This window comes from Oncorhynchus nerka, linkage group LG4 (genome assembly GCF_034236695.1).
Source record: "Oncorhynchus nerka isolate Pitt River linkage group LG4, Oner_Uvic_2.0, whole genome shotgun sequence".
Taxonomy (NCBI): Eukaryota; Metazoa; Chordata; class Actinopteri; order Salmoniformes; family Salmonidae; genus Oncorhynchus; species Oncorhynchus nerka.
Window position 1 is genome coordinate 43,981,958 of NC_088399.1, and position 134,610 is coordinate 44,116,567.

At 42.8% G+C, this 134,610-nt stretch overlaps 5 protein-coding genes and 1 pseudogene across 7 annotated transcripts; 4 read left to right on the top strand and 2 right to left on the bottom strand.

The window, feature by feature from the left end:
- Positions 1-224: 224 nt before the first annotated feature.
- On the bottom strand, positions 225-63,812 carry nnt (nicotinamide nucleotide transhydrogenase). The gene is given in 26 exon segments (XM_065018111.1): positions 225-977; positions 1,232-1,637; positions 1,763-2,238; positions 23,937-24,134; positions 30,121-30,302; positions 30,305-30,317; positions 32,969-33,015; positions 35,251-35,286; positions 38,257-38,310; positions 38,313-38,357; positions 38,360-38,381; positions 38,946-39,080; positions 40,203-40,317; positions 42,635-42,842; positions 42,845-42,868; positions 43,799-43,994; positions 44,262-44,485; positions 45,938-45,976; positions 56,216-56,291; positions 56,293-56,366; positions 57,879-58,032; positions 58,473-58,664; positions 58,885-58,912; positions 58,914-58,986; positions 63,600-63,690; positions 63,693-63,812. Coding segments are annotated over 26 exon segments (3,981 nt in total).
- A 131-nt stretch (positions 63,813-63,943) lies between these two features.
- ccdc80l2 (coiled-coil domain containing 80 like 2) lies at positions 63,944-73,208 on the top strand. The gene is given in 13 exon segments (XM_065018112.1): positions 63,944-63,955; positions 68,380-68,467; positions 70,359-70,538; positions 71,078-71,121; positions 71,124-71,243; positions 71,328-71,450; positions 71,452-71,485; positions 71,648-71,781; positions 71,913-71,995; positions 71,997-72,053; positions 72,173-72,277; positions 72,424-72,507; positions 72,783-73,208. Coding segments are annotated over 13 exon segments (1,341 nt in total). The 3' UTR covers positions 73,060-73,208.
- Positions 73,209-76,514: 3,306 nt separating this feature from the next.
- fyb1b (FYN binding protein 1 b) lies at positions 76,515-86,279 on the top strand. Of its 3 annotated transcripts, none has more exons than XM_029655484.2 (18): positions 76,515-76,676; positions 79,236-80,226; positions 81,112-81,238; positions 81,475-81,547; positions 81,667-81,710; positions 82,350-82,467; positions 82,627-82,786; positions 82,934-83,066; positions 83,229-83,248; positions 83,365-83,437; positions 83,577-83,672; positions 84,486-84,526; positions 84,644-84,725; positions 84,850-84,949; positions 85,035-85,197; positions 85,293-85,326; positions 85,479-85,510; positions 85,673-86,279. In XM_029655484.2, the coding sequence occupies exons 1-18, from the start codon at positions 76,674-76,676 to the stop codon at positions 85,693-85,695; spliced, it is 2,313 nt and encodes a 770-aa protein (XP_029511344.1). In that variant the 5' UTR covers positions 76,515-76,673; the 3' UTR covers positions 85,696-86,279. The 3 variants fall into 3 exon arrangements, with proteins under 3 accessions (XP_029511344.1, XP_029511350.1, XP_029511360.1); XM_029655490.2 differs by having other exon boundaries at positions 79,239-80,226; XM_029655500.2 differs by lacking the exon at positions 83,577-83,672 and having other exon boundaries at positions 76,516-76,676.
- A 3,371-nt stretch (positions 86,280-89,650) lies between these two features.
- On the top strand, positions 89,651-90,755 carry LOC115128941 (ATP synthase subunit e, mitochondrial). The gene is made up of 4 exons (XM_029659078.2): positions 89,651-89,756; positions 90,324-90,378; positions 90,480-90,578; positions 90,675-90,755. The coding sequence occupies exons 1-4, from the start codon at positions 89,721-89,723 to the stop codon at positions 90,698-90,700; spliced, it is 216 nt and encodes a 71-aa protein (XP_029514938.1). The 5' UTR covers positions 89,651-89,720; the 3' UTR covers positions 90,701-90,755.
- Positions 90,756-97,167: 6,412 nt separating this feature from the next.
- Positions 97,168-112,739, bottom strand: LOC115125918 (rod cGMP-specific 3',5'-cyclic phosphodiesterase subunit beta-like). Its single transcript, XM_029655511.2, has 22 exons — positions 111,790-112,739; positions 110,896-111,048; positions 110,426-110,515; positions 110,109-110,249; positions 105,711-105,785; positions 105,522-105,586; positions 104,937-105,003; positions 104,749-104,796; positions 104,487-104,636; positions 103,788-103,931; positions 103,625-103,690; positions 103,084-103,230; positions 102,823-102,930; positions 102,585-102,694; positions 102,008-102,095; positions 101,771-101,871; positions 101,183-101,290; positions 100,993-101,056; positions 100,802-100,876; positions 100,597-100,680; positions 100,227-100,350; positions 97,168-100,107 (listed from the first exon to the last, which is right to left on the bottom strand). Exons 1-22 carry the CDS (start codon positions 112,258-112,260, stop codon positions 100,082-100,084), a joined length of 2,505 nt encoding a protein of 834 aa, XP_029511371.1. The 5' UTR covers positions 112,261-112,739; the 3' UTR covers positions 97,168-100,081.
- Positions 112,740-114,431: 1,692 nt separating this feature from the next.
- LOC115117636 (purpurin-like) lies at positions 114,432-122,883 on the top strand (annotated as a pseudogene).
- Positions 122,884-134,610: the final 11,727 nt, after the last annotated feature.

Genomic DNA, 134,610 nt, shown 5'->3' on the forward strand with positions numbered 1-134,610 from the left:
ATAATGGAATTAAGAAATATATAAATATTAGGATGAGCAATGTTGGAGTGGCATTGACTAAAATACAGTGGAATAGAATACAGCATATACATATGAAATGAGTAAAGCAGTATGTACATTATTAAACATTATTAAAGTGACTAGCGATTCCATATCTATTCATATAGAGCAGCATCCTTTAAGGTGCAGGATTGAGTAACTGAGTGGTAGCCGGCTAGTGATGTCTATTTAACAGTCTGATAGCATTGAGAAGCTGTTTTCAGTCTCTTGGACCCAGCTTTGAGGTTGGAGGAGACCAGCCGGAGCTTGCCGAGGAGTTTTGTTCTTTGCACAGACCGTGCAAGCGGCAACGAATGCAGAGATGTCAGGAACCATGTAGGGCCACCAAAAGCGGTGTCGCACAATAGCCAGGGCCCAACGGGAGCCCGGCTGGCAGGCAAGCCTGGAGGAGTGAGCCCACTCCAGGATTGAGGAGCGGACTTCGTCAGGAATGAACATCCAGTTTTCTGCCCCCCCACCTCAAGAACCGGCTTCCCGATTCCCCAGCTGAGTGCCGTCGCCAGGCATGAGGTGGGAAGGATGGTCACAGGTTCCGGGGTAGTAGCCGTGGGGCTATAGCGGCGTGACAGCGCATCTGGCTTGACATTCATGGATCCCAGCCAGTAAGAGTGGGAAAAGTTGAACCGGATTAACAGAAGGGCCCATCTAGTTTGCCTGGAATTGAGACACTTGGCGGTGCGGAGGTATTCCAGGTTCTTGTGGACGGTCCACACAATGAACGGATGTTCCACCCCCTTCAGCCAGTGCCTCCACTCCTCCAACACCATCTTCACAGTGAGAAGCTCACGATTCCCCACATCATAGTTCCTCTCCGTGGCATTGACGCGGTGGGAGAAGAAGGCGCAGGGATGTATCTTGAGGTCCAGGGCAGACCACTGGGACAGGACAGCCCCCACTCCGACATCCGAAGCATCGGCCTCCACCACAAAATATCAGGATGTGTCAGGATGAACCAATAGTGGAGCCATGGTGAAACGGTGTTTGAGATCCCGAAACGCCCGGTCCGCAGCTGGGGACCACGTGAACGGAACCTTGGGAGAGGTGAGTGTAGACGGAGAGAAGCCAGGGTGCTGTAGCCCCGGATGAAGCGGAAATAGAAGTTGGTAAAACCCAGGAAACGTTGCAGCTGTACACTGGACGTAGGCTGGTGCCAATCCACCACCGCTCACACCTTCCCGGGATCCACATGTACACTCCCTGCAGCGATGATATAACCCAGAAAGGGGATGCTGGAGTGATGGAATTCGCACTTCTCTGCTTTTACAAAAAGCTGGTTCTCCAGGAGGCGTTGGAGAACCTGTCGGACATGGAGCATATGTTCTTGGGTGGAGCAGGAGAAGACCAGGATGTCTTCAAGGTAGACGAAGACGAACCGGTTCAACATATTGCGGAGAAGGTCATTAACCAGAGCCTTGAAAGCAGCAGGGGCATTGGTAAGGCCAAAGGGCATATCCAGATACTCGTAGTGACCGCTGGCCGTGTTGAAGGCAGTCTTACACTTGTCCCCTTCCCGTATCCGCACCAGGTGAGGCGTTCCGTAGGTCCAGCTTGGAGACCACAGTGGCCCCCTGGAGTGGCTTGAAGGCCAAGGAGATGAGAGGTATAGGGTAGGGGTTCTTCACCGTGATGTCGTTGAGACCCCGGTTGTCGGTGCCTGGGCGCAGGGTTTTGTCCTTCTTCGCCACAAAGAAGAACCCTGCACCGGCGGGGGAGGCAGAAGGACGGAGTCCTAAGGGAGTCTTGACGTAGCAGGAGCAGCTTACAAGCAGCCTCTCTTCCGGACAACCGAGAATCAAACACCTTTTGAACTTCCTCCATGAACTCCTCCAGACTGAGGTAGACGGTGGATTGTTGGTCCCACACCGCCATGGCCCAGGCGAGTGCCCTCATGGACGCTATCCTTGACGCTATCCTTGAGAAGTCCGAGTGGAACGAAAAACGAAGAACTCGGAGCTCGAAAATGAGGGAGCACTGGGAGAGAAAACCTCGGCAGGTTCCAGAATCTCCAGCGTAGCTCTCCGGAGGAGGTAAGCGGTGTTCTCGGGACACTGGGGTAGGCTGGGCAATTACGGGTGTGACCTGTTGCCCAGTGGGGAATCTGCGGAAGACCTTGAAGTAACTTGTGTCTTCCAATGGTGGCTCCTTGCAGGGAGGCAGCATTGTGGAGCTGGTCTGAGTCTGCTGGGTCAGTCATGGCCAGTTCATACTATCAGGTTTCAGGTATGACTCAGATGCAGACAGTGTCGATGTAACAAAAGTTTATTTCTAGTACAGGGGCAGCCTAACGACAGGTCAAGGGCAGGCAGAGGTCAGTAATCAAGACAGGCTGCAACAGGTCCAGAATGCCAGGCAGTCTCAGGGTCAGGGCAGGCAGGGGTCAATAATCTAGAGAGATGTGGCAAGGTAGAGAACGGCAGGCAGGCTCAGGGTCAGGACAGGCAGAAAGGTCAAAGCCGGGAAAGACGAAAACAGAAACAAGAACAGACAGGAGCAAGGGGACAAATGCAGGTAGGCTTCACAAAACAAAACGAACTGGCAACAGACAAACAGAGAACACAGGTATAAATACCCTGGGGATAATAGGGAAGATGGGAAACAACTGAGTGGGGTGGAGACAAGCACGAAGACAGATGAAACAGATCAGGGTGTGACATTCATATTCATAAGAGGACACAAATGACATTTAGCTACAATTGATAAAATGCTGATTAGTTACATTTCATATGTAAGTATCATTTACATAACATTTTTTAAGTAAAACGTATTCAGTACTCTTTCATATCACTCCTCATCCTCAGCGATGCTGTTCACAGCCAAGGCATTCCAGAATTGCCTTCGATTTCCAAGCATCAAATGACACACCTTGGCATCAAATGACACAGCTGACTGTCAGCTGGCTAGAGATCGTGTTGGTGGTGTAACGTTAGGGATTCAAATAATAAGGTGAATGCACCAATTTGTAAGTCGCTCTGGATAAGAGCGTCTGCTAAATGACTTAAATGTAATGTAAATGTAACTCATGGAATGTCTGAATAAAATGATAGGGATTATATTAATTATAAGAATAATAGATTGAAGCTAGTATAAATTGCTGATCGCCTCTAATCCTCTTAAGGGAGCAGGTAGCACAAATCTATTGCATCATAATAATGCTAGCTAGGTAGGTTTTTACATTTTGGTAGAGCTAGGTGGCTGTCGTTGCCTAGAAATTGTGTGTTTGGCACACTGATTATAAGAAACCATCAGATTAAATTTCAGAATATAATTAATTATAGTGCTAATAGATTGAAGTCAGTATCAATTAGCAAGTAGCAGATCTCCTCTTATGGGAGCCGGTAGCATTGTTAGTTTATGCTTGCTAGCTAGTTAGCTTGCTAGCTAGCTAATTAATGATGTTCTTAGATCTACTTGGCTAGTTCTTACCAGTGTCTGGTGTCAGTGTTTCAGAGCAAGTTCAACCATCATGCTGTGCCATACAGGTCCGATTGTACCACTATCAGAATAAAACAATATGATACCAAGGTAAAATGCAATAAGTTCAGTTACTGACATTTACCTTGATTTCACAGTAACTTTTTCTCCAAAACACAATACAATTGAGGCAGGATACTTTTCCACATGATTAAGCATGTATTTGTATGGACAGGCGCTTGGAGACAAGAAGCAAGTACAGGGAGTGAACATTTAATTAATAAACAGACATGAAACAATACAGGACAGCGTCTGGACAGGAAAAACATAACGATATTAATGCACACATGGGGATCAAACTGAAGAACAGACAGATATAGTAATGAAGTCCAAGTGAGTCCAAAGAAGCGCAGGTGCGCATAACGATGGTGACAGGTGTGCGTAATGACGGGCAGCCTGGCACCCTCGAGTAAGTATTCAATCCCAAGCATTTTATCACATTTAGTTATGACTTCCTACTGTCTTGCCATAGCATAATATTAAGCAGGGAAAATACTTTATAAAGTATGTTTGGCTTAGACCAGGGGTGTAAGCCCACAGGGCCATATGCTATAGGGAGAGATCTCAATTAACATTGAAATGACTAAAACCAACTGTGGAGAAATGATAATGGACCTACATTTAGCAGTCCCTCTACGATCGCAATTTTTTTAAATTAACAATTCCCTGCATATTATGCAGGTGTTGCGAATTTGAACAATTACTGCACTATTTGCTCATTAAACAGTCAAATCGTAGCAATATTATTGCATAAAACTGAACCATAACTGCAGTACAAAAAGAGGGCTCGCAATTTCAACCAATCACCGCACATTTACTGCATAATATGGTTCAATCAAGCCACACATCGAGCAAAAATTTTTCCTCGTCAGGACAATTTTTCGACAAATCGGGCAAAATCACTGCATATTGCCATGCAAAATGTTAGATTTACAGCTGCAAGATCAAGCATTTTTGCCCACAAATTTAAAAAAAATCCTAGCGAAATCCTGGATAAAATCATTCATAGTCTCTTCACTCTGTCCAACTTGCTAAGTGATCAAAAACAAATGCGGTGCAAAATTAGTTTGACACTCCTGGCTTACTGTGGGTGTTTCTCAAAATACTTAATACAGGGCTCCGAGCATGCAAATTGGAGCACGGGAGGGTCGGAGTATGAGTTCAAATCAAAGTATGCGAATCGGAGAACGGAGGGCACTTCTTGAATGCGTATTCCGTTTATACATATTTTGAAGCATGCATCGATGCAAGCTTCAACGGAAAGTAAGGAAAGAAATATGTTGTAACCACGTAAAAGATTATGTTTTGAGCTGAAGCGAGATTAAATACTAATGCTGCCTGTTAACATGTAATATGTTGCCCGAGTACAATATTTTATCTTGATACGTTAATAAATACACGCTGTGTTAATTTTGGAATGTTTACATGCCGAAGTACCGTAGATCGCAAGCCCATGATAAGTCAAGGCGGTGGTCCGTTCCTGTAGGTTCATGCTCTACAACATCCGCAGAGTACGACCCTGCCTCACACAGGAAGCGGCGCAGGTCCTAATCCAGGCACTTGTCATCTCCCGTCTGGATTACTGCAACTCGCTGTTGGCTGGGCTCCCTGCCTGTGCCATTAAACCCCTACAACTCATCCTGAATGCCGCAGCCCGTCTGGTGTTCAACCTTCCCAAGTTCTCTCACGTCACCCCGCTCCTCCGCTCTCTCCACTGGCTTCCAGTTGAAGCTCGCATCCGCTACAAGACCATGGTGCTTGCCTACGGAGCTGTGAGGGGAACGGCACCTCAGTACCTCCAGGCTCTGATCAGGCCCTACACCCAAACAAGGGCACTGTGTTCATCCACCTCTGGCCTGCTCGCCTCCCTACCACTGAGGAAGTACAGTTCCCGCTCAGCCCAGTCAAAACTGTTCGCTGCTCTGGCCCCCCAATGGTGGAACAAACTCCCTCACGACGCCAGGACAGCGGAGTCAATCACCACCTTCCGGAGACACCTGAAACCCCACCTCTTTAAGGAATACCTAGGATAGGATAAAGTAATCCTTCTCACCCCCCTTAAAAGATTTAGATGCACTATTGTAAAGTGGCTGCTCCACTGGATGTCATAAGGTGAATGCACCAATTTGTAAGTCGCTCTGGATAAGAGCGTCTGCTAAATGACTTAAATGAGTGCCAGGGACGGGGAGCGGGAGCTTACCTCCTTCGGATAGCTACGCTGGAGATTCTGGAACCTGCCGAGGTTTTCTCTCCCAGTGCTCCCTCATTTTTGAGCTGCGAGCTGCGTGAAAATCTGACAATCCTGATGTTGCGTGGGAGCCTGACGATCTGGCTGAGGAGTGGGAGCCTGATGAGCCAACCGAGGCAAGAAAACCTCTCGAACCAGCTAAGGCCTGGAAACCTGACGAGCCAGCTGAGGCATCCCCGGTTCCGTCGACAGCGGCACCTGGACCCGACGTCAACAATCAAAACAAAAAAACGAAAAGAAACTCCCCGATGCTTCCAATGTTGGTGTCAGCATTCTGTAAGGAGACGAGGGAGACGAGAAGCAAGTACAGGGAGTGAACACTTAATACATAACTGAAATTAAACAAACAAGAAACAAACAAGGACAGTGTCTAAACTACAACAATGCAGATCAAACCGCGAAACAGACAGATATAGGAGGGGCAATCAACAAAGTAATGGAGTCCAGGAGAGTCCAAAGAAGCGCAGGTGTGCGTAACGATGGTGACAAGTGTGCGTAATGATGGGCAGCTTGGTGCCCTCGAGCGCCAGGGAGGGAGAGCAGGAGCAGGCATAACAGTATTTAATGTAACTGCCTTTCTTTAAGTTTCTGTCTTTCTGCTTGGTAGGCAGTATTGATAGATGGGTAAAAAAAACTCTGAGTGAAAAGAAGGAAGCCTGTACAGAATACAAATATTCCAAAACATGCATTCTGTTGCAACAAGGCACTACAGTAATACTGCAAGAAATTTGGCAAAGTAATTCACTTTTGGTCCTGAATACAAAGTGTTATGTTTGGTGCAAATCCAATAAAACACATCACTGCATATCATTCACCACATTTTCAAGTATAGTGGTGGCTGCATTATGTTATGGGTATGCTTGTAATCTGGGGAGATTTTCTGGATAAAAAAAATGTATGGAATGGAGCTAAACACAGGCAAAATCCTGGAGGAGAAGCTGATGATCAGTCTGCTTTCCATCAGACACTGTGAGATGAGTTCACCTTCAGGCAAGACAATAACCTAAAATGCAAGGCCAAATCTACACTGGAGTTGCTTACCAAGAAGACAGTGAATGTTCCTTAGTGGCCGAGTTATAGTTTTGACTTAAATCTGCTTGAAAATCTGCTTGAAAATCTATGGCAAGACCTGAAAATGGCTGTCTAGCAATGATCAGAAGAATTTTGAAAAGAATAATGGGCAAATGTTGTACAGCACAGGTATGATAAGCTCTTAGAGACTTACCCAGAAAGACTGACAGCTGAAATTGCTGCCAAAGGTTATTCTAACATGTATTGACTTTGGGGGTTGAATACTTACAGTTGAAGTCGGAAGTTTACATACACCTTAGCCAAATATATTTAAACTCAGTTTTTCACAATTCCTGACATTTAATACTAGTAAAAATTCCCTGTCTTTGGTCAGTTAGGATCACCACTTTATTTTAAGAATGTGAAATGTCAGAATGACAGTAGAGAGAATGATTTATTTCAGCTATTATTTCTTTCATCACATTCCCAGTTGGTCAGAAGTTTACATACACTCAATTAGTATTTGGTAGCATTGCCTTTAAATTGTTTAACTTGGGTCAAACTTTTCGGGTAGCCTTCCACAAGCTTCCCACAATAAGTTGGGTGAATTGTGGCCCATTCCTCCTGACAGAGCTGGTGTAACAGAGTCAGGATTGTGTAGGCCTCCTTGCTTGCACACACTTTTTCACTTCTGCCCACAAATGTTCTATAGGATTGAGGTCAGGGCTTTGTGATGGCCACTCCAATACCTTGACTTTGTTGTCCTTAAGCCATTTTGCCACAACTTTGGAAGTGTGCTTGGGGTCATTGTCCATTTGGAAGATCCATTTGCGACCAAGCTTAAACTTCCTGACTGATGTCTTGAGATGTTGCTTCAATATATCCACATAATTTTCCACCCTCATGATGCCATCTGTTTTGTGAAGTGCACCAGTCCCTCCTGCAGGATGCTGCCACCCCCATGCTTTACGGTTCGGATGGTGTTCTTCGGCTTGCAAGCCTCCCCCTTCTTCCTCCAAACATAACATTGGTCATTATGGCCAAACAGTTTTATTTTTGTTTCATCAGACAAGAGGACATTTCTCCAAAAATATGATCTTTGTCCCCACATGCAGTTGCAAACCATTGTCTGGCTTTTTTATGGCGGTTTTGGGGCAGTGGCTTCTTCCTTGCTGAGCGGCCTTTCAGGTTATGTCGATATAGGACTCGTTTTACTGTGGATATAGATACTTTTGTACCTATTTCCTCCAGCATCTTCACAAGGTCCTTTGCTGTTCTGCGATTGATTTGCACTTTTAGCACCAAAGTGCGTTCATCTCTAGGAGACAGAAAGCATCTCCTTCCTGAGCGGTATGACAGCTGCCTGGTCCCATGGTGTTTATACTTGCGTACTATTGTTTGTACAGATGAACGTGGTACCTTCAGGCGTTTGGAAATTGATCCCAAGGATGAACCAGATTTGTGGAGGTCTACAATTTTTTTTCTGAGGTCTTGGCTGATTTCTTTTGATTTTCCCATGATGTCAAGCAAAGAGGCACTGAGTTTGAAGGTAGGCCTTGAAATAAATCCACAGGTACACCTCCAATTGACTCAAACAATGTCAATTAGCTTATCAGATGCTTCTAAAGCATGACATCATTTTCTGGAATTTTCCAGGCTATTTAAAGGCACAGTCAATTTAATGTATGTAAACTTCTGACCCACTGGAATTGTGAGTGAATTATAAGCTAAATAATCTGTCTGTAAACATAGTAAACACAAAGTAGATGACCTAACCAACTTGCCAAAACTATAGTTTGTTAACAAGAAATGTGTGGAGTGGTTGAAAAACAAGTTTTAATGACTACAACCTAAGTGTATGTAAACTTTTGACCTCAACTGTATTTACTGAAGATATATTAATGTTTTATTTTTCATAATTTTGTTTTTACAAAATATTATACTTTTTTTGTATTTATTTTGTGTAGATCGTTGTCAAGAAATAACAATTAAATACATTTTAATCTTACCTAGTAACACAACAAAATGTGTAAAAGTCAAGGGGTGTGAATACTCTCTGAAGGCACAGTAGATATGTCCTAACGCATGGTTTTGTCTGCCTTTCCCCCCTGAGAGAGCTCTTTAAAGTATGGAGGAACAAACACGAGTGTTACCTATCGCATTCATGTGACAGCAGTTGGAACCACAACCACGGAGGCCTAGAAAGATGTAACAAAGTGGGATACTTTTAGCCCTGCAGCATAATTACGACCACCTCAAACAAGAGTTACTCTTAGATCAATGTACCTTTCATTGACTGCCCATGATCTGGTCACAGAGCTCTAGGATGGGTGTAAAGGGATTGCATTTCAAAACAGACAGAGTTGAGGTCAGAGTCAGGGGATACGGTATCCGTATATGGACAACACTCTACAAGCCAGTCACAGGAGGGTTACAAACAATCTGAATCAACGTGAGAGGAAAATGGTCATTTTGCATTATTAGAATGTAATAATCAGTCTTGTCCATAAAGGGGAGGGATCACATTCTCTTCTCAGATTGATGCAATATTGTGTAAATAAAAGTAGAAATAGAGGGAGAGTATGATTTCTAATGTATTATTTAAATGTACAGTTACATTACTCTTTTCATTTGCTAAAATAAGCATTTAATAATGAGATTCACTTCATCGGGTCCTCGTTACATTCTGGCTCAGTGATCTGTCCAATACCTCTAGATTAGACCTATCATAATCCTAGAGCTGGGGTCTAATTCAAAGTCATTGAATCATTTTACATCCATATTGCTAAAAGAGTCTGAGCAATACTTTATATCAAGGTAGGTATTTGAAGAATTTATAAAGGGATTAAAAGAAGCTAGTCAATTTTTGTTTGGTTCGTAATTACCTAAAAATGGCTACTACTCACTGGGCAAAAACAGGTTGAATCAACGTTGTTTCCATGTCATTTCAACACAAAAATTAAAAATCATAGTGGGAAACTGATTGGATTTGCAAGAAGTCATCAACGTAAGGGAATTTCGTATTTTTTTCACCCAACTTTTAACCTACATGCAATAACATGGTGACATTTGTTTGATTTTTCGTCGAATTCACCTTAGTTGACAACTCAACCAAAACTGACGCCATACCCACTGATGCCTGTGACCAGTGGGTACAGCCTCCTACAAATGCTTTGCATCATTCTCAAAAGAAATAAACAAATATTCCAATGATAATTGTACAGATGACAGATTGCTCTGCACTTCGATTTCTATGTCTGGACAGTTTTCATTCATAAAATATCCAGATATTATAAATATTGTGGTAATATTATGGTCATTGCGGTATGCTCTCTTTGTAACTTCTCAAGAGGGGTAATATAAACTGGCTGGTTAGAGCCCTGAATGCTGATTGGCTGACGGCCGTGGTATATCAGACCGTATACCACGAGTATGACAAAACATTTATTTTTACAGCTCTAATTACGTTGTTAGCCAGTTAATAATAGCAATAAAGCACTTTGGGGGTTTGTGGTATATGGCCAATATACCACAGGCTGTTCTTATCCACGACGCAATGCAGAGTGCCTGGATACCACACCTCCTCGTGCCTTATTGCTTAAACATACCACACTTAAACTGTTGATAACTAATATATTGTAAATCTTTCCGCATTACATTGGCTCCAGAGTTGGTTTGTTTTTGAAGATTGCGGTGTTGATCCAATTTTCTGTGACTGTTCCATCATATGACTGTTCCATCACAGCTAGTTTCTAAGCGAGCCGGCTCTTTTGCTCTTGTTTCTTGTTGGTGTTATGGCTAACTTTGTGAGTCTGTGTGCCATTTTTATAATAGAATATACTAGCATATTCATACTTGAATATATCTACCATTTAGTCTTTCACATCAAAATCATAATACGCCATGACATTTTCTCCCCCACATAGTGAATTATGAATTGGTTGATTGACTGTGCCGATTTAAGGATGATTGGTATTCTTGGTTTTCATCCTCCTACTCAACTATATTTTGGAAATTGTGACCTCTACAACAACAACCAAGACAAAACATTGCTCTGTCTGAAATCCCCTGTAAAGCTCTCCATTGCAAATAAACACATTTCCCATACTCCAGTAACTCCACCTCAAAAAAAAGCATCTAGGCCTGGCTGGGATTTGACAGGAACAGGACCGACTCAGGTCGTGACCTGTAATTGGGCTCTTGGCATTGCCTGCTCTGGTGTGTGGGCTGAGCATATACTACGTTTTCTCAAACCACTAAATTAAGTTTGCACTGCAGTTCCAGCAGAGGGTGAGTCATTGGACAATCACACTAATGAGAATTTCCTTTTCTCTGTGCTGTCTTCCCCCCCGCCCCCCCTGCTCTCTCGTTCTCCCGCTCGCTCTCTTCCTAGAGAGGTATACATCACTGGACGGACCAGCCTTTTAGACTATCTTCCATGTGGATAATCAGATAAGTAGGTACATAGTTCAACATTACGCCAAAGGTTAAATCAAATTAGTCAAAGAACGTTTCAACAGCGATGGGCTTGTTTGTCCATAAGCATGAAGATAGGACAGCGACCATTTCTATGTAATTGCATTTTGCTGTCATTGCAGCGTACATGGATACAAATGCAGAGCCATGTACCGTACGTACTTGAAAGAAGACCTTTCTCAAACTTGTTATGACTTAATAGCCTGTGATGCTATGAAATATTTGATAGGATGTCTATACACTCCCCTTCTGTGATGAAGGGTATACAAGTCAAGTATGAGTTCAGATTTTAGAATCCTTCTGCATATGTCCAGTTATATAATCAAGAATAATTGCCCCATTCAAGTCAATGTTTACAGTTGAAATGTATTTTTTATTTTATTTGAGGGCTATGCCTATCCTAAGGCCCGGAAATGAAAAAGCCTTTTGAATCCAGTGCAAGGAGGAGAATAACTGCCTTATAGTGTTAAATTTGATCCATACTGAATTTAACACTATGGGACAGTAGGCCAACAGAAAATAACATCCATCCTTAAAATTTCAGAGATGAACCCAATGCTCAAATCCCTTCTCTTTAACCATGAAAGTGGGGAAGGTCAATAATGATGACATCTCAAGTGGGAAATGAGATTAGATTGGGCTGTATCATTGGCCTCCATCGCATCGGTTACATCAGACTATTGTCCCTTTTCCTGTTACCTCAATAGTCAGATGCTGTATTCAACAAAACCTTGTTAAGATACTCAGATAAAGGTTATGTTTGACTTTTATTTATGAGAGATGCAGGCGATAAGGCAGCTATGGTTTGTCAAACGCAACAGATTGTGCTGTTCTGCAGTGTAAAAAGTTGATTGGTATTGGTGTTTTGTTTGTGGTCCGTGGCCGGGATTTTTTTTCCCCTGGTACCAGGGAAACTCACATAATATACAAACAGTCTGTATGTCTCGGTCTGACTGGGAGTCTTAATCCTGTTTGCAGGTGTAGAATCTGTCTCTTTGTCCCATGTTCCTGACCCAATCGTCGCACGCTCAGGGATGACTGTAGAACCCTACACCCTCTCCCCGTGGCACGGAAAGGTATTGTCTGTCCCCCACCTTTGAAACGCCCCGCCAGATAACCTCATCGTGCACAAAGACGTGTGGGATGAGGGCAACACAAGACCGGCGTGATTCCAAGCCTGCCTTGAGGCTTCCTCCGCCGCCCACAAAAACAACAAAGGGAACCCCACCACGATAAGAGCAGGACAGGTGTTGTTTTTAAATCATTTTAGCTAATCTCCCGCGTGCTTCATCAAAACTCCACTTCTATGATCAGAAGCTGCTTCGCAAGACCATCTAATCACTGAGGGAGCCATTCTAGCAGGGGGAAAAAGTGTTCAAAGAAAGTTCAAGCAAAAGTATGCTGCTCCTGTGACTCTTCAGAAGTTGAAATACCTTCAGCGGTGACACATTGTTGCCCACATGAGGGGCTGATTTGTTTTTTTTTGTAGCTTTCAAACACAAAAGAAAAAGAAAGTGAGTGAGAGATAGAGAGAGAGGGAGAGAATGTTTTCCTTTTTATGCCCAGGCTCTGAAACTCCATCCCTCTTTCATGGTGTCAGTCATTCTTTTGTGTATGGCAGTGGCGGGCCCCTTTGACACTGCGGTGGTTATCCTCTTGATACCCGACTCCCATTGAAGCTATGCTCTCTCACTCCTTTGTTCGCTCGTCACTTCTGTGCTACCTACCCAGTCGGAGACAGAGAGAACACACTGGTAACACCATGCCAAGGTCCAGGCCCCCTCCACAGCTAAACAGGCTCTCAGGTAGAGCTTTCTAAAAGGCCTTACGGCATTCTGGACAGGTACGGCTGTAGAGTCTGATCAGAGTGTGTGTTCTTAACTCTCACCCTCAGAATTCTGAATGAATAGTCTCTATCTGTGTCACTCTCTTTTTCTCAAACACACATGCACGGACGCACGCACGCACGCCCACACACACACACACACACACACACACACACACACACACACACACACACACACACACACACACACACACACACACACACACACACACACACACACACACACACACACACACACACACACACACACACACACACACCTGAGTAGCCAGCAAAAAAGGACTCTCCAGGGCCAGGCCTCCCTAGCTACAGGATACCACTGTCAGATCATTCCTATAGGATTTCAACTCCATTCCAAAGGTTCCTTTAAGGCATTTCTTAGGATATTCTCACGGAACTCTTCAGAACTCCCCAGATAAGAGGCACCTCTTGTGACAACCCAAAGTGGCTGCAATGTGATGGGGAAGATAAGGGCTGGGGGAGGGGCACTGAGTAAAGCAACATTCTGGTAAGACTGAAACAGCTCACAGCTGTTTCATACCAACACAACTCCTCACTGTTTAATGGAGTCTAATAAATGTCACTAAAATGGAATTTGCAGTGTTATGTATTGACCTAGAGAAACATTCTCTTATTCAAAAGGTCAAAGAATCAAAGTAGTGGATGACTTAATAATATTATTTCAGAATTTACGGTAATGGTTGAGGGTATTTTCCATCATTATTTTATGACAGTCTCATCAGAGATTAGACTAGTAATAAAGTTGGTATTCAAAAACTCTTAATATAAACATTGATGTTTAAAAAAATACGGAGCAATAAATGTTTCACAAATTATCCCAGCATTATTTGATAAAAATTGGCAATGTCAGTAGATTATCTTAACTGCAATGTAAATAGTTGTGAAGACATAGAGCAAGGGTACAAATTCTTGTCATGGTTTCCATATTTCCCATTAAAAAAACTGAAATATCACATTTACATACGTATTCAGACCCTTTACTCTGAATGTTGTTGAAGCACCGTTGGCAGCGATTACAGCCTCGAGTGTTCTTGGGTATCACACTACAAGCTTGGCGCACCTTTATTTGGTGAGTTTCTCCCATTCTTCTCTGCAGCTCCTCTGTCAATTTGGATGGGGAGCGTTGCTGCACAGCTATTTTCAGGTCTCTCCAGAGATGTTCGATTGGGTTAAAGTCCGGGTTCTGGCTGGGCCATTCAAGAATATTCAGAGACTTGTCCCGAAGCCACTCCCGCATTGTCTTGGTTGTGTGCTTACGGTTATTGTCCTGTTGGAAGGTCAACATTCGCCTCAGTCTGAGGTCCTGAGTGCTCTGGAGGATCTCCCTCTATTTTACTCCGTTTATCTTTCTCTCAATCCTGACTAGTCTTCCAGTCCCTGCCGCTGAAAAGAATCCCTACCGCATGATGCTGCCACCACCATGCTTCACTGTAGGGATGGTGCCAGGTTTCCTCCAGACGCTTGGTATTCAGGCCAAAGAGTTCAATCTTGGTTTCAGAAAATCTTGTTACTCATCTCATGGTGAGTCCTTTAGGTGCCTTTTGGCAAACTCTAAGTGGACTGTCATGTACCTTTTACTGGGGAGTGGCTTCCGCCTGGCCACTCTACCATAAAGGCCTGATTGGTGAAGTGCTGCATAGATGGTTGTACTTCTGGAAGGTTCTCCTATCTCCACAGAGGACCTCTGGAGCTCTGTCAGAGTTACCATCAGGTTATTGGTCCCCTCGCTGACCAAGACCCTTCTTCCCCAATTGCTCAGTTTGGCCGTGAGACCAGCTCTATGAAGAGTCTTGGTGGTTCAAAACTTTTTCCATTTAAGAATGATGTAGGCCACTGTATTCTTAGGGACCTTCAATGCTGCAGACATTTTTTGGTACCCTTCCCCAGATCTGTGCCTCGACACAATCCTGTCTCGGAGCACTACGGACAATTCCTTTTACTTCATGGCTTGGTTTTTGCTCTGACATGCACTGTCAATTGTGGGACCTTATATAGACAGGTGTTTCCAAATCATGTCCAATAAACTGAATTTACCGCAGGTGGACTCCAATCAAGTTGTAGAGAAATCTCAAGGATGATCAATGGAAACAGGATGCACCTGAGCTCAATGTTGAGTCTCATAGAAAAGGGTCTGAATACTTATGTAAATGAGGTTTCTTTTTTTGCCAGAATGTGTAAAAACCTGTTTTCGCTTTGTCATTATGGGCTATTGTGTGTAGATTGATGAGGAAAAAACATTTTTGGAATAAGTCTAACATAACAAAATGTGGAAAAAGTTATTTAAAAAATGTTCAGCAGTGTGACTGTCTCTGTAGGCAATTCATCTGATTATACTGTAGTCTTATCTACCGAATAGATAACTAAGGATGACCCCAATACGGATAACAGTGTCTCTAAATAGAGTATGCAAAAAATAAATGCAAACGATGCAGATTCAGAACAACCAGCCTTCTTGCTATGGTCCAGCAATGCAATAATACCACAGGCAGCTAAGAATGTTATCGTTCCCATTGTGGAGGAGTAGAGCGACGTCAGACCATGCAGCATCATTAATTCTCCAAACATGTCTTGAGATGAGGCATTTTACTCGTCCTGGAACGCACTCAGACTGCTGGGGGCTTGGCACTGGGATCCATGCTAAACCCTTGACCTTGGTGCAGCAATGCTAGTCAACAAGTTAGGTCTGAGCCCTGACCACAAGGAATATGAAATGCAGGAAGGGTCGATGATGTCATATCTAATGCCACACTGAGAGCCAGATTTTAACCAGGATCTGCCGGGCTCACCACTAAACACGGGCAGCAGATAGCCTAGTGGTTAGAGCGTTGGGACAGTACCCAAAACGTTGCTGGATGGAATCCCCGAGCTGACAAGGTAAAAATCTATCACTCTGCACCAGTTCTTAACCCACTCTTCCCCGGGAGCCGAAGACGTGGATGTCAATTAAGTGAGCCCCATGCACCTCTCCGATTCAGAGGTGTTGGGTTAAATGCGGAAGGCATTCAGTTGTACAACTGACTAGGTATCCCCCTTTCCCTAAACCTTTGACCTCCGTGGCCGTGCAACGCCATGCTTGAACTCTGCTTTTACTGTCTAGTATAGGTCCCTGAGGTCTAGATCCCTATGTCTGAGGAGAAACATCATGTCATCAGTTCCACCACACCCAGCAGAGACACACACAGGCAGGCCAGACCAGAGGGGAAAGATCTGGACGGCACCCTAGCTACCCTGTTGTTAACATCTCATCATAAGTAACACTTCACAGAGAGCTGAGCGCTGTTGAACTTACAATTCATCAAGCCTGATGTTTCTCCACCAAAATGCAATCTTTTTTTGGGCTTTGAGTCAGCGTCATTATGCAGTGAGCAAGCAAGCTGTGTGTCCATAAATGACCTCTCTGGCTGTTCCCACTGAGACATGGAAGGGTTTATAATATTTGACATGTTGGTTAAATATGATGAGTTGATGGAAAAGCTCTGGGGCCTTGATGTAGGGAGACTGTCAGCACTATTGGTGGTCCACTTGGTTGAGGACATCAGCCTTTAGTTGAGGACACCTGCCCTTAGTTGAGGACACCAACCTTCTCACTTTCTAGAAAGCAAGTCCCCCATGTTCAGACTGTGAATCAGATTCGGATGGATATCTGATGCATGACCCATAAACATAATTCCACCATTGCGTAAAGTCCACAGTTGCTGAGACCCAATAGTCCAGCATCCAGCCCGACGGTGCACCATCCCAAAATCCCAACCAACACGTCCCAGTGTGAGAATTAGATGAGTATGAAAGCCAATGGTCCAATATGCTGTGTGCACGCATACACGTTTTAGACTCTGGTAAGCGCTTTAGGGTTACGCACCTGTGTGGCTGCCTGGGTTTAACCTCAAAGAATGCAATAGCCCAGAGTGGTTTTGAATGCTGAATAACATGAAAAGCCAGACCACCATTCATTGTATCAACCCCTTAATTAACCCTCAATTATAAATGACAATAGATGATCCAGCCCTGTTTTCTTAATTAGTTTAAATGTACTCGTAAAGCGCTGCCATTTGTTCTTCAGTATTAAATAAACTACTAAAGCTATACCACCTATACTGAGAACCTAGGGCATGGTAAGGACCTCCTCTGTGTGTGGTGTGTGTGTACACGAGGGCGCCCATGTGTGTGTGTGTGTGCGCCTACTCAACCTTTGTGTCCTGGAGGTTTTATTGAGGTTGTAATAGACTTCCTCCAGACCTAACAGCGCAGACCTTAGCCACATCACACATCACACCACCGTTTACCCATCTCTCTCAGTTGGAGACGACGTTCTGCCACATTCCTTTGATGCTCGTAAAAATGGAGCATCTTATCTCACAGGAAAAGTAGACAGGTCATTTATGGTGTGATCTATGTCTCGCGTTCCAAACTGAGGAGTTTGGTGATTTTGCTGGACACAGATCCTACACATAGTTTCTGGTCCAGAAGGAATGTGTCTGTTTAAATGTCTTCTTATACCCACGATACTGAGGTGAACAGTAGAAGAAAGTCAACTTACTCTTGAAGAAGACCCAGCAAACCGGGAACGTTCCCAGAACATAAGCTAAGGTTTGCATATAACATTAGGATGATAACATTCCAAAAACGTTCCAAAAATGTTTTAAAGATGCACTATGCAGAAATCACTCCACTATCTCCTGGTTGCAAAACATTTGAATAGTTAGCCTAATTTCAGTTTATGTGACAAAACAAGCAATTATAGGTTAGAGAATCACTGTACCATCTAAACTGTTGTGAAATATATTTTCCAAAAACATTGTATTTTCAGTTGTTTGAAACTGGTGTACAAAACTTATAAGCGGGATGCATAGAAATGGAGCACATAGAACCTATCTACCGCTTCTTAGAATTGCTTTCAATATAAAGTCGCCCAAAAAGTTACATATTGAAGCTTTAAATGAAATATCCTTGGAATGTTCTCCTTACATTAACTACAATGCATAACATCTGTAACAACCACCCCAGAACATTCCCCAAACATTCTCATTAGATTTCCAGGTAATGTAATAAGACAATGTGCCAGTAATGTTTTCAGAACACGCTGTCACAACAAAATGTGAGAGCAACATTCTGGGAATGTATGCAACATCAGACAAATGTTTTATTCAAACATTGTATAATCATCAGGACGACTGGACAGTTTTTGTGTTATGAGAACATTTGCCACAACCTAACAAATGTTCTGGGAACTTTCACATAACCAATTTTGGTTTGCTGGGGACATGCTTCAAACTCTTAAATTGCATTCTCACTTAGATCGGTGTTGCCTCTGCCATTGATTCTAACATGACTAAAGGCAGCCTCTTTCTTGAGGCATATACTTTATGCAGTCACTACAGCTCTTAAGACTCCTGCAATGCTTCAGAGACAAACCCCCTCGATCTCGCATATTAACCACCCCAAAATTCCCCCAGCCCAACATTTACATTCAGAGCAGCTGGTCAATAAAAGTATCTTAAAAAGGACACTCAAACATGTTTATGTTATTCAACTTCAAGCTTAAGGAAATTGAACAGTAAAAGCAGGGGTCTAGCGTGTCTTCGTTTATCTTCATCTTCACAGTGGAACAGTTTTGGCTAGGGCTTTTAAAGAGAATCCCCAATACATCAATTCTTTAAACAAGCTGTTTTCAGATGAGATACTGTCCAAGCACATTATGGATGGGCATTGAGTGGAGAAGTAAAATAAGAAAAATGATCAAAGGAATCCTTCTGGCAGTAGAGCTTTAAATGCTTACGTTGGCTCAGTAATGTCCCATTAAAAGTAGGTCCAGGACAGGAGGTATAGCGCGACAAATACACGGATGAAATACTGAAGTAAAACATGCTTTGGTAGAAAAAGTATTTGAGGCCAAATGTATACAAGTAGACCTATTTCATTTATCCTTTAGAATAAAGGGCTGATTTTATTATAGCAAATACTGAAGTAAAGCTTGATTTGAAGCAGTAGGGGACCAGATGTACACAAATACCTATTCCATGTATCCTTTGGACAAAAGGCAGCATGTATGATCATTTTATGACATGAAAAGAGCTGTTCTAAAGATGACGATACTCCCCAGTATGATGGTTGGTTGACGAACAAGGCCCAACAGAGAGAAGCCGCGTCCTCGGTGTCCACGGAGACAAACCACAGTGCAATCCAGTCACATTTGTGATGAAGGAACCATGTACTCCTTCGCTCCAATCACACATAGTTCCATCTGGTACTGTCCCATTCTCTTACAAGGTACTATACAAGGCTTGGGGACCGTTATCTTCCAGTGGAATCATACGCACATCAGAGAACTCATTTACGTAGACTGCTGGCCAGAGTCACTGCAGAAGGAACCAGTGAGCTACTTTTGCGGTGATGAAGGATTCCTTGGCTTTGGGGAGGAGAGAATTCATGCGATAGCTGGGGTAACTTTATATTGTGTGTGCGCATGTTGGCAAGAAAGGGGTATCATTGAACTGGACTTGAAATTGAAGGTCCCAAATAGCAATAGACGGATCCAGATGTTGCAGATTAAAAAAAAAAACATAATTTGCTTATCATACAGTGCAAACATACTGTAACGCAGCAATACCCTCTTGAGAAATCGCATGCTAGGCCAAGGAAAACAAATCAATTGGCTTTCAACAAGACAGAAATGAAAGGCAATCCCAAGTGGATGGTGAGGATAAGGGTGGATTGTCACCATAGAACATGTTGGCTATCCTCTTATCCTCAGGCCCTGGAAAAATGCTGCTGGCCAAACAAAATACAGACTTAAAGTAGAGGAGGTACAGTACGCCCGCCACATAACCCTTATTTCAGTAGCATCACTTCTCCCCAAACAAGAGGCGGTTTCCCCCTGAACGCCCTCACATGTCTGTCAGGAGGATCAGCAGAGATAGCAGGGTGTCTGAGTGCTACTTGTTATACATTGAAGTGACCCTCATAGCAAACACATGCAATCCTATTCATTTGAAATCGTCACTTCCATGCCAGCAACTCCACCCATGTATTTGTCTCACACATTACAACACACACACACACACACACACACACACACACACACACACACACACACACACACACACACACACACACACACACACACACACACACACACACACACACACACACACACACACACACACACACACACACAATTCCTCAGTGTCTATTACAGCTTTAAGAACTTCTAATTGCATATGTTTGAGACTAGCTATGAAATGGGTATATAAAGCTATAACAACTTCGTGAAAGTGCGGAGACTTGACATTCCAAGTTCCATGAATGTGCTCAGATGATGCAAGCCTCAAACTGTTGTAGTGTGTTTGAGAGAAGAACGAGCAAAAACATATTTTAAATCAAGGTTTATTGAGGGATGAGCTTCCATGATAAACCAGAGAGGAAAGCACTCACTGTATCTCCCAACCATGATATTATACATTTTCTGAAAGTTTTTTTGTGCAGCAAAGCCTGCTTAGCCTTAACAATTTACAAATGGGGTCTTGTCTAAATAAAAGACAGACTTAGACTTAAAGTAGAGTATATATATATATATATTGTTCTTTACTTTATGACTGAAAACTGGACAGAAATATGGCAAATGGCAATCTAACACCAACTATATGATTTGGCTGTCTATTGTGCCACCATGTGTAAGTGAATAACAGCCCTTCATATGCTAACCTTTCTAGTCAGCGCAAAGCAAAATATAACAAGATAAATACAAGTCTGGAAAGACAGAATACATGCGGTAAAGAGTTCAATGGAACGCAGACGGTAGGGGAAAGAACAAGTACGGCGTCACTGACGCACATTCCAAAAATATGATCTTACAAATCCGTTCAGATTTTGTGTTAAAAAAGTCCATATAAACTGGTAGCATAGCTAGCGTATAGAAATCAGTGATGGTACTTGAAGCTGTTTTCAGTGTAATGCAGTTGATTGGTGACGATGACATGAACATACTGTTTATTGTTACCCCAAAATAGCGTGCAATACACATATAAACAATAGCCTAAATGTATGCTAATTTTGATGGGGGGAGACGCGTGAGTGGCGTTGGAATTGTTTGGTCGAGTTCGATTGTTCTCTTTACTGCATCCATTGATGGAAGAAGAGAATGGTTTACAAAGAAGAGAATGGAATGCAAATGTTTTAATTTTTTTATTTTTTATTTCACCTTTATTTAACCAGGTAGGCTAGTTGAGAACAAGTTCTCATTTACAACTGCGACCTGGCCAAGATAAAGCATAGCAGTGTGAACAGACAACAACACAGAGTTACACATGGAGTAAACAATTAACAAGTCAATAACACAGTAGAAAATAAAGAGAGTCTATATACATTGTGTGCAAAAGGCATGAGGAGGTAGGCGAATAATTACAATTTTGCAGATTAACACTGGAGTGATAAATGATCAGATGGTCATGTACAGGTAGAGATACTGGTGTGCAAAAGAGCAGAAAAGTAAATAAATATAAACAGTATAGGGATGAGGTAGGTAAAATTGGGTGGGCTATTTACCGATAGACTATGTACAGCTGCAGCGATCGGTTAGCTGCTCAGATAGCAGATGTTTGAAGTTGGTGAGGGAGATAAAAGTCTCCAACTTCAGCGATTTTTGCGGCCAAATGAGGTGTTGGCTTTAGGGATGATCAGTGAGATACACCTGCTGGAGCGCATGCTACGGGTGGGTGTTGCCATCGTGACCAGTGAACTGAGATAAGGCGGAGCTTTACCTAGCATGGACTTGTAGATGACCTGGAGCCAGTGGGTCTGGCGACGAATAAGTAGCGAGGGCCAGCCGACTAGAGCATACAGGTCACAGTGGTGGGTGGTATAAGGTGTTTTAGTAACAAAACGGATGGCACTGTGATAAACTGCATCCAGTTTGCGGAGTAGAGTATTGGAAGCTATTTTGTAGATGACATTGCCGAAGTCGAGGATCGGTAGGATAGTCAGTTTTACTAGGGTAAGTTTGGCGGCTTGAGTGAAGGTGGCTTTGTTGCGGAATAGAAAGCCGACTCTAGATTTGATTTTAGATTGGAGATGTTTGATATGAGTCTGGAAGCAGAGTTTACAGCCTAGCCAGACACCTAGGTACTTATAGATGTCCACATATTCTAGGTCGGAATCATCCAGGGTGGTGATGCTAGTCGGGCGTGCGGGTGCAGGCAGCGAAAGGTTGAAAAGCATGCATCTGGTTTTACTAGCATTTAAGAGCAGTTGGAGGCCACAGAAGGAGTGTTGTATGGCATTGAAGCTCGTTTGGAGGTTAGATAGCTCAGTGTCCAAGGATGGGCCAGAAGTTTACAGAATGGTGTTGTCTGCGTAGAGGTGGATCAGGGAATCGCCCGCAGCAAGAGCAACATCATTGATATATACAGAGAAAAGAGTCAGCCCGAGAATTTAACCCTGTGGCACCCCCATAGAGACTGCCAGAGGACCGGACAACATGCCCTCCGATTTGACACACTGAACTCTGTCTGCAAAGTAGTTGGTGAACCAGGCAAGGCAGTCATTAGAAAAACCGAGGCTACTGAGTCTGCCGATAAGAATATGGTGATTGACAGAGTCGAAAGCCTTGGCCAGGTCGATGAAGACGGCTGCACAGTACTGTCTTTTATCGATGTCGGTTATGATATCGTTTAGTACCTTGAGCGTGGCAGAGGTGCACCCGTGACCGGCTCGGAAACCAGATTGCACAGCGGAGATGGTACGGTGGGATTCGAGATGGTCAGTGATCTGTTTGTTGACTTGGCTTTCGAAGACCTTAGATAGGCAGGGCAGGATGGATATAGGTCTGTAACAGTTTGGGTCCAGGGTGTCTCCCCCTTTGAAGAGGGGGATGACTGCGGCAGCTTTCCAATCCTTGGGGATCTCAGACGATATGAAAGAGAGGTTGAACAGGCTGGTAATAGGGGTTGCGACAATGGCGGCGGATAGTTTCAGAAATAGAGAGTCCAGATTGTCAAGCCCAGCTGATTTGTACGGGTCCAGGTTTTGCAGCTCTTTTAGAACATCTGCTATCTGGATTTGGGTAAAGGAGAAGCTGGGGAGGCTTGGGCGAGGAGCTGCGGGGGGGGGAGCTGTTGGCCGAGGTTGGAGTAGCCAGGAGGAAGGCATAGCCAGTCATTGAGAAATGCTTCTTTAAAGTTTTTGATAATCATGGATTTATCGGTGGTGACCGTGTTACCTAGCCTCAGTGCAGTGGGCGGCTGGGAGGAGGTGCTCTTGTTCTCCATGGACTTTACAGTGTCTTTACAGTGTGATTGGGTTAGGAAGCTATGAGGTAGGGATGTTGTCATAGTCAGTTTCTCTATAGAGTTGCATTGTACCTGGTCCCAGTAAGGAAGCATTAGACAGGGATTCCATCTGGATGAAGGCATAAGGAAAGAGCTTGGCACAGACATGGCAGGACTTGCACTCCAACCATTTGACAAAATCAGCAACTCATAAACGTATCAATGCTAAATCAAGCCCATCATCTCATAATTGATGATCAATTCTAACAGTTATATTATGGTGTCCATGTCTTATTAAACTCATTTAGCTTTACTTCATATCTGCTCTGTTCTTTCAACGTCCCTCTAGTGCTAAGAGGAAGAGCTTAGCTGTGTGGCAGAGGGCCAACTGGAGCCACATTCACTAAATCCTTCTTATGAAAGGTTATAATCACATGTAACATTAGTGCTACATCACAAAGCTAGTCATTTCACTGTAAGCACACATGTTGCACAAAAAAAGCATACAGTTAAGAGTTGCCATTACTGAATATGGCTTTACATTGTACTTAATCACGCAACAGTTGCTGCTAAGCCAGAAGGAGCTAAACGCAACATGGCTGTGTTGGGCTTGTAGAAGATGGGGTTGTCCAATGCAGCATAGCCCATCTCCAAGCAACATGGCTGTGTTGGGCTTGTAGAAGATGGGGTTGTCCAATGCAGCATAGCCCACTCCCAGAGAACGCTTCATTACAACCACCTAAAAAGACATGGACACGGGGGCTCAGCATAGACTGCAGCCGTTTACACAACCGAGAAAGAACGCCTGATACATTGTTCTATCCTACAGTGCTTTCAGAAAATATTCATACACCTTGACTTATTCCACATTTTGTTGTGTTACAGCCTGAATTCAAAATGTATTAAATATATATTTTTCTCACCCATCTACGCACAATACCCCATAATGACAAAGTGAAAGCATGTTTTAGAAATTGTTGCAAAATGCATTGATTAAATACCTAATTTACTTAAGTATTCACACCCCAAATCAAATCAAATCAAATGTTATTTGTCACATACACATGGTTAGCAGATGTTAATGCGAGTGTAGCGAAATGCTTGTGCTTCTAGTTCCGACAATGCCGTAATAACCAACAAGTAATTCCAAAACTACTACCTTATAGACACAAGTGTAAGGGGATAAAGAATATGTACATAAAGATATATGAATGAGTGATGGTACAGAGTGGCATAGGCAAGATACAGTAGATGGCATTGAGTGCAGTATATACATATGAGATGAGTATGTAAACAAAGTGGCATAGTTAAAGTGGCTAGTGATACATGTATTACATAAGGATGCAGTAGATTATATAGAGTACAGTATATACGTATACATATGAGATGAATAACGTAGGGTATGTAAACATTATATTAGGTAGCATTGTTTAAAGTGGCTAGTGATATATTTTACATCAATTCCCATCAATTCCCATTATTAAAGTGGCGGGAGTTGAGTCAGTGTGTTGGCAGCAGCCACTCAATGTTAGTGGTGGCTGTTTAACAGTCTGATGGCCTTCAGATAGAAGCTGTTTTTCAGTCTCTCGGTCCCAGCTTTGATGCACCTGTACTGACCTCGCCTTCTGGATGATAGCGGGGTGAACAGGCAGTGGCTCGGGTGGTTGTTGTCCTTGATGATCTTTATGGCCTTCCTGTGACATCGGGTGGTGTAGGTGTCCTGGAGGGCAGATAGTTTGCCCCCGGTGATGCGTTGTGCAGACCTCACTACCCTCTGGAGAGCCTTATGGTTGTGGGCGGAGCAGTTGCCGTACCAGGCGGTGATACAGCCCGACAGGATGCTCTCGATTGTGCATCTGTAGAAGTTTGTGAGTGCTTTTGGTGACAAGCCGAATTTCTTCAGCCTCCTGAGGTTGAAGAGGCGCTGCTGCGCCTTCTTCACGATGCTGTCTGTGTGGGTGGACCAATTCAGTTTGTCTGTGATGTGTACGCCGAGGAACTTAAAACTTACTACCCTCTCCACTACTGTTCCATCGATGTGGATAGGGGGGTGTTCCCTCTGCTGTTTCCTGAAGTCCACAATCATCTCCTTAGTTTTGTTGGCGTTGAGTGTGAGGTTATTTTCCTGACACCACACTCCGAGGGCCCTCACCTCCTCCTTGTAGGCCGTCTCGTCGTTGTTGGTAATCAAGCCTACCACTGTTGTGTCGTCCGCAAACTTGATGATTGAGTTGGAGGCGTGCATGGCCACGCAGTCGTGGGTGAACAGGGAGTACAGGAGAGGGCACAGAACGCACCCTTGTGGGGCCCCAGTGTTGAGGATCAGCGGGGTGGAGATGTTGTTGCCTACCCTCACCACCTGGGGGCGGCCCGTCAGGAAGTCCAGTACCCAGTTGCACAGGGCGGGGTCAAGACCCAGGGTCTCGAGCTTGATGACGAGCTTGGAGGGCACTATGGTGTTAAATGCCGAGCTGTAGTCGATGAACAGCATTCTCACATAGGTATTCCTCTTGTCCAGATGGGTTAGGGCATTGTGCAGTGTGGTTGAGATTGCATCGTCTGTGGACCTATTTGGGCGGTAAGCAAATTGGAGTGGGTCTAGGGTGTCAGGTAGGGTGGAGGTGATATGGTCCTTGACTAGTCTCTCAAAGCACTTCATGATGACGGAAGTGAGTGCTACGGGGCGGTCGTCGTTTAGCTCAGTTACCTTAGCTTTCTTGGGAACAAGAACAATGGTGGACCTCTTGAAGCATGTGGGAACAACAGACTGGGATAGGGATTGATTGAATATGTCCGTAAACACACCAGCCAGCTGGTCTGCGCATGCTCTGATGGCGCGGCTGGAGATGCCGTCTGGGCCTGCAGCCTTGCGAGGTTTGACACATTTAAATGTTTTCCTCACGTCGGCTGCAGTGAAGGAGAGTCCGCACGTTTTAGTTGCGGGCCGTGTCAGTGGCACTGTATTGTCCTCAAAGCGGGCAAAAAAGTTATTTAGTCTGCCTGAGAGCAAGACATCCTGGTCCGTGACGGGGCTGGTTTTCTTTTTGTAATCCGTGATTGACTGTAGACCCTGCCACATACCTCTTGTGTCTGAGCCGTTGAATTGAGATTCTACTTTGTCTCTATACTGACGCTTAGCTTGTTTGATTGCCTTGCGGAGGGAATAGTTACACTGTTTATATTCGGTCATGTTTCCAGTCACCTTGCCCTGATTAAAAGCAGTGGTTCGCGCTTTCAGTTTCACGCGAATGCTGCCATCAATCCACGGTTTCTGGTTTGGGAATGTTTTAATCGTTGCTATGGGAACGACATCTTCAACGCACGTTCTAATGAACTCGCTCACCGAATCAGCGTATTCGTCAATGTTGTTGTCTGACGCAATACGGAACATCTCCCAGTCCACGTGATGGAAGCAGTCTTGGAGTGTGGAATCAGATTGGTCGGACCAGCGTTGAACAGACCTCAGCGCGGGAGCTTCTTGTTTTAGTTTCTGTCTGTAGGCAGGGATCAACAAAATGGAGTCGTGGTCAGCTTTTCCGAAAGGAGAGCGGGGCAGGGCCTTATATGCATCGCGGAAGTTGGAATAGCAATGATCCAAGGTTTTTCCAGCCCTGGTTGCGCAATCGATATGCTGATAAAATTTAGGGAGTCTTGTTTTCAGATTAGCCTTGTTAAAATCCCCAGCTACAATGAATGCAGCCTCCGGATATATGGATTCCAGTTTGCAAAGAGTCAAATAAAGTTTGTTCAGAGCCATCGATGTGTCTGCTTGGGGGGAAATATATACGGCTGTGATTATAATCGAAGAGAATTCCCTTGGTAGATAATGCGGTCGACATTTGATTGTGAGGAATTCTAAATCAGGTGAACAGAAGGACTTGAGTTCCTGTATGTTGTTGTGGCAACACCACGTCACGTTAACCCCTGAGACAATACTTTGTAGAAGCACATTTGGCAGCGATTACAGCTGTGAGTCTGTCTGGGTAAGTCTCTATGAGCTTTCCACACCTGGATTGTGCAACATTTGCCATTATTATTTTCAAAATTCGTCATGCTCTGTCAAACTGGTTGTTGGTCCTTGCTACACAACCATTTTCAGGTCTTGCTATAGATTTTCAAGCAGACTTAAGTCAAAACTGTAACTCGGCCACTCAGGAACAAGCATTGTCTTGTTGGATGGAACTAGGGTCTGTAGTGACGCCTCTAGCACTGAGATGCAGCGCCTTAGACCGCTGCGCCACTAGGGTGCCCAGTGTAGATCCGTCCTTGTGTTTTAGGTTATTGTCCTGCTGAAAGGTGAATTCATCTCCCAGTGTCTGGTGGAAAGTAGACAACCAGGTTTTCCTCTAGGATGTTGCCTGTGCTTAGCTCCATTCCGTTTCTTTTTTTTCCAATTACAAGCATACCCATAATATGATGCAGCCACCACTATGCTTGAAATTATGGAACGTGGTACTCAGTAATGTGTTGTATTGGATTTGTCCTAAACAGAACACTTTGTATTCAGGACAAACATTTAATTGCTTTAGTACCTTGTTGCAAACAAGAGGCATGTTTTTGAATATTTGTATTCTGTCCAGGCTTTCTTCTTTTTACTCTGTCAATTAGGTTAGTATTGTGGAGTAACTACAATGTTGTTGATCCATCCTCAGAATTCTCCTACTGTATCACAGCCATTAAACTCTAACTGTTTTAAAGTCACCATTGGCCTCATGGTGAAATCCCTGAGCGATTTCCTTCCTCTCCGGCAACGTAGTTAGGAAGGACCACTGTATCTTTGTAGTAATTAAAACCATTTAAAAAAACATAAGTCCACTTTGACATTATGGGGTATTGTGTGTAGGACAATGACAAAAGAATCTCAATTTTAAATTCAGGCTGTAACACAACAAAATGTGGAAAAAGTCAAGGGGTGTGAATACTTTCTGAATCAAATAATCAAAAGCAATCAGTGTTTTTTTCTGAAACTTCTGAAACTAAACATGCTATAGTAAATAAGACAACCCCAACTGCACCTCTTTTTGTCTAATTTGTTAAACATTTAACACGGATCCATGAACACACCTCAACAGGGGTTTAAATGTTGCATGCACCTGCATGTAAGTGGAAGATGTAGGGGGAAGGGCTCCATTTGGAGGAGAAGAGTAAGTTTGTCCCACAACTAATGGGCATTTAAGTGTTGGCCATTTACAAAATTAAGCATCATTAGTGTCTGTAGAGAAAGAGAGAGAGAGAGAGGCAGAGAGAGGCAGAGAGAGTTAGAGAGAGAGAGAGACCTGGGAAATGGATTGGAGCATCCCGTGATTGTGAGCATGTGTTTTTGGAGGCACAGAACGCAGCACAATAATTTAATAAGTAAAACCAGAGCGGTGCTCTCACCACTAGACTTTTATTCCCTGCTATCTGACACGCTGAAAGATACTTGGAAGAGAACCTCTGTCATACTGAGACCCAAAAATCAACAGGAGGACCGTCCGAATCTACTCAGAGAGGCAGGAAAGGGTCAGTAGTGGCTAGTGTTCCCATGGTGCGGCCCCACCCACAAACACTACTCTTAACACAAAACACACACATACAAGCATACACTGACTCAAACACCCTCCTGTGATAGAAGAGTGTAAATCACTCCCACTATGGTTGTGCTTCAGGCCGGGGTTAGAGTAAGGGTCTGGGACACCCAGGCCTACCCTAGCCAGCCTCTCTAGGCAGGGCATCCCAGTCCAGACTCCCCAACCTCCTCATCCATAATAAATGGGACAGATGGTTTTATTTGGGACAGGGGTAGGGTGCAAACAGAGGTAATCTTAGTCTGGCAATCAGCACCAGAGGATGTGGCTATGGCACGGTCGTGCTAGGCCTGGACCATTGAATCACCAGCCACCTAACTGTCCACCAGGCGAGGCAAGGGTACTGTACCAGAGGAATGCCCTCTGTATGCTCTGACAAGCTTGGCTACGGTGGCACTGAGGAGCCCCTCCTGGTTTGTTTATATCTACAGTTAGACTACACACACAGCCCGGCCCAGCACACCCATCCGCACCACAGCCTGACCGGCCCCACACAGCGTCATATAAACATGAGCCACAAGTGGAAGGTTATTAATTCAAGTGTCTGAGTCACTTTAAGAACAATGAAAATAACATTTTCAACAGTCCAGCAGGTCCGAGGGATATAAACACACACGTCATGTTAATACAGCCCAGTATAGTAGAGGGCTGGGGTGCTGGTAGTATTAAAGCTCACAAACTCTGATTTCCCAAGGGAACCTGTAGAAATGAAGGCGTTTTAAAGTGGGGTGGTGAGCAATATGAATCCCACATTTAGGAAAAGTTCCACTCGGATGCTCCAAAATGTCATCATTCCAGAGGGAGCGAGTCACCGCTAATGGAAGCCGTGTGAGATCTGTGCCTGCTGGAGCTAGTACACCTGGGTAAGGGCTTTGTTGCCTCAGTAACAAAGAGTACAGGGTGCATGCGTGTGTTCAAACGCAAGTGTTTGTACGTAGAAAGAGGCCCTTGAATCTGGAAGTCTAGGACTTGAACAGAACTAAAGATGAATAGCTTCCTTCTGAGCCCATGTTAGATACCCGCTCCAGTATTACACTTCACCATTTGGAGAGCCGGAGTAAATCAACTCAACTTCCAACAAGCCCTTCTGTGACATTCAACATTTGACAGGGGCTGCAGTCCCATTCCCTACCTTTTCTTTCCCCTTGAAGTGTATACTCGTTCACTCTTCATGGATTCGATGATGGAGTTGGGGTCCTCCTGGGCTGCAGAGTTCACTGTGTCGTTTGCACCAATCACCAGAACCAGGTCCGTTTTCCGTTTTCTGAGACATAGAAAAAGCACGATGTCATAGGGAATGCCCGCCTCGGCCAATAGCACGTTGAGCTGCCAAGGCATTCTGGGTGGATACCAAACTGGTAAGAGAGAAGGATTAACATCTTATTCACCTCCATCTATATGGCATATCACAAGGATGAGAAGGGTGATAAAACCCTTGTGGTTTAAAAGTATCATAATATTTTGGATGTTGACAAAAGTTGAGTCAGAAGTACAAGATGGAGGGGCCATGATGTTAGTGCCGGGGGCGGATTAGGTTAATGTCAGAGGTCATAAAGGGCCTGAGAAGCAGGGGAAATGGGTTAAGGATGGAGGACGAGAGGGCCCTACGGATACACACTGGAGCAGCAGGTTTATGACCAGAGAGTAAAAGCAGAGATCAGAGCAGCTGCACTCTACTCATACTGCCTGAGGTGTCTCGTTCCCCCTCTCCTGCTCTACCCAGACCCTCTGTGATCTCCTGCCATTATGAATCAGTCCCCAATTTACACACACGGCTGTTACCCACAGTAGCCTTAGGAACTTTGAATACCCTCGTGTGTAGCAGTGTGTGGAGTTAACCCGTTAGGTACCTCATGTAATGCAATGCAGTGTACATGTTGCAGTGTTGAAATGTGGTGGTGGTGGGGGGCATGGCCTTTACAAGAGAGGCTAACCAGAGCAACACCACACTGTGTGAATTACATTACATTACAAATACATTAGGAACAATATCCACCTCTGAGGCTCCAAACAGTGGCAGCCCCATGCCCCGCCCTCATAGCAGCCTAACACCCCCACCCAATTATCCAGCCGAGAGGGAAGGGGAGGGGGGACAGGACTACCAAATCTGGCCACTCTCTGGCCACCCACTTCCCCCTCTAATCAACTGCAAATCCTCTAAGTAGCAGCAGCTGCTGGAACCCCAGATCAAAGGAATGAAGGAAAATTACACAAGCTTCCGGTGTGCCTTTTCCCTTCCCTCCTCTTTCCTCTCTCCGGTGTGCCTTTTCCCTTCCCTCCTCTTTCCTCTCTCCGGTGTGCCTATTCCTACTTTTGCGCTGCTCTCATTCACTCTCCTCCCTTTCACCTTCCTCTGTTCACTCCACAGTTAGCCTCAACCCTGTCCTTTCCCCTCCTGGCATTTTTTACCCCAGTGGTGCCTTGGCAAGGCAGGGGTAATGAAGGGGTTATGGCAGGGGTGGGCAATCATTTTGGCTCGAGGGCCACATCGCGATTTCAAAATAGCACAGATTTGTTCGTCCAAATCAATTTGCAGGCCAGAAAAACATACTGTATACAGTAGGTCCATTCCCAGCTAGCACATAACGTTCTGAGAACCATAGGTTTCTTAGGTGGGAATTTCAGTACTTCAGCATAACGTTTCCTACAGGTTTCCTCATGGATCTATTTAAAGTAATGTTCTTAAATTGTTCCGAGAACATTAAGAAACAACGTTATTTTGGGGGAATTTCAGTACTTCAGCATAACGTTTTCTACATGTTTCCTCATGGTTTTAAGTTAATTTCTCTGAACATTAGGAAAACTTTCCATGAAACATTAGTAATGTTCAAAAAACGTTCTGAGAATTATTTAAAGAGCCACTGAACATGCTAATTGGCACGTGTCTTTTCTGTTGCGCATTAGAAAAATAGGATTTTTTGGAGGTGTGTTTCCTGGACGATTTTGCATTTGGTTAATGATGTTTGTCCCCAACGAGACACTGTAGATGCGGAAGCTTCACTTCATTTCCTAAAAATCATTAGAATGAATCTAAGCTAAATCTGAAATCTGTAATTATTTTTGATGTTTTTGCAGAGGATGCTTTAGTTGTGCAATTTTAAATCTAACAAAGGTGTTTGGTGCAGTATTTCTCAAGTTTAAAAAAAAGCGCAACGTATTGTCTTATGTAAACAAAGCCGGGTGGCTGGGCAGGTCTATTTCACGGCCTATGCTATTGGATAGAGAGCCATCACTAAAGCTGTTCACCCCATGTTAGTGGGCAAATGTACATCGTCAAATCAAAACCCAAACTCAATGTACCCATTGTGACGCACGTATGTTCCTTGCTCAGTTTTAGACGAGACTGACTTTATTAGGAAAATGATCCTATTTACACTTTGTAGCCAATTTGGACACTAGAATAACTGGTACTAACTCATATCGATGCCACATAGTTTTCAAAGGGATTAATTTAAAGACGGTCACTTTTTAAAAACATTTACATTCCGTTCTCAGCGTCAACAAAACTCTCGATCCTTCATCTTGCTAAGTGTGTTCAGGTGGGTTGGGTGCCCACTAATAGGCCACACCTGATCTTTAATGAGTGCTTGTTTCTTTTGAAATGGGGTTTGAGGTATGAGTAAAAAGTAAAACATGGCAAGCTAGCTCCATCCTGGTGGTGCAGTGGACTAATTCCATGGATAGGGAACAGAAGAGCATAGGTTTCAATCTTACAGACGCTGTGCCACAATAAATAAATGTGTTTGCATGATTAATGCCTAAGAAAATTCCTTTCCATGTGTACTAACTGTACTTGGAGTTGAACCTGTCTCCTCCCCTTCACTGATTGAAGTTGATTTAACAAGTGACATCAATAAGGGTCATTGCTTTCACCTGGATTCACCTGGTCAGTGTTTGTCGTGGAAAGATGAGGTGTTCCTAATGTTTTGTACACTCAGTGTATATTGACTCAGGGGGTTGAATACTTATCTAGTCAAGATAGTGTTTTAATAAAAATAACATTTACACGTACATTTTTTCCTGTAAATCGTACAATGAAATAAATTAATCTCACTTTATAATACAACAAAATATGGAAAAAGTCAAGGGGTGTGAATACTTTCTGAAGGTCCTGTATAAAGTGGGTAAGACAGTATGTAAAACAGTATTGCACCTGTACTGTCTCCACCTTCTAGATGGTAATGGGGTGAACAGGCCGTGGCTTGGGTGGCTGAGGTCCTTGACGATATTCTTGGCCTTCCTGTGATTCCGAGTGCTGTAGATGTGCTGGTGTGCAGGCAGTGTGGCCCAGATGATGCGTTGGGCTGACCGCACAACCCTCTGGAGAGCCATGCGTTTGTGGTTTGTGCAGTTGCCGTACCAGGCGATGATACAGCCTGATAAAATTCTCTCGATGGGGCCTCTGTAGACGTGCGTAAGGGTCTTAGGGGCCAAGACCATTTTTTTCAGCCTCTCTCTGCTGTTTCCTGTAGTCCAAGATCAGTTACTTCATTTAATTGACATTGAGGTTATTTTCCTGGCACCACTCCCTGATGGTAATCAGGCCTACCACTGTTATGTTGTCAGCAAACTTGATGACTGAGTTGGAGACGTGTGTAGCATGAGTGAACAGGGAGTACAGAAGGGGGTTGAGCATGTACCCTTGAGGAGCCTCCGTGTTGAGGATTAGCGTTGCGCAGATGTTGTTGACTGTTTTCACCACCTGGGGTTGGCCCGTCAGGAAGTCAGACCCAGGGCACTGAGCTTAGTGACTAGCTTGGAGGGCAGTATAGTGTTAAAGGCTGAGCTGTAGTCAATTAGCAGCATTCTTACACAGGTATTCCTCTTGTCCAGGTGGGATAGGGCAGTGTGCAGTGCAATGGCGATTGCGTCCTCTGCGGATTTGTTGGGGTGCTATGCAAATTGTAGTCGGTCTAGGGTGTCGGCTAAGGTGGAGGTGACATGATTCTTAAACTAGCCTCTCAAAGCACTCCATGATGGAAGGAGTGCCACATTTTACATAAAATTTTAGTAATTTAGCAGACTCTCTTATCCAGAGCGACTTACAGGAGCAATTAGGGGGGTAAGTGCCTTGCTCCAGAACACTGACAGATTTTCGAATCCCCGAGTAGGTGAAAAATCTGTCAGTGCTCTGGAGCAAGGCACTTACCCCCTAATTGCTCCTGTAAGTCGCTCTGGATAAGAGAGTCTGCTAAATTACTAAAATTTTATGTAAAATGTGGCACTCCTTTCTCGGGGATTCGAACCATTAACCTAGCTAGCTAACATTAGCTGGCTCGCTAGCTAACGTTACGTGTATGATCTGTGTAGTAATATTATTCGTATCTCAGAGCCATTTGCTTTGCAAGTTAAAGCCTAATGTTAGCTAGCTAACATTGAACCTGGTAGGTTAGCTACATGCCGATTCATTCAGGGTAGTAACGTCACGAGTTGGGATTATGGTTCATTTTTTAGCTAGCTAGCTACATGTCTTAACAAAATACTATTCTATGCAAGTATCCATTTCAATAGAATGTTCATGATGTCACTGTGACAGCTGTTGATAGACGTAGCTGGTAAATTCGCTCTGGCTATCTACTCCGATTTCAGATCACTCCCGTCTGAGTGTGCCAGAGCTCAGAATAACTGAGAAATGTATGAACGCTCAACAAAAAAAAGTGTAATTAAATTGTTGCCATCAGTACAGTTGCAGTCACCAATGCTCTGGATAACATAAAATATCCTAACCAGCTCTGCTAGGGTGAGTAAAATGGTCAAAGTGAGCTGTTCTCTCATTTGTGTCTGGAAGTAGCTAGCAAGCTAGCCAACGTTAGCCAGTTAGCTTGGGTGCTTGAATGTTGTTAGGACAGAACACTCAGATGAACCCTTAAAGAGATGGGTGAGGCTAAAGCTTAAGAGGGAGTGAATGATGCTGAATGGATGTAGACAAAGAAGAGCTCTCGAGTAGGTGTACCAAAACATTCAAAGGCCATTTTTTCAAAAGTGAGGTCACAAGTTCATCAACTTTCAAAGCAGAATGACTTTCACATTCTTCCTCAATTGTGGTGTATGATATACCATTTTCTAGCCCTGAGTCTCTACTTTTACTTGCTATGAAAACCTGTCAACTGCTGTCTGTATAATATGTCTGAAAAAAGGAAGGAACACAATAAAACTTCAAACACAGTCTGCCTGGACTTTGACTGGCACATCTTGATAGAAGTCCAAAACTGACTACCACCTGTGAACAGTGATCAAAAATGCTTGTATAAATAGCAAAAACAATCTGACAATCCCAGAGATTCTTACCTGGATATTGATATTCTGATGCTAAAAACACAAACACTTACATAAAGCCCTATGAAACGTGCTTCAAAAAATAAAATAATCCTTATAAAAACACATTTAACATTTAGGAAATAACCAATAACCAAAAATATTTGCTTAAATGTTATTTCTCCGCTTTTAGTTTTGACACAGCAGGTATTTAAAATCTAACAAGAAAAATATTCAAACCAACGTATCCCAGCAATAGGGAAGTCCAGAGTTTTTCTGTAGAGTATCATTTTAAAGGACCAGTGAATTCCCATAGGAACAGAGGATGTCTGAGGGCTCAGGAGTAAACAAGTGTACTAACCTAGTTTATCTGCATGTATTGTCTCAAATAGCAGAATATGCTTTTGATAATAATCCTAAATACAAGTGGGAGCTCTTTCCTCTCATTTCAACAAGACCCGGAGGTGAAATAATTGAGCCTGTTATTTTAAAACACAATAAACAAACACCGTAAAATAAATAAAGGACATCAAGGCTGAAAAAAAAGAATCAGTCGTGAAATGATTTCAATCCTTTTATCTGAAGCAGTAAAGTGGGAGCATGTGCAGGATTCTGGAGCAATCAATCAATTATGTTACTCTTAAAGCAAGAATCCTTAGTTGCTACATCCATTTTTAGATGTATAAATAAATTATATATTGAGTCTTGAAGAATATAACTTATAAATAATTCTGATCTCATGATGGTCAGTCCTTGCATCCATAGCGCTGCCTATACATTTGAGAGTGGTTCCATTTCTCCAGCTCCATCCCTCAGCCATTTACCAAAAACAACTGGCATGGTGTTGATTTTGTTCTTTTTCCAACTGCAGATTTCCCCTTTAAGGATGATCGTACTTACAATTAATGTCCAAGTGCACATTAATTGCTCCAGTACATGTGGTAGACAGGACATTTCTAACTCAAAAGACCAAGTAAGCATTTATTCACTGCTCTTCACCATTCCAAAGCCAATCTAGGCCAGTCAAATACAACAAGGACCATCAACACTTATCTTTCATCTGCCCCGTGCAGAGTTGAGAAGCCTCTTCCTGAAATGACCACCATCCAAGAAAGAGAAACAATAATTCACAGCAAATGGATCATCTAAAGCCTCAATTGCTGTTTACAGCGTTTGATAGGCCTGTCACAACAGCCGTCAAATACTCTGCTTTCAACACACCATGTTGCACTGAGCATAACTACGGTCCACACTAGCTCCTTAACGATTTTCAACTTTTTCATGCAGACTCTCAAACACAAGCTTTTCTCCTAACGAAAACAACCCCATCCAGACAAGGCCAGTGTATATCAAAAAAAAAGTCTTAAATGTTTCCACTGATGTCAATCAAGCAAAGTGACTGTGACTGGTCCAATTATAGGAAACGTGAAAAGGAAAACAAGACAGCTCCGGTTCCAGCTTGGGCCTGGTGTAGTGTAGTGCACTGCAGTCAGCAGGAGAATCTGGGACCCACTGACAACACAGAGAGCAACTGTGGAACAGTGCACCATAATACCAGGCCTTGGAAGCTGAGGATCACCTTTCAGTCTGGCAGGACTACCTGGCACACAAACACCGGCTAATTTGGTTACATTTGGAGAAGATGCTTGAAAATGTTTGGATACAAAAACAAGTCTGGGTTTGCAGTAGTCAGTTAGACAACTGTGTACTTTAGAAGTTCAGAACATCTTCCACAATAGATATAGTAACATCTCCCCCACTGTCTACATGGGCCCAATGGTGTACATCCATGTTAGATAGGGTCTAACCGTCTACTGTCTAGGTCCATGGCTAGGTCAGGACACCGTAGGGTTGAGCCCTGCTGGATGGCTGGAGGCTGGACTGCCTGCGGCGGTGTGTTTTAAATGAAGGAGCCATCTCTGTTGTGCTTGCCCCCCACGCCTGTTTACTCTAGAGTGCCACGTTCATCATCCTTTCTCCCCTTCTCTTTATTCATCCTCCCACATCTCATCACCCCTCCATCTGTTCGTCCTGTCTGCCCATAATGGTCCAGTTCTCTGTTGTAGAGAACAAAGTGGATGCCGAAGCAGACAGAGGACAGACAGAGCCATAAGCTTTGCTGGAGGCGATTACACTTACTGGCCCAGGAGGTCAAGCCGAGCCACAGACAACCAGGCAGTTTAGAAGAGCAGAGCAGAGCCAGCCACTAGGTTGGGGTTGTGTCCCAAATGGCACCCTATTCCCTTTACAGTGCACTACTTTTGACCAGGGTCCCCATTTCCATTTATAGTGCACTACTTTTGACCAGAGCCCCATGGGTACCGCATATTAAAGACCATAAAAAAAGAGCCTTCTTTTCTACTCCTTTATTTTCTCTGGGAGCAGCATACTGTATGGACCAGCACAGGTTGAGGCTGCACTGCCAGGCAGGAGAGATAAAGCTGACTTCTCACTCAACAGTTCACTTCGCCACTAGGTTGGAGAAGCCATGTGCAGAGAGCTGTCGTCAGGGGACAGGTTTTCAGACAGGGTGGGAGAGCAGAAAGACAGAGAGTGAGATTATACAGAGGTCTGTCAAAGTTTCAATAAACCCTACTCCAAAACACGACCCAGGCTCTTGGACCACCTCGGGATAGAGTGGGCCTGCATGCCTGATGGGCCCTACTTGAAAGGTGCCCCAATGAAGTTGAGCAAATTAACTGGTGATGTAACAAGGTCAATAGAGGTTAGCTAAACATAGAAAAAAAGTTTGGGAATTTCTGAAAAATGTGGATCGCAAAGGACCATGTTTTCTACTTTCTGCACAAGACCTTTGGCCACAACGCACTTACTCTCTAGGTCTTAAAAACATTTGTCAGTTGAACCCTGTGTACGTGGGTGGTTTACATGAACCTACCCTGTCAGTGCTCCGGTGTGTGTAAGTATCACTGTGTTAATGCTGTGTGTGTGTGTGTGTGTGTGTGTGTGTGTGTGTGTGTGTGTGTGTGTGTGTGTGTGTGTGTGTGTGTGTGTGTGTGTGTCGTTGGGTTTTTACTTTACCTGGAGTGATGATGATGTTGTGGGCGTCTTCGATCATTTTGACAGTCTGGTCCACGTTCCTATGATCTCCATGGGCTTGCCTGACCCAGTGGATGATGTACGTTGGCAAGGGAACGGTTCATGGCCTAGCCCCTAGCCAGGGGGAGAGGAGAGAGAGGAGGGGGAGTACAGAGATGGATAGGATTAAAAGCTGCTCAGCCTTTTTGAGTCAACTGCATTTTTCAGTGAACCCAGTTTCTTTCAGGCAGTCAATGCCGCCAAGAAGGCATTTAAGTACAGTTAGAGTTCCTCCTAGTGGAGAACGTTGGAAGCACAGAAACTGCCTCTTGCACATTTTAGCATCTTCAAGGTTTATATGTAGGTTATGAGCTGATGCGGCCTATTTATCCCATACTGTCTGATGTATGACACTTCCTAAATACAGCCAGATGGAAGAACTATAGGCTCCATACTTGAATCATTCTATAGCCCTCAAACTCAACTCTGGACCTCGACGCCAGTTCCACTGCGTTTTTTCATTGTTCCCCTCTACATCAAGGACCTGGGACACCAGGTATGTGCAATTAATTATCAGGTAGAACAGAAAACCAGCAGGCTACAGACATTGTAGGGTATGAGTTGAATACCCCTGTTCTATGGGATGTGTGACACTTCGAAAATACAGACCAACGGACTTCCTTACCACACACGACGCAGGAGAGAATGGCCCTTGAGGAGCCGATGAGGGCCCCTACGATGTTGAGCAGGTTGTTGCTGAGCAGGAAACCCTCAGCACACAGGGCCCAGCCGGAGTAGCTGCTGAGCACCATGATGATCACCCATGGCTGTTGTCAGCGTCAGGCCCTAGAAGAGAAAGACTACCTTTAGACTGAAGGTTGATATGGCAGTGGGCATAATAAAACAAGACAATTCATTAATGTGTTGCTAAATTCAATACATTGTCCATACAAAAGAAGCTATACATAGAGCATGTGTCATATGTGTAGTAGGCCTGGCCTATATAAACTCACACGTCTGCACTGTCCTGAAACACGTGGGCATAAGCAGTCAACCTGTATTATTGAATGGTAAATAGAGAAATCTGATCAGGCAGTAGAAATGCAGTGTATTTAACCCCTATCAGGTCGTGGTGGGCCTCAGTCAGTGCATTAGGTGTTTGTTAAAACAAGGAGTATTCATTTCAAGTGCTCTCTATGATATCATCCTAGTGTTACTCTCCAAGATCCCTAACTCGGGGAAAGGCTCTAACCAGAGCCAGCTACCTCACATTATGCAACGATACACTGCATCAAACAAACAGTGAGGGCAGGACTTGAACAATATCAGATCTCCTTTTAAAGACATTCACGCTCAGGCACAGGTGATTGTTTAGCTACACCTTATCAGTCAGAGTGGTGTGATATTATATACGTAAAAAATGAATGTCCGTTGATTTATCCAACGTCAAAAACCACACGGAGGCCTGAGCAGCCAACATTCACAACAGTTTTAACCAGAACCACCTTCTCTCAGCGCTGCTTCAAAACCTCATCATCTTAGTTTACCTTCCATCTATCATCATATTATGGATTGATCCTATGGTTAATGCTTCCAATGAAAACTCTCCTTAAGGGCCAACAGTGGAGCAGGATTGTGAGCAGAGTGCTTTTTATTGAAGGATAGCTGAACTTACCTAAAATGGGCCAGAGCACAGGATTTCAAAAGGAGATACGACTTCCATCGTATTTCTAAGAATCAGTTCAACGATTACAGGTCAGTCCAGGTTGGTGGATATTAGGGCCATAGATATAGAATTATTAGAACAGGAAAAGACACAAATGTCACTTCACCATCTTAACTTAAAACATTGATTTGAATGGGGATGTCCGTCCCAGTAAATCTATTTATTTGATTAGGGTAGAGGCGGCATGTAGGTCGTACCATGACGGCCGAGAGAGAGAGGACACAGAGGCCATTGTGTAGCTGGGGTCCAGCATGTAGGGGATCATCAGGCCCACACTGGAGACCATCAGCCCAGCGTTCATAGCATCAGCACACCTGGAGAGAGGAGGAGAAGAAAGACTGTAGGCATGGACATATAGAGCTAAATGCATATCAGGACATTACTATGCGGTGCCCATCTAATTTATTATGGCCTTCAGTTACAAGTATTCAGTCCTCATCCACTTTTGAAGAACAATCTGAAAGTGAGCATTTGAATTATTATCCAAGGATGTTACTATCACACACATTGTAAGGATTAAAAAGGGAGTTTATCCTTGAACTAATTCAATCCTTGGCAGGCAGGTAGAAAGATAACAGAGAATTGATTTTCATTTCAGAGACTGAAATGTGTTCATGAGGCTGTTTCATGCTAAATTGAAACTGAATACACGTTGATAATCAAATGAACAGACCCAGCATCTGGATTCCACCGCCTGTGACATGGGACGCATTGTGATGTTTCATTCACTATTTTCCTCATTTGAAAGCCTTCCAAAAACAAACCCATGACTGAAAAACAAAATGCAAAAGAAAATAACAAGAAAAACGTATCTAGCGTGAAATGTGCATTTTGCGGAAAATGGACGTTTTAATCTTTTATCTGAGCAGGTTTTCCAGGTTCCAGTGGGACTGTGGAGTGGGAACGCTCCCTGGGATAATACGTTCCAGCTTTCGGGAACAAGTGGAAAATGACTGGGGGCGGAGGGGCTAATTAGTGCCAAACTGGGAAAGGTTCCGCCTGGCCTAGCTTGGAGCAGGGGGGCCTGGGTGGCACGGCTGGGACAGGGGACTGAGAGGAGGGGTGCAGACTCGGGTACAGACGCTCAGGCATCAACCTGAAGGACCCAGACCACTACTGGTCTACTGGTCTACTACTGACCAGAGGGTTATTGGATCAAACCCAAGCTGCTTAAATTGAGATGTGGTGCCCATGATCAGAACATTCCTGAAAACGCCGTAAAATGTATGCATGTAATATATATATACACTACGTGACCAAAGGTATGTAGACACCTGCTCATTGAACATCTCATTCCAAAATTATGGCCATTAATATGGAGTTGGTCCCTGCTTTGCTGCTATCGAAGCCTCCACTTTTCTGGGAAGGCTTTCCACTAGATGTTGGAACATTGCTGCGGGGACTTGCTTCCATTCAGCCACAAGAGCATTAGTGAGGTTGGGAACTGATGTTGGGCGATTAGGTCTGGCTTGCAGTCAGCATTCCAATTCATCCCAAAGGTGTTCAATGGGGTTGTGGGCAGGGCTCTGTGCAGGCCACAAACCATTTCTGTATAGACCTCACTTTGAGCACTAGGGCTTTCTCATGCTGAAACAGTAAAGGGCCTTCCCCAAACTGTTGCCACAAAGTTGGAAGTACAGCCTAGACAGAACCATGATAAACAGCCCCAGACCATTATTACTCCTCCACCAAACTTTACAGTTGGCACTATCTATTCAGGCAGGTAGCATTCTCTTGGCATCCGCCAAACCCAGATTCATCCATTGGACTGCAAGATAGTTAAGCGTGATTCATCACTCCAGAGAATGCATTTCCACTGCTCCAGAGTCCAATGGCGGCGAGCTTTACAGCACTCCAGCTGACACTTGGCATTATGCATGGTGATCTTAGGCTTTTGTGCGGCTGCTCAGCCATGGAAACGCATTTCATGAAGCACCCGACGAACAGTTGTTGTGCTGACGTTGCTTCCCGAGGAAGTTTGGAACTCGGTAGTGAGTGTTGCAACCGAGGACAGACGATCTTTATGCGCAACACACTTCAGCACTCAGCGGCCCCGTTCTGTGAGTTTGTGTGGCCTACCATTTTGTGGCAGAGCAGTTGTTGCTCCTTGACATTTCCACTTCACAATAACAGCACTTAACAGCACAGTTGACCGGGGCAGCTCTGGCGGGGCAGAAATTTGACGAACTGACTTGTTGGAAAGGTGGCATCCTATGACAGTGCCACGTTGAAAGTCACTGAGCTCTTCAATCTACTGCCAATGTTTGTCTGTTGCAATTGCATGGCTGTGTGCTCTATTTTATACACCTGTCAGCAACAGGCATGGTTTAAATAGCCGAATCCACTCATTTGAAGGGGTGTCCACATACGTTTGTATATAGTGTATGAATAATAACATCTATGGACAAATTGATCAAGTCAATGGGCCGTGATGATGAATATGTATAAGGAATATACGTATTGCTTTAACTGCCTCATTTGCTGACAGGAAATGTAGGTCAAAGTGGAACCGTAAAAACTCATGGCGTGCTTGGCCTAGGATTTCCTATCCCTTTTCACTTGCAGCTCCCAACAAAAACAACATCCCATGTCCACCTCCCCACTCCCATAGAATTACATAGGACTCAAATACAATGCATCACTATTCCCAATCACAATCGTCCGTCCTCACCTTGTGGTTTCCCATAAGCCACCAGGGATCCGCTGAAGGTGACCCCGCTGAAGGTGACCCCTCCGATGAAGGTGTCCAGGTAGGCGATGATCTTGGTGAGGTTGGCAGCCGGGTCGGTAGCAAAGTGAGGGTACTCGATCATGTACTCTGCCACGTAGGTCAGCACTGTAGCCAGACCCACCAGGCTGTGATCTGGATCTTCCTAGCGATACCCAACTCTGGGGGGCAGAGGGGATGAGGACCGGTCAACACACACAGAGACGTGCGCAAAGACGCACACCCTAAGAATTGCTGGGGTACGGGTAGTCCTGAGGCACAGGTATGGCTGATGTTTGGGGGAAATTCCTTGTTTGTGAGTGCACCTCCGTGTGTGTGTGTTCTGGTGTGTGTGTTCTTCTTAAAGCCCCGCAGACATGGGTGGGGTTAATAGGAGCATTTGGAAAAGCAAACAGGCTAAGGTCTGAACGGATGGCTTAGTCTAGGTTCCAACTTGATTCCAGGAAGAATTACCATGTGGATTGACTTGACTGGAACATGCTTAAGACATGATGGTGACCATTACCTCAGCACAGCTGCAGTATGAGCAGTAAGCAGTTACTCATATGATTGAAGGAGACAACACATGTAGACTACAGTAAATAACATATGTTGTTCAGCTCATTCAGGCATGCAAATCCAACACACACACGCACACACACAGAGTACAAAACATTAGGAACACCTTCCTAATATTGATTTGGCACCCCTTTTCGCCTTCAGATCAGCCTCAATTCGTTGGACTCTACAAGGTGTCGAAAGCATTCCACAGGGATGCTGGCCCATGTTGTTTCTAATGCTTTCCACACCTATGTCAAGTTGAACGTCCTTTGGGTGGTGGTCAGTCTATGTCATGCTCAGTCTATGTCCTGGTCAGTCTATGTCATGGTCAGTCTATGTCATGGTCAGTCTATGTCCTGGTCAGTCTATGTCATGGTCAGTCTATGTCATGGTCAGTCTATGTCCTGGTCAGTCTATGTCCTGGTCAGTCTATGTCATGGTCAGTCTATGTCCTGGTCAGTCTATGTCATGGTCAGTCTATGTCATGGTCAGTCTATGTCATGGTCAGTCTATGCCTAATGTTTTGTACACTCAAGCATGCACACACTTACCAGCGATGCCACCCACAGCCATGGCGGCACTCATCTGTGCCAGGAGCTCAGGGGTGGGCTTCAGAAAGCCCAGGGTGACAGCGATGCCCCCTGCCACACCAATCATGCCCAGGGCATTACCCAGGCATGCAGTGGACTGGTTGGACAGACCAGCCAGGATTCCCACACAGCACATACCAGAGTCCATGTACATCATCTAGAGAGAGAGAGAGAGAGAGAGAGAGAGAGAGAGAGAGAGAGAGAGAGAGAGACTGTAGTGCCTTAGACCTGGGCCATGTTCAGTAGGGCACAGCGTAGCAAAAAGTCGTGGCAAAAATGTAAACCTGTTCTAAATTAAAAAGTTCAGGTAATACATGCCCATTTCAGTCACGTTTTCTGCCTACTTAACACAACCGAATGAACACAACGCCTGAGCCCACCTGATACATAGTGGTACATAGTGTAAGGGTTAGGTGATGCTCACCTGTTCAATTTTGTAGCCAGCCTGCATGGCGACTCCATAGCCCCCCACAAACAACCCGGTGGGCAGTAGGTACAGGTAGTTGTATTCTGGAGGGTCAGTGGGATGCTTGAACATGTCCAGCATCTTCTTGGTGACCAGGAAACCACCTGAGAGAGAAAGAGAACAAAACCAGTCAAACTCAACCTGGTAGACAACGGTCTGCATATACACTCTGTTTGGGAACGCTTCAGGCATAACAGGGTGAAGACGGTTATTTCATATTTCAAATATTTATAGCACCTTTATTTGATATTTGAGTAACCCATTAAAAGTGTGCGCACAAAAGGTTCCTAAAAGCCAACTTAGTGAATGTAGTAGCTGGGGTTTTTCTTGGTGGAGTCGCTCCCCTGATATAACGACCAGACGGAACACTTCATTCTGCTGGGGCGGATCACATTACATTCCAAAAGCAACCTCTGGGTTCTCTACATCGCCACTACACCCCCACACTCAGACAGGTTATCCAGTGGCTAACATCTGTCACTTCAGCTGTACGTGCTAATTTTAGCCCAGCCCAGACCTCAATCACTTAAACACACCAATATATATTTATTTTTTTTTAATATTTCAGACTTGAGGCTCAGAGTCAATACATTCAGATTCAAGAATGCAAAGGGCAGGTATTGAAGAAAAGCATGCACAGGATTTTAAAAACACATGGCAATACAAAAGGCAAGAGCCAGAGGAAGAAAAAACTATTCCTCAACCCGTTGTATGAGGAGCAGGTACTCTATAAATTTCAGGGTTAGTTTATTGAAACTAAATCGGAGGGCAATTTTTTGGTGTATTCACTTCACAATATAAAAATTGTAGCAGAAGGGCTAGGAAACAAATGGTGGAATGTCCGTTTTTATGTTACTGAAGGTTTATGGATGGTGCGGTAGACCACTAAGAAATGTTGCATGTGGAAAGGAAACCAATAGGGACTTTAAAACTAAATTAAACACCTGCTCTTTAAAGAAAATGAATATAGATATATATATATAAAGAGGTGCACTTTAAGCACACTGGAACATATGCACAAAGAGATCTGAGAGAGTCATAATAACTGGTTATTACAGCAAATGAATCCCTCTCATGATCTTTGACCCTGCTCAGTGTTCTGGCCTGTTGGAGTGCCCTCGCACAGACTGGGACCTCTGGACCGCTGCAGCGGGTTGCCTTTGAATGAATGACTCAGCGGCTGTCTAGAACGATGCACTAAAGACTTTCCCGACACTACCATTAACAACGTTCCCTCATTTCTTCTCAGCAGAGCTAGACTAAGCCTGGTTTATTGCATGGCCAAGGCCCTTTTGAAGACCACTCAGTCATTTCCAGTTCATGTGTGACGTTCCTTCTTTTCCACCTAAAGGGAGTTAGGGAAGGGCACGAACAGGGTCCATGGGCCAACTAACGGTCAAAGCTGAGGAAGAGGGCACAGTGGAGCAATAAGCAGTTTCTTAATAGATAGTCAAGTGAAATAAATGGCCCTAAAGGGGTCTGATATCCACGTATCTTACGTATTCTAAGATCTTATATAAGGTCTCCAAAAGGGGTACAATTTTGAGGTAAGGGGAGCTTGTCTGCTCCATTCACTATCTGTTTTCACAGTTACTGTCTGGTTTAGTCCAGAGTCACTCGCCAGCGATGTTGACCCCCCCTCATGAGAGACAGACCGCCCACAGCAGTCAGACCTGGAATAAACACACACACACACAGTAAGCACAGCTTAGATCACATTACAGACATGTTTTTCAATTAGTCCCACATGTGTTGAACTGATGTCAAATGTCAAATGATAATGACAAAACACTGAAACATTATTGCTTCTCTGCCCTGTCAGACAAACAAAGCTTTATAACATTTGATGTGCTGTACAGAGAGGCATGTTTCTTACACATTGCATTCGAGCGCAGCAGCACAGCTTAATGAGGAAAATGTCAGAGCGCAGAGGGAGACCTGATAGCCATCAGCCCTATAATGACTTACAAATGCAGCCTGCTGTACAGCAGTGAACAACACAACAACAGGCTGGTCAGACAGAGCCAACCTGCTCCCAGTCATGTGTTTATGTGTCTGACTGAATGAGTGAGCTTTTCCTGGCTGTCCCGTTCTGGAACTCCACAGTAACAATTAGTCACAGAGACAGGCCAAGGTTTGAATTAAAAGGTGACTGCACGCTACCTCAGTGTCACAGGAAATACATACAGCAGACAATTAGGTTAGAAACATCACCTCGCACACTCTGTCAAAAAGAGAGATATGGTGTCGTCGTCCCCCGAGTGGAGCAGTGGTCTACGGCACTGCATCGCACTGCTAGCTGTGCCACTAGAGATCCTGGTTCGAGTCCAGGCTCTGTCGCAACCGGGAGGCCCATGAGGCGCCGCACATTTGGCCCAGCGTCGTCCGGGTTAGGGGAGCGTTTGGCCGGCCGGGATGTCCTTGTCCCATCGGGCTCTAGCGACTCCTGTGGCGGGCCGGGCGCATGCACGCTGACATGGTTGCCAGGTGTACGTTGTTTTCTCCAACACATTGGTGTGGCTAGCTTCCGGGTTAAGCGGGCATCGTGTCAAAAAGCAGTGCGGCTTGGCTGGGTTGTGTTTTGGAGGATGCACGGCTCTCGACCTTCGCCTCTCCCGAGTCCGTACGGGAGTTGCAGCGATGGGACAAGACTTTGACTACCAATTGGATACCACGAAATTGCGGAAAAAAAGAAAGGAAAAAAAAGTACTTAAAAAAAAAAAAGTTCATAAAAAAGCGAGACATGCTGCTCACAATAATCTACCAGGTGAACTTTGAGCCCTTAATGCCATCAGATCCCCATCAGTTTCCCTCCCTTGAAAAGAGGGCGAGTTACTTTTGGAAAACAAAGGCGTCATACTCAGGCCATAAAGATCACAGACATGCCAAATAGACCAAGTAGACACCAATACCACCTACATAGCACTGACTTATCAAGACAGCTCTTAGATAGTCAGCCAGTCATGTCTATATTGATCACACACACACACAATAAAGGTGAAGTCCCATGGGATGACAGTTATCCCAGAAGTGTCTCTTCGTCACATCCCACGCAGGGCGGACTTCAGAAGGGAAAGACTTTAGCTAATTGTGACTCAACAGTTTCAGGTAGATTAAAGAGCTGTCATGAGGATGGTGCCAGCCATTGGGCAAAACCAAGGGCTCCTCATCAAAAGTAACCCAACGCTCCAGACAGAGATTGACAAAGACTTCTCTCTCTCTCTCCCTCTTAAGAATCTGAAATTCCAATATAGTTCACTAACGTCTTGGGCTCGAACAGCTCTTTCAGCTTTATTACATTTGGCACAGCAATAACCTTAACTCCAATGGCTTCAATGTTTCCACTTCTTTGCATGACCAAGATAAAAGGAATGGTTTAGGTAATGCCAAATATGTGGGGAACACACCTAAGAGACAATGTGTGAGCAGAGAGACTGAGAATGACTAGGGTGGTGCGGGTACCAGGGTACAGTGGCAAGAAAAAGTATGTGAACCCTTTGGAATTACCTGGATTTTGCATAAATTTGACATCAAATTTGATCTGATCTTCATCTAAGTCACATCAATAGACAACCACAGCGTGCTTAAACTAATAATACACAAGTTATTGTGTTTTTCTTGTCTATATTCAATACATCATTTCAACAGGTTGGGAAAAGTATGTGAACCCCTAGGCTAATGACTTCTCCAAAGGCTAATTGAAATCAGTAGTCAACTAACCTGGAGTCCAATCAATGAGACGAGATTGGAGATTTTGGTTAGAGCTGCCCTACTGCATAAAAAACATTCACAAAATTTGAGTTTGCTATTCACAAGAAGCATTGCCTGATGTGAACCATGCCTCGAACAAAAAAGATCTCAGAAGACCTAAGATTGAGAATTGTTCACTTGCATAAAGCTGGAAGGGGGTTACAAAAGTATCTCTAAACGCCTAGATGTTCATCAGTCCACGGTAAGACAAATTGCCTATAAATGGAGAAATTTCAGCACTGTTGCTACTCTTCCTTGGAGTGGCCGTCCTGCAAAGATGACTGCAAGAGCACAGCGCAGAATGCTCAATGAGGTTAAGAAGAATCCTAGAGTGTCAGCTAAAGACTTACAGACATCTCTGGAAGATGCTAACATCTATGTTGACGAGTCTACAATACATAAAACACGAAACAAGAATGGTGTTCATGGGAGGACACCATGGAAGAAGCCACTGCTGTCCCAAAAAAAAACATTGCTGCACATCTGAAGTTTGCAAAAGAGCACCTGGATGTTCTACAGAGCTACTGGCAAAATATTCTGTGGACAGATTAAACTAAAGTTGTGTGGTTTGGAAGGAACACACAACACTATGTGTGGAGAAAAAAATGCAAAGCACACCAACAACAAAACCTCATCTTAACTATACACTATGGTGGAGGGAGCATAATGGTTTGGGGCTGCCTCAGGGCCTCGGCAGCTTGCTATCATCGATGGAAAAATGAATTCCCAAGTATATCAAGACGTTTTTCAGGAGAATGTTAGGCTACCTGTCCGCCAATTGAAGCTCAACAGACGTTAGGTGATGCAAAAGGACAACAACCCAAAATACAGAAGTATATCCACAGCAGAATGGCTTCAACAGAAGAAAATAAGCCTTCTGGAGTGGCCCAGTCAGTCCTGACCTCAACCCAATTGAGATGCTGTGGCATGACCTCAAGAGAGTGGTTTACACCAGACATCCCAAGAATATTGTGGAACTGAAATAGTTTAGTAAAGAGGAATGGTCCAGAATTACTCCAGACCGTTGTGCAGGTGAGTAATTGTGTCAGACTACCCTAACTTTCGTCATTTCTGGTCACAACTTGCAGACTTGTTTACGTGCTGCTGTGCGTTTTGTTGCTAACCTTACTTTGCTACCTGACAACTTTACGATTTTTACTTTTTAATTACCGTTTATATTTTTTGTTTTTTTCATTCAACTTTTTCACTCCGGACGCTTTATCTGGACGTGGTTCGTCAGGACCTCCACCAGCCGAAGCTAAGTAGTAACATTAATAACATGATGCCTTCTAATTGCAGTCGCTGTACTGATAATATACAGGAGAATGATCACCTTACGGCCAGGATAGCTGTGCTGCAAACACAGCTTCAGACACAATCATTAGGCAAGGCCAATCAGGCCCAGAAACTAGAATATGCATATAATTGTCAGATTAGGATAGAAAACACTCTAAAGTTTCCAAAACTGTGAAAATATTGTCTGTGAGTATAACAGAACTGATATTGCAGGTGAAAACCTGAGGAAAATCAAACCAGGAAGTGCTATTTTTCCTGAAAGCTCTCTGTTCCATTGGATGCCTTGCCTCCATTTAAAGGGATATCAACCAGATTCATTTTCATATGGCTTCCTCAAGGTGTCAACAGTCTTTAGACACAGTTTCAGGCTTTTATTTTGAAAAATTAGCGAGAAAGATAACATCGCGTCAGTGGATAGCTGGGTGTTCGCAGAGTTTTGCTTGCGCAACAGAGTGGGGCAGCCACTGACTCTCCCTCTCCTATTGAAAAAGCGTCAGTCCCGGTTGATATATTATCGATTATATATTTAAAAAACAACCTGAGGATTGATTATAAAAAACGTTTGACATGTTTCTGTGGACATTACGGATACTATTTGGAATTTTCGTCTGCAATGTCGCGACCGCTCAAGCCTGTGGATTTCTGAACATAACGCGCTGAACAAATGGAGGTATTTTGGATATGAAATAATCTTTATGGAACAAAAGGAACATTTATTGTGTAACTGGGAGTCTCGTGAGTGCAAACATCTGAAGATCATCAAAGGTAAGCGATTTAATCTATTGCTTTTCTGACTTTCGTGACCAATCCCACGCTGAGGTCTGTCCAACGCTGGTCAGACCAAGCTGACTCCACACTCCAAGACTGCTTCCATCACGTGGACTGGGACATGTTTCGTATTGCGTCAGATGGAAATATTGACGAATACGCTGATTCGGTGTGCGAGTTCATTAGAACGTGCGTCGAAGATGTCGTTCCCATAGCAACGATAAAAACATTCCCAAACCAGAAACCGTGGATTGATGGCAGCATTCGCGTGAAACTGAAAGCGCGAACCACTGCTTTTAATCAGGGCAAGGTGTCTGGTAACATGTCCGAATATAAACAATGCAGCTATTCCCTCCGCAAGGCTATTAAACAAGCTAAGCGTCAGTACAGAGACAAAGTGGAATCTCAATTCAATGGCTCAGACACAAGAGGCATGTGGCAGGGTCTACAGTCAATCACGGACTACAAGAAGAAACCCAGCCCAGTCACAGACCAGGATGTCTTGCTCCCAGGCAGACTAAATAACTTTTTTGCCCGCTTTGAGGACAATACAGTGCCACTGACACGGCCTGCAACGAAAACATGCGGTCTCTCCTTCACTGCAGCTGAGGTGAGTAAGACATTTAAACGTGTTAACCCTCGCAAGGCTGCAGGCCCAGACGGCATCCCCAGCCGCGCCCTCAGAGCATGCGCAGACCAGCTGGCCGGTGTGTTTACGGACATATTCAATCAATCCCTATACCAGTCTGCTGTTCCCACATGCTTCAAGAGGGCCACCATTGTTCCTGTTCCCAAGAAAGCTAAGGTAACTGAGCTAAACGACTACCGCCCGTAGCACTCACTTCCGTCATCATGAAGTGCTTTGAGAGACTAGTCAAGGACCATATCACCTCCACCCTACCTGACACCCTAGACCCACTCCAATTTGCTTACCGCCCAAATAGGTCCACAGACGATGCAATCTCAACCACACTGCACACTGCCCTAACCCACCTGGACAAGAGGAATACCTATGTGAGAATGCTGTTCATCGACTACAGCTCGGCATTCAACACCATAGTACCCTCCAAGCTCGTCATCAAGCTCGAGACCCTGGGTCTCGACCCCGCCCCTGTGCAACTGGGTACTGGACTTCCTGACGGGCCGCCCCAGGTGGTGAGGGTAGGCAACAACATCTCCTCCCCGCTGATCCTCAACACGGGGCCCCACAAGGGTGCGTTCTGAGCCCTCTCCTGTACTCCCTGTTCACCCACGACTGCGTGGCCACGCACGCCTCCAACTCAATCATCAAGTTTGCGGACGACACAACAGTGGTAGGCTTGATTACCAACAACGACGAGACGGCCTACAGGGAGGAGGTGAGGGCCCTCGGAGTGTGGTGTCAGGAAAATAACCTCACACTCAACGTCAACAAAACTAAGGAGATGATTGTGGACTTCAGGAAACAGCAGAGGGAACACCCCCTATCCACATCGATGGAACAGTAGTGGAGAGGGTAGCAAGTTTTAAGTTCCTCGGCATACACATCACAGACAAACTGAATTGGTCCACTCACACTGACAGCGTCGTGAAGAAGGCGCAGCAGCGCCTCTTCAACCTCAGGAGGCTGAAGAAATTCGGCTTGTCACCAAAAGCACTCACAAACTTCTACAGATGCACAATCGAGAGCATCCTGGCGGGCTGTATCACCGCCTGGTACGGCAACTGCTCCGCCCTCAACCGTAAGGCTCTCCAGAGGGTAGTGAGGTCTGCACAACGCATCACCGGGGCAAACTACCTGCCCTCCAGGACACCTACACCACCCGATGTTACAGGAAGGCCATAAAGATCATCAAGGACATCAACCACCCGAACCACTGCCTGTTCACCCCGCTATCATTCAGAAGGCGAGGTCAGTACAGGTGCATCAAAGCTGGGACCGAGAGACTGAAAAACAGCTTCTATCTCAAGGCCATCAGACTGTTAAACAGCCACCACTAACATTGAGTGGCTGCTGCCAACACACTGTCATTGACACTGACCCAACTCCAGCCACTTTAATAATGGGAATTGATGGGAAATGATGTAAATATATCACTAGCCACTTTAAACAATGCTACCTTATATAATGTTACTTACCCTACATTATTCATTTCATATGCATACGTATATACTGTACTCTACATCATCGACTGCATCCTTATGTAATACATGTATCACTAGCCACTTTAACTATGCCACTTTGTTTACTTTGTCTACATACTCATCTCATATGTATATACTGTACTCGATACCATCTACTGTATGCTGCTCTGTACCATCACTCATTCATATATCCTTATGTACATATTCTTTATCCCCTTACACTGTGTATAAGACAGTAGTTTTGGAATTGTTAGTTAGATTACTTGTTGGTTATCACTGCATTGTCGGAACTAGAAGCACAAGCATTTCGCTACACTCGCATTAACATCTGCTAACCATGTGTATGTGACAAATAAAATTTGATTTGATTTGATTTGAATCTACTTGGCTGCTAGTGTTTGTAATATTTTGTCTACTGAGAGAGATGTTCTTACATAAACGCTTGTTATGCTTTCGCCGAAAAGCTGTATTGAAATCTGACACACCAGGTGGATTAACAACAAGCTAAGCTGTGTTTTGCTATATTGCACTTGTGATTTCATGAAAATGAAATATTTTTAGTAATTTGATTTGAATTTGTCGCACTGCAATTCAGCAGGTGTTGATGAAAATGAAACAGGATGGGTGCGTCAAGAAGTTTTAACTTTCACTGCTATGCGGATGACACACAGCTGTGCATTTCAATGAAGCATGGTGAAGCCCCAAAATTGCCCTCATTGAAAGCCTGTGTTTCTACTTTTAAACTCGCACAAACAGAGATGCTTGTTCTAGGTCCCAAGAAACAAAGAGATCTTTTATTAAATCTGACAATTAATCTTGATGGTTGTATAGTCGTCTCAAATAAAACCTTGAAGGACCTCGGCGTTACTCTGGACCCTGAGCTCTCTTTTGACGAACATATCAAGACTGTTTCAAGGACAGCTTTTTTCCATCTACGTAACATTGCAAAAATCAGAAACTTTCTGTCCAAAATGATGCAGAAAAATGTATCCATACTTTTGTTACTTCTAGGTTATACTACTGCAATGCTCTACTTTCCAGCTAACCGGAAAAAGCACTAAATAAACTTCAGTTAGTGCTAAACACGACTAAACACAAAAAAATCTGATCATATTACTCCAGTGCTAGCCTCTCTACACTGGCTTCCTGTTAAGGCAAGGGCTGATCTTACAAGGTTTTACCTGCTTAACCTACAAAGATTTACACGGACTTGCTCCTATCTATCTTTACGATTTGGTCCTGCCGTACATACCTACACGTACGCTACGGTCACGAGATGCAGGCCTCCTTATTGTCCCAAGAATTTCTAAGCAAACAGCTAGAGGCAGGGCTTTCCCCTATAGAGCTCCATTTTTATGGAATGGTCTGCCTACCCATGTGAGAGACGCAGACTCTTCAGTAGGTCCTATGATTGTGTGTAGTCTGGCCCAGGAGTGTGAAGGTGAATGGAAAGGCACTGGAGCAACGAACCACCCTTGCTGTCTCTGCCTGGCCGGTTCCCTTATCTCCACTGGGATTCTCTGCCTCTAACCCTATTACAGGGGCTGAGTCACTGGCTTACTGGTGCACTTCCATGCCATCCCTAAGAGGGGTGCGTCACTTGAGTGGGTTGAGTCACTGACGTGATCTTCCTGTCTGGGTTGGCGCCCCCCCTTGGGTTGTGCCGTGTCGGAGATCTTTGTGGGCTATACTCGGCCTTGTCTCAGGATTGTAAGTTGGTGGTTTAAGATATCCCTCTAGTGGTGTGGGAGCTGTGCTTTGGCAAAGTGGGCGGGGTTATATCCTGCCTGTTTGGCCCTGTCTGGGGGTATCGTCGGATGGGGCCACAGTCTCCCGACTACTCCTGTCTCAGCCTCCAGCATTTATGCTGCAGTAGTTTATGTGTCGGGCGGTTAGGGTCAGTCTGTTATATCTGGAGTATTTCTCCTGTCTTACCCGGTGTACTGTGTGAATTTAAGTATGTTCTCTCTAATTCTCTCTTTCTTTCTCTCCTCTCTCCTCTCTCTCTGAGGACCTGAGCCCTAGGACCATGCCTCAGGAATACCTGGCCTGATGACTCCTTGCTGTCCCCAGTCCACCTGGCCGTGCTGCTGCTCCAGTTTCAACTGTTCTGCCTGTGGCTATGACCATGACCTGTTCACCGGACGTGCTACCTGTCCCAGACCTGCTGTTTTCAACTCTCTAGAGACAGCAGGAGCGGTAGAGATTCTCTGAATGATCGGTTATGAAGAGCCAACTGACATTTACTCCTGAGGTGCTGACCTGTTGTACCCTCGACAACCACTGTAATTATTATTATTTGACCCTGCTGGTCATCTATGAACATTTTAACATCTTGGCCATGTTCTGTTATATTCTCCACCCGGCACAGCCACAAGAGGGACTGGCCACCCCTCATAGCCTGGTTCCTCTCTAGGTTTCTACCTAGGTTCTGGCCTTTCTAGGGAGTTTTTCCTAGCCACCGTGCTTCTACACCTGCATTGCTTGCTGTTTGGGGTTTTAGGCTGCGTTTCTGTACAGCACTTTGAGATATCAGCTGATGTAAGAAGGGCTATATAAATACATTTGATTTTATCCTCAACTATAGAAAACATTTTGTTGAGGTTATTGCTGCCAATGGAGGGTCAAGCAGTTATTAAATCCAAGGGTTCACATACTTTTCCCACCCTGCACTGGGAATGTTTACACGGTGTGTTCAAGAAAGATGTGAAAATGTATAATTGTTTGTGTGTTATAAGTTTAAGCAGACTATGTTTGCCTATTTTTGTGACCTAGATGAAGATCAGATCAAATTTTATGACCAATTTATGAAGAAATCCAGGTATTTCCAAAGGGTTCACATACTTTTTCTTGCCACAGTATGTATAGTGTGGACTAATAAAGTGGTTCACAGGAACTGTGCAGTAGGTCTAGGGAGATAATTGCTCCATTGGATGCCACCACCATGCCTCTTCTGAAGTTAGCGTCTGGGGCGACATGAAGGATATCATTTTGGACCACCATGGGCTCATTAAGACATTCAAACCTTTCCTGGTTCCTGGACCCAGACCCATGCCCTGACTGCAGTGCCCTACCGCCGCCCGGAGGAACAAGGAAAAGCTTAATGAGGCACATCGCCCTCGAAAGCAGTAGATATCACAGCCAGCGTGTCACTTCCGCCCGTGTCAAGAGTAATCAACATGCTGCGAACACACACACACACACACACACACACACACACACCCCGTCTGTAACACTTCCTGTTAATGAAGTAGATGTGGAAGGTGGGAAAGGGCAACAATGATCAGGAACTATTCATTTGCAATGGTGGCAAATTAATGTATTTTGCAACTAGGACTGAGTAATCATCAAATTTCCTCTCGCCACTATCCAAACATTGATTTACAATTGTATCAGCCTAATAATCAGTCTCTCTTTTATTTACAGAATAAATATTCAATTACAGATTCCTCTTCTATAATTCATTAGCCTATGTTCTTCTGCATACGCAGAGTGGAACCTGAGACCTATGCTTCCAGTTGCTTGAAGAGTAGTACTTTAAAACCACCCAGACTACAAGGAGCATGAATCATTTCCTGTTCCCTCTAGGTCCTACTCATCACTGAGAGGAGAGCACCTACAGGTGTGGAGGTGGAGGGAGAATCAGCCGCCAGTTCTGTGAAGGAATCTCCTCTGCACAGTTACAGCAATGCCTTTTAGAGATTAGTAAATCAAATGAGTAACATCTGGGTTTTAAAATGTGATAAATTCTCATTTGAAACCAAATCCTAAGTGATGCATCTTAGGCCTGGATGCATTTTCTTCAGTAGTTTTACCTCATATATATATATATATATATATATATATATATATATATATATATATATATATATATATAAATACATTCCTGAATATACTACTTTACAAAATAATGACGTGCCTCTGTTTAGTCTTCTGTATCCAGTTCATTAAGATTAGTCTTCATAAACACACACCAGAGAGGGCGTTGGTGACGGACATGAGTGGGGAGTGAACTGCTGGGCTCACCCACCACACCACAATGGTAGCCAGGGCCGAAGGTGGTCACCATCTGAGTGAAGGCTGCATTGGGGGAAGCCAGGCCCAGGCCTAAAAGGGTGCCAAGACCTGAGAGGGAGAAAGGAGGGAGAGAGTTAATAACTTAATAACACTACACCACACCGCATATCCAATGTCCATACTGAATAGCAGGTCTCTAAACCCCATGAGGTGTTGACATGAATTTAATGAGGCCTGTGAGGCAAACTAGACTCTTTCTATTGTCTGCTAATTTTCTTAAGTGAGGACAAGAGACAGATATGATGCCATTAGCATTTCAGCTAGGCAGCAATTGCAGCAACCAAACTGTAGTGGTGGCGACGCGCCGACCACAGCCAACCCAGAACGAGCTGCTCGGGGGAATGTGTGAACGGGGTTTACAGGCCTGCCATCTACAGTCTCCACTACCAGAGCAGGGGTCTGTGGGAAACAGCTACAGCACCACTTCAGACAGACACAGCAGGGGGAGGGAGGGCTCGTCATCTCACATTTTATTATACCTAGTTTCCTGGCACTAAGAGGCTGCTGGTGGTGGTTTATGGGATGGGGGGGGGGCAGGTTAGGGTGAGTTCTAATTAGGTGACCAATCCTCATTTCAAAGGAGCTCTCAGCCATTTTGCCTTTCTGGCCTTTCGCATGGTTGATCCGGTGGTCAGAAAATCAAGATGTTCCAGCAGCACCTTCCATCCTTGGCTTCATAGAGGAGAGACAGAGATACGGAGCGAACTAACTCATGAACGGACATAAAGATAAATGTGCCTGTTTGTTTATCTCAGGGTGTTTATTTACGTGTGAACCCAGTTTGTGGCTCATTTATCTGAATGTTGGGGAAGAAGGCTGTGTTCTCTGGGTCTCTTTGATCTGATTCCAGAACAGAACAGAGCAGAGAGTTACTGCCTGCCTGCCTGCCTTCTCTCTCTCTTTCTCTCTCTCTCTCTCTCTCTCTCTCTCTCTCTCTCTCACAGACTAACCTCTGAGCCGCCGCCTGTAACCAATAGAAATAATCTGCACAGATTTCAGTTCAGGGTAGCGTTTATGTCTAATCACGGCTGATGCTGCTCTCAGAACGGGGTTACAGCTCACCTTTCCCACATTAGTCAGCTATGCGGATGACTTGCTAGTGTTAGTAGAGAATAGAACAATGTAATGAATGTGAAAGGTAATAAAACACTAACAGGCTGCTTTAACCCCCCACGATAGTCCTGTTAACCCAGGTCAGGGTGAGCGAGAGAAAGAGAGAGAGGGAGACCACCATACAAGCTCACAGAGACTCATGACATGGCTCAGTTTAGGAGGCCGTTATTCTGACAGCCAGCAGTGTTGCTCTGGATCCTCTGCTTTCTGCTGTGTCAGCCATTTTATTCCCCTTAAGTTATAATTAAGTAAACAACTGACTTAGATCCGGGTGGTGTTCGTTAGGGCACACCGTAGTAAAAATTGTGGAACAGAACATGAAAATGAGCATTAAGTCCAGGTAACTTCAAATCATTTTACTACATTTTCCTCCATTTGTTACCTCCTGAACATGACCCTGGAAGGCAATGTAAGTATAAATGAATGAAGTGTCTAGGCAGTCCGTGCAGTCAGCGTACATGCCAGCGGTGGTCAGGGTGGCCTTGATGGGGGACATGGCAGCAGCCTTCTCCTTGGCCAGCTCCTGCATGCTCTTGGGTTTGGGAGTGGCTGCCACTGTGATATTATCGGGCAGAGGAGCTGGGAAGAGGTTGTTGCCATTCTACAGCAGATAGAGAGGACAACATTGTTAGAACTACCAACAATTCCCAAAAAACTAAAGGGAGCCTATGGGTTCAAAATTCACATTTTACCAATATCTTCCAAAACAATTTCCATAAGCAAACATTGAGACCCATTTCATTTGCCAACTGCAGAGGTAGAGCAAGTAAATGCATCATAGATTCCCTGATTAACCAGTCTTCCCTCCCTCCCTCCCTTGTTGTGCAAGTTTTATTTTACCTTTATTTAACTAGGAAATCAGTTAAGAACCAACTCTTATTTTCAATGACGGCCTAGGAACAGTGGGTTAACTGCCTTGTTCAGGAGCAGAATGACAGATTTATCCCTTGTCAGCTTGGGGATTCGAATTTAACCACTAGGCTACCCTGCCGCTCCTGCCGCTAATAACAGATGTAACCAAACCCAGCTGCTTCACATCACCTGCATGACAACGGATCCTCTGATGATGTGGTCCATAGTGCCATACTTAAACTGCTCCTTGACCTCATAGTGGATGTTCTCAGTGGAAGGGCTGATTGCACGGATGAGTCCGGTCAGGTTGTTGGAGTACAGGGTGCTGGACTGGGTAGGCAGGCGGCTGGGCAGGTCAGCAAAGCCTATGTGGGTCACACCCTAAAAATAACAGAAGCAGCTATTTTACTGAAAGACAAATTGTGGATTCTTCTCTCATCAACCTTTGAGAAAAGGATGTACACTATTTTAGTAGGTAGCCTTGCGGTACCAGGTCTAGGCAATCCAAATGATACGGACATAAGCAGGTTCACCACGGTGTCAAAAGAGAAACAAATGATGAAACTGAAGATGAGAATAATAATAGATTGTCTTGACTGACCTTGTGTACAGAGAGTTCTCCAGGCACGGTCCACCACCACAGAGCCATCCTTCATGCTCTCCACCATGTTCTTGGTGATCAGGATAGGAGCCTTGCGACCTGAGGACACAGCACCATGGTCAGAGAGGTCAACACCATGTTGAATAAGCTTCTTGTCTCCAGCAGCTCAATCAGCACAGCAGTTTGTCTACTTTTAGTCAGCAGTTTGTACAACAATGTCTTAAAGTCTAGATTTAAAGACAATTAATCAAACCCTGGCAAATAAACAAATTGCAATTTGTTGATCTCGGTTTATGCTAGGCAATGTTTTCGGGTTCTTTCTGAAGTTTAAACTAGCTTCAAAGTAAACGGATGTCATGAAGACACAGAGAAACTCTTCCAAGGTCAAGTTGAACTGGTCAGAATATGATACAGCAGTAACTGATCAGGCCAGGGTAGGCTTGTGTAGACCAGACCAAAGGAGTCAGCCACTCCACCTGTGTTGTGTTCGAGACCACCTAAAGTGAGACCGATTCAAGACCGGGAGGGAGACGAGGGGTCCGAGACAAGACCAAGACCAGAAAAATGAGAGTCCAATTCAAGACCATGACAAGACCATGAATGTAATTGTCAAATCACCACCATAATAATAAAAAAAAGTCCAGTATTTCTGTGTTCCTATTTCAGAACATATGGATTCTTTAGACATTCAGAATAGTAAATAATGGATGTTGAGGGAAAATAGAGACACTCTACAAATGATTACTAACCCAAACACAGTGGGGAACAATGTGGGCTTACTTTGCCTTCAGAGAAAGGCTAAGGATTTATAAAATAATAATATTATTATTTTCAACGATGTTCCGATTTTATCTCTTCAGTTGAAGAAAAAAAATATCCCAAAAATAACCAATCAGGATTTTTCTTTGGTGGACTCTGGGGAGATAAATCTAGCTAGCTAGCTAAGTCAGCCATTGGCTAGGCCATCAGACGCTTGATATAAAAGCATCTGCCAATCAATTGATTTAACTTGGAAGTTTTTTTGAGCAAAGCCTTTAGAAATGCTCATGCAAACACTACATTATGACTGAAATTACTGAAAAGCGCTTCGCAAATAAGACTACATACAAAACCTTTTCAATACCTGGTTTGCATACCCATTGTTGCCTCAGTTAGCATTTACTGGTAGATATACATTGAAACGTCTTTCCTATCCCTGCCATTCTTCTGTGAGCTGCTCCATGTGACAACCAGTTGAGAGTGCACTGGTATTACGGTTGCTGTCCTTTCAGCATCACGAGCCTGTCACACACAGAAGGCCCAATAGGCTCCGCACTGCACAAATCTGTCTATAATAGATATAAATACTGTTACAACCCCCCCCCCGTCTCTCCTTACTAATGGTGAACCTGCAACTTCCTCAACATTTCCCCCACTCTTCCCTACGAGCGGGTCAAGGAAATTCAGACAAAGTTTGAGGATATTTTTCAACGGAAGTAAATTAAAGTAAAGTTACGAGAAAAGTAGGATTCCCAGGTTTCAATAGGCCATAAGATGAATATTTCAAGAAAGGAGTGTATTTTTTTTTGTTGCACTGAATGAATAGAAACAGATAATTACGTGTTTTTTACTCCGCTGGTCTTGGCTGGTCTGGAGAAGAAATTACAAGTCCTCACTGTCCTCACTGTCCGAGACCGAGTCAAGAACGAGTAAAAATGTATCCGACACAGAGACACTCAATATGTGGTCTCGAGTACTGCATCACTGCTCTACAGGTTCTGTAGTGCTAGTTATCCTGTCCCCTATACATGTCCTAGACATGGGACCATTACACAACATCAATGACTTTGACACCACATGCCATGTCAGTGGAAAGGAAAATGTCATTCCCAACTTACAGCTGCATATCTTATCAAGGCCGTCTACCAATGTAAACAACGCATGACAAGAGAGAGTGCCTTCAGAAAGTATTCACACCACTTGACTTTTTCAACATTTTGTTATGTTACAAAGTGGGATTAAAAATGTCTTCTTTTTTTGTCAATGATCTACACACAAAGTTGTAATGGCTTGGCATTCTAAAATATGTGGCATAAGGCTTACTTTATTATTACATATTTTTTATTATTTTCACTGCATTAGCGATTGCGTACACAGATGTTTCGGCTTTACAGCCTTCCAGGTACAATTTTGTTTAATTCAAAACAGCACTTGTACAGAACAACTGATGAGCAGCAGGTGCTTCTAATCAGGTTTGCCACTCCTCTGCCAGTCAGGGATGTGGCTTTTCTGGTCTACCTGTACACAAATGAGTTACAAAGAAATACAGAAGTGTAGGGTATGGGAGCGGGCACGAAAGGCAACTCACAAATCAACTGCCTCAGGTGTCCTCTCACCTAAATACATGACATCGATTAATGAGATAGCCCACCACAAATCATTTTTGTTTGTCTGAATTTGTGGGTTTTACGCATCAGCAAGCTTCTGGGAGAGTACGGTGGTTCTCTTTTGATTAGTCAACAATCTAAACAAAATACTCTAATGTCAAAGCAGAATAGAAATTTAAAACATGTTAGATTCACCTTTGGCAGCGATTACGGCTATGAGTATTTCTGGGTAAGTCACTAAGAGCTTTCCACACCTGGATTGTGCAACATTTGTCCAGTATTCTTTTCAAAATTCTTCAAGCTCTGTCAAATTGGTTGTTGATAATTGCTAGACACTCATTTTCATGTTCTGCCATAGATTGTCAAACAGATTTAAGTCAAAACTAACTTAGGCCACTCAGGAACATTCACTGTTTTCTTGGTAAGCAACTCGGGTGTAGATTTAGCCTTGTGTTTTAGGTTATTGTCCTGCTGAAATGTGAATTAATCTCCCAGTGTCTGGTGGAAACCAGGTTTTTCTCTAGGATTTCCATTCCATTAGGTTTTTTTTATCCTGAAACTCCCAGGTCGATTTACAAGCACCCCCATAAAACTGAATTGATTTTAGAGGTCAAACCAGTTAATCGGAATGGCTGTTTAATTAGGGCCGATTTCAAGTTTTCATAACAATCGGAAATCTGTATTTTTGGGCGCCGATTTCCGATTATTTTTGTATTTAATTTATTTTTATTTTTATACCATTTATTTAACTAGGCAAGTCAGTTAAGAACATATTCTTATTGACTGCCTAGGAACTGTGAGTTAACTTCCTTGTTCAGGGACAGAACGACAGATTTTCACCTTGTCAGCTCAGGGTTCCAATCTTGCAACCACACAGTTAACTAGTCCAACGTTCTAACCACTCCACGAGTAGCCTGCCTGTTACGCAAATGTAGTAGAAGCCAAGGTAAATTGTTAGCTAGCATTAAACTTATCTTATAAAAAACAATCAATCATAATCACTAGTTATAACTACTGATACAGTTTAGCAGGCAATATTAACCAGGTGAAATTGTGTCATTTCTCTAGCGTTCATTGCACGCAGAGTCAGGGTATATGCAACAGTTTGGGCTGCCTGGCTCATTGCGAACTAATTTGCCAGAATTTTACGTAATTATGACATACATTGAAGGTTGTGCAATGTCACAAGAATATCCGTATTTCACTGAAATAATAAACGTTTGGTTTTCGAAATGATAGTTTCCGGATTCGATCATATTAATAACCAAAGGCTCGTATTTCTGTGTGTTATTATGTTATAATTAAGTCTGATTTGATAGAGCAGTCTGACTGAGCAGCAGCAGGCCCGTAATCATTCATTCAAACAGCACTTTTGTGCGTTTTGCCAGCAGCTCTTCCCAAGCACAGAGCTGTTTATGACTTCAAGCCTCTCAGCCTAATGGCTGGTGTAACCAATGTGAAATGGCGAGCTAGTTAGCTGGGTGTGCGCTAATACTGTTTCAAACGTCACTCGCTTTTAGATTTGTTGATCTATCCTTAGTTTTCTCCCATCACAGCCATTACACTCTAACTGTTTTAAAGTAACTATTGGTTCAAAGTGAAATCTGTGAACGGTTTCCTTCCTCTCCGGCAACTGAGTTAGGAAGGACGCCTGTATCTTTGTAGTAGCTGCTTGTATTGATACACCATCCAAATGTAATTAATAACTTCACCATGCTCAAATGGATGTCTGCTTTTTACATATTTGTACCCATCTACCAATAGCTGCTCTTCTTTGCAAGGCATTGAAAAACCTCCCTGGACTATGTGGTTGAATCCGTGTTTGATATTCACTGTTTGACTCAGGGACGTTACAATTATTTGTATTTGTGGGGTACAGAGATGAGGAAGTCATTCAAAAATCATGTTAAACACTAAGGAAGGGAATAATACCAACTCAGCCTTGAGGGGCAGAGTTAACCAGATGGATAGGGCCTAACCACTACCTTAACTACTACTAGGTAACTGAGCTGATGAAGCCTTAAAGCAGCTTAGAACCTGAGAGGATTGGACAGATAAAAGCTGATGATAGCAGTACATGCACTTCGTACGTGATTGAGGAAGAACAAAGAAGGGGTGAAATCGGGGATGACAACAAACTGGTTGCCAATCTTTCTGCTCTCTTGCCAACTCCTTATGGCTTGACGATGACAATGGAGTAGGCCAGAACACAAACAGATCAGACTAGGAGGACAGCAGTGCAGAGGAAGATGTAAAGCAGGTCGAAGAGGACAAAGAGATACAGATTTGTCTCTATGGGAGGGGATAGCGGTAGTGAGGTGTGTGCTTGGTGGTCACAATGCATATCAGGGATGAGTGCCGTGCTGAGGAGGATGTCTACTTCCAGACATTGCTTGGCAAACAGCTTCATTTCAGCCTCAATTAACTCCTTGGACATCTCCTCTTAGAGTATCCGCCTTAGCCGTCCCCGGCCTCCTTAATGTCCACCTCCAGAGTCTGAGCTCCCAGCGACTTGAACTGCTCTTTGGCTGCCGCTCTGGGAAGGGGCACAGGGGACGTCATGGGGGCACTGGCAGTAGGGTGTGAAGGCGCTTAATGAAAGCCCCTAATACATTCTACAGCATCACTGCAAGAGCTTAGGCTATATCGATGATTGTTTTAAGATATCCAGGTAGTAAACTATTTGTTACACAATGGTTGGGCTGGTGAGATTTAAATATTTGAATCTGGAGAGAAAAAAATGAAGAAACACAGTGCTTTGTCCTATTCTCCCACACTTTGAATTAAATGGAAGATATCTACAGTCCTCAAGAAAATCTGCTTCAAATTCTAAATGCAGCTGCTGCCACCATCTGGAGAATTAGCTACATCACACGTTCAAATCTCATTAAAGGATTGGTTCACTATTTTTTAACCAAATCTTTACTTTTGATGCAAATGGCATGTTATGGAAGGGATTTCACTTGGTTTTGAGACACTTAGACCACCTGCAATAGACTTCCTCATTGCTCGTTCTGCAGTATGGGAGCTATGGAAAACATTAACAAATATGTCATTTTTAGAAACAGCAAAGCTTTCAGTGTAGTGATGTTGGTCTTTAGATGTTGTGAAGATGAAATTGAGTAATTCCTAACTTTATCTGCAACGTTATATTCCACTTTGTGCAACTCGAATGGTTTCTCCAACCAGCTGTGCTGCACATTATACACACAAAAAAACAAGCACAGCTGGTAGGAGAAACTACCTTAGTTGATATTGACCCTTTTTGCCCAGAGTGACTAAGTTGCTCTGGATAAGAGCATCTGCTTAATTACCAAAATGTAAATGTGAAAACAAACACTTGCAAAGCATACTGGATATTATTATGCAACCTGTCAGGATGCTCTCGACGGTGCAGCTGTAAAACCTTTTGAGGGTCCGAGGACCCATGCCAAATCTGCCGAATACGTTTTGTCGTGCCCTCTTCACGACTGTCTTGGTGTGTTTGGACCATGCCCTGATTGACTGGTCACCACTGCTCATATGAAAACTGTGGATTGAAATGTGGTTTATGAGGCCCAAATATGGATGTCTGTGGTATTTGGTGTAAGATATTATATCTCCAGCAGGTGGTAGTGTCGGACAGTTTTACGTACTCGAAGGCCTTTAAACTGGGCCAGTCCAGTCATCTGCTGATGTGGAAGCTGCTGTTGCAAGATTTGAGATTTGACTGGGAAACATACAATGCAAATGTAGTGAATAAGCCAAATAGTAAAACCCTGCAGTTTCTCTCCATACACATTGTTTTCTTGTATTCATGCTAGTTGTAGGTCAGACATGGGTCTGGTGCCATTAGATCAAATTCCCCAACCAAACTTGGTAAGGTAATGACTGGAGAAATAGAAGTATGTGAATAGATAACAGCACATTACCTGGTGCTAATTGAGACCTTGAAGTTGAAATACTGTAGCTTACAGTCAAACTCAGCATGACAAAGCATGGAGATGATACAATTTCTTTATGTCTTCGGTTATATCTCTCCTTACATGTAGTGCAGAGTTGGTTCCTGTTTTTTCTTAACTGTCTCTATGTTAGGAATGTGTGGTTACCGCGGGTGTTAGATAGTTCAGCTTTAAAAGGATGTATAGCATTTTTTTTGTACTACTTTCATTTATCTGCTTGTTATGCCCTAATATTTATCCTCACATTGAAGTGTTTTACCATTTTCCTTTCATGACAACCAGGGTTACTAGTGCAACACAAAACAGTTTTACATAAACAGTTGCATTCATGAGTTTTATTGACAAATGTCAGTAAAAAAAAAATGTCAGCCAAGCAAAAAACCTGTTTAAAAATGGAATTTAACTATGGACTACTAACCCTAACCCTAACCCTAACCCTAACCCATCTGCCATTATTCTACATCCTGACCGGCAAGTTCACATTTGAATAATGATTTAGTCTAGTTATTGTTAACATTTTACATGAACAGTGGCCCATTTTAGTCAACTAAATGCCCTTTCATTTTAGTCTTATTTTAGTCACATCACATTTGTATTGCTTCATTAACCTTTAGTAAACATACATCACTGACTTCCAAACATACATAGCCTTGTCCTACCGCATGATTCTCTTCCCAACAGCCACATTGAGAGAAGAACACAATACTCTGCGGCAGACAGGGAATCCCAACCCTTGACTGTAGCTATATTGTAATCAAAGTTCTGTCATAAGTAGTGGTCTCATAGGTTGTAGCAAACTAACTAGCTATTATCAATCTGTTATTTCCTAAGCATAAGGACAGCAAGTGGCCTAGCATGAGGGCAGCAGATGGCGCTAGCAGATAGGTGTTAGGCCAGTAATCGAAAAGGTTGCCAGTTTGAATCCCTGAGCTGACAACATGAAAAATCCATCTTTCCGCGATTGAGAAAGGCAGTTAACCCCCCACAACAGCTCCCCGGACACCCAATGTGTGTTTGGGTTAAAAACTTCAGTCAAGTTTTGGTTGGTGGTGGTGTGCAATTGATGATAGAAATAAATGTAATCCTTTAATTTAATCATTTTAATATACACTGTACAAAACATTAAGGACACCTTCCTAATATTGAGTTGCCCTCCACACAGCCTCAATTCGTTGGGGCATGGGCTCTACAAGGTGTCGAAAGCATTCCACATGGATGCTGGCATATGTTGACTCCAATTCTTCCCACAGTTGTCAAGTTAGCTGGATGTCCTTTGGGTGGTGGACCATTCTTGATACACACATGAAACTGTTGAGCTGGGAAAATGTAGCAGTTCATGACACAAACAGGTGCGCCTGTTCAAAGGCACTTAAATATTTTCACCCTCCGAATGGCACACATACACAATCCATGTCTCAATTGCCTCGAGGCTTAAAATCCTTCTTAACCTGTCTCTTCCCGTTGATATACTCTGATTGAAGTGGATTTAACAAGTGACATCAGCAAGGGATCGTAGCTTTCCCCTGGATTCACCTGGTCAGTCTATGTCATGGAAAGAGCAGGTATCTTTAATGTTTTGTACACTCAGTGTGTATTGGGGATGATGCACTTTTAGATGTCTCTTGAGGTTGGTAGTAATTTTCCCCATGAACTTGTGTTCGGTCTGGTTTGTATCGATACAATAGGAAAAGTGGCTCCAAACATCATCCCTTTTTCTACCAGAAGCTTGTACAACCAGGAGAGTAGCCATGGCTGGTGCCTTATTTGCATCAATAATTTGTTGCCGCCAGATTGGAGAACGGTTTGCCGGGTGGAGAGGTGACTCGTGAATGACCTGGGCATGGTTAATTTATTTCCCACCAATAACACTATTGCAACATTGCAATGAGAAAGCCTTACAATTCTGCTAATGTTATGCATGCTTTTGATTGGACCAAATAAATAACATTGAAAGCTCTCGATCTCTCAAAAGAACTCTTGTTCAGTCCATTTACTAGTCGGACTTTAGTCACAGAGATCATTTTGTCTCGTCTTGTTTTCGTCAATCGAAATGAAAAATATATTTTCTTTAGTTGTAGTTTTTTCTTGGTCTGTTTAGTTAGTTATTGCCTTGCCACTGAAAAATATGTGTTTGACTAACATTTTTGTTGACGAAATTAACATTGAGCAAAAATACAACAAAGGGAAACTCGGTACAATGCTGCCAGAGGGAATTCTAGGACCACTGGCGAGCGAGAGTCATCTAACATGTGGGCGACTCGCTACAAGAGAAGATAACTGGCGCACATGAAGCCAACGTTTTCAACGGGATTCTAGCTTCATGCGAACTAGCATGCTAGAGCTGGAAATCTCCCATTTATTGAACAAGGTCGCAATAAGAGTAATACCAGTGGAAGATTCTACCCCTTCTACTTCGTGGTTCCCATGAAGGAGAGGGAGGTTGAAAGGGGGCGTGCGCCCCATTCTGGACCTATGGGTCCTCAACAGCCATGTGAGGAAGATTAAGTTCCATATGCTTACGCTCAACGTGATCTCTCTATTCCTCGAGGTGACTGGTTCTCTTCAGTTGACCTACAGGATGCTTATTTTCAATATAAGTATTCTGCAGCACACATGGTGGTTTCTCAGGTTTGCCTTTCAGGGCACAGTCTACAATTACCTCGCTGTCCCCTTCGGGCTAGCACTAGCTCCTCTGATGTTCTGAAACTATTTGGAGGTGGTTCTAGCATCCCTGTGGAGGCGGTTCTAGCATCCCTGAGAATCAGGGGACTGAGAGTCTCCGACCTAAATGGACTATTTCCTGCTTTGCTCCCCATCACAGGAGCAAGCAGTGTGAGACACGGCTTCCCTTGTAACCCACCTCACCGAGTTAGGGCTCAAGATCAACCAGATAACAAGCAGAGAATAGAAAACCTAGGCATCCGGCTGGATTCTCTCTCTTATCGGGCTACACAGACGGACTGCTACACGGACACCTGTTCCACAGGGAGAGGCACTGTGGTTCAGGCTCCGAACGTGTCTCCAAGTGTTGGGGTTGATGGCGTCCACCATTTCAGTTGTACCACTAGTTCTTCTGAGAACAAGAGACTTCCAGCATTGGTTATCAGCCCCATCGTCTGTGTACACGACGTCCCCTCACTCGAAAGATAACGGCAACCTCTGAATGTCTCTCGGGTCTTCGTCACTAGAAGAGCCCCTCAAACTTTGTTTCTGGCACTCTTCTTCTGGTTCGTGTCAAGAGACGCATCCCTCAAAGTGTGGGGCGCAGTCTACAAGGTAAGAGCAGGAAACGCAGTGTTCTCCCCACAACTCTGCCCCGCTCATATAAACTACTGTACCTCGAACTGCTGACAGTGTTCCTTTTACTAAGACGTTTTCTGCCCTTCCTCCGGAATGGTCACATCCCAGTCAGGACAGACAATACATCTGTTGTGGCATACATTAACCGCCAGGGTGGCACTCGCTAGATTATTAAACAGCAGTCTGTAGCTCAAACACACAATGTTTAAAAGGGTTAGGAAGCACTAAATCATGCCACCGTTACTGTAGGACTCATTGGCTTGGCTCTTATCATTGCTTCACATCAGAAGAAAACAATGTGAAACATCTTTTTCTTTTCTCAGTCAGTACCAGGAGCACAAATGTTTCCATGCAAACGTAGTGTTCTTGAACTCATCTTAATGTAGGTGAATGACATATCTGTCGCCTATATCCCTGCTATTGGCAGAGGATGCGTGCTTACACTCATTTCAAAAGTTCTGACCACTTCCTCTTTTTGGGTGATTTCTGTCCTCCATCTTATCGTGGAGTCTTCATTTGCATGGTGCAGTGTGCTGAGTAAGATATCTGCAAAGACAAACTGCAGACCTGTTCCCTTCTGCACCAAGAGTCCAGAAGGAGTATACAGACAGACCAACGCTGATATGACATACAGTTGGAGGCATGTTGACATTACTGTTGTGCTGTTCACCCTCATTTGAAGTGTAAGGTCATTACTTTCACTGAACAGTCTTACTATGTCTTTCTTCCTTTCAATTGAAAAAAAAATGGAACTTAAAAAAGACACTCGACATCTGAAAGACCCATCAATTTCACACCAGTCAAGTGAAAGAGATACTGTAGCACCCCTCGCAAGATTGAGCAAGAAATTATTTTTATCATAGTCTGGATAACACTTTCTTTGGTGTGTGGTGTGAGTGTCAACCTCTTCAACTCATGACTGAGATCGTGAATTAGTAAAAACAATGCATTAAAAAGAAAAACATGAATCAAGAAAGCTACTTGTTGCTATTTGTCATCTACAATAGAAAGTCAACGCTTGAATATCTGACAGAAGTCGGAATCAAAACTATAAAATGAAACTATTCTCTAAATCTTAGCAATAATTGTCTCCCGTCTGTGTCTATTTAAAGCCTTCTCTCCCCCCAGGCTAGGTCCTCTTATACACTCTTAGAAACAAAGGTGCTATCTAGAACCTGAAAGGGTTCTTTGGCTGTCCCCATAGGAGAACTCTTTGAAGGAACCTTTTTGGTTCCAGGTAGAACCCGTATGGGTTCCATGTAGAACCATTTCCACAGAGGGTTCTACATGGAACCCAAAAGGGTTATACCTGGAACCAAAAAGGGTTCTCCTATGGGGACTGCTGGTGAACCCTTTTGGAACCCTTTTTTTGTTTACGACTATTGAGGAAAATGTGTGTTCCTGTGCAGTGCATGATGTTTACATGCGTTCTAATTGTCAGGAAATATATCCTGTGTTTATTTCAGATGTACAATACAGATCGATGTTTGTTTTGTTCCTGCACTGTTTGATGTTAGAATCTGTAAAAGCTCAGGTTTCAGTACCCCTCCCGCTCGCTAAAACCTCTTCTCTCATCCTCTTCTTCTCTCCTCCTCTCTGTTATTCTATAGCTCAGCCTCTAACACAGGTAGTCTCAGTCTGAAGTGTAGATACCACCAAGCATGCTGCTTGAGTGTGAACGGCTTTGAAGTTGAAAGATCCCTGGAGATTCCTGTAACACGGTCGGAGAATAATGTGAACCGGGAGTACTCCTTATCCCCAGTCAACCCACTCTTCTGGTTGAGAGACATTATCCCCTACTTACCACCACCCCACTGAGGATGTCTAGACTGCTCTCTGTTCCGCTTGTCCTGGCTTCTCTGTGAAGTCACAGCCCAGGGGTGTCCGCCACACGGCCAGGGAAGGGCAGACATCAGACCAAACCCCAGAATGAAGCACCTGCTGGTGTCCTGGCTCCGGAGGAAGATCATGGGGGTGGCGGAGAGGGAAACACGGAAAGTCCTGCAGCAAGCCTCGAGCGAGAAATATTTTCTGGTTGATTTTGCAGGTAAGAAGCATTTGTGGGTGATCACAGCCCCGTCTCACAGCGACCACTAACTCCACGTGATGGAGAAACAGATCCATGACATGGAGCAGGAGAGGCTAAACTGCCGCCTGGCCGAGAGGGACACCGTCATCACCATCATCCAGAACGCAATGATGGAAAGCAGGAAAACTCACTAGGAAGAGCTCCCGTCTGAAATGTAAAATCATCAAGAAGAGGATGGATGAAGAAAAAGATTCCTGTGATTAAGAAGGTACCCAGTCCCGGTATGCAGGCAAACGTAAGGAAGCCCGTGGACAAGAAGGCTGCACTGAAGAGCAAAATTCAGGACATCCTCAGTGGTCGCTCCAGGTTCGTCATTCGAAAGACACCCCTTGATTCAATATTAATCACAGGGAAGGCAAACTCCAAAGCTGTGGGAGAGGACAACCCAAAAAATTATGGAAATGTTGCTACAGAAAGAAAAACATACCCCTCTACTGTGGAGGCAAGAGAGAGAAAAAAGACTATAAACAACTTTAGTGATAATAGGCCAAAATCAGAGAACGTTGGTGGGGGAGGAGAATCCTTGGAGAAAAAGGGAAGAATGATGGGCAGAAGAAGAACAGAAAAGGCAAAGGGAATAAATCCCACAGAGATGTGAATGAGAACAACCAGGAAGTACTGATGGCCTTTGTAGAGCAGTTGAAGGGGAACAGAAGACTTGTGGTAAAATGCTTTTATGGGTAACTTTGAAGTCTATCAATAAATCTGTTTGTTTGTGATAGATGTGCTCATTAATTTGTGATACAGGTGATAGCCACGCCCAGTGACAGTACACCTCAGTATGTCCAGCAGAGGGAGGAGAACGAGCTTAATTTCTGTGACCTCGCCCTCAGGAAAGTTACTATGGCAACCATCCTGAGCTCAGGGTCCCGATACCACCCTCACCCTGCACCACTACCAACTTGGCACTGCTATGTGTGTGTCTGTGTCTACAGAATCCATCTCTCTCAGATTGATCCTAAATAAATTTCTCTTCATGATTATAGTGTCGTTATAATAACTAAACATCTGGTTTTCCTCTTTGAGCTTCCCTGCCGTAAAACTCTGGATTTCTATATTTGTTCCAGATTCTGAGCCTCAATTCACCTCCCTACCAGAGAAGTTCACTGATCCAGATCTCATCTCTCAACTGATAATGGAGTAAGGGATGTCCTCCAAGGATTTCTCCATGACTGTGACTGACTACGACCCAAAGGGTCATGCAAGGGTCATCTCTCTCACCTTTGCGCTGAAACGAATCATTTGGTTACACACCAAGTTTAGTAGTTCAGTAGTGATCAATTGACACATTCATTAAGTGATATTTGTGTCCTGGTGGGTTATGTATTCTAGGAAGTATGTCATGTACCTCCACCCTCATCTGCGTTGATGGATTATGTTGACACCTTTCCATCATGACGGTCTGAAATGGAGAGGGAGGGAAACTCCTGTCGCCTGCTCCAAATCCCAACAACAGGGTGGGCCACTGCTGAGGTATGTGATTAAGTCAACATGGGAACCTTACATAATACCCCTATAAAGCATTATCATGTGACTTGTAATAGTTTTCAAAGCAGGGCACAGATAATAATAGAGCCATTTACCCCAACCAGGTTCATGTCTAAAAGGAGACTGCTGATCATCTCTACTTCATCTGAGGATGACTACTCCTTCCAACAGTAGCTCCAGGGGCTGAGAGGGAAAGCCTGTCCTATGGGTCAGGCTCCCTGTTAAACATCTCCAAACAGACCAGACCAGTCTAAGAATGATTGAGTGTTGTTAACCTCAGAAACATTATGCCATTATCACAATAGTCCTCACTCAGAAGTAATGGAAGGATGATGACTAAATACTTGATTTCCATTGTTGGTCTTTCGTCCGTCATTTTGCTGTTCGGAACAGGACCAACAGCCTCAGGCTCTGTGGAACTGTTTCCACTCAATGGTGAGTTTGTTTTTTATAAGATAATACTGTGTACTGACATGTCAACATGTCATGCATTGTATGTTTTTGGACAGGAAATAGAATCCAAATCCCTTTGAATGATCCAACCATTCCTGTACACAGACCTTACCCAAGAGATATGCCACAGAAAAACAATCTTTCTATTTCCTTCTGTCATTTCCCACACTGATTCGATCCCACTTATTAACAGTCAAATGTTGATGGAAATAATCGGGAAATGGCATGACAAACACCTTTCCTTTATTCTTCTCAGGGAAGAACCAAACTGAGAACGAGCGTTTTGTCATGGGATGTGGTCAACGGTCTCCGGGATCAGCTGAAGATCAACTGGGAGTACTTCAGTGGGGTGGGGAAGGACGGAGATATGAATGACTGGTTCACCTCGCCCATGTGGTCTCTGGCCAACATCTAGGACCTATTGGACTCCATGGAGCTGCGGCAGCAAGAGGAGAAGCTGCAGAGGACTTTGGGTATTCACTGTCCTGAGGTTACTGGCGATAGTTACCAAGGTCATGATGAGGAAGCAGACGAGTGATACTTTTACCACAGGTCAGAGGTCAGAGGAGTGAAAGAGAGAACAACCCAAAGACCTTAAACACCATGGCAGCAAGCTCAAAATAATGTTTAATGGTTGTGGGTAAAACACTTGACATAATAACAGATGGAATCATAACCATTAAAGGAATTTTATTAGAAATGTCTTTGCAAACTAAATCAATTTATCAGCATTTTGTACTTTGAAATGGCTAACATTACCCAAAAAATATCTACAAATACTTTCTTGAAATTAAGTTATTTTCTATAATTGTGAAGTTGACATCTGGTTTCTTTTAACTCTACAGACCTGGACAGCTGTAAAAAGAGAAAGTCATAAAAAAAACAATGCCTGAAGGTGTGTTTCGAAAGCTCCGCTTTTTGGCTACACCAATCACACAAGACCACATTGTTATGAAAAATAACTTGCACTCTTACAGTTAGACTTGTAGACTAACGTTAAAATCCAGGTATTAGAATAGGAATTTGTTTGACAAGAGAATGTAAGGTGATTAGCTGTAGGCTAATAGTTATCTGTGTTTCATGTTTTACGTCAAATAGAATAGGAATAAGATGGGTCTAATGAATGTGGTTGTGTTTGACCTGGATTTTTGTCTGTTGTCTTTGAGCTATGCTGGGTCTGGACCGGGATTAATGGGGAGAAAAAATATGTTCAGCAGCTTTGAACTGGACACAGATGACTAGGTGCAGGGCAATTCCACGGTAACAGAATAATGCTGAGTCTCTGACTTTTCACTTTAGAAGTATTCCAAACAAAAACCATAGATTTCAAAGTTAAACAACCATACAACTCTATGCACATGGACTACATTGAGCAAATTTCCACAGAAAATGTTACAAAACACATTTAATTGAAGAACAGTGCAGGTGTAAAGTTTGGTGACACAATGAAAGTAGAATCTCCCTCATTTTTTTTTAAGTGGCCACGTTTTCCAAAAGCTCTTAAATATTTACTCCAAATGACAATTTAAAGATTGTCTGCAGAATGAATGGGGCTGTAAGCAATGACATGACACCTTGAAACGACAGTAAGTGAAGTGGATTAACACCCGTTAACAGAATGATGGTAACAGAATGACATCATGGGTCTCTGATCTGTACTGGGTCCCTGATCTGTACTATACTGCGAATGCATAATTAGGAATGATATTGATTCAGACCCGACTAAATCTGTACCAATCATAGACATCTATGTTTCACAAGTTTGGACCTCACAGCACAATACAGTACAGTAGAGCACAGTAGAGTTTAGTCTGGCACAGTTCAATACAGTACAGTAAATTATACTGTACTCTACTCTAGTGTGCAATACCGTACTTTGCAAGACTGTACTGTACTTAACTCTGCTTTGCTGACTACTGTGCTGTCCAAACATGTGAAACTGACCAAATTGGACTGACCAAATTTCAACGACATTTTAACATCTATGGACCTCCGGTGTCTGTCGGTGCTCAGTGTATGAGAGGAAAGAGTTGCATGTAGCCAGCTGTGCACATTTGTTCATATTCTTTGCTAGTTAGAGAGTTATTAGCCCAGTTATAGCTCATTTCTAGTCAGCAATGGGGGAGTGGTTGCTTTCTACAAGAGCACAAAATGTGTATTTCTAGCCATCTTTGAAAAGAAAGACATCTTTTTTCTGTCTTAAAGGGGAAGTGTGGTATTTTGAGACAGGATTGAATAAACTAAGTGGCCAATAGGCACAGGGTAGCATCATTTGTTTGATTCTCTGTGATAATGATATGGGAATAATGATGCATTTTGTTTTGTAAAATGGATTCTTCCATCAAACAACACAACATTTTCAGTCACCTCCTTGTCTGAAGGATGATATATAACATAACATAAACATGTTATTGTCAATCCCCACATGGTATTTTCAAAAGTCTCATGGAATGTAGGCCTACATTGAACACCCCACATTGGCTGCTACTGTAGGCTAAATTATATAACAGCTATTTCCATGTTAACATGTTATGGGATGCATTTTCTCCATTTGTTTTTGATGGTAGGCCACTCTGGTAGGCCTACATTATGATCAAATAGCCACAGTAGCCTACTTGGCCACTGTTATAACTGTAACTTAAAGAGGGTACAGCCTCAGTGCCCATATTTAACGTCTGCCAGAAGTTGCACAGAATTTTCAGAATGTTTGCACTCAGCAGACCTGAAATTTGCTCCGTGCCAAAAGAAATTAGAGGGAACGTTGCTCATTTGTAGGTGTCAGGGAGAGCCGGGAGAGGGCACATGGGAGGGAGAGGGGGGTTGGACAAACTGTTTTCACACTCTTGCTTTGACCACCATGTGCCAGAAAGAAAACATGCCAGTGGAAGGGAGGAGAGCAGGTGACCCGACTGTGCTTTTGAACTTCTATGAACTCCAATTGTAACCAATTCGGTTGCAGTCCTTCTGTTACCGATTTTGGAGCAGAATTACACATTTTGCTCACTTAATAAATCACAAACCAAATTATCAGTAAAAACACTATAATTAATTGGTAGGTCTACCTTTACTTGTTACTTCTGCACATGTCCATTATCCTCCCTCCTCATGAAGGAGAGAAATGTGAAAATATTTTAAAGATGTGTGGGTTTTTGATAACTGAATGACAAGGCCAAATCATTTCAGCATTATGGTGGTTTGATACATTTCTAATGCCTTTTAAGACTTTTTCTGCTAGATGTTTTCTAAGACCTCTTTTCCATCTATTTGACCAGAAATCAAAGCCTATGCTTATTCCTATTTTATTACGTTGGAAATGGTAGAAAAATAATATATATGCCTTCGTTTCGCAATAATTTAGACTTAGCTTTCATTTGACACCAAATGTGATGTGCTTGAAAATGCCTTGCGGCGCATAGTAAACAACACAAAAGGTACAGACCTTCCTCCCTCCTGCCATTATTTTACTTTGGACGAGAAAGATGTAACTCTATTTTTGTTAATTTCAGGTCAATATTTTTCACAAACGATCTGAGACAGCTCATATCTAAAATATCAGACCGAATTCATCCAGAAACATTCCATTTTTATTCCCTCTCTACAATCAACAACAACATCAATCCCTCATTTACTTATTGGCTAACCCTCAGGTTTGACTACATTAGCCAGTAGACTTTGTGTCTCTGACCCCCCCACCCCCCCTTATGTAATTCAGTACATTTTATTACAGGGTTTTGTATACTAGTTAACTACGTATGTCCAGTGTGAGGAAAAAGGTTGTATTTCACGACAGTTCTGGGGAACTACTGTGGAATTGTGACGCTGGTGGTTCATTGGAGATGGAAAGAGCAATGTACCTGCTTGAAATATGCAAATACAGCAGATGGACAGAGAGAGATAAGACTGCCATGCTGATGACTACACAGGAGTCATTTAGCAGAGAGGGGAAGTAGCCAATAGCACACAGACACTGAGGTCACAAATGCTCAAACACACACACACACACACACACACACACACACACTCACTCTCTCTCTCTCTCATGCCATCACTCACAAAAAACATTCAGTACACACAGAGAAACTCTCTCCTACCTAAGGGCCGCCAGCCCACGTACAGACTGGGTAGATTCCCTGGGCGCTGACTGTTGCCACTATGGTGAGTACCTGCCTTACAATCATATCCTCATGAGCTGTGACCCTGAGAAGTTAATGGTGCTGTATCTTTATTGGCTGTATGGCTAACTTGGGAAAGTGTTTGTTTGAATTCTTTGTTGTACACCGTCGTGTAGTAGCAGGTGTTAGCCCATTTCGCTGTATATATATATTTTTTTATGTGCAAGATCCTATATTCATTGTCTTATTTGTTATACAGGGCCCTGTTTTCTTTGCACATTTTTCTTGGGAAGTTTAATGAAAGTGCGATGAGATGGGGATTCTGTACTTGATTACTATTAACCTATACTGTCTCTTTTACAAGGGTTTGTAAATGTAGTTTTGATTTGGATGATTAAAGTAGCGCTTAACCTCTGTATTCGAGAAGTACCGTTTTATAACGGGTTGGTGACAATCTAGATTGTGTAATACAGACTTTTTAACTTGTTTCACCACATTGAAAAAACCCGTGGTTCCTCTTTGCTTTTACTCAAGGCATTTTTTTTCGTCTCTCATTTCTCTCCAAGCTTAACATCTAAAGGACATTGACCGTAGTGTGTCAGGAGATTCGTTCTTTTGTTGGAGAAGTCATTAATTGATTAAAAAAAGAGTCAACGTGTTACCTTCGACCCTCGGTTGTTGGCTTGTCTTGCTAGACATGCAGCACATCTCTGGTGAAGTGACTAGAGACAGTAGGGCACTGAAAGTCTCTTTTTCAGTGTTTTGGTGACAGTCCACGTCACATACAGTAGCCATATAGACAAGTGAAATCCACTGTATCTGTGAAGTCGTAAACATGACATAGCATTGTCACGGTTCTCTGTGTCTGAGCGGCGGAGTCCCTGCTTTGAATATCGTTAAATGGGTTGTACGTCTCACAGCCTTCAACACATGAATGACAGGCAGACAGTGTCTTTATAACGCCGATGCATCATAATCATTAGCTCAGAAATATCTACATTTATTAGGGACATAAACTAGTTTAGTGGAATCCAGCTGAAGTTGTGGCCTGTGTGGTTTCTAAGGAGAAACGACAGTTCAGAAACAGCCACGAGAATCGGCTATACATTTACCCCTTAGTAATCTGGATGCTCACCAATGAGACTAATGATAAAACAAAGTCAAGTGACATTGACTGCCTTAAGCAGAACCAGTGTGAACTACTATAATCTCCCTACATTGCTCTTTATGTGACGCGACACACTTTATTAGGCTATATGTGTATTCATAGAGAGTGGCAAGTCCAATACACTGTGAAACAAGTATTAACAAGTATTATGTTTAATTCATTGATGAGTTAATGCCACTTTCAATGGACACCCCTGCCCCCTAGCTGTCTCCATTGTTTGTCCCCTGAAGTCCAACAACAGCACAGTTTGTTTCTCTCCAGTCTGGCGGCCATCAGCGTTGTGCAATCGGGAACGCCTGTCCTTTGCACTTCCTCATGATAGGACTGCTATGTCTCGATTTCGAACAACCCTCATTACAGTGAGGTGTGGTGCTTACAAGAGGAGAGCCATCCACCACATGTCCTCGATTATCAACAACAGGAGGCATAGATTTGTACTGCAACTATCACCAGTGTGGCTAATAACAGATACATACAGTATTCTAACCTTTCACCAGAGAGCAGAACCTGTGGTACCTGCTCACACAGTGCACAGATAAACAGCTTTTTTTTGTGCCCCAGAGGGTAATTTGCATCTTGGCTAAGGAAAGACAGAATGTCATAATACAGAACCCTTTCATCATAGAGGGGTAATCTGATTCATTAGGTCATATTAGGTCTTCATTATATTTACACGGCTCTTTTTACAGCCAGGCATTCAAGATACCTTTTTTCCCCCAACTAGTAGTAGCAGAACCATTATCGTTAGAATGACTATATTGTCTATGAAAAACAAAGAGTGTAGGTTAATCAAACAATGAGAGCACAGAACACCTATGTACCCACTTCCTGTTTAGCGTCATTACTTTGTTGCATTTCCTCTGTGATCTGTTACACATACTTGGACCCTGAGGAGCTTATTGCTCTCAGCACAGCAAGACACGGAGAGGTAGGTGAATCGTTGTTGGCTTGATTTGAGATTGAGGTGAGATTGAGGTGGTTTAATACCAACGTGGTGAAAACATCGTATAGTTTACTCAGGGTTAAGCATCCTTTTCAGAGGCCGTCCTTTGATGAAATGTCAATCTACGCTGTAAAATCATAGAACAACTTTTCTCTTCGATGACCCTGACCCAATAAGAAGGAGAAGTTGTACATGTGGAGGTTGGAGTCATTTCTACATGTCAGTTATAAAGCATCTGTTACAACCTGTTTTCTCCCTGTTTTCTCTTTTCTCCCTATATCTCTCTCTCTTTCTCCTTTCCCTAGTTCCCCAGTTAGATATGTCTGTGAGTTTGTATAATAGAGACATAACCAACAGTGTTTAATGAATGACTATTGATGTAATTTGCATTTATTTGTTTCGGTCTTCCCCAAATTAGTATTGATTAGGGGAAACTGTGTATCCATAAAGGACACTTCCTCCTCACTAGTCTTTTGTTTGTTTGCTGCCAGCAGAACAACAAGTCTGATGTGAAGGCCATCACGGCTCGCTTCAACACGGGGGGGAACTCCACAGAGGGCACCTCTACAGGACGTCCCAAAGCTGCAGTGCACCCCACCCTGTCTTCTGGACCCCCCATCCAGCCTAAGAAACCTGTTCTGGAGACCAGCCTATCAGGCAGTGCAGCATCCACCGTGCCCAAACCCAACTTCCTCAAGAACACTGTCTCCACCAAGAGTGCTCCAGAAGTTAGGGAGTTGCCCAAAACCAAAGCGATCGCTAGTATGTTTGAAAGTGCCCAAGAGGACAGCCAACCCTCTGCCAAACAGTACCCATTTAAACCCAAACCTCCTGGCCCAGAAGTATCCCATGACGCTGAGGTCAAAATTCCTCTGCCAAAACCCCCTCTCCAGAAGCCCTCTCTGAGCTCGACCCTGTCTGGCACCAAGCCTGCCTTCCCCAAACCACCCCTGTGTGTGGCCAAACCCACCTGGGGCAAAGACAGAAGCTCCAAACCTGACGACAGTGGGGGTACGCCGAACAAATTACCCCCTTCCATAAAACCCATCAGCTCCATTGCAAAGATGCGGCTTCAGACAGAGGATAGTGTGGCTGGCGCTGTGGATTCTACAATCAAACCGCTCACACCAAGCACTACCCTCAAGCCCACAAACATCAGGACTGCTCAGAATGCATTCAATCGAGGAGAGACACTATCTGAGGAAGGAGTAAAAGAAATAACCAAACTCCCCCTCACCTCCAGTGACTCTTGTCCCCCCAAACCTATAGCCAGTAAGAAACCCAGCTTCACTAAGAAGCCACTGGGCCACACCATTCCAGTCGTGGGGTTGAACCCTTCTGCGCTTACCAGTAGCTCTTCTTTCCCCAAAAGGAACCCACTGCCTAATATCCTGGCACTGGGGACTGCCCCAGCCAAACCCAACCGGCCTCCTAGGGTCAACTTGGAAAAGTTCAAGAAGGGCACAGAGGCTAGTACCGATGGTAAGTGTTTTGTCTTTCACTTACCACTAATAAGCCACATCTTGATAAGTCTATCAGCTGCTAAGATGCACCTGCTGTGGTTTTCTAAGAGTGCTCCAGTTCTGCAGATTGACGGGCCTTTCACCCAGTCTAGTGGTTTCTGTGGTTTTTTATGCTCCACTGATCGGAGACAGGTGGTAGAACACACACATCAGCCGTGTCACAGGTTGTCATCACAACAGACAGACCGATTAGAGGGGATGCTTTATAAGCTTTATAAAAGTCGTTACACACAGAAGTACAATTCCACGTTGAAATGTGAAACCAAAGACGCGAACATTGGCTTCCTCTATTCAAGTTCCCGCTCTAGTTTCTGTTTTACCTTCCTCCTTTTTACAGCTGATGTTTGCTCCCTAATTGCGGAGTTCCTCTTACAACAGGGACACATTCAAGTGAAAGGTTTCCTTTTTTTGGATCCACATGTGAACATGGTTTTGACTAAAGATAGACTTCACCACGGTTTGCATTACTGTAAGTCCGCAGACAGAAGAGAGTCCCATGTGAATTCCACACTCCCTCTGGGGACAGTGTCGTTTTGAGTTACAGGCACTATTCGTGTATTTTTTGTAAGGATTGTTGTCTACATTCAGGATGAAATTCAACATATTCAGTAACCAGATATTTTCTGCTGGACACGTTGTAGGGACAAGGATTATTATTATTTTTTATCTCAAACTCCGCTACTGTGCATTCCCTTTCAACTACAGAATATCGTCCATAGAACACGGAGGACTGAGGTCTTATTCAATTGCTATATTAAGAATCTGCAATTGATTTCAAAAGGAAATGTTTTTCTTCACTAATGTCTGAAAGGACCATCTAAAGGTTTGTGATTTTACCCTGAAGGTCCTGCTGGGTTTAGAAAGGGAAGTGTTCCCCCACCTCCTGCCTCTCACCCCAGTAACCATGTGGCCCCACCCCTGCCCTCTAACCCCATGGCCCCTAGCCTGCCACCGCGACCACCAGGAGCCATGTGAGTATCAGACTCTGATAATCAGGGGAATGTCGTGTGAAAGCCGAACAATATTAGACTAGGGTGATTGGCACTGAGGTACATACACAAGTAAAATACACATTGGCCTGTAGAGGCACAATGCACTTTCTTCACAGCATAGAAACATCAAATTGAATACTTGTGTACTGACTTTATTTTCATGGATGTGGTGGGTCATTTTGGCCAGTTGACTGACTGACTGTCTCTGCCTCCAGAATCCAACCTGACCCAGATGAGAACTATGATGATGTGGGGTTAATGAACAATCCTCCCAGTCAAGGGAATGAGGTGACTTTAAATATTTGTCACTTTGTCAACATTTCTGATTTTTTTATTTTATTTTATTTTTTACAAACTATTGCCATGTATTCGTACAGTATTCTAACTAAATATTTTTCCTCCAATAGGACAGTGAAAGTGATGAAATGTATGAAGATCTTGATGAAAGATGGTGAGAAATATTCCCTCATAGAGATGTTAAAAGGTCTCATCTTTGTATCTGTGCCATTACGGCACCTGTGACAGCTTGGGCAGCGCAATTGAGGCTATCTCCATTTTAAAGTAGTAAAAAAATTAAAATTTAAATAGTGTAACGCTAATATTGGTGGTTTTACCACCCCCTGCAGGGCTGGAGTCCTAAGCCAAATATTGTGTGTCATTTATTTTGGCCATTAGATAGATGGTGGTGAATATTTAAAAATGTACATTTTAGCAATTTCAGATGCTCTTATCCAAAGCGACTAATAATACAGTAGTGAGTGCATATGGCGTTCATACATTGTCTACAATGACAATGTCCAGGGGTTACATGGATATAAAATGGGTTATATAGCAAATTCAGAAGCTCTTATCCAGAGTGACTAACAATACAGTAGTGAGTGCATACATTGCCCTCAGTGGCGTACATACATTGGTCTTCAATGTCCATGGGGTATATGGATATAAAATGGGTTATATCCAAGTTGAGTCCTCTATCCACAGTATCTCTATGGATTCCCTTCAGTTTCTATTCAACTGTTATTCTACCAGGTTTTAAATGATCACTGCCCTCTAGCGAGCATTAACACCACTGACACTTATTGTTTACCAGGGAATCGTCAAAGGAACAAGAGAAAAAGCGAGAGAGGGAGGAGAAAAAACGACAGGTGGAGAAGAAAGAACAGAAAGAACGCGAGAGGAAAGAACAGGAGACCAGAAAGAAATTCAAAGTGAGTGTTTGCACTGCAGAAGCCCGTTGTTCAGTGGTTCCCCTAAGTCTTGCTATATTGTAGTTATCATGGAGTCCATCCTGTAGAATATTTGGGAATGTGTTAATGTGTATTACGTTGCATCCTCTATCATGTTTTTATTTCTCCTTAATGTGGCAGCTGACTGGTCCACTGGAGGTCATCCACAGGGCCAAGGCCAGGGTGGACAGTAAAGGGAGCAAGATGGACCTGGTGCTGAAGCAGGGAGAGTCTATTGACATCATGCGTGTTTTGGACAACCCAGAGGGCCGCTGGCTGGGAAGGTCACAGGATGGCTCCTGTAAGTGACAGCTGTCTCCTCCTCCTCCTCCTGTCTGCTCTTCCTCCTCTACTCCATCTCCTTTCTATGTGTCTTACTTTTCTCCCTCACATCCATTTAAATGTTCCCCATGTGTGAGACTTAGACATGTGCTTTGTATATTTTCAGATGGCTATGTGAAGACGGAGTCCGTTGCGATTGACTTTGACACTCTGAAGCGTCAGGGTGGGTCTACACCCAGTCAGATGGAACACGAACCGGAGGTATATGATGACGTGGACTTTCATAATAACCTCAGCAGGTAAAATGGCCACTGACACTATCAAAACCTTTGAGACAGATAACCATTGGAAAGATATGAATACCTTATTATGAAAAATGCACTGCATCAATCCCTTTCACTGTCTTTAGTTTGGACTGTGTGATTATGTGCTCCATTGAAATCATGTTCTCCTCATTCCAGTGGGATCAAGGGGCCAGGAAGTAAGTTTCAAATGACCACAACTTAATATTGAAAGTGAATAACACAATATGGCAATGTGGTCACATGACCTGAGTTACATCGACAGTAGCTTCAATCTTCCTTTTGCCATTCCTAGTGGTTCTTCCTCCACCACCTGAGGAGGATGGGGACGTATATGATGATCTGGACGAGTCAAGCTTCAACGTCAGGTGAGAATACCGTTTCCTGCTGCACTCTGATGATGTAGATTCATTGGCGTGCTTTCATCTGTGAGTGTATACTTTCTATGCATGTGTCTGTGTGTGTGTATGTAAATAAGTGTGTGTGTGTGTGTATGTGCAACCCTAGCCTCTCGGACACCAGATTGCCTCCTAAACCTCGCGGCCTCTCTTGGGTGTTAAAGGGCTTCGAGGAGTGGAGAAAAGGCCCAGGCAGCAAAATTGAGTAATTCTCTCATTTAGTAAGATGGATCAGGAAAATTCACTGTCATTAACTCCTAACCCTATAACCCAAAATCTCAACGAACTAAACAGGAGGGACAGAAGGGATTCATTAACTCATTACTGAATAATTGAATCAGTCTGAAATCATTCTTAAAACATCAATAAAAATACTGTTTTTGTATGTCCTTCAGTTAATTAAAGGTCCAATGCAGCCGTTTTGATCTCAGTATCATATCATTTCTGGGTAACAACTGTGATCGTGTTCAATTAAAATTGTTTTTTTTTAAAGAAACAAACATTGCTCTTTTCTAAGCAATCTCTCAAGCAAGAATTTTGCTAGAACTGTCAGGAAGTGGTCAGAGTAGGGAGGGGAAAACTGAAAACTAGCTGTTATTGGTAGAGAGGTTTGGAACTTTTTCTTATTGGTCTATTAACTAGACCAAACTCCATCCCATCAAACAGCTAAAGTGGCGTTATCATAATTTTCACAATTTCGCAGTATTATTCCAACCTCGTGGTGTGGAAATATATATAAAACACAGTATTCACAGTTTCGACTGCACTTGGCCTTTAACAACCGTTTCATTCTGTCTATAAACGTATATGTACCCACAATGATATATGTACAGGTGTGAGTTAAATAATTGTAATTGTTGGCATTTGTTGACCTTCTGTGTGGTTGTTCAATTATCTGTGTTGATTCATGTCCATTTGATCAAAATTGACCTACAGCACAAGCAATCCAATCAAATTACACCAGAGACAAGGCATAACATAGACTAAGATTTGAATTATTTTTTTTTGTCATTTTCAGAGTACCTCCACCTTCCCAGTTTGATCAGGAAGGAAATACTGGTAAAGTATTATGTTTAATATCTTGGGTGACTGTGTGCTCTGTGTCAGTGGCATTACAAAAACGTACATTTTCAATGTGTTTTTACTATTCTTTCTTTGTATCTCTTGCTGTTATAGAACAATTAGCTGAGGTCATTGACGAGGAAATCTATGATGATGTGGATGTCACTAAGTTCCCTCCGACTCCATCTATCAGCAGGTAATGAGAGAGAGAGAAAAATGGACCCATGGTTAAACAAAGTTGCTGTAATGACATAAGAATGTCCTAATCCCCCACTGGGAAAAAACGTTGATAATGTCACGTTCCATCTCTCTCTTTTCAGTCTCCCACAAAGTAAAACCAAGGATAAGGCTGAGGACAAAGATCCTAAAAAGCTAAAGAAATTTGAGAAGGAAGAGAAGGATTTCAGAAAGAAGTTCAAGGTAAGTAGTATGCTATTACCATTGACATAGATTTGACATTTTATGTGTTTGTTTGACCCACAATCCTGTTCTCTCCCACCAATAGCATGATCGGGAGATCCAGGTCTTGTATCAGGTGACCATCGTTTCCACCTTGGCCAATAAGAAGTGGAGCAGTAAAGATCTACCGTTGAGACCTGGGGAGACTGTGGATGTCATCGTTGAGCCTGTAGACAACAAGCTCATCTGCAGGAACGAGGAGGGCAAGTGTGAGTAACAATGAATCCACACATAGGCATTCTGTAATAAAACCACTTTTGCAAGGGGGGCTAACTTTAATGATGGTCATCTCTCTCTCCTTTAGTTGGCTACGTCTTGACTAGCCATATTGCAGTAGAGTAAGTACAACACAAAAACAGATCATACAAGAACATCCAGAAATACACACCATCTAAAGTATGTTATTGACCAGTTCACCAAAACTGCAGAGAAAATGCTTAGATATAAAATGCCCTGAATTTGATATAAATGATCTGTTTTGCTTTTACAGAGATTCTGATATCTATGATGACATTGGTGATGGTACGTTTCAGACTTTTGACATGACACAATGGCATTTATACAAAGATCAAGTGATCAACTAGATCAATTTTATTCTTGCAATATGGTGCTGGTATGTTTTTTTTTTTACGTCAGAGGATTTTTATTTATGTATCATTTCTAATAATTCACATTTCTTTGCAGATTGCATCTACGACAACGACTGAACACTGTGTGCCAATATCTTGTTTTTTGGTTTGTTTCTTGTTTCACATCAATAATCTTTATCTTATTTATTGTGGTTATTTTGGGGGTGATATGACATTTTCATTCAAGAACAATTACCATCCTTTCTCTATGTTTTCCCTTTATGAATAACTGTGACTGCAATGTATAGGCCTAAATGACATACAATGTTGCATTTTTATATTGAACCTATGGGTTACATAGCATGGCTTAGTCACATTGAATACTTGTATTCGATATTCAACAAGACACATTACACACTGATTGACAACAAAGGTGTGACGATGATGAGGATGATAAACGTAAACTTAAATACTCATCGTAAATTAATTTCAGATCAGCATTTCAGATCAGTTGTCATAGTTGGCTGGTTATCACCTGACAGGTGTGTTACCTATGTCATATTGTACTGAAAGTCCATGACAACCTTAGGTTTTATGCGATAGCTCTGACCTTTCTGACTGAGAGTGTGAGGGAATAAAGGCCTTTGTTTCTTAAAAATCCCATGTCATAGAAATGCATTTGATTCACATAATAACAAATACAATAAAATAAATGATTTGCCCTTCGTTGTTTCATTTTTCTGCATGAGAGCAGTTCTCTCTCTGTGGGTCTAACCCCAAGAAGACCTGGAAAACAGTTAAAGACCTGGAGAATAAACCCTCCTCATAGCTGCCCATGTTCCTTAATGTTGATGATGTGGTTGTTACTGACCAGATGCACATGGCTGAGCTCTTTAATCACCACTTCATTAAGTCAGGATTCCTATTTGACTCAGCCATGCCTCCTTGCCCGTCCAACATTTCCTCATCTCCCACCCCTTCTAATGCGACTATCCCCTATGCTTCTTCCTCTTTTTCCCCTGCCCTGCTACAAAGTTTCTCCCTGCAGGCAGTCACTGAGTCCGAGGTGCTAAAGCAGCTCCTTAAACTTGACCCCCCCAAAAAATCTGGGTCAGATGGTTTAGACCCTTTCTTCTTTAAGGTTGCTGCCCCTATCATCGCAAAACCTCCAACCTTTTTAACCATTCTCTCCTTTCTGGGGAGGTTCCCATTGCTTGGAAGGCAGCCACAGCTCATCCTTTATTTAAAGGGGGAGTTCAAGCTGATCCTAACTGTTATAGGACTATTTCTATTTTGAACCTGTTTATCAAAAGTTTTGGAAGAACTTGGCAATAATCAACTGACTGTCTTTCTTGATGTCTATAGTATTCTCTCTGGTATGCAATCTGGTTTCCGCTCACGTTATGGATGTGTCACTGCAACCTTAAAGGTCCTCAATGATGTCACCATTGCCCTTGATTCTAAGCAATATTGTGTTGCTATTTTTATTGACTTGGCAAAAGCTTTTGATACGGTAGACCATTCCATTCTTGTGGGCCGGCTAAGGAGTATTGGTGTCCCTGAGGGGTCTTTGGCCTGGTTTGCTAACTACCTCTACCAAAGAGTGCAGTGTATAAAGTCAGAACAGCTGCTGTCTCAGCCACTGCCAGGGAGTAGCCCATGGCTCAATCTTAGGCCCCACAATCTTCTCAATTTACATCAACAACATAGCTCAGGCAGTAGGAAGCTCTCTAATCCATTTATATGCAGATGATACAGTCTTATACTCAGCTGGCCCCTCCCTGTTATTTTGTGTTAAACAAAACTTTCTCTACCCTTAACCTTGTTCTGAACACCTCCAAAACAAAAGTCTGGTAAGAAGAATGCCCCTCTTTCCACAGGTGTTATTACTACCTCTGAGGGTTTAGAGCTTAGGGTAGTCACCTCGTACAAGTAGTTGGGAGTATGGTTAGACGGTGCACTGTCCTTCTCTCAGCACATTTCAAAGCTGCAGGCTAAAGTTAAATCTTGACTAGGTTTCCTCTATCGTAATCGCTCCTCTTTCACCCCAACTGCCAAACTAACCCTGATTTTAGATGACCATCCTACCCATGCTAGATTACGGAGACATTCATTGATCGGCAGGTAAGGTTGTTCTCGAGCGGCTAGATGTTCTTTACCATTCAGCCATCAATTGGCCACCAATCCTCCTTATAGGACACATCACTGAACTCTATACTCCTCTGTAAACTGGCCATCTCTGTATACCCGTCGCAAGACCCACTGGTTGATTCTTATTTATAAAATCGTCTTAGGCCTTACTCCCCCCCTATCTGTGATATCTACTGCAGCCCTCATCCTCCACATACAACACCTGTTCTGCCAGTCACATTCTTTTAAAGGTTCCCAAAGCATACACATCCCTGGGTCGCTCCTCTTTTCAGTTCACTACAGCTGCAACAAACACTCAAACTGGACAGTTTTATCTCAATCTCTTCATTAAAAGACTCAATCATGGACACTCTTACTGACAGTTGTGGCTACTTTGCGTGATGTATTGCTGTCTCTACCTTCTTGACCTTTGTGCTGTTGACAATAATGTTTGTACCATGTTTTTGTGCTGCTACCATGTTGTCATGTTGTGTTGCTACCATTGCTGTGTTGTCATGTTTTGCTGCCTTGTTATGTTGTCTTAGGTCTCTCTTTCTGTAGTGTTGTCTCTCTTGTTGTGATGTGTGTTTTGTCCTATATTTATATTGTATATTTTTATTTTTTTAATCCCAGGCCCCCGTCCCCGCAGGAGGCCTTTTGCCATTTGGTAGGCCGTCATTGTAAATAAGAATTCGTTCTTAACTGACTTGCCTAGTTAAATAAAAGAAATGCATTTCGGCCCACTTTGAAAGAAAACAACTTTATATCCGAGTTGTGCCTATTGTTTACGGGTATCTACCCTCTCATTGGCTAGAATTCCCCCACCTGATCTCGCCTCCTCCCGCCTGCCTTCCTTCTTTGAGGACATATATTTCCATTGTAGAGTGGTCACTAGACTATCTTGTCATTATAATAGATTGTCTTTCTTTGACATCCTCAAACACAGATAGGGGTCTTACTGGAGAGGAGCAGGCGTGTACATTCCTGAACTTGACGTGAAGATATGTCAGATGAACTGTCAGTAAACTCAGTTGAACTGTTGGCGATAGTAGCTGCCCTCAACCTGTCAGAATTATATTATGATCAGTTTCCCTGTCTGTGTTGAATAGCTTATCTGGCAAATCGAAAAGGATTTGGGTCCCTGGGTCCCAGCTCACTTGAGAGTGGGTGGGAGTGAAATAGTAGACCAGGTAGAAAAAAAATGCTTTAAAACAAGATATAATTGGGTAGAGAGCCATTATGATAGATGTGTGGCAGAAGAGGTGGGACAGCGAGCCCAAAGGCCGGCATTTATTTTCCCTACAAAGAAAGGTTGGTGGACCAAGATTCAATGGTCAGATTAGGAAGGAAGAGATGGTGCTGTTTGCTCAGTTGCGTCTAGGGCATTGTACATTGAACTCGTCATTAGATCTGTTTGGCAAGCATGGGAATTTCTTTGTGTACGGAGTATATGGTTGATGAAACAGTCAAGCATGTGTTGATGTATTGTTGTAAGTACCAGTATTGTTGTAAGTATTGGTATGTGGAAGGGAGGGAAAGATTGAAGTGTAGGGTTATTGAGGTTGGATGAGGATGTGGAGTTGGAAGGGATTTCAAATCAAATCAAATTGTATTTGTCACATGTGCCGACATGACCTATATACTGGTACAGTATATAGGTCCTGGATGTAAGGAAGCTTGGCCCCATTGATGTACTGGGCCGTACGCACTACCCTCTGAAGCGTCTTACAGTCTGATTCCTGAGCAGTTGTCATACCAGGCGGTGATGCAACCGGTCAGGATGCTCTTGAAGGGGGATGGGGAAGGGTTCGTTAGAAGTTACTAGGGCTCTTTTTTATTTTCTTAGTAGTACATGATTAGATAGGAGGGTTTAGTTTATTTGAATCTTTGTGTATTTATTCATTTAGTCTGTGAACTGTGATAGACTACACACTCCAGTACAGTAGGTGGCGGCATGCACCTCTAACTTTTGTTTGCGATGTCCATTATATTATAGAAGAAAAAGAAGACTTCCTCAATTTCTCACTAGCAAAATGGTTCCTCCAGTTGCAGTCTCTCCTGTCATCAAGGTACATCTATATTCATTTTAATAACTTGTGTTGTACTAACTAATTTGAATGCATATGGTGAATACAGCAGGTGATTTTATGTCATGTTAAAATCAGACGTCTAGCTTGTTAGTAAGTTTGGCTAGCTAGCTTCTAACCAATGTTAATCGTATGACATTGACTGGTTCAATCCAATGAGGGTTGCTAGCCAGCTAAATTACGATATACCTGCCATAAAGATAGTATAACTAAATAATCAAGCCAAAATTGATGACAATATGTTACTTTGACCCAGGTTTAATAGTTCAACTCACTAGTCTATAATAATTCTGAGGCAAGGTCACAGTATTGGCTACTTGCCGAGTACGCTCGCTAACGTGCTAACTTATTAGCTAGCATGGCTAACTGGGGCCGTTCCAGGTCATCTCACATGTAGTCTAACGTTAGCGTGCAAGACACGAATTAAATATTCTGCCAAAAGACGATTGAAAGTCAACCAGCATAAATAGATAGTGGTCAAGGCAATCGCATACGTTTGAACTGTGTAACTAAGTCAACTAACTAGCTAATCAATTGTCTTTATTTCAGACGGCCAGGTGGTCATTCTTGCTCATTGGCATGTTTTATGGCAAACAAAGATATGGTAAGTAGCTTACTACCAAGATATACGATTGTTGTAATGTTACGAGGGTATTTTGAATGATCATTATTGCAGTGTCAGTGTCATTGCTGTATTTCCCTTAGACTATCTGAAGCCAAGAGCAGAGAAAGAGAGACTTGTTGAGGAGGCAGAGAAGAAGATCCGAGAGGAGCAAGAGAAAATTGCCAAAGCACTTGCAGAAGGTACATTTTTAAAAAATGCATCAGAATGTTAGGTCTGCAGTGAAGATGTAACTGAGAAAATGTTGTGAAACACGTTTTTCTGTTGTTTTTTTACAGCCTCTGAAGACACCATCCTGAAATGAACTGCCTATGGATTCTGTTTGAAGAATAATGAAATAAAAAACATAAGTAATTTAATGTATTAAATCATTATTCTTGGATATATCTGTTAAGATAGTAATGTGTTTTGACATCCAGATTCATTTTTATTTATATATATATATATATATATATATATGCGCCAGATGTTTCCCAAATATCCTATATGAAACCTAGCTGAAACATTTTGTATAGTTAGAGGTGTTAGTCTCAAATCTGAAAATGCACTGCTCAAAATAATAAAGGGAACACTTAAACAACACAATGTAACTCCAAGTCAATCACACTTCTGTGAAATCAAACTGTCCACTTAGGAAGCAGCACTGATTGACAATACATTTCACATGTTGTTGTGCAAATGGAATAGACAACAGGTGGAAATTATAGGCAATTAGCAAGACACCCCCAATAAAGGAGTGGTTCTGCAGGTGGTAACCACAGACCACTTCTCAGTTCCTATGCTTCCTAGCTGATGTTTTGGTCACTTTTGAATGCTGGCGGTGCTTTCACTCTAGTGGTAGCATGAGACTGAGTCTACAACCCACACAAGTGGCTCAGGTAGTGCAGCTCATCCAGGATGGCACATCAATGCGAGCTGTGGCAAGAAGGTTTATTGTCTGTCAGCGTAGTGTCCAGAGCATGGAGGTGCTACCAGGAGACAGGCCAGTACATCAGGAGATGTGGAGGAGGGCAACAACCCAGCAGCAGGACTGCTACCTCCACCTTTATGCAAGGAGGAGCACTGCCAGAGCCCTGCTCTGGGGGGTGGCACAGCCCTCCATGTGCTTGCCAGAGGTAGCCTGACTGCCATTAGGTACCAAGATGAGATCCTCAGACCCCTTGTGAGACCATATACTGGTGCGGTTGGCCCTGGGTTCCTCCTAATGTAAGACAATGCTAGACCTCATGTGGCTGGAGTGTGTCAGCAGTTCCTGCAAGAGGAAGGCATTGATGCTATGGACTGGCCCGCCCGTTCCCCAGACCTGAAATAAATTGAGCACATCTGGAACATCATGTCTCGCTCCATCCACCAACGCCACGTTGCACCACACACTGTCCAGGAGTTGGCGGATGCTTTAGTCCAGGTCTGGGAGGAGATCCTTCAGGAGACCATCCGCCACCTCATCAGGAGCATGCCCAGGCGTTGTAGGGAGGTCATACAGGCATGTGGAGGCCACACACACTACTGAGCCTCATTTTGACTTGTTTTAAGGACATTACATCAAAGTTGGATCAGCCTGTAGTGTGGTTTTCCACTTTAATTTTGAGTGCGACTCCAAATCCAGACCTCCATGGGTTGATAAATTTGATTTCCATTGATTATTTTTGTGTGATTTTGTTGTCAGCACATTCAACAATGTAAAGAAAAAAGTATTTCATAAGAATATTTCATTCTTTCAGATATAGGATGTGTTATTTTAGTGTTCCCTTTATTTTTTTGAGCAGTGTATTTGTGTATACCCACCCTTATTTTCTTCTGGGTAAATTGAGTGAAATAACTATAAAAGATACACCTGGGAACCAGATGTACATGTTAGGGTTGGGTGGTATACCTTATATGGGTATTTGGAAAACGCAATGGATGCTTTGTCAATACCATCAACTATTTATTTGAAGTTTTTCAATACATTTTAATATTTGTAGCTACTTTTTAAGTTACACTACATGACCAAAAGTGATCAAACATCTCAATCCAAAATCATGGGCATTAACATGGATTTGGTCCACCCCTTTGCTGCTATAGCAGCCTCCACTTAAGGTTGACCGGGCCAGGGCTGAAATTTGATGATCTGACTTGTTGGAAAGGTGGAATCCTATGACAGTGGCACTGAGGCAATTCTACTGCCAATGTTTGTCTATGGAGATTGCATGGCTGTGTGCTTTATTTTATACACCTGTCAGCAACGGGTGTGGCTGAAATGGCCAAATCCACTAATTTTGTATATATAGTATATTACCTTCAGTCAACTTGTGCAATACCTTAGGAGATGAAGCAGATTGGGTTCTTCATTTCACCATAGTTCCCCAGAACAGTTAAGCCATCACTTGTTTGTACAGTAAATAGCACGACCGGAGAAAGCGAGCTGGTGAGTCCATAGCGTTCTATATCTATCGGCGATTCAGTTGTGCAACGCACATGAGATGAAGTTACACTTGTATACAATTCACTACTAAATGTTTGCCATCAGTTATCTAATAATGGCGATCTGACAGAAGTCAGAGCTGTGCAGCTGCCATTTATTCCCCCCCTGTGCTTCCTACTAGTGTTTTATTTTTTCTCCCCCATCTGCTCTGTACAGGCCAACACATGCTGCTCTTTCTTCAAAGGCATGCATCACAACTTTGGTCATTTGCATAATTTCTCTCGTTCAACTTTCGCTTGTAAATGTCCACACTCACCGAAAAGGATATTCGGTAGGTACTAGCTAATCCTGTATGACTTTATGAACTGGATTTACCAACCATTGCAATTAGTTTATGTTTGTTTTTGCTCGTTAGCATTCAGATAACGGTGTCTGTCATTTAGCTTGTTTAGTCTTTTTAATGCCCCCTTGTGTGCTATGCCAGTAATACTGTATATCCTGGTATGAGAGCAGGACAATATGAACATCTCTGTCACCCTGCCCTTCACTGTGAGATGACCAGAGTAGGGACTAGGCTGTAATCCAGGCCCAGTATAGCATAAATCCCAGGATTCAGGTCATAGGACAATCTAAGAAAGTGCTGAGTGAACATTACTGCCACACACCCTTCGACCCAGGTTTAACACACAATAGACACATACCTGGTCAATTTTACATTACATTCATGAATATTCAACATGCAGTTTTTTTGTTGATAATCTGAAAGCATTTGGCTGGGAGGTTTTCTACTTGTAATCCTGAATGACAAGCAGAACAATGGCAGAATTTGACTTATGTTATGTAGGCAAATAACACCAACACTGTTTAATGTTAATTAGGTTTTCTCAATGCTATTAGTGAGCTATATCGTGACACTCACAAAAGGTGTGTGTGTATATATATATAATTCTGCAACAGCCATAAATAACATGGCTTAAAATGTGTTCCTCTGTACAACTCGGTACTGCAACTGTGCCATAATAATGTATATGGGTCAGAAGATTGGTGGAAACTGCTGAGAGTTAGTGCTGGTTAAGAGGCTTTATTTCCAGATGAGTCATGAGCTGGATACTGCCTGGAGACAATGGGAATTTCAGCTGCAAATTATACTGTGGAGCTAATATCAAGGCAAAACATTCCCAAAATAGAAAAATGGTTCAGATTGACCAGGGGTGATTTAAACCTTGTTCACATTGGCAGTTTGAAGTGACTCACCCAATGATTTTGCATATCTGAGTTGAATCTGTTCTATTTCAAACGACCTTCAGGGGTTTAAATCACATGTGGATTCCTGGCCATGCGACTTGTCTGAATGGTCAAATCTGATTTATTTGCCCTTAAATGTTTTTTAGACATATTTGGCATATCTTGTTGCTTGCTAGCTACTCTGTTGACAGTTTGATAAGAACATGACATGGTAGCTACCTAGCTTGGTAATTGTGTACAAACATCCTGTCGGGATGTATCACAACCCGGTATGGCAACTGCACCACCCTCAACCACAAGGCTCTCCAGAGGGTGGTGCGGTCTGCACAACGCATCACCGGGGGCAAACTACCTGCCCTCCATGACACCTACAGCACCCGATGTCACAGGGAGGCCAAAAAGATCATCAAGGACAACAATCACCCGAGCCACTGCCTGTTCACACCGCTTTCATTCAGAGGGTGAGGTCAGTATAGGTGCATCAAATCTAGCACAGAGAGACTGAAAAACAGCTTCTACATTTGGAGTCGGAAGTTTACATACACCTTAGCTAAACACATTTAAACTCAGTTTTTCACAATTCCTGACATTTAATCCTAGAAAAAATTAGGTCAGTTTTGATCACCACTTTATTTTAAGAAGTGAAATAACAGAACAATACTAGAGAATGATTTATTTCAGCTTGAATTTCTTTCATCACATTCCCAGTGGGTCAGAAGTTTACATACACTCAATTAGTATTTGGTAGCATTGCCTTTACATTGTTTAACCTGGGTCAAACAATTCAGGTAACCTTCCACAATAAGTTGGGTAAATTTAGGCCCATTCCTCCTGACAGAGCTGGTATAACTGACTCATGTTTCTGCCCACACATTTTCTATAGGATTGAGGTCAGGGCTTTGTGATGGCCACTCCAATACCTTAACTTTGTTGTCCTTAAGCCATTTTGCCACAACTTTGGAAGTATGCTTGTGTCATTGTCCATTTGGAAGACCCATTTGCGACCAAGCTTTAACTTCCTGACTGATGTCTTGAGATGTTGCTTCAATATATCCACATAATTTTTCTCCCTCGTGATGCCATATATTTTGTGAAGTGCACTAGTCCCTCCTGCAGCAAAGCACCCCCACAACATGATACTGCTGCCCCCATGCTTCACGGTTGGGATGGTATTCTTCAGCTTGCAAGCCTTCCCCTTTTTCCTCCAAACATAACGATGGTCATTATGGCCAAACCGTTAAATTTTTGTTTCATCAGACCAGAGGACATTTCTCCAGAAAGTACGATCTTTGTCCCCATGTGCAGTTACAAACCATAGTCTGGCTTTTTTTATGGCAGTTTTGGAGCAGTGACTTCTTCCTTGCTGAGCGGCCTTTAAGGTTATGTCGATATAGGACTCATTTTACAGTGGAAATAGATACTTTTGTACCTGTTTCCTACAGCATCTTCACAAGGTCCTTTGCTGTTATGGGATTGATTTGCTCTTTTCGCACCAAAGTACGTTCATCTCTAGGGGACAGAACGTGTCTCCTTCCTGAGCGGTATGACGGCTGCATGGTCCCATGGTGTTTATACTTGCGTACTATTGTTTGTACAGATGAACGTGATACCAGGCATTTGGAAATTGATCCCAAAGATGAACCAGACTTGTGAAGGTCCACAATTTCTTTTCTGAGGTCTTGGCTGATTTTCTTTTGATTTTCCCATGACGTTAAGCAAAGAGGCATTGAGTTTGAAGGTAGGCCTTGAAAAACATCCACAGGTACACCTCCAATTGACTCAGGCTAATTGACATAATTTATCAGAATCTTCTAAAGCCACAGTCACCTTAGTGTATGTAAACTTCTGACCCACTGAAAAATGACTTGTGTCATGCATAAAGTAGATGTCCTAACCGACTTGCCAAAACTATAGTTTGTTAAGAAGACATTTGTGGAGTGGTTGAAAAACGAGTTTTAATGACTCCAACCTAAGTGTATGTAAACTTCCGACTTCAACTGTATCTCAAGGCCATCAGGCTGTTAAACAGCAATCACTAACTCAGAGAGGCTGCTGCCTACATTGAGACCCCATCACTGGACACTTTAAACAATGCCACTTTAAATAATTCCACTTTAATAGTGTTTACATATCTTACATTGATCATATGGGGTGGCAGGGTAGCCTAGTGGTTAGAGTGTTGGACAGGTAACCTGAAAGGTTGCAAGTTCAAATCCCCGAGCTGACAAGGTACAAATCTGTCGTTCTGCCCCTGAACAGGCAGTTAACCCACTGTTCCTAGACCGTCATTGAAAATAAGAATTTGTTCTTAACTGACTTGCCTAGTTGAATAAAGGTAAAATAAAATATCACATTTATATACTGTATTTTATACCATCTACTGCATCTTGCCTATGCCGCTCGGCCATCGCTCATCCATATACTTTTATTTGTACATATTCTCATTCACCCCTTTAGATTTGTGTGTATTAGGTAGTTGTTAGATGACTGATATTACTGCGCTGTCGGAACTAGAAGCACAAGCATTTCGCTACACTTGCATTAGCATCTGCTAACCATGTGTATGTGACCAATAACATTTGATTTGATTTGAACAAATGAGTGAATGAGCTGGAAAGATAAACAGCTACTTAGCTAGCTAGTTGACTGCTGTGGCTAACAACCAAAAAAAGTTTAGATAATCTTATCCCTTGATCCGTGAAAAGAGTTCTCACACTATGATTAGGAAACATTCAAAGCAACTGGGAAACGTCCATGGCGGGCATTGTTGTCACCTTAACTTGCTACAGCTTTTGAGTGATAGGAAGCACGAGCACCACCACCAATCAGCCTATACCACTGTGCACACCTGTCGTTACTATGATAACTAGCTTAGCCACGTCAGCAAATGACTGCTGTCTAAACACACACATCGGATTTGGTCACTTGTAACTTCCTGTTTGGAAAGTCAGTATTCCAAAACTGATTTGAGAATTAAGGCCTGGAGCATGAATAAGGCTTTAGATACTTTGGCCCAACCTCTGTCCATATAAATATATATAAATATAAAAACAATAGGATACAATGGATATTTAAATTGTTTCCTGTTGTATAAAACTAACAAGATATCATTAGACAAAATGCATCCTTAAAAATAAATGTACTTTATTTTGGTCATTGTAGACAAAACACATACATTGAGCTTTAGAACTTGTCATATCTACGCTAAAGTATTTTTAACAGCAAATTGTGGAATAAAATGTTTGTTGCAATGTTTAATGATGTGGAATTGAAAAGAGGAAGTACATAATTACTGCTTCTAATTAAAGGGTCCTTAATATTCCCTTCATGCTATAATGTCGGCACAGATCGAACATAACCGTAATGTTGCACTGACGCTCATAGAGGAAATTAAGTATTAATCATCTGAATAAAAATATACTATTAATGAAATATATTTACAGGAGAAGACTATTTACAATTGATTCCATCTATAAAAGCATAGGTACCCCATTGACAGTGGGGCTGCTGTAAGAGCAGGATTACCCTCTGTTCATAATGAACACTAGGAGATTCTATGGATCCAGTGAGTAGGCTCAAGAGTAACAGAATCAAGGCCACTGGCTTCAATCACTCTTACTGAGGGATTGGACATTGACCACTATTCGCAGTGGACTGGACCATATAAAAATCCATCCAATATTGTTAGATATGCATATACTGAGACATACCGTATCTTGTTTTTACCCTAAAAGTATGTCTCATTCAAATATTCAACAATAAACAGTGAACAGTTACATAGAGAGAACGATGGGTTTCTCAAAATGAAGCATTTCTAGTTAACTGTTGATAGCCAGGGACAGACCTTCCTGAAAATGTCAACTCCTTTCTCTCCTATCTCAGAACAATAAATGACAATGTACACACACAGAAAATATACTTGTTTTCAACTGCTTGACTGCAGTTGTTCTATAACAGCACCTCTTACAGTGCTGTACTAAAAGTGCTACACACCATTATTTCACCCAACACAGCATGGGACAATAGTAATATACCGCAAAACCATCACTTAGCATCCCACAGCAAGGGGTCACATTACCCTGTAATGAAGTAGAACCATAAAACGTACTTCTTATGGCATATGTGGATGCTAGCCCTATACCCTAGTATTGCATAATCTACTTTTGATTACCATTAAAGTAATTGTCCAGTGAAAATCTCACAAAAAGCTCATTCTGTTAACTCATACTAATAATGTTGTTGACTCGTCCTATTCTCGTACTCGTGGCCAAAAGCATAAATAAAAGAAAAAAATACTTAAACCCCAGCTCAAAAATGCTAGCTATTCCCTCATTTAACATGTCACATTGGGCCATTGGCTGAGCTGGCCAATCAGCTGTTTACTTGTCATTCATATTTTTATGACCGGTATATGCCACAACATTCTGTTGTTGGGGAACGCCCACACCATTCAAATGCAGAAAAGCTTATTTTGAACTACCATTTCTTGGAAGGAAAACTATTTCACTCATTTTGTATTTAATTATAGGTCATATTTCGTAGAAATCTGGAAAAACTGGACAGTTATGTAAATGACGACTGACAGGAAGGAGTAAAGAACAATGTAAGTCACGGGTTATTACACTGTTATTATAACATACATAAAAGTAAAGTTGGATCCTTGATGAATCCACCAACATTTGGTAAAGTGTTATTTAAAGGTAGACTCAGCGTTCTGACGTAGATGTAGAAAGTAAAGACCATAGTGGGTCAATTTCCGCAACAACTAAGAGTATTGAAGCGCGAGGCTCAACTTAACAGCATGAAGCAAACCCAGGCACAGATACTGTATGTGACCGTGTAAGACCGGGATCTTGCTTCTCGCTCATCTCTATCTGCGGTGCTGCTCGTGGCAACGTCATTTCGTTGAGTCTACCTTTAATGTGATAACTCTAAAAACAAGCCTACTTGTTTTAAAAATCTATACAAATAACAGCGTAAAATATTAATGTAAAATAAAAAGTATCCCTGTGCATTTCATACAGTATTCTGTACGAAAATGTTAGTTAAGAAACAGTAACCTGTTTAAAACGAAAAGCGATCATAATGAGCTAACAGGTGCTAACATGTGTCCTTTGTCCTGATCTTGTCCACAGTCTGATTGTTCCCACAATTTTAGACAAATGCAGTCATAGGTCAGCTCTTCCTGACCACCTCCAGAGGTAGTCAGACACACATTGTGTCTGGATATCTACGAAGTGTAGACTGATCTGCACAGTGAAGCCATTTAAATAATCATTATTTTGGCCTCTAAAATCATTGACAGGTGGCACCATTGACTTCTGCCATGTGTCTTCAAATAAATAAATATTATTTGGAAAGAATATCTGGGAAATAATTGCATACAGGGAGGGACCAGGAAATCTGGTCACAATGCAGACACAGTGGATGGATAAGAGACACACTTTAATACCATATGTCTGAAAATGTGGCCACAATCAGAATGTGGACTAGATCAGGACAAAGAACGTATGTTGGCACCTGGTTTAAACAGGGCTTTAGTGTCATATTAATGACATTATACATACATATGGAAACATTTCAGAAGTTGTTGACTTCTTGTTCCTTTAATTGGTCAATAAAAACCTTCCGGAACCTACCATTACATACGTTAAAAAAGTTAGTACAAACAAAAATGAACTCCACTAAGACCATGAAGGATTCCTCAGAATGTCGTGAAGCATAGTGAAAGGGGTAACTTCCAAAATGTGGATATGCCAATGCAACTAATGATAACTGCTCTTCAGTTGAAGGCAGGAAATTGACTGTTGTGGCCATAATGTGCCAACATGGGTCTGGAACCAGAAGATCCAACGGCCTTGCTGCGTGACTGATAAGGAGTCCCTCTGGCTCTTCTCTAAAGTTCTGATGCTGTGAGGGGAGGCTGTCCTTCCACAGCTGTTCTGAGGTGAGGCTGGTCCTGCCCACGGCCGGCAGTAAGACTGTGTGGCTGTGATGTATCCTGGAGTGACCTACCTCCAAAACAGGTCCTGAGCTTCAGCACACTGAGCACGTCTTGGACCCTTTACATAGCAAGAATACAAAAAGAGCAATACATGTTTAAGGATCATCTGTATTACTTTTAATGCACAGACAAAATGCCCTCTAAACTAGAGTGCAATAGTATATCGTCCACTCTGACCTGACTGGGCTTTCAGGATGGCCTGTTGTGCCTCGTACTCTTCCTGCTTGACCTTCCACTCCTTCCTGTTGTTCAGCATGCCATCATACATCGGCTGGATGGCCGGATGGAAGCGGGACAATTCCTAAACAACAAAACAAAAACTTGAGAGCTCTATTTCTGACAGTCAAGCCATCTCACCAAATAATGCTTGTCTGAAAGGCAACGATTTGTGCATTTGGTCATTCTACACATCCAATAGAAGGTATGCCAACTATTTGACCAAACACTAAGATCTATTGATTCATGGTTTACTTGGTGCTTAGCAGTAACTGTGAAGCTGAGTGATGTAGCTTGTCTGAAGGGGTGGTAGTACATGCGGTGACGTTACCTTGTAGACAAATGTGCAGACAAAGTCAATGAAACCACACTGCAGCTTGGGCAGTTCACCAGCACAGTTTCTGTCCATCATTGTCTGGTTGGAAAGGAGGGAGGAACAACACACACACGCACCAAAAAAAAACTTAGTTCTTCATCAGGCATCTTGGATGTGTAAAAATGTATGTGGACAGACACACACACGTTGATATACTCACAATGGGTTGATTTCCAAGAACTTCTCTTTCCAAGTCACCCTGTACCCAGAACTCCGCTGCTTCAGACAGCGCCACCTGGAACGAAGCCAGGTAGTCCAATGTATTTCACTATATTGGACAGCTTTATTCACTTACAGAAACACAAAAGCATCTACTAAAATGTCGTATATATAATCAAGGGAGGTTCTCACCTTGCTTTGTACCTCCCATGGCTTAGTGAGGGCTGACAGGTCACATGCTGTCATCATCATGGCCCTTTGAGGGGAATCATTGAAGGTTCAGCGTAAAATAGAAATGCTAAAATAAGATCCAATGTGCATGTTATTATCCTACATATCCCCCTATCACTACTATCCTCCCCCTACCATGAACTGCACTCACAGGACAATCTCTTTCCTGGTCGTCTCCAGGGACATCCAGTCCACCCACTTCTTCTCATCTTCGTAGGTCTTTGATAGGTCGACAATCTTCTGGAACATTGTTCGCTTCCTGGTGACATTGGAAAATGTCCACACAGAGATTTACACATTCAGATTTCACAAAGCGCTGCATTGTGAAATCTTGTTCCCTCAACTTTACAGGACTAAGTAGGCTTGATCGTCGTATCTAAATCCGTGCTTTAATATGCAGAAAAAGAGTCCACATTAACAACAATACATTCTTCCTAAGATCTGTATGGGGAATACAATATGTATTGCAGTTAAGTAAATACAGATGTAGGATCTTAATATGATCACGCTTTTTTTTAGGAGAATTTTCCTGCACAGCACGAAATGCAAACTTGTAGTGAATTCAAGCTTTAGAAAGTCTTGTAAATTTCCACTTTAAAATGTCCGACTAGATTTTCCCTGACAAAAAATGTATAAACCCCTTCAAAAAACATCCATAAATTATAATACACATAATAATTCATATTTTCTGTTGCTGCAGGATTATTTTCCTTAATTGAATTGGAGTTGCAAGTCTTACTTGAAATAGAGTTGCAAGTCTGTTGCAATGATGGCAATGTCCATGAGGTGGATGGCATGCTCGTTCTGTCTTCTGTTGAGGTTCTGGTATATATTCAAGGACTGGGGGGGGGGAGGAGTTAGACTAGAGCATGTGATCAACATGGAAGCATAAAGTACAAATAAATAAATAATTGACCTAAAATGTTCTACTGTAGTAGTGAATGTTTATGGCTGAGATACAAAAAACCTTACGTACCTCGTCTGCCAGGAGGAACTTGGCAAATTCTAGATGATGCCTCTCCAGGACGGATGAGCCGTGAAGCTTGGCAAGTGGGTTACCAGATCTATTCGTGAGGGGAGATCAGACCAGACACTGTAAAGAGCTCATCATAAGCCATTCATCACACAAAGCTAATCAAGGTGCTTCTCTACATGCAAGGCCTCAGTCATGATGAGAGAGTGAGTAAAAGAAGAGACCCATAGATCATTTAAGGACTTGTTGTACAGATGTAGGATCCTAATTTTGATCACTCTTTTGTTGCTGAGAATTTTCCTGCACTTTCCTGCAATTGTCCTGTGATTTACATCAATTCACTGAAAACCCACACTAACACACCCACACTAACACACCCACACTAACGCACACTAACAGTATTGCATTTTTCATGTAACATACGTTTGGCCAGCTAATAGCCTAACCACTGATCAAGCAACATAGTGGACTAAACAGTCAAATCATTATTTTTGCTGTGACAATACTGGTCAAATGAAGATCCAACATCAGTACCAACTTTCAGAGAGCAGAGAGAGCAACGATTCCCAGGAGTACTCACTTCACCTGGTAGAGGTTGTTGGTGCCCCTGTGGTCGATATCATGGAGGAAAGCAGATGTGATCATTGCCATCACCTCCAGATCTGTGTAGTATCTCTTCATGTTCCCTGTCTGACACAACAAAATACAGCCGTTTGACTCTCAGAATTAGAGATCTTTCAATCATGCCTTCAGTTAAGCTTTTTTGGCAAGTAAGAAAACATGTTAGGGTACATTAACTGAGGTGTAAGCATTCCTACCGTCAACAGTGTGAACATGGTCTGTCCGACATTGAAACCGTGGCGCCAGTTGTGATAGGGAATTTTCCTGTAGCCTTTGCTGATAGAGTACATGAAGCGTACCAGAACCTGTTGAAATAAATAAAGATGCCTGTTAGAGCATATACAGATAGTATGGGAGAGTAATAAAGTAACTAACGACTAACTGCTCAGAGATCATTCAGAATTGACACTTTCCCGGCACTGAAAGATGTCGCAGTACAGATCATGATTGCACCATACCTCCTGTGGAACCTGGAACTTCTTGACCACTCCGACCTCATAGAACATCTGGATCCCACACATCACCAGCTCCAACTCTGTGCAGTCAAAGTCAGAGAACCCGAACTCATAGATCTCAAACTTCTTGGGGCCAGGCAGTTCTTTTTTCTGTGTGATAAAGCATGATTATTACGGCATTATTAACAAAAACTAAACATGCAGATGAAGGATCTTAATTTTAGCTAGTTTGCTACAGCAGGAAAATGATCCTGCAGCAACAGGACATTTTAATTATTATGTCGATAATAATTCATGGGCATTTTTGTTGGGAAAATCAAGCCTTTTTAAACCTCAAATACACTATACGTTTTACATTTCCTGCTACAGGGTGATCAAATGAAGATCCTATACCTATACAACCATATAAATCTAGCTAGAGCTTTCAAATGCAGGCCTACTGTTCCAGTACTTAAACGTATACTCTAGTGACTAAATCAGAGATAATTCTACAACCTCCAGATTATGACCAAATTGTTATTCTACAAAAATAAGGTAGCAATACCAGAATCTGCAGGAACTCTTCCTCTTCACAGTCACAGGGCTCTCTGTTGAAATACTGTCTGGTTTTCTAAGATACATAAAACAACAATGAGTGTGAAATATGAAAACAACACTTCTCTTGTAAAGGAGGTTAGATCTGTGTATATCTGTGAGCAAGGCTTCACCAGGATATTCTGTATTTCGTCATCACGGCACTTGACGTGGTAGAGCACCATGTCCTGAGCTATGTCTTTCCGGTTCTCTATCATTTTCATCCTGTCATAGGTGTCTGTGTTGAGGTGGGACCAGCCCAGGAAGTTAGTCATAGCCTGGGGAGACCAGCAGAAACAATGTCATTCAGAGTAGGTTCTCTCAGAAGCCAGCATGGGTAGACAGACAATCACACTATCATTCAGAGTAGGTTCTCTCAGAAGCCAGCATGGGTAGACAGACAATCACGCTATCATTCAGAGTAGGTTCTCTCAGAAGCCAGCATGGGTAGACAGACAATCACACTATCATTCAGAGTAGGTTCACTCAGAAGCCAGCATGGGTAGACAGACAATCACACTATCATTCAGAGTAGGTTCACTCAGAAGCCAGCATGGGATAGACAGACAATCACACTATCATTCAGAGTAGGTTCACTCAGATACCAGCATGGGTAGACAGACAATCACACTATCATTCAGAGTAGGTTCACTCAGGTCAATGTGGTGAAGAGAGTGGGAGGCATTTGACTGCCACAGTGCATTGTATAAATTAATGGTCTACACAAAAAAATGCAGAGAACAGGGCTTTATAGAGCCATTTGACTTGACGACTTCTCTGTGAAGAGAGGAGTTGTTGAGAAGACAGTTGCGTGCTGTAGTACAGTAAAGTACCTCCATTAGCTCCTCATCCTGCTGATCGAATGGCTTCCCATCTTTCCTGTTGTAGAATGTAGCCACGCCCACGATATCTTCCGTCATGTTGACGATTGGCATGGACAGCACATTCTTTATGGTCCAACCACTATCATCCAAGGGTTCTGACTGTATTATGGGAAGACACAAGGTAAAGGGTCAACAGGAATTATGCAAGTTGCTAAACTGTTTGCTAAAACCACATGCAAGGATACTTGATTTTATGAGGAAGCAAATGTACCTGAAACTTGAACATCTCCTCTGTTGCGGGATTTATGATGTTACATATCTAGATATTCAAAATAAAGAGTACAGCATCAACACACATGCAAATCATGGCAATTTGAACATTGTGTTATTTTCAAGTCAATTCCAAATTCTGATAGCGTTTCAAACACTTGGTATCTGAATGCCAGTTAAAAAACTTACAAGACCAGTTTCAGCCACATATGTGGGAAGTCCAGTACACAAAACCCAGTGTTCTAGAGTGGGAGTCCTGTTGACAACACAGTCAGACAACACACACGGATTATTCTGCTATACAGTATCAAACACAGACCTGGGTTCAAATACTATTTCAGATATCTCAATCACTTTAACATACATTCAAAGTAAGTTTTCAGAAATATTTTATTTGAAAAGACAAGTAGTTGAACATTTTTTATGTCTTTGGAAATACATTTGGAAAGGATTAGAAAAATGTGCATACACGGACTAAAATGCACTCGCTTGCATTTAACAAAGGTATTTGAAAATTGTATTTGAAATAAGTATTTGAAAATCCTCTAAAATATAATTTGGTAGACTTTTTGTTCTTTACAAATAACTATTCAAATACTCAAGTAAAAATACTTGTTTTGGGCTGTGTATTTAAAAATACTCAAATACACAGAAAAAAATATTTATAATGCCAACTACTCAAATGCACATGTATTTGAACCCAGGTCTGATAATACAGGGTTGAAACTACTTCAACTATACATTAATGATCAGAGAAAAGTTAAATAAACGTACGCGATAACTTTGATGTCCTCTTTTCCATGCAAAATATAATCAATGACTTTGTAGAATATGACTTCCTAGAATCACAGATAACAGAAAAACAGAAAAAATCACACACCAGGAATACAAAATTGTAAAAACAAAGGCAAAAAGGTGAAGACCAGTTCATAGGATAATAAGTAGATAGTTATGAACACTTACTCTGCCATCAGGGGTAAGAGGTCCAGAGTAAGGGGGCTGGTCTCCCATCAACACTGGCCAGATGTCAAAGAACTCCTATAGGAACAAAGCAATAACACAGATGGATTGTCAGACACAGCATATTAATAATATTACAGAGCCTCAGTGGCGGTTCTAGCTTGTATGGCTCCCTGGGCACCACCCCCCCACACACACACACACATTAGTACTGTACAAAGTTAGAGGTCCGCCCATTCCCCCGGTCCCCCTACCTCAGGCTTCCAGTGGGGAGACCTGAGGTCAACCTACCCCAGCCCCCCTCCCCATCTCGTACTTCTGAGTGGGAGACCTTCTCAGGCAGTGGCCTGCCAAGCTCACAAACTAGAATCAGGGCGCCCACTCCGACAAGGTTAATTGACCCACAGTCCCACACGGTGACATCATATCATTGACGTGATGTTCAAATGAGTGATAGAAAACCGATCATGCAAATGTCACCATTCCAAAACATTTTGTGCGGGTCCCCCGTGCCACCCCCGGCAAGATGCCGCCCTGGGCGGCTGCCCATGTCACCTATACCTAAATCCGCCACTGCAGAGCCTCCACATTTGGTTGTTTTACAGCCTGAAATCAAAATGGATTAAATAAATTATTACACACAATACCCCACAATGTCAAAGTGAATAACTGTTTTTAGACATTTTTGCAAATTTATTGAAAATGAAATACAGAAATATCTCATTTACATAAGCATTCACACCCCTGAGTCAATACATGTTAGAATACCTTTGGCAGTGTTTACAGCTATGAGTCTTTCTGGGTAAGTCTCTAAGAGCTTTACACATCCGGATTGTGAAATATTTGCTAGACAAACATTTTCAAGTCTTGCAATAGATTTTCAAGACAATTTAAGTCAAAACCACTCAGGAACATTCACTGTCTTCTTGGTAAGCAACTCCAGTGTAGATTTGGCCTTGTGTTTTAGATTATTATCCTGCTGAAAGGTGAATTGATCTCAAAATGTCTCGTGGAAATCAGACTGTACCAGGTTTTCCTCTAGGATTTTGCCTGTGCTTAGCTCTATTCAGTTGATTTTTTATCCTGAAAAACTCCCCAGTCCTTAACGATTACAAGCATACCCGTAATAGGATGCCTTGTTGCCAACATGATGCATGTTTTGGAATATTTATATTTTATACAAATGTTGTTCTTTTCACTCTGCGGATTAGGTTAGTTTTGTGGAGTAACAACAATGTTGTTGATCCATCCTTAGTTTTCTCCATCCTCCTAATTGATTTTCATAAAAATGTAAATAGTGAAACATTAAAAAAGTTATAATTTTTAGATAAAACTATACTAAATATATTCACGTCACCAAACAATTGATTAAAACACACTGTTTTGCAATGAAGGTCGACAGTAGCCTCAACAGCACTCTGTAGGGTAGCACTATGGTGTAGCTGGAGGACAGCTAGTTTCCATCCTCCTCTGGGTACACTGACTTCAATACAAAACCTAGGAGGCTCATGGTCCTCACTCCCTTCCATAGACTTACACAGTATTTATGACAACTTCCGGAAGACATCCTTCAACCTATCAGCGCTCTTGTAACATGAACTGACATGTTGTCCACCCAATCAATGGATCAGAGATTGATTATAGTACTGAAAGCAGGTGTGCCGACATGGCCATACTTGTATTCGTAATCGTATCCGTAACTTGACAGTTGATTGTCGGATCGGATGATACTTGCGATCTGAAAAAACAGAAGTGTTTTAATATGCCTAAATAGATGTTGGCCAAATTCCTGCAAAGAAGCTACAGATTCAGAGCAGCGCGCGGAGGGGTGTGTGTGTGTGTGTCTGTCTGTCTGGCCTCAATTTGCTGCTGGCAGCCAAGTTTGTCACTCAGTCAGAATCCGTGAGATATTATCCACATTGACAGCTTGATAGCAAACATCCTCGCCATGTGATTTATCATAGTAGCAGCCAGGCAGTAGCAATCTAAATGATCAGCTCAAAAAGAGGAAAACTGATCGGGTGAAATTATGAAGCAAGTGGATGGAGAAATATAGTTTCCCTCTATCCAATCAGAACCACAGGATCAACGTACAGCCTGCCCTTCTCTTTACAGACAGCCAGTTGAGTTATTTAGACCACGTAGAACCTCACACATGACCGACTGACATGAGAAAGATGCGTGCTGGCATATGAAAATTACTTTTTCCCGATCATGGATGAATACAAAAAATACTCTGATCATAATGTAAACAGATATACATATCCGTTATGATACTCGTTTTGTCCAACTACTCAGCACACCCCTAGCTGAAAGCGTAAGCTACAGTTATCTAGCACTGCAGTGCATGTAGTGAGGTGAGTAGTTGAAACAAATAAAGAGAAAGATAATATTTGAACAGTTTTGATCAAATACATTTCTTTAAAAATGAAGGAGAAGCAAGCGAGAGATAGAGAGAGCTATATTTTGTTGTATTTTTCTTTCTCTTAGCTAGCAAATGCTGCTAGATAGTTTATCCTACTCAAACACCCGGCTCAAACAGAGCGGGATGCTATGTTAGCTAGTTGGCTATATCTATCCAACACTGGAACTCTTCCAAGTCAAGGTAAGCGTTTGGTTTTATTCATTTATTTCCACCGGGGCCTGCCGCTGTAACTGCTAAACTGCTTGCTGACTGTACACTGTACTGCATGATTGTAGCAGGTTAACGAACACGTTAATTCTAGTAGCTATGTTAGCTAACTATGACGTTAGCTAAAATGGTGATAACAAGGCTTTGTGTGGGCGTTTAGCGGTTATGATATTATGTTTTTTTCCCGCCTGTTCACAGACGACTGATGTGTTGTTCACTGAAGTCCACAAGCAAAAGGAAAAGGTGAGAACAGAGCACATAGATGCGAGAAGGAATTCTACACGCAAAATGATCATGCTGTTTGTATGTGGCTGCTATGAAAGTGAACTGTGTTCGCGTGTGATCAGGGATTTATTAATTCCGCTGATTCTGTTGAAAAATGTTTCTTTAACGGAATGAAACAGGGATAAACATACCTGAATTTGTCTAATAGAAACTATTGTTTGCAACTGTTGGACTAATGATTACACCCTCGATCAGCTAGACGCAGGCAAGAGTGTGCATGGCAGTGTTGAATGTGTCACTGTCTGTCACCTTGATTACTTTATTTTTTCTCTCGACCTGTGCACCTACGTTGTAAACTTTCATTCATAGGCTAGGTTGAAGCAACCTTATGATAGGTATAGGGACAATTCTAGTGTCATGTAGTAGCCTAAACCTATCAATGTTACATTGAGCTGGGTGAATGGAATACAGTCGTCCAATATGCTGTAATAGAAATAAGGCCATGCTCATAAAAAAAACATTTAACATATTAACATATTTAATGCCACTGACCGCCATTGAACTTCACTATTCTCAAAGGGATATTCAATGTCTGCTTTTTATTTTATTTTTACCCATCTACCAATAGGTGACCTTAGTTGCGAGGCATTGGAAAACCTCCCTGGTTGAATCTGTGTTTGAAATCGTATGTTACGAGTTACAGAGACGAGGTAGTCATTCAAAAATCATGTTAAACACTATTATTACACAGAGTGAGCCCATGCAACTTATTAATGACACTTGTTAAGCAAACTTTTACTCCTGGACTTATTTAGGTTTGCCAAAACAAAGGGGTTGAATACTTATTAATTAACACAATACATTTCTGCTTTTCATTTTTAATAAATTTGTAAACATTCTAAAAACATAAGTCCACTTTGACATGATTGGGTATTGTGTGTAGGCCAGTGAACAATAATCTCAGTTTTATTATTTTAAATTCAGGCTGTAACACAACAAAATGGGCAAAATGTCAAGGGGTCTGAGTACTTTCTGAAGGCACTGTAGTGCTGGTAGGTGCAAAATATGAACAAATACTGCTAGAGCTATGTTTTGTGGGCTACAGTATTACTAGAGGAGACCCATAATAACTATTCTTTATGATGGCTAAATGGCTGGATCATTCTTGAACTGCGGTGGCTTTTACTGTACGTCCCTCACCTTTGCAACCATGAAAAAACACTTTGCATTAAATCACACATAGTTACATACCACACGTAAACTGTTTATCAGTGATGAAACATAATGCAAGTCCTTTATATTGCAAAACTTTATGTTTGTGCATGGTTTAAAGTACTTAGGGCAAGCAAATTGTCTCGTTCCAGAAGTGATGAGTGGAGTTGTAGTGACATGTTTTGAGGATTTTGGGGATACCTATTATTTTGAATGCAAGAAATTAAGCAAAAATACTGAAAATATATTATAGATCAATAAAAACCTTCGAAGGCTTAAGACAATACCGCAATTCAGGAATGGCCCGGCTACATGCAGACAGTGTCACCCACCTTCTCCTTGGTCATGTCCAATAGGCCCACAGAGTACCTGTCACAGTTCAGGTAGGCCCGCACTGTATACAGGGCTTTGTGGAACTGTCTCTCAATGTCTGTCAGCTCCTCAAACACCTTGTTGGCAGACCACAACAGGACCTATACCCGACAGAAAAACAACAACCACGAAGGATCAGCTAATAACCAGTTGGTTGATATATCATTAAATGTGTGAAAGCTAAAAAATAAAATCAAAAGGCCTTTTTTGTGTGTTCACCATATTGTCATCTACAACTAGTAATTCCTCTGAATATCAGTGCAGACAGCAGACTCACCTGTCCTTTTCGAGTCTCACAGTTGTACAGGTAGTTCAGCTGGTAAATCTTCAGGTTCAAAGTGGCTATTCTGAGATACTTCAAAAAAAGCTGGGAGATCAAAAATGTGAATTATTGTTAAAGAGAAATACATGCATTGATGTGTAATCAAGGTGGTAGAGGAAAGACAAGAGGGAGTATTTGAAAACATCAGGAGTGAGTGAATGTGACCTTCCTCTTCATTTAGGCAGCAATGGCACAGTTTGTATGTGTTCCCTGTGCTTGTTTGATGGACACGCTTGTGTTCTACAACATCAGTCAGTGTTAATATGCCACGTACGCTTTGAGTAAATTCACTTTGGGAAAACCTGTTGATTACTCATCCTCAACTTATTCATGCAATAACCTCCTCTTAGTATTTCCATTGTGACACTGACACTTGGACATGTGTAGGTCCTATTTCTCAGAGAGCCTTCGTCCTCAGTACTCACATCCTCATCCTCAGTGGTGAAGTGTGGTCCAGTGGTCTTGTTCAGGGCCATGATCACAGCCACCACATCCTCTCCGTTCATGATGGGCGAGGCTAAAATGTTCCTGGTCTTGTACTCTGTCAGGTCATCAACGAATGAGCTGAAGTGACTGCTCTGTATGGTAGAAAACAAAACAAATCACCGACTTCAGAGATCCCACATGGATGTGTTAAGACGGGTCTGTCTATGAGCCAGTACATGGCCTTGGTTTTGAGCCTTTTTTCAGTTGGCATGTCATTATAGACCACAGATTAATACATGTTTTCCTCTGGCATATTCAAAGACAAAACACAATTTATTAAAGAACTATAACTGCTTGGGTAAGAAGTACACTCCATTATCAAGGGTGAATGTAAATCTGGGCAATGTGAAATATAAATTAATTTGAACCGTGTTAGCTTCCTGCTGACACTAGTGTAAATGCCCCAGAACAGGTGTCCTAATCCCAGTTACAACAGGGGGTCAAGGGATATACAATAACTGGATTACATCTGTCAAGAGGATTTATATTGTCTCCAGATATACATTTAGAAGATCCCCACAGAACTGTATAGTTGCGATACCACTTTGTGTGTCACTGCGTTTTAGCAAAAAACACAATTTGAACAATATGTGTACGTTCGGATAGGCACGGATTAAATAACTATTAACTTTTCTCTCTGGCTGAACATAAACGTGATACATCTATTTATTTTGGTACAGATAGAAGATGATATCATGTAGGAGCGTATGACAAGGCCCTTGTAAAAGACTATTAACACAATCTCACTGGCTCTCACTAGCCTCTGGGACACTGTCTGTCTGTTCTCATCACTACCACAACATTTATGCTTCTTTTCCCCATCTGACTCTTACCTCATTGACATCTTTCAAATTGACGTGTTTCTTGGTCTGGGCCACATTTCCCACCACCCCAAGGTCCAGGGGGAAGACGATCTCATGGTCAGGGTGCACCATACAGTCGTCCAGCTCTGACTCTGTAGTGATGTTGAAGAGACGAGTGGCCAGCTCCGCGATGCCGTTCCTCTCCCGGTACATGAACAGGCTGCAGCGGTCAGCTTGGATCAGGGCGACGATCCTCTTCAGAATCTTAAACACCACTTTCTCCATGTTCACGTTCTCCTGCATTTCTTTGATCAGGTCGAACAGGATCTGACCTTCCTCTATCTGACCCAGCTCCTGTAACATCCCAAAGTCCACCTTGGACTCCGAGATGCCTGCCATCACAGAGAGGGCCCCCGGTGTGAGCTTCTTGTTGAAGTAGCCCTGGGCGAAAGCCGGGTTCCCATCCAGGAACTTCTCAACATCTTCCTTCGTCGCACTCATCTTGGGTTAGGGATGTACTGGTTCTCCCCCAGTCCCAGTCTTCAAACCACGGTCTCTAAAAAGACGACAAAACCAATGATCTATTGATTACTAGCAAATAAGAAAAGAGGGCAAGTTCACACTATGTAATCCCCAAACTCCCTTAAAAAGAGGGCAGGCACGTTAGTTAGGTCCTGGTGTGAACAGAGGAGACACTTGCAATGGCAGGGGAGGGAGGGCTGAGTCCAATCCCATTGTCATCAGCAAGCTTTTCTCTTAATAGTGTTGAAGGTGAGCCAGGATCTGCTCATGCAAAACTGATCAGGTGATCTCTATGAAGGAGGCCAACCCAGTCCTTTCATTGGCCGATTACCTCCTCTTCTTTCGCCCCTCGCCAGGTTTAGAAAACGAGCCTGAAGGAAAAGAGATCCGGACTCCCTCGAAGGAGGCACATGTCTGAAAACAGTTAGCCTTAAGATGTCCCCCCGTTTGGTTTGTCTCCCACTGTAGCCTGCTCTTGCCCCAGGCAGGCACCACACACACAAGCTCTTAACTTTCTTATTTAAAAAAAACACTCCTCGTTGCTAAGCCCTATTTAACCAGGCCACTAGTTGATTATCTCAGCACCCCAATTCTGTTGTCCTCAGTCAGTACCACTGCTATGGGATCTTTCACAGGCCTCTGCCGGTTGTAGCCTTCAGAAGCAGAAAAAGATTTGTTAGTTATATTCATTTAAGCTTTTAGATTTTATTTTAAAAAATTAACACAGTAGCCTTACTTGCTGCAGTATCTGTTTTTATCATCCAATTACAATATTACATATTACATGATTAAGTGAGAGACAGACACGTATGGGGGTCTATGAGACAATAAGACAAGCCCGATGATAAAATGCCATTAATCTTTCCACACCGGCTATATTAAGGTTCCTTAACCATCTTATACAAAAGGTCAGCTGGATAATCTCCACATGAATAGATTCATACTATCAGATCTGCTACCTGTGAGAGAGACAAGGCTGGCGAGGGAGGTGTGTCTGTCTGTGTGCATGTGATATGTACTGTGCAACGTATGTGCACATGCATAGGCATACATTTTCATTCCTATGAACCTGCGTCTGACTTCCTTTACGAGGGTGCGTGCTTACAAGCATTTGCTTATGAGTGTGTGTAAAACAGTATAGTCTCTAATGTTTGTTATTCAATATTACGTTGGATATAACTACTATTACTTTATAATCAATATCGAATGAATTAAACAGTTCTTTCATCGCAAACCTCAAATGGAGATGAGGGATTTAACCAATGTACACATTTAATGATACTAACATATTAATCCAGCCATTGCAAGCCTTTACGTGACCTGTTTGTTGCCAATGAACTGTTGACCCCTTGTGGTGCATTACGTCCATTGTGCGTGGCCCATATTTCACCCTAGAAATACAGTGCAACACCACAACACAAGATTGCAGCCGGCTTATACGAAGGGCCAAGCTAATTGAACTTCTACTGTTAATCGCTGCTGCTGAAGCTGACCATGCCATTGATATTCATGCCGTCAAAATTGTATTCAAAAGATTAAGTTTAACCAGTAAATAGTAGAACCATTACTTGTTTGTAATACACCTTCTGTTATCTTTTACTGCCCCTGGAATTTTTTAAATGTCAGTTCAATTAATTTGATATGTCAGAAATAGTCGGCAAATGTATGCTCCCTCTCAGCCTCTTCACCTAAGGTACAAATGAATAAAGAGCAACAACACACCTATACACACTGTAAAATGGTAACCAAAATGCCGACATTGAACATCAGCACAGAAAGGGCTGTGGACGGTCTGACGCAGTACAATATTATATGCTATCAACAGACGTGCCAAAAATCTTCCAGCCTTAGATCAAGTACGTGTTTCCAAGTATGAATATAGTACAGCCATCAGCTTGTCGTTTGCCAGCACAGTATGTGGCTTTTAAAAGGACTACAGAACAACTAAAGAACTACAGAACTGTAACGCCCGGGGTGTAGTGGGGAAGAAGTCAGGCGCGGGAAGCAGAGAGTTCAGGGTGGCGCTCACTTTTAATGCACCACAACGGTGAACAGACGCCAACCAAAACAAATGCCCCAAACATGGGGGACTTAAACAGTCCAGCAAAAACCCAAACACACGGACAACCGTGACATACAGCCATGTACACATGTACATTGAAATAATCCCGCACAACCAGCAGGCGGGCCGGCTGGTAAATAAAGCCCAACCAATCAGCCTAAACTAAACACAGGTGAAACCAATAAACAGAAAAGGGGAAAAAAGGGATCAGTGGCAGCTCGTAGGCTGGTGACGACGACCGCCGAGCGCCACCCGAACAGGAAGGGGAGCCACCTTCAGTGGCAGCTAGTAGGCCGGTGACGACGACCGCCGAGCGCCACCCGAACAGGAAGGGGAGCCACCTTCAGTGGCAGCTAGTAGGCTGGTGACGACGACCGCCGAGCGCCACCCGAACAGGAAGGGGAGCCACCTTCGGTAGGAGTCATGACAAGAACAACTAAAGAACTACAGAACAACTAAAGAACTACAGAACAACTAAAGAACTACAGAACAACTAAACAACTAAAGAACTACAGAACAACTAAAGAACTACAGAACACCTAAAGAACTACAGAACAACAAAATAACTACAGAATAACTAAAGAACTACAGAACAACAAAATAACTACAGAACAACAAAATAACTACAGAACAACTAAAGAACTACAGAACAACTAAAGAACTACAGAACAACAAAATAACTACAGAATAACTAAAGAACTACAGAACAACAAAATAACTACAAAACAACTAAAGAACTACAGAACAACAAAATAACTACAGAATAACTAAAGAACTACAGAACAACAAAATAACTACAGAATAACTAAAGAACTACAGAACAACAAAATAACTACAGAATAACTAAAGAACTACAGAACAACAAAATAACTACAGAATAACTAAAGAACTACAGAACAACAAAATAACTACAGAATAACTAAAGAACTACAGAACAACAAAATAACTACAGAACAACTAAAGAACTACAGAACAACAAAATAACTACAGAATAACTAAAGAACTACAGAACAACAAAATAACTACAGAACAACTAAAGAACTACAGAACAACAAAATAACTACAGAACAAGTAAAGAACTACAGAACAACAAAATAACTACAGAATAACTAAAGTACAGAAAAACAAAATAACTACAGAACAACTAAAGAACTACAGAACAACAAAATAACTACAGAATAACTAAAGAACTACAGAATAACTAATGAACCACAGAATAACTAAAGAACCACAGAATAACTAAAGAACTACAGAAAAACTAAAGAACTACAGAAAAACTAAAGAACTACAGAATAACTAAAGAACTACTGAATAACTAATGAACCACAGAATAACTAAAGAACCCCAGAATAACTAAAGAACTACAGAATAACTAAAGAACTACAGAAAAACTAAAGAACTACAGAAAAACTAAAGAACTACAGAACAACTAAAGAACTACAGAATAACTAATGAACCACAGAATAACTAAAGAACCCCAGAATAACTAAAGAACTACAGAATAACTAAAGAACTACAGAATAACTAAAGAACTACAGAAAAACTAAAGAACTACAGAACAACTAAAGAACTACAGAACAACAAAATAACTACAGAATAACTAAAGAACTACAGAATAACTAAAGAACTACAGAATAACTAAAGAACTACAGAAAAACTAAAGAACTACAGAACAACTAAAGAAGTACAAAACAACTAAAGATCTCTCAACAACTACTAATGCCTAAAGAGCTATTCAGGAAATAGACCATAATATTGTGTGTAATGCCTCAGAGTAGTGCCAGAAGTACAGTACACAATGCTCTAACTACCCAGAAGTGCCTTTAATTAAATGAATGGAGAGTGAATGAAGAGGGGCTGAGTAGTGGTGGTACTTCTCTGCTGGGCCCGTTAGCCAATCATTCAGGCCCATGCCTCATGTTCAGCCTCTTGCCATCATCCCCTGTGTCTACAGCCACACGTAGCCACTCCTCAGAGCCAGGTGTCTCTAGAGAACTACAGAAAGTTCCAGACAGCTGGCAAGAAGCACCCAGTAGTGGGATTTCACCTTAGAGTGCACATTGTCTTTTACTGGTAACAGGGGGATAAGAATAGCCTCAGCAGAAACTCCATTCAGACAGTAAATGCTGGTGGTAAAAATGGACATGTTATGTAAAAACAGATTCTTAAATAACTAAGATCATGGTGACATGGCACTGCTTGTGTGTGTGTGTGTGTGTGTGTGTGTGTGTGTGTGTGTGTGTGTGTGTGTGTGTGTGTGTGTGTGTGTGTGTGCCTTAGTGTATTCAAGTGTGTGTGTGTGACACAACAGAAGCACTAGTGTTTACTGCATCACGTTTGACTCCATGGAGCACAACACATACAGTAAATAACCTTAAAGCTGTTTCACCACGCCAGTCATGTACATCAGAGCCAAACAAAGCCTAGTGTAACACTAGCTCACACAATACAGCTTCAAATCAAATCAAATCAAATTTATTTATATAGCCCTTCGTACATCAGCTGATATCTCAAAGTGCTGTACAGAAATCCAGCCTAAAACCCCAAACAGCAAGCAATGCAGGTGTAAAAGCATGGTGGCTAGGAAAAACTCCCTAGAAAGGCCAAAACCTAGGAAGAAACCTAGAGAGGAACCAGGCTATGTGGGGTGGCCAGTCCTCTTCTGGCTGTGCCGGGTGGAGATTATAACAGAACATGGCCAAGATGTTCAAATGTTCATAAATGACCAGCATGGTCGAATAATAGTAAGGCAGAACAGTTGAAACTGGAGCAGCAGCATGGCCAGGTGGACTAGGGACAGCAAGGAGTCATCATGTCAGGTAGTCCTGGGACATGGTCCTAGGGCTCAGGTCAGTTGAAACTGGAGCAGCAGCACGGCCAGGTGGACTGGGGACAGCAAGGAGTCATCATGTCAGGTAGTCCTGGGGCATGGTCCTAGGGCTCAGGTCCTCCGAGAGAGAGAAAGAAAGAGAGAAGGAGAGAATTAGAGAACGCACACTTAGATTCACACAGGACACCGAATAGGACAGGAGAAGTACTCCAGATATAACAAACTGACCCTAGCCCCCCGACACATAAACTACTGCAGCATAAATACTGGAGGCTGAGACAGGAGGGGTCAGGCCTTTAGCAAGTCAATTATCAGGACTGATTAGAACAACACATAGAGCACCAAGGTTCAAAACATTTGAACGCAATAGTTTTGACAGAGAGCGATCCGGCTGGTAGATGACACTACAATATTGATGGTTAGGGATGCCTCTCAAGTGGCGCTTCACATAACCCTACATTTCATTTCCAAAATACTATTTTAGCCTGCTGGCTGTTTAATCATACTCCAGGATCTCCAAACTAGTCTCAAGGTCTACAAAGCAGTGCTGGTGGTAGTATTCTATCATCAGCAGTAAGGATTTACGTGCTGGAACACAATAACTAATGCTCATTAGTTGTTGTGTTCCAGCATGTGCTGGGGTATGATTTCTTCTTCCTAATGATCCTTAGTGTTTGGACAATATATTTTCCCATCGTAAATGTGTGTGTGTGTCTTCACAGTTACATAAAGCCCTAATTGTTTTTACGGGAGGCATGGGTGGATTCAGAAGCGAAGCCAGATTATAGTCAGAAAATCACCAACCGGATTAACCCGTGATTTAAGCACCTTATTTACTTACAAGAAGTGAAAAATAATCAGTACCCTTGTCTGTGTTCACTGTGCATAAAGGGCCCCAAACACAAGAGATTCCAAATCCTTAACGGACACAAAACACGGAATTCTACACACTGCTCATCCTCACTAAAATAGGTAAGGTCCAGCGTCTTGATGGAGAGGACCCATGAATATATTTCATGCTATTATAGGACTTATCTCACTGAAAATGTAAATATTGTTCTTAAATACAGTATGAATTGTTTTTGGAAGATACTAGCAAGCTAAGAATGAGTTTTGCTTTTGTATGTCTGAGGCATTCTGCTCAGGATTCAAACCTGCCACCTATTTTTGTTCTTAAAAACATGTGCATGTGTCACACCCTGATCTGTTTCACCTGTCTTTGTGATTGTCTCCACCCCCCTCCAGCTGTTGCCCATCTTCCCCATTATTCCCTGTGTATTTATACCTGTGTTCTCTGTTTGTCTGTTGCCAGTTCGTCAAGTCAACCAGCGTTTTTGTTCTCAGCTCCTGCTTTTCCCAGTTTCTATTTTTCTCTCCCTCCTGATTTTGGCCCCCGCCTGCCTGACCACTCTGCCTGACCCTGAGCCTGCCTGCCGACCTGTACCTTTGCCCGACCTCTGTATTATTGACCTCTGCCTACCCTGACACTGAGCCTACCTGCCGTCCGGTACTGTTTCCCCACCTCTGGTTTACTGACCCCTGCCTGCCTTGACCTGTCTATTGCCTGCCCCTGTTGGATTATTAAACCATTGTTAATTACATGTCTCCATCTGGGTCTTACCTTCATGTGAAATATGGCATTCATTTCTACCTCACAACCCTATGAATATGTAACGGAAAGACCATTGAACTTTAGGAACTGTAGTAGTGTGTCCTCATTTTACTCCAACGAGGATACACTACTACAGTGTCTCTAGGAACGCACTGAATGTTTACTAACTTAGAAGCAGATCATTTGAGGTGCTCTCGCCTGATCTGATGTGCATCTTGTCTGGTGTGGTCAGTTCATCCTCACTGTCTCTGGCCTGCGAGGAACACGCCTGGTCTGCCTCCTGCGTGGTAGACAGCTTCACAGTCAAGGCGGACTTCGACCCCCGGAGGGTGAGCTTTGCTACAGTGCACACATTAGGGGTCACATCCCTAGACAGATAAAAACAAGTGAACAATGTCAGTTTTAAACATGATCGGATAAACATGGCTATGATCATGTGTAATGCAAATGCATAAGAGACGAACGACTACAATGGTCTGCCGAATAAAGTTTTGAATCTCCTCTGGATTTCAATCCTCATCGTCTCAATCTTCTCTATCTCTGGTTTACTCTGTTAAAGTATTCTGGGAAGTGATACGCTCTGCAGAAGAAGGACCCTGCGGGCCTGTTCCATCCAGGACAACATCTCTGCTGAGTACACCGTCGATGTTGACGGCACAATGACCGCCACCTCCAAGGGACGTGTCACTCTCTTCGGGTGAGTAGATCTGCATCAACTTGGAAGAACTAGCATATAAAGCATACACAGACACTAAAATAATTGTCTAGTTGTAAGGAACAATGTGGATTAATATCAATTTAATTGGTGTCGAAACTATTTGTCTAATAGACCACAGAATTATGGCACAAACCAATCAAATGTTAATTGGTGGACAGGAAATATAGACAACATTTGACACTGTAAGTGATGGATCACAATGATCGTGCATATGTGTTTGACCTCTGGTTTTAAGTCGTGAGAGCTAATATGAGTTTGTGTGTGTTGATATGTTCTGTGCAAATGAGTGTGTGTTGTTGTGTTGACAGGTTCTATGTTCTGTGCGCTGACACGGCTGCCCAGTACACTGTGCCTAACCCCACCAACCCCAGCAAGATGTTCATGAACTACCAGGGACTGGCCAGCTACCTGGCCAGTGGAGGTGACAACTACTGGATGATTGACACCGACTATGATACCTACGCCTGCCGTACCCTGAAGGACGATGGACGCTGCGAGGATGGTTACTCCCTGATCTTCTCCCGTAACCTGGCCTGTCCCCAGCAATCCAGCACATTGTCCATGGGAAACAGGAGGAGATCTGCATGGCTGGCCTGTTCGAGCCTGTCCTGCACTCCGGTGAGTTGGACACTTGTCTATAGGGACACAGCATGAAAACAAAGGCTAAATGAGATCACGTCTAGATAATATCAATGAGCATGAAGAGCATCATAATTAATAAATGAAAGCTAAGAGGGAGCTAAGAGTTGTAGTTCAAAAAGGATTGAAAATATTCACAACAATCTGCATTATGCCCCAGTGCAGAAATAATTTCTTAGGCAGATATGTCTGGTTAGGGGGCATGAATAAGTTATTTTTCTCTTTCCTCTATAGGAGCTTGCTAAATTGTCAGCTCAGCCTGAACCGAATTCCTTAAGCATTCTGGCATGAGATGAGGCATCCAGGGCCGATGGATAGGTCCATAGCAGCGCTGTAGAAATGAATAGACCATGTTGCAAGGCGGGAGAGAAAGGTCTGCCACCCATTGTCTCAAGGGAAGGGCTGCTCAATCGGGTAAAGTGTGTGTGTGTGTGTGTGTGTGTGTGTGTGTGTGTGTGTGTGTGTGTGTGTGTGTGTGTGTGTGTGTGTGTGTGTGTGTGTGTGTGTGTGTGTGTGTGTGTGTGTGTGTGTGAAAATAAATGTATTTGTTAAACAAATCTCTGAGTTGCATCCATGTTTGATCAAGAGCTAAAAATGTATTAAATAAATAGTTTCACATATACAGTGCCTTCAGAAAGTATTCAGACCCTTTCGTGTTTTTCACATCTTGTTACGTTACAGGCTTATTCTAAAATTAATGGGGGAAAAAAAGAACTTAGCAATCTACACACAATAGCCCATAATGACAAAGCGAAAACAGGCTTTTAGATTATTTTGCAAATTTATAAAATCAAAAAACAGATACCCTATTTACATAATTATTCAGACCCTTTGCTATGTGACAAAAAATTGAGCTCAAGTGCATCCTGTTTCCATTGATCATCCTTGAGATTTATCTACAACTTGATTGGAGTCCACTTGTTGTAAATTCAATTGATTGGACATGATTTGGAAAGGCACACACCTGTCTATATAAGGTCCCACAGTCCACAGTGCATGTCACAGCAAAAACCAAGCCATGAGGTCAAAGGAATTGTCCGTAGAGCTCCGAGACAGGATTGTGTCAAGGCAAAGATCTGGGGAAGGGTACAAAACATTTCTGCAGCATTTAAGGTCCCCAAAAACACAGTGGCCTCTGTCATTCTTAAATTGAAGAAGTTTGGAACCACCAAGAGCTGGCCGCCCGGCCAAACTGAGCAATCGGGGTAGAAGGGCCTTGGTCAGAGAGGTGACAAAGAACCCTGATGCTCACTCTGTCAGAGCACCAGAGTTCCTCTCAGGAGATGGGAGAATCTTCCAGAAGGACAACTATCTCTGCAGCATTCCACCTATCAGGTCTTTTTGTTAGAGTGACCAAGGGACCCCTAAAGGACTCTCCATGAGAAACAAGAGATTAAACTACTTGGCCTGAATGCCAAGCCTCACGTCTGGAGGAAACCTGGCAACCTCCCTACGTTGAAGCATGGTGGTTGCAGCAGGGACTGGAAGACTAGTCAGGATCGAGGGAACGATGAATAGAGTAAAGTACAGAGGGATCCTTGCACAAAAAACTGCTACAGAGAGCTCAGAACCTTAGACTGAAGTGAAGGTTCACCTACCAGCAGGACAATGACCCTAAGCACACAGCCAAGACAACGCAGGCTTGGCTTCAGGACAAGTCTCTGAATGTCCTTGAGTGGCCCAGCCAGAGCCGGACTTGAACCCGATCAATCATCTCTGGAGAGACCTGAACACAGCCGTGCAGTGATGCTCCCCATCCAACGTGACAGAGCTTGAGAGGATCTGCAGAGAAGAATTGGAGAAACTCCCCAAATACAGATGTGCCAAGCTAGTAGTGTCATACCCAAAAGACTCCAAGCTGTAATCGCTGCCAAAGGTGCTTCAACAAAGTACTGAAGCTATTGTGTTGTTGTTTTGTATTCAAATGGTCCAGATGGTCCCACTCACCAGTCCCACAGATGCCAGATTGCTGATGAAGGCTTCTCCTCACAGAACCTCTTTGTAAGAGCCATGGTTAATAATATAAGTTGATTAAACTGCTCAGTTGTTATCCACTAGTCTTGGCTGTGAACTGTGAATAATGGCAGAGAATCCACTGGTCGGGGTCCAGCTAGGTCCAGACTAGGTGAGTTTGGGAAGTCTCTCACCCACACCAGTTTAACTCCTCAATTCCTCAAGCCTCAACTCCTGAAACATGCAACCACAGAGATCCTATTAAATGATCATTTTAGTGTTCTAATACAGTATGTAATTCTATGTGAGATCCCTAAGCCTTTATCCGGAAAGTCCCCAGGTTTAATGAGAATATGGTCAACAGACAATGTGACCTTGACTATTAACAGAATAGCTGAGTTGTAGTTTTGCAATAGGCTAATCAAGCTAGTTATTCAGGAATGGTTTGCTAGATATATTTTCTCTACAGAGAATGTAAATCCTGAGAATGTAAAATCTTTAATTTACCAGTACAGTCCCCTCTCTCGTGAACTCTAACCCCTTTCTTTCTTTCTTTCTTTCTTTCTTTCTTTCTTTCTTTCTTTCTTTCTTTCTTTCTTTCTTTCTTTCTTTCTTTCTTTCTTTCTTTCTTTCTTTCTTTCTTTCTTTCTTTCTTTCCTTCTTTCTTTCTTTCTTTCTTTCTCGGGGGACCATGCCTCAGTACTACCTGACCTGATGTCTCCTTGCTGTCCCCAGTCCACCTGGTTGTGCTGCTGCTCCAGTTTCTGCCTGCGGCTATGGAACCCTGACCTGTTCACCGTACGTGCTACCTGTCCCTGACCTGCTGTTTTCAACTCTCTAGAGACAGCAGGAGCAGTAGAGATACTCTGATTGATCGGCTATGAAAAGCCAACTGACATTTACTCCTGAGGTGCTGACCTGTTGCACCCTCGACAACCACTGTGATTATTATTATTTGACCCTGCTGGTCATCTATGAACATTTGAACATCTTGGCCATGTTCTGATATAATCTACCCTCGGCCACCCCTCATAGCCTGTTTCCTCTCTAGGTTTCTTCCTAGGTTCTGGCCTTTCTAGGGAGTTTTTCCTAGCCACCGTGCTTCTACACCTGCATTGCTTGCTGTTTGGAGTTCTAGGCTGGGTTTCTGTACAGCACTTTGTGACATCAACTGATGTAAGAAGGGCTTTGATTGATTGATGGTTTTAAAAATATGTTCTATTTGACTCAACATTGACGTACATAATGTACGGCATTGTTGGCAGATTAGATGGGTGCAGTTCAATGCATGATTTATATAATTCACCAATACATTTCTTGGTAATCCCAAAAATATAGAGCCCCACAGTGGAGGTGTCAAAATACCCATTAAACCTAGCGGTCAAACAGGGAAATGGTTTCAATCGTATTTCTACCATTCAGTTTTCCCATAGGGAATTTTAAAAACACTTAAAATAAGGGCTGTGTTTCGTGTAGGCTTACCCTGGTGAGACGTTGTAATAACAATGTAAATCTCTCTCGGACAAGGTGACATTTATCAATATATTCGTCTCCATAGTCCGGCACAGTGGACGCGTCATAATACCCATAAAACCTAGCGGTAATACCCGGTAATGGTTTCAATAGTTTTTCCCCTTTCATTTTTGCGTTTGTGATTTTAGAACTACTTCATAAGGTCTGTGTTTGGTGTAGGCTTACCCTGGCATGATATTTGATAGCCTGTGTAATTCTCTCTCTTACAAGGTCAGTTTAATCAATATATTCGCCACAATTTACTCTCAAAAATGTGAAATTCTAATTAGCAACAGAAGATCTCAGCAAGACTACAAAATCCTGCAGGGAGCTCCTGCACGTCATCTCTAGCCGACACTGTCAACTTCTGTTCACCAGCACAAACAGAGACCCGTGTCCTATCCATGAACTTCTTCCATCCCCTTTCTCTGTCTTAGCTAGCCACTGACTACACTTTAGTTATATAGTTAGCAGAGCAGTAGATATATATATATTTTTAAACTTAGATAATCGTTTGTACAGTATGTGGACTTTGGTGTCTATTTCAGACCTTATGTACATTTTCAAGGATGAACATAAGAGCATTTAAAGGGGAGAAGACCTCTGTAAGTCTGGCCATGTGGAGAAGTGCATCTAAACCTAGGGGCAACTTACCAATTTGGTCAGGGCCAGCATGAGGGATGGAATTTATATTGTGTCGGGGAGTGTAGCTATTAAGTTAAGTTTGAGCATCTTAGCAATATAATGTGTTCTTTACTACTATCGACATTCTACAAAGAAAGAGCCACTTAATCAATTATAAAGTCACTCACCAGATTACCCCAGATACCAGACTTAGACGAGTGATAACTCAGTTCTAGAATGTTCTAAACATCTATTGGCATTCAGAATTGACTTTGTTTAAACATCCAGCCTTTATTGTAGTTTCATGACCAGAGACAAATCTTTAAAGGCACAGTGTTTATTTACTTGGGGTGGAACATGCCTTCACACAGTCTTGATTTGTGGGATCCTTCCCACTATATGATTGATATGTCAAGTGATAAAATCCCCAAATATCAATTAAAAGTTTATGGAAAAACTGCACTTGTCCTCATTAAATATTCTTCAGCTGTAACGCCATCAATCAAATCAAACTTGATTTATATAGCTAATTTCTTACAACACACATATTTCAAGGTGTTCAAAGTCATGCATAGAAAGGCACGTGGCACTTAACATCCGTCCTCTTGCTAGGTCTCCATAGGTAATAGGTGATTCTCTTTACCACATGTGAATCCCCCTGTAGAGTGCAGTGTAGCTATGCAGCTGTTTTTGCGATTCACGATATTGGCTGTACAGATGTGTAATGCGAGTGGAGGAAGCCAGCTGTGCCCGACCAGGTGCAGTCAGTGGAGGACCTGTACTCGGTCGAAGACTACAACCCTCTGACCAGAGAGCCCACAGAATAGGATCTTCAGTGGCTAAGGAACCGTCTCCGGGGCAGGTTCAGTGGAATGACATGACTCCTTGAAACTGAGCCAGAACAACCACTATCTTCCTGTCATCACCGGACATTGTTAAAAAACAAAGGCACCTGGGGCATGCAGGGATCCTGGCTGGCATGGTGCTATCAGTTGAGCATCAGGAGGCTATACTGCAGGCAACTGTTGAACAGTGCATCAACCCCAACTGGCATACCGCGAGGAGAGCGAAGTTGACAGCCAGCAATTTTAGAGCAGTGTTTAGGGCCAAGTTCATTACTCCGTCGCTGCTAAAAAAGGATCCTCAGATCACAGTCGTTGGATGGGGGTGTTGTCTGTAAAGTGGGGCACTGATAATGAAGAGGAGGGCATCAAGGTATTCAAAATGGCTACAGGGATGGATTTGCTGGAGTCACGGCTTTGGGTTATGGGGTCCAGGATCCTGGGTGCCTCACCGGATGGTCTGTTGGACACCACAGCAGTGGTGGAGGTCAAGTGTCCCTAAGGTGCAAGGGAACTTACCATTGAAGAGGCAGTGAAGTCAAACTATTTCTATAACCAGGAGGAGGGAGGGTTTTACTGCCTCCGGGAAGACCATCCTTACTGGCACCAGGTCCAAGGGCAGCTCCAAATCATTGGAAGGGACTTTTACTTTTTCGTTATGTGGACCACCAAGGCCTCCATCCCCATCCAGCGTGACGACCTCTGGTAGACTCATATTGCTGGACTAGAGGAGTTTATCAAGGACCACATGCTCCCAAAGTTGGCACTGCAACAGTGAACCTCTGTAAATATTTTGTAACACACACACACGTATCCCAGAATAGGTTATATTACATACAAGATTTGCTCAAAGCAACCAACTAAAGTAATGTACTTAACATAAGTTAAATCACAAAAGCTGGTCTGAGTGCATCTTCTTACAGTTTTATTCAGTGGTACAACACAATTCACATTGCATTTTATCATGGGCCCAGTGGGAATTTATATATGTAATGTTTAAATTATTTCTTACCCCCCTTGTTATGTGGAGCTTCGTTTTCTGGTAAATTCAGGGCCATTTTTCTTTCCCAATGGAAAATTTGCAATAATGCAATGATTAAAGTAGTTAGCAGATGTTTCCTTTTAGCTCATTTTGCTGTTATACCAGGTAATTTACAAATGTAACAGCACAGCATCATGTAACTATCAATTAGCCAGGTCAATTTGTAGATGTAGCTACACAGTATGTTTGTTATCCAACTAACCAGCCAATTTAAGTGGAATGATTAACTGACAATATTTACATTTAACTGACAATATTTAAACTTAACTTTCATCAACCAAGCTAAGCAACATCTAAGCAAAAGGCTACCTGCTATCCCGACATCTGGCATCAACTCTCGTGCCTGGAACGTCAATGTTATCAATGAAATCCAAATAAGAAGTAAGTAGTGTTGGATAGGTCACACCCTACGAAAATAATCTGGACTGATTACCTAGAGATAGTACGTCTAAGGATGGGAGAGACATCACTTCCAGCAGATCTCCTTGCTGAGGGTGGCGTTGATCATGCAATGCTTCTCGTGGGGTGAGCTTGATGTGTGAATTGGATCCTTTTCCTGTTCTGCAAAGCATTCAAAATGTAATGAGTAACTTTGGGTGTCAGGGAAAATGTATGGAGTAAAAAGTACATTATTTTCTTTAGGAATGTAGTGAAGTAAAAGTTGTCAATAGTAAAGTAAAGTACAGATACCCCCCAAAAAACGACGTATGTAGTACTTTAAAGTACTTTAAAGCACTGTGGGTGAGTGACTGACTTTTTCCCCATCATATCATTTTTTTTGGTGGCTACACAGCCACAGATGCAGGTGTCATTTGGTTAGCTAGCAAGAAATGTTAATCACTTTGCTAGCTAGATATGCTGAACGACTGTTATCCTGTTAGCATATCTCTTGCATATCCCTTGCGTTTGTAAATGTACTCTATGTTACACGGAGCAGACTCAGACGAGGAGACTGGGATGAGGTAACCAAGGTATTTATTGAAAAGCAGGGGGAAGATGGGGTGCAGGCCAGGGAAAGATTGTGCGGCTTACAGGGAGACAGGTGCTGAGGCTGGGGCTGGAGCGAGGGGAGTTAGGGCTGGGTAACAGGTCCTGGTGAGGAATCCAAGGAAGCAGTAGAGTGGGAGGTCCAGGACAGGGTGGCAGGATTGACGAAATGTGGGACTGGAGAAAAAGACCAGAGTCAAAGCGAACAGAACTGTAGCAGAGAGGAAACCAGCATCAGGCATGGGTAAACAGGCACAACACAAAAACAGGATCTATGCAGGAACAAACGGCTAAAACCGCAGACTGACTGAGCAGAGGTTACGATCTGGCAGCGTGGAAGTGGTAGGGCTGAGTATTTGTAGAGGTCTTGATTATGGAACAGGTTGCAGCTGGTAGGGATCTGCTCTGCCTACAGCACACCTGTCTCCGCCCACACAATCACACATACATACAGAGAAAGAGGGAGCGAGCACTGGGGGAGTGGAACGAGGTGGAGGTGAGAGCGGTGAGAGGTGCTGCCAGATGGCTGTAGTTGCGGATGAAACGTGTGTAAAAATGTGCAAACCCCAGGAAACGCTGTAGCTGCTTCAGGTTTGAAGGCGCAGGCCACTCTGACTGCCTTGACCTTGGAGGGATCCATACATAACCAGCCCTGTGCAATAATATAACCCAGGAAAGACACAGAGGAAGCATGGAACTCACATTTTTCAGCTTTAACAAGTAGCTGGAGAGTGACTTGGGAAGGGAGGCAGTCAGAGGAGGAAAATCAAGCAAAGAAGGTTCTCTCACACACACAGAGAGAGAGAGAGAGAGAGAGAGAGAGCACTGGGGGAGTGGCGGTAGGTTAGGGAGACAGGACGGAGCAGTAGAGGACGTGGCAGGCGCAGATGTAACACTCTGGCTATCTACTCCGATTTCAGAGCACTCTCGCACGCAGAATAACTGATTAATCTGTGAACGCGCAACACCTGCTCAATATGACCAGTGTCAGTAAACATAGGAGAAAAAAATTATAGTTAGTCAAGAAAACTCTAGATAACATGTAAACAGCCTAACCAGCTCTGCTAGGTTTAGTAAAATGGTCAGAGTGAGGTGTTCTCTCATTTGTGTCAGGAAGTAGCTAGCTAGCAAGCTAGCCAACTTTAGCCAGTTAGCTTGGTGCTTGATTGGGACAAGCATGCATTGGCAGGTAAGCTGCAGGACGAGCAAGCTACTTACTATTCCCCATTGTTTATCAGTCAAATTTTGATGGTCAACTATCTGAAAAAGTTTGAGAGGGTTTATCTAATGTTCCTTCGTTAGATTTGAGCTCATCTTGCTCTGGCTAGCCTTAATCTTGTTGATGTGGATATAGGGAAAGATAGCCTACCTTTTTATGTTTGTTTGATCAATACGACTAAAATTTAAGAGGACTCCAATGGTATTTGCATAAATCTATTCAGGTGTATTTTCTGGCTTTTGCCAAATGCTTTCTAATGGTTTAAAGTTGCACTGTTGCAACTGCCTGTAAACACACAGTTCAGTTCACAGTGAATGATGGCAGGCCCTTGTGGCAAATGGCTTGTTTGCACAAATGCCTAGTGTAGCTCTGATTGAATATGGCGCACCGGTCTGCATACACTCTGGTCTTGGAAGACTGATGTTTTTATTAGATTTTATTTACTGCAGTGTCTATTTAAGTGATAATGCCAGAGAAGCCGGTGTTTTGATGATATATTGGCTCAGGTGCTGATAGGCCCAAGACGAAGTCGAGGGCCGGCAAACCATGCTAATATATCTTCCAAACACCGGTTTTGAGGGCATTATCACTTTTATACAACTGGTTACCAACATATTCAAATAATGATTTACATATTTTAATTTAAAACATTATTTTGATGAATTTAATCACACTTTCATATTTCCACAAGATATAGTCCCGGCACAAATGTAGGGCTGCTACCCAAGCCATCTGGTCGTTCGTTCTATCGGTTCGGTTGCCAGAGACGAGACCCAGTTGCTAAGTCTTTTTGTTCTGTATCTATGGACGCGACCCAGTCGTTCGATCGAAATGTTCTGTTGCTATACTGGCTGGCAACATTCTTATCCCTTGCTTACTAGCTAGCCAACTACGGCTAACTTACAGTCACGTCAAACAGTGCAGCCAGAATAACAACCAAGTAGCTGCATTTGTTTAAGATGTTTTCTAGTGACATTTACTTGGATACATCCATAAGATTGAGCTAATGACTCGTGTAGAAAAAGTGCTCTCTCGTCAGGACATTGTTGTTCCGAGGAGCTAGCCAACAACACAGCTAACACAATCACTTTAACCTGGAGCTAGAAAGACTGCAAACTAGCTGAAGTTGTACCTGTTTTCTGTTGATATTTCTTTGTATATATCCATAAAATGATTCATGGTTTTGACTGGCTGAGAAAAGCTGCCTATCTGTCTGTCTCGTCAAGACTCGTTCATTACTATGCGACAGCTGGAGATCGAATTTGAATATTGAAACAGTGTTTCAAATGTCGACGAGACAGACAGAGAAGTTTATACAAATCTCCGCTGCTGAAAACTAAATGCTAGCCTAAAAGAAATTAGATAATGTCTAGATACTTTTTATATCTGAGATCGGCTGCTTTCCCACTCTATATTGCTGTAGAATTTTCACAAATACCTTAGTATATGTTATTCCCAAACCTAAGAATTTATGAAAATGTGAACGTGACCATATCAGTGCTCAATTGTCAGAAAATGTAATAAAAAATAGTCATATTCGTCCTGGGGGTGTATATGAACAGATTTGAATAAGATTTCATGTTGCTAAAATACTGTCGGTTCCAGGTCCACTAAAGGCTTAGAGGCCTATCTGGGAACCTATCTGGCCTGAGAGTTTCTTTACAAATACACTGTGTCCTTATCTCCGTTTGGACTTAGGCAAAAAGTGATATTCAAACCATGATCGGTGATCACCCACTGAGAAATAGTTATATCCTAAGATTATATAGATAAAGTAAACATTCACAAAAACCTATTGCATTGCCATATGGTTTCCACTGCCTTTTCCAACACCCTGTACTATTCAACAGTAGTGGTGGTGACGAGCACTCAAGATAGGATACTGCTCCCTCTAGTGGCACATGGTATTCTCATTTCGTCACCCAGTGGAACTACCACACTCGTGGCGAAGAATTCATGATGTGCAATATGGAAAAGATTTGTTTTATGAATAGCATCAAACCTGTATGGTATGCATTATTTTTCCCCAAACAACTGCTCACAGTCTTAAATACACAACTCCCATAACGAAATGAGTGACCGATTTTGTGTGAATCAGCATTCTACGTAGACCTAAGGTATTCGATGTAGCAACAAATTATTATATGGTTACAATATAACCCAGACAAAGGGACTTTACAACGACAATGACCCTGGACATTTGAGCTGGGACAAAAGCCTACTTTCCCATTAAACAAATTGAAATGATCTTGGCTGTTAGATAATGTAATTGTATGCAAGCCAAAGTCTTTTTTGCACCTAAGTATCTCTCTTCTTAAGTATGTCAATGTATGATTCTAATTAATGGGACAAAAATATGTAAAGATCAGAACGTGTTGCTAAGACAAAACCCCTAAGTAAGCCAAAGGATCTGGATAAGAAGTTCCTATCGTCAGTGGGCAGATGTCAAAATACCGGTGACAGTGTGTGAATAATTTATAACATGTTTCATGTCCTCTTGATAAGGTTTAACCACTGTTTGGCCATATAATTCCATTATAGTTCATTGGAGTTGACACCTATGTCATGTGCACAGCAGAAATCTCATCAGGTTTCAGTTTTAGAGGATCATAAATGTCTCATTCATTTGATACCATCAATCTTGTTTGGATCAAAGGGGAGAACGTTCAACGTTGCTGCTCAAGCCAAGTTCTGGTTCACTCAGTTAGTGTGGATTCCAAGGCCAAGAGTTTACCTGCTGTGAACCTGGATGCACATGATCAGATGGATGAGAGGGTTGCCAATAGGTTACTTTCCCACTCTCTCTGACTAATCCTATTCAAACATTTACATGCTGATGAAAAAAAAAGAAACTCTCTTCAAAGGAAGTTAATGTGTAAAGGACGTTTAATTACTCTCACACCACATGTACTATGAACGCAAGAGTGAACTGGCATTAAAAAAAAGGTCCTCTGTCCAGCCAGCACTGCAAACAGGACCCAACAATAGAGTAGAATAGAACACCTGGATATCATTGCTGAGGTAGCCTTCCTGGGGAGATAATAGGGCACTTGGCAGTGACAGTGCTAGTGATATGTCCTAGAAAAAGCGATATATCTTTAACAACTTACATAGCACATTCAACAAAGTTTATGAGCATTCTGTGCCTTGGAGAAAGCATTCAATCACTCAACCTCCTCACGCTGATTCTCAGTCTCATCAGTGAATGGATGGTTATGAACCAGCCCACCAGTTTCCATGGTTATGAACCAGCCCACAAACCCATCCCCCATCCCCTTGTCTCTCTTTCTCTGATTGGAGGATTAGATGAGCGGGCCCTGGATGAGAATGAGGCTCCTATTCCCATCATCCCTTGCTCCATCCGGCTGTACTGAATCAGGCCTGGGTGTGAGCACAGTGAAGATCTCAGAAGAGAAGGCATGGTTACTGTATCCTCTCACCAGCCTCCACACCCCTTATATCAGAGTGAGTCCCCTCTCCTTGTACACTGTGTTGACTGGTTCTATGCAGCCACAGATGGACCCCTGGAGAGGGGCTTTTGCAGATAAAACGGATACATTTCTAGACTGAGAATGAATAGTACATCAGACAACACCCTGACTCTGGTGTATTTAAAGAGACAGAGTAGTCATCCTCTCATATCTATAATTTATAGTATGCGTCCTATATAGACATTTATAAAACAAAGTATTGCCTTATTAATGAATTGTATAATATATTTCAATGTTCAATTGAAAAATATAGTTTTTCATCAGCATGTTGTATTCCTCTCTTCATGTCTTTCACATATACAGTGCATTTGGAAAGTATTCAGACTCCTTGACTTTTCACACATTTCGTTAAGTTAGAGCCTTATTCTAAAATTGATTAAATAAATAAAAATCTTTATCAATCTACACAAAACACAACATCAAAATGTTTTTTTTTGCAAATGTATACAAAAAAAATCTGAAATACATTATTTACAAAAGTATTTAGACCCTTTGATATGAGACTCAAATTTATAATTTTCAATGTTTCCATGAATCATCCTTGAGATGTTTCTTGAACTTGATTGGAGAACCCCTGTGGTAAATTCAATTGATAAAATCAAATCAAATTGTATTAGTCACATGTGCCGAATACAACAGGTAGACCTTACAGTGAAATGCTTACTTACGAGCCCATAATCAATGCAGTTTAAAAAAAAATACAGATGAGGATGAGAGATAAAAGTAACAAGTAATTAAAGAGCAGCAGTAAAATAACAATAGCGAGACCATATACAGGGGGGTACCGTTACAGAGTCAATGTGCGGGGGGGCACCGGTTAGTTGGGGTAGGATGTAGGTATTAAAGTGACTATGCATAGATGACAACAGCAGTGGTGTAAAGAGGGGAAGGGGGGGGGGGGGGGCAATGTAGAGCAATGTAAATAGCCTGGGTAGCCATTTGACTAGATGTTCAGGAGTCTTATGGCTTGGGGGTAGAAGCTGTTTATAGAAGCCTCTTGGACCTAGACTTGGCGCTCCTGTACCGCTTGCCGTGCGGTGGCAGAGAGAACAGTCTAGGACTAGGGTGGCTGGAGTCTTCGACAATTTTGAGGGCCTTCCTCTGACACCGCCTGGTATAGAGGTCCTGGATGGCAGCAAGCTTGGCCCCAGTGATGTACTGATTTGTTCGCACTACCCTCTGTAGTGCCTTGCAGTCGGAGGCCGAGCAGTTGCCATACCAGGCAGTGATGGTGCAGCTGTAGAACCTTTTGAGGACCAATGCCAAATCTTTTCAGTCTCCTGAGGGGGAATAGGTTTTGTCGTGCCCTTTTCACGACTGTCTTGGTATGCTTGGACCATGTTAGTTTGTTGTTGATGTGAGCACCAAGGATCTTGAAGCTCTCGACCTGCTCCACTGCAGCCCCATCGATGATAATGGGGGTGTGCTCGGTCCTCTTTTTCCTGTAGTCCACAATCATCTCCTTTGTCTTGATCACTTTGATGGAGAGGTTGTTGCCCTGGCACCACACTGTCAGGTCTCTGACCTCCTCCCTATAGGCTGTCTTGTCGTTGTCGGTGATCAGGCCTACCAATATTGTGTCATTGGCAAATGTAATGATGGTGTTGGAGTCGTGCCTGGCCGTGCAGTCATGAATGAACAGGGAGTACAGGAGGGGACTGAGCACGCACCCCTGAGGGGCCCCCGTGTTGAGGATCAGCATGGCGGATGTGTTGTTACCTACCCTTACCACCTGGGGGCGGCCCGTCAGGAAGTCCAGGATCCAGTTGCAGAGGGAGGTGTTTAGTCCCAGGGTCCTTAGCTTAGTGATGAGCTATGAGGGCACTATGGTGTTGAACGCTGAGCTGTAGTCAATGAATAGCATTCTCACATAGGTGTTCCTTTTGTCCAGGTGGGAAACGGCAGTGTGGAGTGCAAAAGAGATTGCATCATCTGTGGATTTGTTGGGGCGGTTTGCAAATTGGAGTGGGTCTAGGGTTTCTGGGATGATGGTGTTGATGTGAGCCATGACCAGCCTTTCAAAGCACTTCATGGCTACAGACGTGAGTACTGCGGGTCAGTAGTCATTTAGGCAGGTTACCTTAGTGGCCTTCAGCACAGGCACAATGGTGGTCTGCTTAAAACATGTTGGTATTACAGACTTGGAGGGGGAGAGGTTGAAAATGTCAGTGAAGACACTTGCTAGTTGGTCAGTGCATGCTCGCAGTACACATCCTGGTAATCCGTCTGGCCCTGTGGCCTTGTGAATGTTGACCTTTTTAAAGGTCTTACTCACATCGGCTGCGGAGAGCGTAATCACACAGTCTTCCGGAACAGCTAGAGCTCTCATGCATGTTTCAGTGTTATTTCCCTCATAGCAAGCATAGAAGTAGTTTAGCTCTCTGTTGTGCTTCCCTTTTGTAATCTGTAATGGTTTGCAAAACATGCCACATCCGATGAGAGTCAGAGCCGGTGCAGTACAATTCGATCTTAGTCCTGTATTGATGCTTTGCCTGTTTGATGGTTCGTCAGAGGGTATTGCGAGATTTCGAATAAGCTTCCGGGTTAGAGTCCCACTCCTTGAAAGCGGCAGCTCTAGCCTTTAGCTCAGGGCGGATGTTGCCTGTAATCCATGGCTGCTGGCTGGGGCGTGTATGTACTGTTACTGTGGGGACGACATCATCGACACACTTATTGATGAAGCCAATGACTGATGTGGTGTACTCCTCAATGCCATCGGAGGAATCTCGGAACATTTTCCAGTCTGTGCTAGCAAAACAGTCCTGTAGCTTAGCATCTGCTTCATCTGACCACTTTTT

Coding starts and splice junctions, on each gene's coding strand:
- fyb1b (XM_029655484.2), top strand. Junction 80,227..81,111: donor CACAGAGGCTAGTACCGATG/GTAAGTGTTTTG, acceptor TTTACCCTGAAG/GTCCTGCTGGGTTTAGAAAG. Junction 83,673..84,485: donor GGCCCAGGCAGCAAAATTGA/GTAATTCTCTCA, acceptor TGTCATTTTCAG/AGTACCTCCACCTTCCCAGT.
- LOC115125918 (XM_029655511.2), bottom strand. CDS start 112,260: ATGAGTGCGACGAAGGAAGATGTTGAGAAGTTCCTGGATGGGAACCCG. Junction 103,932..104,486: donor AGGATGAGGAGCTAATGGAG/GTACTTTACTGT, acceptor TGGTCTCCCCAG/GCTATGACTAACTTCCTGGG. Junction 103,231..103,624: donor AAGAGTTCCTGCAGATTCTG/GTATTGCTACCT, acceptor TTTATCACACAG/AAAAAAGAACTGCCTGGCCC.
- LOC115128941 (XM_029659078.2), top strand. CDS start 89,721: ATGGTTCCTCCAGTTGCAGTCTCTCCTGTCATCAAG. Junction 90,379..90,479: donor TTATGGCAAACAAAGATATG/GTAAGTAGCTTA, acceptor TATTTCCCTTAG/ACTATCTGAAGCCAAGAGCA. Junction 90,579..90,674: donor TGCCAAAGCACTTGCAGAAG/GTACATTTTTAA, acceptor GTTTTTTTACAG/CCTCTGAAGACACCATCCTG.